The sequence below is a fragment of the Phyllopteryx taeniolatus genome, chromosome 7, assembly GCF_024500385.1.
Source record: "Phyllopteryx taeniolatus isolate TA_2022b chromosome 7, UOR_Ptae_1.2, whole genome shotgun sequence".
Classification (NCBI taxonomy): domain Eukaryota; kingdom Metazoa; phylum Chordata; class Actinopteri; order Syngnathiformes; family Syngnathidae; genus Phyllopteryx; species Phyllopteryx taeniolatus.
The window spans coordinates 939,215-1,052,324 of record NC_084508.1 but is presented as its reverse complement, the minus strand read 5'-3'; the positions used below and the strand labels follow the sequence as shown (position 1 = coordinate 1,052,324).

Below are 113,110 nucleotides of genomic sequence, written 5' to 3'. Positions count from 1 at the left end.
TCTGGCTCCTCTCAAAGTGGAGGAGCAGCGGCTCTACTCTAAGCTCCTCCCGGATGTCCGAGCTTCTCACCCTATCTCTAAGGGAGAGCCGGGACACCCTGCGGCGGAAACTCATTTCGGCCGCTTGTATCTGGATCTTGTTCTTTTGGTCACGACCCACAGCTCGTGACCATAGGTGAGGGTAGGAACGTAGATTGACCGGTAAATTGAGAGCTTCGCCTTTCGGCTTAGCTCCTTGTTTACCACAACGGACCGATACAAAGTCCGCATCACTGCAGACGGTGCACCGATCCGCCTTTCGATCTCCTGTTTCATTCTTCCCTCACTCATGAACAAGACCCCAACATACTTCAACTCCTCCACTTGGGGCAGGATCTCATCCCCGACCTAGAGAGGGCACACCACCCTTTTCCGACTGCGGACCATGGTTTCAGATTTGGAGGTGCTGATTTTCATACCGTTCCAGTGAGAGTTGGAGATCATGGCTTGATGAAGCCAATAGAACCACATCATTTGCAAAAAGCAGAGATGCAATACTGAGGCCACCAAAATGGACCCCCTCTACGCCTTGGCCGCGCCTCAAAATTCTGCCCATAAAAGTTATGAACAGAATCGGTGACAAGTGGAAGCCTTGGCGGAGTCCAACCCTCATCGGAAATGAATCCGACTTACTGCCAGCAATGCGGATGAAACTCAGGTCGTACACGGACCGAACAACCCGTATCAGGGGGTTCAGTATCCCATACTCCCAAAGCACCCCCCACAGGACTCCCCGAGGGACACGGTCGAACGCCTTCTCCAAGTCCACACAACACATGTAGACTGGTTGGGGGAACTCCCATGCACCCTCGAGGACCCAGCCGAGGGTGTAAAGCTGGTCCACTGTTCCACGACAAGGATGATGGCAAGATGCCGCCTACCAGTGTGGTCGCCTCGGTAACGCGCTCTCTAGTATTGTCTTTGTTTTTGTGTTTTTCGTCCGTCTTTGGAGACCTTACACGACTCACTTACACAAGGGGAGACCTGCTAACCATCAAGGAGTCTACTCCAGACTTTCTGTCACCAACTTTCGAATATCCGCTCAGTTTTTTCCCAGAGTTACTCACCGGAGCGGCGTCCGCGGTTTTCGGCGCATGGAGACGGAAGCGGCGCCACAGAGGGAAGCGAGCCGGCATTCAGGTGAAACTCCGCAAGAGAGGACACAGATTGGCGTTCCCGTCGATCCACCTCGCGAATGTACGCTCCCTACCCAACAAAATGGACGAGCTTCATCTTCTGTTAAAGACACGTAAAGACTTCGGACGTTCCGCGGCCATGTGCTTCACGGAGACCTGGCTTTGCGACGCTGTACCCGATGCCGGCATTATGCTTCCCGGTTTCCACATTCATCGAGCGGACCGCGACATGGAATCATCGGGGAAAACAAAGGGCGGTGGGATATGCCTCTATATCAACGAAAAATGGTGTACGGACGTCACGGGGATCAGCACACACTGCAGCCCGCATTTGGAGTCGCTATTCTTAAATTGTAAACCATTCTACTCGCCACGTGAGTTCGCATCATTCATTTTCGCTGGCGTCTATATTCCGCCTCAAGCTAACACGAACGCCGCATTGCTAACGCTCGCCGATCAAGTCAACGAAATTGAAAAAAAACACCCCGACTCACCCCTCATTATTCTTGGGGACTTTAACAAAGCTAAACTCAACCACGAACTCCCTAAATACAAGCAGCACATCGACTGTCCTACCAGGGAAAATAATACTTTAGACCACTGCTACACCACGGTAAAAAACGCATACCGTGCTATACCTCGTGCAGCCTTGGGCTCGTCTGATCACTGCTTAATTCACTTAATACCGACGTACAGGCAAGAACTTAAATGTGCGAAGCCTACAGTGAAAACAGTCAAAAAGTGGACAAATGAAGCCAAGATGGAACTTCAAAGCTGCTTAGACTGCACAGACTGGAGTGTCTTTGAAAATTCAGCTGGCAGCCTGGATGAATATACGGAGACTGTTACATCCTATATCAGTTTCTGTGAAGAGGTCTGTGTTCCAACAAAATCATTTCGCACATTCAACAACAATAAGCCGTGGTTCACTGCTAAACTTAAGCAGCTTCGCCAAGCTAAGGAGGACGCATATCAGAGCGGGGACAGGGCCCTGTATAATCGAGCTAGAAACCAGCTGACCAAAGAAATTAACATTGCAAAGAGGATCTATACAGCAAAGTTGGAAAAACAGTTTAGCGCAAACGACTCTAAATCAGTCTGGCATGCATTCCAGTCGCTGACTAATTACAAGCGACGATCCCCCCAAGCTGAGAACAATAGCACACTAGCCAACGACTTGAATACCTTCTACTGCAGATTTGAAAAGGACAGTTTCACACCACACACCAATCCGGCCGCACCCGCGACCACAATCACACCTCTGACCTCTGCGTTAACCATCCATGAACAGGATGTGAGACGCATCTTCAAACAACAAAAGATTAACAAAGCGGCAGGCCCGGACCACGTGTCTCCATCCTGCCTCAAAGTCTGCGCGGACCAGCTCGCGCCAGTCTTCACTCAGATCTTCAACAGATCACTGGAAATGTGCGAAGTTCCATCCTGCTTCAAACGCTCCACCATCATCCCAGTCCCCAAGAAACCTGCAATCTCGGGTCTGAATGACTACAGGCCTGTCGCTTTGACATCTGTGGTCATGAAGTCCTTTGAACGTCTTGTGCTGAACCACCTCAAGAGTGTCACAGGTCCCCTGCTGGACCCCCTGCAGTTTGCCTACCAAGCGAACAGATCTGCGGATGATGCAGTCAACATGGGACTGCACTTCATCCTAGAACACCTCGACAGTGCAGGGACCTACGCGAGGATCCTGTTCGTGGACTTCAGCTCAGCGTTCAACACCATCATCCCTGAACTCCTTTCATCCAAGCTTCTCCAGCTCAGCGTCTCACCTGCCATCTGCCAGTGGATTTACAGCTTTCTGACGGGCAGGACACAGCAGGTCAGGCTGGGGGAGGCCACCTCATCCACACGCAGCATCAGCACTGGGGCGCCCCAAGGTTGTGTCCTCTCTCCGCTGCTCTTCTCTCTCTACACGAACGACTGCACCTCAGCGAACCCGACTGTCAAACTCCTGAAGTTTGCAGATGACACCACTGTCATCGGCCTCATCAAGGACGGTGACGAGTCTGCATATCGACAGGAAGCGGAGCGGCTGGAGCTGTGGTGCGGCCGACACAACCTGGAGCTGAACACGCTCAAGACTGTAGAGATGATCGTGGACTTCAGGAGGCATCCTTCGCCACAGCTGCCCCTCACGCTGTCCAGCTGCCTTGTGTCAACCGTCGAGACCTTCAAGTTCCTGGGAATTACAATCTCCCAGGACCTGAAGTGGGCGACCAACATCAACTCCGTCCTCAAAAAGGCCCAGCAGAGGATGTACTTCCTGCGGCTTCTGTGAAAGCATGGCCTGCCACCGGAGCTGCTGAGACAGTTCTACACAGCGGTCATCGAATCAGTCCTGTGTTCTTCCATCACAGTCTGGTTTGGTGCTGCTACAAAAAAGGACAAACTCCGACTGCAACGGACAATCAAAACTGCTGAAAGGATTGTCGGTACCCCCCTACCCACCCTTGAGGACTTGCACGCTGCCAGAACTAAGACAAGGGCGTGCAAAATCCTCTCGGACCCTCCCCACCCTGGTCACCAGCTCTTCCAGCTCCTTCCCTCAGGTAGGCGCTACCGATCAATGCAAACTAGAACTAGTAGACATTCCAACAGCTTCTTCCCTCTTGCAATCAACTTCTTGAACAGCTAACTTACAATTCCATTACAACAAGCTGGCAATTTTTTGACTTGAGTTCGTTGTCACATTTCTGTATTATGTATTACTCGTGCACTCACTGTAGTTGTCTCGCCGTGCTGCACTATTTGCATATAGTGGCCACTCATGCCAGAGTAGTATCTGCTCCATTTGCACACTGATTGAGGAGTATCTGTAACATTTGCACAACCATTGTCCCAGATTATCGCACTACTCGTCACTTTAAACCGCATACACTCCTTGAAGTCTCAGTGCCCTTTGCACAATGGTCATTGCACCGGACTATTGCGATATTAGCCATTCGAACTGAGGACTCTGCATCTTTTTGCACAATTGTTGTTTGTTGTTGTTTTTTGTTAATGTCTTTATGTCTCCAAAGTGTTCTGTAAATTGACTGTCTGTTGTACTAGAGCGGCTCCAACTACCGGAGACAAATTCCTTGTGTGTTTTGGACATACTTGGCAAATAAAGATGATTCTGATTCTGATGAACACCATAGTGCTCCTCCTGAATCTGAGATTCGACTTCCTGATGGACCCTCCTCTCCAGCACCCCTTAATAGACCATACCAGGGAGGCTGAAGAGTGTGATCCCCCTGTAGCTGGAACACACCCTCCAGTCCCACCACCCCAATCTGCCAATCCAGAGTCATTGTCCCCGATGTCCACCGAGGAGCATTTTAACCAACTCGGTGACCTCAACCCCAGAGACTGGAGAGCCCATCTCTGAGACCCCAGACTCTACTTCCTCATGGGAGGGCGTGTCGGTGGAATTGAGTAGGTCTTCGAAGTATTCTCCCCACCGAGTCACAACGTCCTGAGTCGAGGTCAGCAGCGCCACATCCCCACTATACACAGTGTTGGTGGTGCACTGTTTCCCCCTCGCGAGACTCTGGATGGTGGACCAGAATTTCCTCGAAGCCATCCTTAAGTATTTCTCCATGGCCTCACCGAACTCCTCCCATGCCCGTGTTTTTGCTTCAATGACCACCAAAGCTGCATTGCGCTTGGCCAGCCGGTACCCATCAGCTGCCTCAGGAGTGTCAGAGGCCAAAAAGGCCCGATAGGACTCCTTCTTCAGCATGACGGCATCCCTCACTGTTGGTGTCCACCGATGGGTTCGGGGATTGCCGCCACGAAAGGCACTGACCACCTTACGGGGACAGCTCCGGTCGGCCGCCTCAGCAATGGAGGTGCGGAACATGGTCCATTTCTCAATGTCCCCCGCCTCCCCCGGAATATGACCAAAGTACTGTCGGAGGTGGGCGTTGAAACTCCTTCTGACAGCCGATTCTGCCAGACGTTCCCAGCAGACCCTCACAATACGTTTGGGCCTGCCATGTCGGACCGGCATCTACCCCACCACCGGAGCCAACTCACCACCAGGTGGTGATCAGTTGACAGCTCCGCCCCTCTCTTCACCCGAGTGTGAAGACATACGGCCGCAAGTCAAATGACACGCCCACAAAGTCGATCATCGAACTGCAACCTAGAGTGTCCTGGTCCCAAGTGCACATTTGGGCACCCTTATGTTTGAACATGGTGTTCGTTATGGACAATCCGTGATGAGCACAGAAGTCCAATAACAGAACACCGCTCGGGTTCTGATCGGGGGGGGGCATTCCTTCCAATCACGCCTTTCCAGGTCTCACTGTCATTGCCCACATGAGCATTGAAGTCCCCCAGCAGAACGATGGAGTTCCCAGCGGGAGCGCTCTCCAGCACCCCCTCTCAGGACTCCAAAAAGGGCGGGTAGTCTCAACTGCTGTTTGGCGCATCGGCAAAACAACAGTCAGGACCCATCCCCCCACCCGAAGGTGGAGGGAGGCTACCCTCTCGTTCACTGGGGTGACCACCAATGTACAGGGGCAATAGGTATACCCACACCTGCTCAGCGCCTCTCACCGTGGGGCACTCCAGAGTGGAAGAGAGTCCAACCCCTCTCAAGACGACCGGTACCAGAATCCAAGCCGTGTGTGGAGCCGAGCCCGACTATATCTAGTCAAAATTTCTCAACCTCACACACCAGCTCGGGCTCCTTCCCTGCCAGAGAGGTGACATTCCACATCCCTAGAGCCAGCTTCTGTAGCCAGGGATCAGATCGCCAAGGTCCCTGCCTTTGGCCATCGCCCAGTTCAAACTGCACTTGACCCCTATGGCCCCTCCCACAGGTGGTGAGCCCATGGGAAGGGGTACCCACGTTACCCTTTCGGGCTGCGCCCGGCCGGGCCTCCACGGGTTCAGCCCTACCTCCAGGCCTGGCTCCACAGGGGGGCCCCGGTGAACCCGCGTCCGGGCAAGTGAAACCTCAATCCATTCATGTTTTTCATCATAGGGGTCTTTTAGCTGTGCGTTGTCCGTTTTTTTCCTGTCAATATGGGGTGCTGTGTGTACATTAATGAGGAACAAAATGAACTTAAATGATTTTAGCAAAGAGCTGCAATATAGCAAAGAGTGAAAATTTTAAGGGTGTCTGCATACTTTCCGTACCCTACACCCTGAACTGGTCGCCAGTCAGTCGCAGACCCCCAAACTTCAGACGAAAAATCTAATGATGATACAGATGTTATGTTTTATTGCAGGTCCTGGATTAGTAATTTTGCATATCTGACCGTGTCATTAGCATCCCTTGGCCAGAAAAATGCCGCAGCAGATTTTATCCAATGCGGAGGAAAGTCTATATAAAATAGTAGGGTCAAAATGTCACAAAACATAGATGCACAGTAATTACTGTATTTACTTCCTGCCATCTAATAGAAGAGCATTAATTTGTTCTGTGTGTCACTATGCCTCACTGGCATAAATAGAGGAGCAAAGACACATTATTTCTTGTAAATGAATATATATATTTTAAAGCAGCTAAGTAAACTGTGATCATTTCCCACGGCACACCTGAAGATCGCTCACGGGTTGAGAAGGTCGCCGCCGCCTTCAACATGGCGGCCACGTAGGCACGTCGGTTAAGCAGGCTGCGTACACATATGAGAACGCCGTAGCGCTTTCTACGTAATGTAGCAATGGCGGAGATCACTGAGGCGGACGCAGCTCAGTTGCACGAAGAGGTCGTCGAAAGTAAACGTAAGTTAAATATATCCGTTTATACTTTGGTCGCAATTCTTTTTTTTTTTTAACGTGGAAGCTGGAAGTATGTTTGCATCTTGGCTATGTGGTCTCTATTCCCGAAATTATCTTAAACATATCTTATCAGTAAAGTTAATGATGACCTCACCGCGGAGCTCCATCATAGGACCTAAATATTATACGACGGCAGAAGCCAAAAGAGGAAAACTAGCATAATCTAGCCATTTTGTCGACGATTTATGTGCCGGTATTTAACTTCATTTGTGGAGGAATTTTTTTTGTCGCGCTAAACACGATTTGGACTCTGTTATGACACGACTTTATTAGGGAGCTGCTCAACAGAAGCGCACACAGATATGTATAGGGAGATAACGACATGCCGGCGGCGACGCTAAACTAGTAAGCTAGGGAGGTCAAAGTCGTCAGCGCATTCCATGTGTGCGAACGGCAAGACAGCCAAAAGGTCACGTATGCCGCTATTGATTGGTTTTATTTGGTGATAGCGCAGAAAGGAGCACGTGAGCACTTTACGACAAACAGTCAATTATCATCACCGAGGGTAAAAACACAACAAAGGGTCGCTCGTCGGAAGTTGCGCCTATACGCATATTCAGCAGACCTTTTGTAAAAAAGTAATCAAAAGGGCTAAACAGTCAGGATGGTACGGGAAGCGTATTGCATTCACTTGGATTCAAAAAACCCTCCTGTTGTTATGAGTAATTTTTTTGAGGCCTTTGTTTTTTTGAATTTTTTTCTGTTTTTCTGACAATTTTTTCTGTTTTTCTGACTAATTTTTTTCTGTTTTTCTGACTAATTATTTTCCCACCTGTTTTTCTGACAAATTTTTTTCTGAGTTATCGGGACACATCGACCTCACGCGGGAACCTGCAAACTGCAAGTGACTCTTTGCGGACTCCGTAGTAAGCAACATGACCGGCTTATTTACTTTGATCAAGTTTTATTTTGATATGGGTTTAAGACACTGGGAGATACTCCTGTCTTTGAGTCACATCAATGGTATTATTAGTTTGTCGACATTACGCAGGCACCTGCGGACTTTGCGTTTGTTCAGGAGGAAAGCCCATTCCATTTTTTTCCAAATTAAAAAATAAATAAAAAATTAGTCAGAAAAACATGTGGAAAAGAATTTGACAGAAAAAAATAGTTCAGAAAAACAAAGCCCTGAAAAAAAATTACTCAGAAAAACAGGAGTTTTAAAAAAAAATTTAATCCAAGTGAATGCAATACGCTTCCGTAGGATGGCACCCAAGATATAAAGGAAACTGGTAAAGATAGTGTTAAGAAACACTTTTCATAGATGGACAGAAAGGGCTGTGTGCTGTGCAACCGTCATAGACTGTGCGTCACACAATGCAACAAAGGTAGGCACTGTCTCCTCCTTTTGTTGTCGTTTCTGTTTGTGCTCTACATTACTGACAAAACTGAGAGAACGCTTGCTGCTGATAGTGTGAGTGAGGCAATGAAAAATGATCAAAAGAATTGTACAGCAAATTGGCCAACTTTTAAATGACAATGGCAAGTCCCACTTTATTTTTTTATTTTCTGTACAGGAAAAAGAGGTTTCCTTAGTACAGCGGCTGAAATAAGTATTTAACACGTCATCATTTTTCTCATTAAATATATTTCCAAAGGTGCTATTGACATGAAAGTTTCACCAGATTTTGGGAACAACCCAAGTAATCCATACATAGAAAGTTTAACAAATAAGCTCAGTAATTAAGTTGTGTAATAATGTGAAATGACACAGGGAAGAAGTATTGAACACACCAACTGGTATTTATTTAATACTTTGTACAAATGCCTTTGTTTGCAATGACAGCTTCAAGACGCTTCCTGTATGGAGAAACTAGTGGCGTGAATTGCTCTGGTGTGATTTTGGCCCATTCCTCCACACAAGCAGTCTTCAAATCTTGAAGGTTCAGTGGGTGTCTTTTATGGACCTGGAGTTTCAGTTCTTTCCATATATTTTTGATTTTATTCAAGTCAGCTAATTGGCTGGGCCATTATTAGCAGCTTTATTTTTTTTCTTTGAAACCAATTGAGTTTCCTCGGCAGAATGTTTTGGATCATTATCCTGCTGAAATGTCCACCCTCGTTTCATTTTCATCATCCTTGTAGATGGCACCAGATTTTTGTCAAGAATGTCTCTGTACATTTGCCCATTTTCTTCCTTCAATAATGTGAAGTTTACCAGTACCATTTGCTGAAAAGCAGCCCCACACCATCATGTTCCCACCTCCGAACTTCACTGTTGGTATGGTGTTTTCAGGGTGATGTGCCGTGCCATTTCTCGTCCAAACGTGGTGCGCATTATGGCATCCAAAGAGTTCAAGTTTGCTCTCATCAGACCAGAATATATTCTCCCAGTATTTAAGTGGCTTGTCTTAATGTTATTTAGCAAACTTTAAACAAGCTTTGACATGCTTTTTTTCCCCAGTAAGGTCAAGGTGCTTTTATTGTAAATTATTCAATATGAAAAACACATACAGAGGATTGAAATTATGGTACTAAAGGGCCTGCGGTGCTACAAAAGACAGTACAAATAATAACATCAGTATAAAAAGCTAAATAGCTAAAGCTAGTCTTGCGTTGTAAGCGTGCATACAGGCCGTGGTGCATTACTCACGGTTTTCCTTATGACAACAGTACCTGCTAATTCCAGGTCTTTTTAACACTCTCCACAGATGATGCTTGGCTCTTGGACAACTCTACTGATTGTTCTTTGCCATCCTCTGTCAGAAATCTTGCGAGGAGGACCTGATCAATGCAAATTTAAGGTGTTATGATTAGCTTTCCACTTGCAGCCCCAGCTGTGCTCACTGGAACATTCAGAAGCTTACATATGCGGCTGTAACCAATGCCATCGTTCTGTTTTGCCACATTTACTTTGCGATGGTCTTGAGACAGCTCTTTGCTCTTACCCATCATGAGATGTGTCTTGACTCACACCTTGGCAATGAGACCTTTTTGTAGGCCATCAATTAGGACTGAGCCAGCTGATATTCATTTGCACTGACAAGGGGCTGGATCGCTATTTGCTTATTGATGTTGTCTTGGCTTGCCATACCTTTTTGCACCTCCCTTTCTTCATGTGTTCAATACTTTTTCCCGTGTCATTTCACATTATTACACACACCTTAACTCATTTACTGCCAGCCGTTTCCTGAACAGGGACCCCTAGACTGCCAGGCATTTTTGAGCAATTTCACAGATTTTTCAAGCCCCACAGAATATTATGTACCATGACGATGTATACACCGAAACCACCAAATGAAAGTTCACTCTCTTCTCTCATCAGAAAAAAAGTTTGTCTCTAGCTTAAACTGTTCTTTAGTAATCAGCAGTCATATAGATATAGGCTACTTTCAGCCAAATCTGTTTCTGGAAGAAAAAAAACTGAAAAAAAACGCCTTTTTGTGAAAGCAGACAAATCATGCAGAACAATGACTTTGACAACAATTTTTGTTTCTTTAGTGAAAATCTCAAATTTCTGAACATAAAACAACACTGAGAAAGTCAAAATAATTTATTTACAAGTATAACTATGTACAGAATTTACATTAGACAAAAATGCATGAACAAATGGGCCACACTTTCCTCCAAATTCTCATCCTCTACTGTTTGCTCAATAGTCCAGGTTTTTATTACCTTGCGCATAAAATCTAGCAAAGTTTTGTCCACTAGATTTTCAAAGCCACCCCAACATGATCCCATTGGTATCGCAAGACAAGTCCAGATCTGTGTGACAGACCACCAAGGACTCCACTAAAAGAGGTTTGATGAAGATCTGATATTGTATTTCAAAATAAAAGTCTCAGAAAACTAATAAACTACATTTTTGTAATGCATCTAAAGATTCAAATTAACCTTGCTGGTTGCATTCCTTAACCGAATAGCATTGACGTCCGTATTATTGGGAAGATTTTATTTTGAAGGTGGCTTTTGCCGCGTGTTGGCGACTTATTACCGTAATGCCTAGTATGAACAAAATTAGGGGCGGCTGGCTTGATTGCTACTTTACGAGTGGAGGCTGGCTTGACCGCAGTCATTTTCAGGGGTCCTGAGCCGAACCGATGTTGTTTTGCACAATGCACATACCGGGGCTATGTACCTATAATTTACGACTTTTAAGTGCGCCTTATGGTCGTGAAAATACGGTACTTTTCTTCGTCGCAGTGGTAAAAGACGCTCGACCCGACTGCAAGATGGACAAAATGGAAAATTCTAATCAGTACTGGCAACAGGTGTTACATTGTAATGTAAACACGTGGGACTAAATTATGTTTTTATGTAACAAGGATTGAAGGAGCATGTTTAGCTAAATGTAGCTAACGCTAGCTGCAAACGAGTTACCTTTGTCTTCGCCTTTGTCGGACTCCGTCGATCTTCATCGGCGGAAGTTTGGGATGAAGCTCGGCTGGCTATCCAAAAGGGAGTTCACTATCTGACGATTCCGGATCCCATTTATTCAAATCCTGGCCAGCAGGCGGCTGAGAGCATCTCGCCATATGTATGGGCCGGCATTTTGTGCGATCGCTTTGCAACAAAGCTATCGGCTCGGAGCGTCATCCTTTATTCCCCGCATGATCTAAGGCGTCGTTCATGTCGATCGAAGGAATATTTTTCTTGCCTTTGGCGAAATAAATTTCTAGTACCGAAAGCTATTACTATTATTTTTTTCCATTTTGTCGTCTCTCTTTTCCGCCATTATGTTTGTCTCCTCTCATTGTCTCTTGCGCCCCGCCGGCCTGCCTCCTCCTTCCTCCTCTTCTTCAATCTGAGGAAGGGACGCTCACCTCAAGGCATTGTTGCCCTCTACAGGGTGCCAATCCTCATTTCAGTTGTCCAGAGGCTTGACGATCACACATAAACTCCACAAGACCCTCCCCCACCCATCCCCGGTAAAAAAAAATAAAAACACGCTGCCCGCACCAAAGTCAAGCGAGTGTACCACTACACTGACTGAAATGACCGCCAGTTTCATTTTCTTGAGTAAAAAAAATTCATAAAATAAACTTATTGAAATATGTACTATTTAAGATTCCATACCTCCTTTAACCTGCTCAATTGTGGAATGTTCCAAACAGGATTTTTTTCCACCCTCATTTTTCCCAGTCTTTTGTTGCCCTTGTCCCAGCTTGTTTGGAACGTGTTATGGGCATCAAGTACAAAATGAGAGAATATTTGCAAAAAGAAATAACATTCATTAGTTTGAACATTAAATATATTGTCTTTGTAGTGTATTCAATAGTATATAGGTTGAAAAGTGTTTGCAATCATTGTATTCTGTTTTTGTTTTACACATGAAGTTGGGGTTTGTAGGTTAAAAGTGAAAGAGTGAGGCAGTCGGATATTTGACACATCATTGTGAAAGTCTGAGGTTAAAAGTCGGTGAGATTGTGGCTGCAAGAGAGGAGACATAACGGGCCAATCTCAATTCTACCCCTTTTCGCCCTTCCACTTCATCTTACTTCTTCCCCTTAGCCCTTCGTTTGAGTGCCAGTGCCATTTCTCCTCCAAACGTGGTGTGCATTATGGCATTCAAAGAGTTCAATTTTGCTCTCATCAGACCAGACTATATTCTCCCAGTCTGTCCTTTGTTTGAAGGGCTAAGGGGATGGGGTAAATGGCCCTCGGAATCGGGGCGACACATCATCACCCCCTGCTGGCTGTGTCGTAGGCAGACGGGACAATGGTTTACATTCGCAAGATGCTGTTTTGTGTCAAATTAATGTCTATTATTTTGATTGCTTTTTTAAATTTAAATGTCTGTTTGTGCAGACGTGACAGGGTGCATACATTTCTATATTTTGTCTTAATCTACTCTTAAAAATAAATTTTCATAAAAGGAACATTTTGACAGACTTTATTGGCCTAACATCAGCCAATGAATAACACCAACAACAACCATCACAAAACCCATACTCAAACATTTGTAAACACACACAAAAAAGAAACAATCTCAAACAGAATAGAATAGAAAATGACTGTCACGGTCACTGGAATATCAGTTGTCATTCTAGCACTGGGCTTGTCGTTCTGGAGTGTTGTGCGCTGTTGTAGAAGACTGTTGCCTTGGCGTCCCTGTGGAGGAAAAGGCGTTCGGTCACTTATTATGTTTACCTTGTGTGTTTAGTAAGCCGAATGTCAGAGGAGTATATTCATGGGAAATCACCGCTAACGGCATCACGTCGATGAAATACTGCATTACTTGTGGGATGAGTACAGCTTAACTGTATGGAAAGCGAACGTCAACGGTCTATTCGGAAGAGTCATTGTTAGCAGTGCTACATTAGCTACGTAGCTTCTGAATGTGACTTAGCTGTCTAACAATTGAAGGATTAGAAAGCATTTAGCGTTATTTGATGCGCAGAAGTTTACACTACTTTGCCTTGTTAGTAAATGCCAAAAATAAAAGAGTTGCACGTGCCGAATCGAACAGAAACAGTTGAACTAAACGGTTTGGATGGTTTTCAGAAACCATTCCACCCTTAGTGTATACAAGTATAAATCACGTTCCCTTCCATAGACACTGTACGCAAACTTCTGTTCCTCTATCCAAGTGCTTTGTAATGTATCATGCAATTATGCTGATTCCTGTCCAATTTTAACCAGTTGTATAATTGTATCAACATTAAATACCAAATACCTTTCTTTGCTGTCCACAGACCGACACATCTCTATACAAACTAAACTTGAGGGTCTTGAGATGCTGATCGACCTCAATGGTGGTGAGTTTAAGCTGATTCAAATTGCAACAGACAACAAATTGAGAATGAGAAAAACAGGAGCTAGTTTTGTTTTTCATCCATCAGCTGGGCGGAAGTCTTGTCCTCTGTGTCCTGAAGAGAAGTTCAAAGCATGTTATAGCCGCAAGCTCCGCAGACATCTCCAAAACCTCCACTGGAAGGTGTATGTGGAGTTTGACGGTAAGGAATTAAACCCCAGATCTAACTAAGTAGAGAGACATTTGTCCGAGGCATGGGACAGGATCAGATTCTGACTGTATGATAACCTTGAGCAAAAATATCAAATTGAAGTTTTGCAATTCCAGCTCTAAAACCTATTTTGAAATGCTTGTCTATATAACTTATTTCCATGGAACCCTCGTATTTTAACAACATGGAGTTTTTGGTACATACTATATGCTCGATTTTGTTCAAAAAATAAAACAGACTGGTTGGTACATACTTTCTCTCTCTCAATTCCAGCTGCTCTTTTAGCGGTACATCTTCGAAGCAGCGACCTCTGCAAAGGTCCTATTGTAATCGTAGGAATGATTATTTTTCTTTATTATTATGATTATTAATATTAATACACTCCCTAAACGATCACATTTTTGACGGCCTAAACATACCCTCATTCGAACCAAACTTTGCACGCACATCGGACCTGGCAAAATTGTTTATATTTTAAAGTTGCTTTAAGTGACTAATAAAAAAATGGAAGTGAGCTTTAATTCTTTGAAAAGACAATTTAGTCCCTTTTTTTTTTTTTTTTGACAATTTTTCTAAATTAAGAGGGGGTCATACTTTTCACCAACTTGTCCTACAAGTGTACGTGGATGTAAATGGACAGTCGGGGAATGAAACCACTCGACTGATTTCTCAAAATGGTGAGCAGAAGTGTGCTAACAGACAGCCACTTATCTCAACAAAGAGGACGGATGTGGAGTGTGGAAACGGTCATGGACCATCCAGCAGTTCTCCCTGGAATTTACCGGGAGCAAAGCCCAAAGATATGTGACACCATCTAAAAGGGAGGACACAACACCAGCAGATTACCGAGGAATCCGGCTGGCCTGCGTTGCGGGCTGCTTCAACGCCGAGTTGAGCGGCCGTGGACGGTCGTTACAGCGAAGGGCAAGAAAAAAGGACGCGAGTCAATGCAAAACATTGACATCAGACTTCCAAATAGATTTGAGCCACTTTTACAAGACCCTCACGAAGAATGCTCATCCCCCACCACCCTTGAAAGGTATGAAACTAAATCCTACAAGAAAAAAATGGCAACCCAAACATTAATAGTTGATGGAGCTGTCAATGATGTGAAACATTTTTGCAGTTAGAAGAACACCAAAGTACTGTGTTTTACCAATGACATGGTGTCTGATATCTCTAAACAAATCCTGGAGCTCACTAATCAGCACCCAAGTGTGAAATATGTCATTATACACACAGGGGCCCTGGATGTTCTCAAGCAGCAATCAGCGGTACTGAAGCGAGATTTCATTGATCTCCCACGATTTTGAGATGAACAATTCTCTAGGCTCAGTAAATTAAATAAGTGGCTCAAAAAAGTGTGTATGGCACCCTCCGTGAGTTTCATTGACAATTTCTGCATTTTTTTTTGGGCGCGCAGACATCTTTACAAGGCAGATGGTTTCTGTCTAAATACACAAGGGATTAAGTTATTGGCTGCCAACATTTTTTACTGTGTACATCATTCAGCGACCCAGAAAGAAAATACTGGCCTTGGTGATGCAGTTGTTCCCAAACAATCAGAGGAACAGGAGATATGGAGACATGAGGCGCAGACGGATTCAGCTGTGTCATCCAAACAATCGGAGAAGCGAATAACAAATGAGAAGAGCCAGCACGTTGAATCTCCCGCACCCCTCCCTGCCCCATTGGAGCAAAGCCCAACGCAAAACTCACTCTCTACAAGCCTAAATTCTCTGTTAGGTGTGATGGACAGGATGAAGACTATTGTCAATATTGGAATCCAACGCACACCACGCCAAGATTTTCTTCCCCTCGCCTGAAACCACCATCCACTAAGATGCGAAGGGCCCCTCCTCGTCCCATGAAGAATCTTATATGCGAATCTGACTGATATCTGCGGGTCTTTTCCAGAATAAGTGAAACCCCTGTGGAGATCAGAGATCATTTTTCATCCCTGTAATTACAAGGGACAGAAAGTTGGTCAAAGAAATATGGCACAAAAAAAGTAGAACTACAAACTTAGTGAGGATAAAATGTCAATCTATCAAACCATTGTCTCCAGTTATCTCTGCGAGACTAGCTCTTTTCAAGATCAGGTCACTGGGTAATAAATCAATGTTGATTAATGACATCATTACAACCCATGATCTGGACTTTTTGGTACTAAATGAAACGTGGTTAACAGAAAGTAGCTGTAATACCATTTTAAATGAGGCAACACCAGCAAATTTGAATTTTATGAACAAGTGTCGAATAGAGAAACAAGGTGGTGGGATTGCTGTTATTTTTAAGTCATTATTTCTTCCATCCATCCATCCATTTTCTGAGCCGCTTCTCCTCACTAGGGTCGCGGGTGTGCTGGTGCCTATCCCAGCTATCATCGGGCAGGCGGCGGGGTACACCCTGAACTGGTTGCCAGCCAATTGCAGGGCACATACAAACAAACAACCATTTGCGCTCACATTCACACCTACGGGCAATTTAGAGTCTCCAATTCATGCATGTTTTGGGGATGTGGGAGGAAACCGGAGTGCCCGGAGAAAACCCACGCAGGCACGGGGAGAACATGCAAACTCCACACAGGCGGGGCCGGGGATTGAACCCAAGTCCTCAGAACTGTGAGGCTGACACTCTAACCAGTCTGGCCACCGTGCCGCCCGTCATTATTTCAGTGTAAAGAAATTAAAATGGGTGATTTTAGCTCTTTGAATATCTTTGTTTTTTAGTTAAAGATGACCCAAAGGTTATTGTTTTAATAATTTATAGGCCTCCAAGATACAAGAGAAAATGTATGGAGGACTTTTCAGAACTGCTGTCAGTTATTTGTACTGACGACAACTATTTTGTCATAATGGGAGACTTTAACAATAACATGGAAAAAAATCTGAAGAACTCTCTGCTATACTAGACACATTTGACCTCTCTCAACATATTAAGAGTCCAACCCACACTCAAGGTCACATCTTAGGCCTGGTCATCTCTAAGGATGTTGAAATTCTATCAATTGACATTAAGGATATGGCTATTTCTGACCATTTTTGTGTATTCTTTGAATTACGGATTCTTCCAAAAGTTAAGACAACCTCTATGTCTATTCAGAAAAGGTACATAAATGAGAGGACCACACACTGTGCTACAAACTGTGAATGCTGAGACAGTTGAATTTTGGATAATTTAAAATTTCAAATGTCATGAATGCTGTCGCTCCTATTAAAACTCAGACAATCTTGAGGCGACCTAGAACACCGTAGAGGAGCACAATGATGGTAAAGACTTCTAAATCAAAGTGTAGGAAAGCAGAACGTAAGTGGAGAAAAACTAAACTCCAAATTGATGATGACCTCTACAGACAAAGTCTTTGTAATTTTAACCAAGAGTTAATCAGGGCTGGACAACACTTTTCTGAAATCATCAGGAAGAACTTCAATAATACTCACATTCTTGTTTGCTGTAGTTGACAAGCTCACCCCCCCCCCCCCCCTTTCCCAATTCAGATAGCTCCAGAACTCCTAACACCAGATAAATGCAATGAATTTGCTTATTATTTTAGTGAAAAAATGCAATCCATCAGGTTAAATATTAGCACAAATCAGTAAAATGATACTACATCTGAAGCCACTTAGGAAAAACTCTTACCATGTCAGAATTTGATACAGTTGACGAGAAAACAGTGCAGCAGCTGAAACCATCAACGAGCTGTCTTAACTCAATACCATCTGACTTTTTCAAAGCTATTGCGAAGTCTGTGCTAGCTGATTTGCAGCAAATAATCAATTGCTCACTTCAGTCAGGCGAGTTTCCTAAAGCTCTTAAAGTAGCTATCATTAAGCTTCTGCTAAAAAAATAGAGCGCTGGACGCTTCCATATTAGCAAGTTATAGACCCAATCTCAAATCTCCCTTTCATAGCCAAGATTGTTGAGAAAGTTATTTTTAATCAACTCAGCAATTGACTAATCACATAACACCCTCAATTTCAACCAGCAAATTGACTTTTTGACACATTTCAATCAGGGTTCCGAACTCATCACAGTACAGAATCTGCTCTGATCAAAGTGCTGAATGATATAAGATTCAATACTGACTCGGGAAAGGTGTCAATTCTGGTTTTGTTGGATCTCAGTGCTGTTTTTGATACGGTAGATTTAATATACTCCTGAACAGATTGGAAATGTGGGTCGGACTAAATGGAACAGTCCTTCAATGGTTCAGGTCCTACCTGGAGGAAAGGAGTTATTTTGTAACCATTGGAAGTGTTCAATCTCATCGAATGGCAATGACCAAGGGTCAGTTCTTGGACCCCTCCTGTTCAACCTGTATATGCTACCCTTGGGTCAAATTCTTCAGAACATTAATTTTGACTATCATAGCAGATGACAGTTATATCTAGCAGTGTCTCCAGATGACTACAGTTCAATTACGGTCTTGGGTCTCTGTCTAAAACAGATAAATATCTGGATGAGCCAAAATTTTCTTCAATTAAACCACAACAAAACTGAGATTTTTTGGCAATAAAGAAAAGAGAATTACACTTAGTAAATACCTGGAGTCACTCTTTAAAAACTAAAGACCAAGTCCAAAACCTTGGTATTCTGATAGATTCCGACCTGACTTTCAACAGTCATATCAAATCAATGACTAAAACTGCCTTTTAACATCTGAAGAACATATCCAGAGTGAAGCTGTCAAGCAGACCAGGAGAAGCTCATCCATGCTTTTATCTCAAGTAGACTTGACGATTGTAATGGTCTTCTGACTGGACTCCCTAAAAAGAGCATTAAACAGCTGCAGCTCATTCAGAATGCTGCAGCTCGGGTTCTGACCAGAACAAAGAGGTCAGAGCATGTTACTCCAATTCTAAAGTCTTTACACTGGCTTCCAGTCAGCTTTAGAATAGATTTTAAAGTTCTGTTCCTGGTCTATAAATTACTAAACGGTTTAAGTCCTGAATCATCTTTTCCTTTCGGATTGTCCCGTTAGGGGTCACCACAGCGCGTCATCCTTTTCCATGTAAGCCTATCTCCTGCATCATCCTCTCGAACACCAACTGCCATCATGTCTTCCCTCACGACATCCATCAACCTTCTCTTTGGTCTTCCTCTAGCTCTCTTGCCTGGCAGCTCCTCATCATCCTTCTACCAATATACTCACTATTTGTCCTCTGGACGTGTCCAAACAATCGACGTCTGCTCTCTCTAACTTTGTTTCCAAAACATCGAACCTTGGCTGTCCCTCTGTTGAGCTCATTTCTAATTTTATCCACCCTGGTCACTTCGAGAGCGAACCTCAACATCTTAATTTCCGCCACCTTCCTGTTGTCTCTTCAGTGCCACTGTCTCTCATCCGTACATCATGGCTGGCCTCACCACTGTTTTATAAACTTTGCCCCTCATCCTAGCAGAGACTCTTCTGTCACATAACACACCTGACACCTTCCTCCACCCGTTCCAACCTGCTTGGACCCGTTTCTTCACTTCCTGACCACACTCACCATTGCTCTGGACGGTTGACCCCAAGTATTTAAAGTCCTCCACCCTTGCTATCTCTTCTCCCTGTAGCCTCACTCTTCCCCCACCACTCCTCTCATTCATGCACATATATTCTGTTTTACTTCGGCTAATCTTCCTTCCTCTTCTTTCCAGTGCATGCCTCCATCTTTCTAACTGTTCCTCCAGCTGCTCCCTGCTTTCACTGCAGATCACAATGTCATCTGCAAACATCATGGTCCACGGGGATTCCAGTCTAACCTCATCTGTCAGCCTATCCATCACCACTGCAAAAAGGAAGGGGCTCAGGGCTGATCCCTGATGCAGTCCCACGTCCACCTTAAATTCGTCTGACACACCTACAGCACAACTCACCGCTGTTCTGCTGCCCTCGTACATGTCCTGTATTATTCTAACATACTTCTCTGCCACTCCAGACTTCCGCATGCAGTACCACAGTTCCTCTCTGCGTACTCTGTCATAGGCTTTCTCTAGATCTACAATGTAGCTCCTTCTGACCTTCTCTGTACTTTTCCATCAACATCTTCAAGGCAAATAATGCATCTGTGGTACTCTTTCTAGGGATGAAACCATACTGTTGCTCGCAAATACATACTTCTGTCCTGAGTCTAGCCTCCACTACTCTTTCCCATAACTTCATTGTGTGGCTCATCAACTTTATTCCTCTATAGTTGCCACAGCTCTGCACATCACCTTTGTTCTTAAAAATGGGCACCAGTACACTTTTCCTCCATTCCTCAGGCATCTTCTCACGCACTAGAATTCTATTGAACAAGCTGGTCAAAAACTCCACAGCCACCTCTCCTAGATGCTTCCATACCTTCACAGGAATGTCATCAGTACCAACTGCCCTTCCATTTTTCATCCTCTTTAATGCCTTTCTAACTTCTCCCTTACTAATCATTGCCACTTCCTGGTCCACGCCACTTGCCTCTTCTACTCTCCCTTCTCTCTCATTTTCCTCATTCATCAACTCCTCGAAGTATTCTTTCCATCTAGCTAGCACACTGCTGGCACCAGTCAACATATTTCTATCTCTATCCTTAATCACCCTAACCTGCTGCACATCCTTCCCATCTCTTTCCCTCTGTCTGGCCAGCCTGTATTGATCCTTTTCTCCTTCTTTAGTGTCCAACCTGCCGTACATGTCATCATATGCCTCTTGTTTGGCCTTTGCTACCTCTACCTTTGTCCTGTGTCGCATCTCAATGTATTCCTTTCGCCTCTCCTCTGTCATCTCAGTGTCCCACTTCTTCTTAGCTAACATTTTTCCTTGTATGATTTCCTGTACTGTGAGGTTCCACCACCAAGTCTCCTTCTCTCCTTTCCTGCCAGAAGATACACCAAGTACTCTCCTACCTGCCTCTCTGATCACCTTAGCTGCAGTGGTCCAGTCTTCTGGAAGCTCCTCCCGTCCACCGAGAGCCTGTCTCACCTCTTCCCGAAAAGCTGCACAACACTCGTCCTGTCTCAGCTTCCACCACATGGTTCTCTGCTCTGCCTTTGTCTTCCTAATCTTCCTCCCCACCACCAGAGTCATCTTACACACCACCATCCTATGCTGTCAAGCCACACTCTCCCCTACTACTACCTTACAGTCGGTAACCTCCTTCAGATTACATCGTCTGCACAAGATGTAATCCACCTGCGTGCTTCTACCTCTGCTCTTGTAGGTCACCCTATGTTCTTGCCTCTTCTGGAAAAAAAGTGTTCACTTCAGCCATTTGCATCCTTGTTGCAAAGTCTACCACCATCTGTCCCTCCAAGTTCCTTTCCTGGATGCCATCACTTATTCATCACCCCTATTACCTTCACCAACATGTCCATTACAATCTGCACCAATTACGACTCTCTCTCTGTCTGGGATGCTCAGACATATATTATAATATATATTATTATATAGTTTACTTTTTCTTCCCTGTCCTGTGAATGTTCACATCATGTGCCATAAAAATATGAAAAAATAGTTGTTTGTGTGGTATTAGGTTAAGCTGACTGTTTATTATGATTTACCTCCCCAATTCCAATGAAGTTGGGACATTGTATTAAACATAAATAAAAACAGAATACGATGATTTGCAAATCATGTTCAACCTATATTTAATTGAATACACTACAAAGACAAGATATTTAATGTTCACACTGATAAACTTTATTTTTTTTAGCAAATAATCATTAACTTAGAATTTTATGGCTGCAACAAGTTCCAAAAAAGCTGGGACAGGTGGCAAAAAAGACTAAGAAAGTTGAGGAATGCTCATCAAATACCTGTTTGGAACATCCCACAGGTGAACAGGCTAATTGGGAACAGGTGGGTGCCATGATTGAGTTGAAAAGGAGTTTCCCTGAATTGCTCAGTCATTCACAAGCAAAGATGGAGGGAGGTTCACCTCTTTGTGAACAAGTGCGTGAGAAAATAGTCGAACAGTTTAAGGACAATATTCCTCAAAGTACAATTGCAAGGAATTTAGGGATTTCATCATCTACGGTCCATAATATCATCAAAAGGTTCAGAGAATCTGGAGAAATCCCTGCATGTAAACGGAAAGGCCGAAAACCAACAATGAATGCCCGTGACCTTCGATCCCTCAGGCGGCACTGCGTCAAAAACCGACATCAATGTGTAAAGGATATCAACACATGGGCTCAGGAACACTTCCGAAAACCAATGTCAGTAAATATAGTTCGGCGCTACATCCGTAAGTGCAACTTGAAACTCCACTATGCAAAGCAAAAGCCATTTATCACCAACACTTAGAAACGCTGCCGGCTTCTCTGGGCACAAGCTCATCTAAGATGGACTGATGCAAAGTGAAAAAGTGTTCTGTGGTCCGACGAGTCCAAATTGTTTATGGAAATTGTGGACGTCGTGTCCTCCGGGACAAATAGGAAAATAATCATCCGGACTGTTTAAAAGCCAGCATCTGTGATGGTATGGGGCGTATGGGGCTGTGTTAGTGCCAATGGCATGGGTAACTTACACATCTGTCAAGGCACCATTAATGCTGAAAGGTAGATACAGGTTTTGGAGAAACATATGCTGCCATCCAAGCAACGTCTTTTTCATGGACGCCCCTGCTTATTTCAGCAAGACAATGCCAAACCACATTCTGCACGTGTTAGAACAGGGTGGCTTCATAGTATAAGAGTGCAGGTACTAGACTGGTCTGCCTGCAGTCGAGACCTGTCTCCCATTGAAAATGTGTGGCGCATTATGAAGCGTAAAATACGACAACGGAGACCCCGGACTGTTGAACAGCTGAAGCTGTACATCGAGCAAGAATAGGAAAGAATTCCACCTACAAAGCTTCAACAATTAGTGTCCTCAGTTCCCAAACGTTTATTGGATGTTGTTAAAAGAAAAGGTGATGTAACATAGTGGTAAACATGACCGTCCCAGCTTTTTTGGAACGTGTTGCAGCCATAAAATTAATTAAGTTAATTAATTAAGTTAATTATTATTTGCTAAAAACAATAAAGGTTTATCAGTTTCAACATTAAATATCTTGTCTTTGTAGTGTATTCAATTCAATATAGCTTGAACATGATTTGCAAATCATTGTATTCTGTTTTTACTTCTGTTTAACACAACGTCCCAACTTCATTGGAATTGGGGTTGTCGATGAAGATCAGGCTATGTTTTATGACCAATTCATGCAAAAATGTAAGAAATTCCAAAGTGTTTGCATACCTTTTCCTTCCACTGTGTAGACGTGATACTGGCTAAATTAAATTTTAGGACAACAGGAGTAATACTACTTCTTTAAAAAAAGTTATAGCTGTTATGTTATTAGTTAGCCTGCCTCGGTAGAAAGTCTATATTTATTTCACAGTTAGAAACACAAACTGTCGTAGCTCGTCTCAAATGTTAATTTCAGGACGGTGTTATTTATATATTAACATTACAATTTGACAAAGATGGGTGGCATTTATTAATCTGATATCCTATTGGAAGGATTGCCTCCTCTGGCAGCCAATCTTCATAGGCATGCTTTGCATATCCTTCCACCTCCAAGGAAATCTGTGGTTTTTCATTACCCCCAAAATTCCAAAAAATCAGACTTTTTTTTTTTTTTGATGGATGCAAAATTCGGGGCAGGTTACTGACTACTTGCATCAACTATGAGAGGGGGAGAAGTCTTTTCACTTTTTGCTATACACTAACTAACCCTGCACCTGTCTATGATGACTTAAAAAAAATAAAATAAAAAAAATCAACTCATACCGCAGCAATGGTATAATGGAAAATAATAGTGGTTTTGAAAACCTGACTTTTTTAAACCGCGGTATTGTGTGAAACTGGTGACTGGCCCATGCCTAATTTGTCCGCACAAAAGCGGTTTACCCATGTCAGTGCTGTTCAGGGAATTGGGTGATTTCATTAGGCAAGTTGATTGCCATTACAGACGTGTGCTCTCTTTTCGCTTATGCTTCTTTATTTTTATTAGGTCAGAAGATGTGCATCTGCCACTTGCCCTGTAGACACCCGAAACCAAGTCAGAGTGGAGATCAGGTGAGCCATACGAAACACAAAATACAGGACCAATACTTTTAATAGTTTTCCATTTCAGACTTATATTTGTTTACGCCAAGGAACGTGTGTAATACAAACCAGGAGTTTGCTTTTGTAAGACAATTGATTACAAATGAATTGTGCAAGAATGAACTAAAATGGAATGAAATTCAGAGAATTAAATACTAAATCAAATTAAATTGTGGTGGCACGGTAGTCGAGTGGTTAGCACATCTGCCTCACAGTTCTGCCCTGGGTTCAAATCCGGCCTTGCAAGTTCTGCATGTGTTTTCTTTGGGTACTCCGGTTTCCTCCCACATCCCAAAAACATGCATGGTAGGTTAATTGAAGACTAAATTGCCCGTAGGTGTGAAAATGAGTGCGAATGGTTTGTTTATATGTGCCCTGTGATTGGCTGGCGACCAGTTAAGGGTGTACCCCGCCTCTCGCCCGTCATCATCATCGCCATTGTTTTGGAGTGCACTAAATACAACTATGGGTGTGAAAGCACACTGTGTATGACTTTTACTCTCAATGGGAAACAAATATCTCGACATGTTGTGGAAAAGTGGCTTTTGAGTGTTTATCTAAGAAGTTTTATTTCCAGAACTTATTCTGATTATTATATATTTGCTTATGGATATTAAAGTTTGGGTAAACCTGGGTAAAGTGCAACATTATATTACGTTAAACAAAAAAAAAATATATTTTAAACATTTCTCAGTAAACACAATAACTCTTTCCTGAATTTTGATGGTTAAATTCACATATGGTTGAATTAGGGCTGAGCAATTATGGGAAAAAACAAAACAAAACAAAAAACAGATTAATTTAACTTTCGATTTGGTTTAGCATGATTGTCCCACCTTTCACCTTGTTTTATTCTGTAAATATTTGTTTAATTTCAAAGCATGTAACTGAAATGACCATGCAAAGATGCACAATTAAGGATTATTTATTTAAATAGTGGAATTGAAAACACAACTAGAATGAAAATGTTTTGTGATGAAAAAAAAAAAATTTTTTTCTTAAAAGGGGAGTTCTATTCCTTGAAAGCAAAATAAATAATTTAGGTACTGCAGTATTAATGAAGAAAACAACTTTCACCTTGGGGAAAAAGGTAATTTTTATACAGTATTTATAACTATACCCCCGGGAACTACCCTGAGAATGCCCGATCTTGGAAGCTCAGCAGGGTCGGTCCTGGCTAGTACTTGGATGGGAGACCATCTAGGAATGCCAGGTGCTGGGGTTGGGCAGTAGGCCAATCACCTGCTCCCGTAAAAACTACGGATTACAGCGTAATTGCGGCCTAACGTGCCTTATTGCACTGAGAGCTCAGGGCAAGAAAAAAAAAAAATGTATAACTAGAATGCTAAAGCTTTATAGTATGTAACTTTTGGCGCCTCCCCTAAGCTTTTTACTATGTTTTGAAGGACATGCGTCATTTCCGTACCATCATTTCCCTTGCGCCACCAACTGGGCCAGCGCAGCAAATGAATAGGGCATTCACTAAATATAAAAAAATAAGATACTGACAAGTACAGCAAGATGTTAGAATAGCTGAATGGCTTGATCAGCATTGTGTCAACCCCTCAAGTAGTGGCTTGGGTGAAAATTACTTTTTTAACAAAAAAAGTTGTGGATTGTAGCATTAAGTTTCCTTATACAATAGAAAAGATAAGACTGCATCTTTTGCGAACAAAAGAAACATTCCCTTGTCAAAATAGAAAAAAAAACAAAGTCTCTTGTAGACAACTACGTAGTTATTTGATTTAAAATTTGTCAATTTGAGCACTGCAGTTTGGGAAATTTTCGCGATGGTACCGTGTATCTTCAGTCGCCACTTAACACAACTGCCCATCACAGTTAAAGAAGCCACGTTACATCATTGACTCACAAATGAACCTTACTGCCACCACAAATGTCCACTTTCCGCATTGTTTTAAGTGGGATTAGATTATATAAAACAAATGTAAAATTAACACTTACTCATCCCAATTTTGTAGATGCGAAGATGCCCAAATGCATTTGATAAAATGTCAGCCTAATTGTGCGACTGACCTTTGAAATAGCTGGTTGGTTAGGCGTAGTAACCATGAAGTAATTTTGGTATCAAATACCGCCCCAAATCGAACAGCAAAATATGTGTTCAAACTAAAATAGTCAAGGATTGATGGAAACAGTAACTATTTCATTTCAATCCTGCTCCGTTTACGATTAGATGGTACATGAATACACCCATTTTCATGTCATCATTGAGGAGCTATAAGACTTCCACATCGGATATATCAGAGGTCCCTCGATTTAAGCTAGCCAGTGGAACTTCCTTGATGCTTAATCGTTGCACCTTGATGCACATTTAAAGGGGACATATTTTGCCAAACCAACTTTTTCTAGTATTTTGGATGTAATATTGTCTCTGTGGCGCCTCAGCAAACATGAAAGATGAATTAAAACGGTCTACACATTCCTGAGTTCCAAATGTTTTTCTGAAATCAGGTCATTAGAATTTCTCGAGCTTATCTACTGTACGACACTAGCGAAGATCTCTCCTTCTCTTTCCGCTCCCATGCCAGCGCTGTCAACATAACAAACGTGTGCTCTCACAAGTGGGTCTTCTACATGGAGGCAACCAATCAGAGGAAAGGGGGCGGTCTTAGCCAAATATGGACAAAGTGGATACAAAAAGTGGTCAAACCAGTAGCTGTTAGAGGGGGCTTTTCTGGACACTCATGACAAAACCAAGGTGTTTTTTTTTTAAATGCAATTGACACTTTTATACAAAGTCCATGAAGGTCTAAAGAGCCAAAATATGGGACCTTTAAGACTACTCGGACGGAGTGAAAACGACTTTAGGGAACGTTGCAATCAAGAGAAATGAGATGAGCCACACGATGCTTGTATGTAGCGGACTGGATGGGACAGTGTCACATGGCTACTACTTCTGTTGGTCTTTGGCAGCCTTCACACATTGCGACACCTGGCTGCCTGTCGTAAAATACACAACCAGAAGTGTATTTGAAAGGACTCCTCTAATGATGTGAAAATTGGCACTTATTCCATAGTTCTGGACCTAAAAACGATGTCCGCAGAAAGAATTCTCCCCAGAATAGATTCAATAGTAATTTTAGGCTTGTTTTCTGATGACATATTTGATTCTCAGACAGATTTTGGCCCACCCACATTTACTGTAGGTGCAAAATTGTGTGAGCTTGATGACGTCAGTGAAGGAGATCCGAGCACATTTCCTTATTAAACTAGTATGTGTTCTGTGGCATAATTGTAGCCCATATTGAAAGTCTGGATGTATTTTTTTTTTAGACAATAACAAATGAAAATAGTGAACTTGGATACATTTGAGTAGGCTTGTTTTTAATTAATTGACTAGCTCTAGGTTGAATTCTATTTAATTTTAAAAAAATCTAAAATGAACCTTCACTCGACTCCATTGGTGTATACTCATTGCATCATTGAATATTATTATAATTTTTTTACTATCTTCATTTCTGTGTGTAAATTGAATCTCATTTGCGTTCAATAGCCATTTAGTAGTTCGTAGTGTAAGATACCTTATCAAATTATTCTGTAAGGAAAGTAAAAAAAATTCTAGCAACTCTGTTGTGGTGTACTGATTTATTTTGCACATTGTTTGTATGTTTGAATCCCTGCAGGTGTTGGGGAGGCATGTGGCTCACTACCACTGTGTTGTTTGTTCCGTCACCATTGCCCGCAAGACTGACATGGTCAGCCATCTGAAACGCCATATCAACAAGGGAGAAACAAAGTCCAGCTACTCGGGGAGTCAAGATGTTCTATTTGAAGAGCCTGGTAATAAATTCAGACTATACTGTATCATCACACTCCCCTTGACAGATGCACGTTTCATTTAAGCACCCTTTCTACTACATGGTACCTGACTGCTGGTTGCTCATTCATTGATTTATAATCACTGCATCCGTACTAGGTTTTCACAAGTAGCATTAAGATTTGAGAGTAGATGGCAAGTAATAACAAAGTAAACACACGTGGTAACATAAGATAAATTTAACACTTCTGAATGCTGCTTCATTATAACTGTTTTGTTGCTGCCATCATTCTTGGATTGTAGGTGAAATATGCAATTGGGAAAAAAAAAAAGAAGAGACACAGTTAAGAGTGTGGGCAAAGCCAGTGTAGTGTCACACACTACTACCGTGTTTTTACTCAACTTTATTTATTTAAAAAAAAAAGTTACAGCACATCCATTGTTTAATCTCAGCGAGACATGATATATATATATATATACACACACACACACACGCACACACACACACAGTGGGTATGGAAAGTTTTCAGACCCCCTTAAATTTTTCACTTTGTTATATTGCAGCCATTTGTTAAAATCATTATATTGACAGAAAATATACGTAATTGTTGAGATTTTTGCTGATTTATTAAAAAAGAAAAACTGAAATATCACACAGCCATAAGTATTCCGTACCCACTGTACACACATACACATACACACACAGTGGATCCATTGCTCACATCCACACACAGATGTACTTGTGAATATTTCTCCTAATATGCGAGCCTGAGGCCTGAGGTTCCACCTGTGCGCTCGGGACCTGCTTCGGATAAGTCCCTGGAGTTGAGCTTGTGCTGTTAAGAACTAATGGTACTTTGAGTCCGTTACAATGGTCTAAATGTTGCCCGCTACTTATATCTAGCTTATTTATCAACTATTTCGTGCGCGAGACTACGACTCCAACTTCAGCGTTGGGCGCGGTTTTGCCCCAATCCAATTTAAGCGCTAGTAACATTTAAGTCGGGTTCACCAATCAAACGACACCAGAAAGTCACATGACCTCACACAGCATCTTGTATTGGGCTTTCCGGGCATAGGTATTAATACTCGATAAGCCAGCCCGGCTGATCGTCGTGCATATGAGGCCACCATTTTGGGAAGGTCGTCGTTACCATGAAGGCAACTGCGCGCTCCTCTTGTTTGGATTTAGACGAACAAAAACAACAGCTTTCATGTATTGTCGTATTTGTCTGGCACTGTCTGCGCAAACGTGGATATTTAAGTTCACTTGTAACTTGAGAAAACACCGTGCAGTAAATTGCAGATGTGTTGTTGTAGTTTTGACTGTGCATACACACACACACAGCAACATCAGAATTTGCACATTCACATTTTATTTTGTAATTTTTATTTCATTGATGTTAATGCTGTGGTTGAAAATGTCAGAAATTACTCACTATTTACTCAGTACTTTAATGATTTCACTGTGTACTTTTTACTCTTAAGTAATTTTTTTGGCGCACTGCTTTTTACTTTGACTTGAGTCACATTATTGTCAAGTAACAATATTCTTGACTCTATTGCTACTCTTAGGTTAAGGCAACATTTTTGCTCATGTACAAAGTCTTGCATGGATTTCCTACTGAAACATGGCGTACGCTCAAATCCAGTAAACCTATTGGTATTTTAATACACAAGGGAGGACACACACTCGCAGCCACGTGCTACATGTTCGGGGGATTTGTCCACTGTCCATTTCCACGGTCATTTCACTCTTGATGCATCTGAACTTTGCCGCACTTTTTGTACACAAGGCCCCAGATCTTCCAGTGTCGTATTTGTTGCACTGGTCTTTTGTATTTTTGCGTTTCACATAAGGAGGAGGATTTCGACGTACGGGAGCACCCAACTGAACTTGGCATCGTCAAACCGTACATTTTGAGCCGATCAGGTCAGAACCTGACAGTGATGACGAGCAGCCAAGTAGCAGCTCTGCAACAGAAAAGGGGAGTGGCCACTGGCTCGATGTGACGGCACTGCCCGCTGAAGAGACGACACAATACCGCGCAGAGCGGTTTGGAAATACAGACTGGTATGTTTGTGCAGCCCATAAATCCATAATTGACTTGCTCCGGCATCCTCACTTGTCGATAGAAGCATAGAGTCATGAACAGACGATAGATTATTTTACTGTACGTGCATTATGTATATTTGGTCAGTGTTCTTCCGGTCTCTTGAAAAAGAGACTGGTCTTAGTAGGGTTTAATTTCTGGTAAAATAAAGGTATTGATTTTGTTTGGTTCTTGTCACTGTTACAGTAACGATGAAAATCCATTTGGGATCCCTTCATAAATGGCACTGATGTAAATGTATTTAAAAAAAAAAAAAAAGCATGCGTGAACTACGAAAAACACAGCTATGCACCAGGAAGTTGGAGGATGTCTATCGTGAGATCATGAGCAGAAAACGTCAATAGGAACAAGTGAAATGTGAAAAGTAACATTCATGTTAATGGTCTGATGTTCATTCCAAATCATTTCCATTGCAGGCGTTCCTGTGGAGAATGCCATCCACAGCCGACGGGGGGGGAAGAGTGTCTGTTGTCAGCAGTGGCAGAAAAGTTGACTGTTGGCATTTGTCGCATCATTGAACATGAAGGATTTGAAGCCAAGTGTCTAAATCAGTATGTGCTGGAAAGCAGCTTCTGGGAGTACATCCAAAAAAATACCTGCCTCTCCAAGTATCACCATCATGACCAGCATTAAAACACAGTAGCATAGTAGGCCTAAGTGTTCATCAGATGGACAAGGCAGGTTTTATTCCTAAAGAGTATTTTTAATATTACTGTAATAGTCAAACATTATGCACAGTTGCAGGATCAACACTGCGCTTGAAAAGAAGAAAATGGAAAAAGTGCGTTTCACTGACTTCTTTCTTTCTTTCTTTTTTTTCCCCCACATTCAGGGTCTACAGGTACATTGCATACAGACGATTCACACGATGGATTCATCACATCCTTGGGAAGAAAAACAGAAGAGTTCTGCCATTCCTGTGTTGTTAGTAGAATACATGCTCAGCAGGAGAGTGGGAACTACAATTATTGTGGATTTAAATATCTAAAAGTCTAATTAAACCAGAACTTTGTTGACCCTGGTGCGTTGCTGTTTTTTTTTTTTGTTTTTTTTTTTTGAAATATTTCTCAACATTTCGTGGCACAGATATCTCGCTTGCATCAACTCCAGCTGCCTCCCAAGTTGGAAATTTCTGTCTCCTTTGCATTTCTTCATCCAGCAGTCTCTGGACATAGTCTAGAACAAAAATGTTTGGACCAAGTATTGTTATTACACATACAACGCTGGCCATACTTACCATCGGTAATTGGCCTCCTCACCTCCTTTGCCATTGTAGCTCCCCATCCTTAATTCGCGCTTGCCGTCTTTTGCAGTTTGCATTGAAATGTAAAGCTGACAGAAGCAACCTGAAATACAAACAACCAGGAGCAACAATAAACAGAAGAATACAAATATTTAGCAATAATCCACTCTAAAAATATTCGATAGTGACAGCTGTATAACCAAGTTTAGAGTCGTGACAAATTTAGCACATTTTCTTTGAATCATCTTTCAATGAGCTTATTTGATTCACCTTACCTTTTATGTGCCATTCTCTTTCCTCTACCAGTTAATCACGCGGACATTCTGTAAACGCGTCACCATGGCCCTCGTGAACATTCACGACGTGGTTGGCGATTGACACACACTTCTGCCGACATTCCTCACTGTTCCCTTTGCTTGATGCTGCTGACCGATAAATGTGATTGGTGATGGACTGCGACCATTTCAACACCGCCTCGCAACCGGCCTTTTTTGATTCCTGAAAAGAAAATCATTATCAGTCCAGTGCGTCAAATACCTTTGTCTGATTAGTCCTTCAATGTAAAAAAACTGAAACATGCACGGACAATCATAAAAGGGACAAACTCAGAGGTAAGAGTACCTTTCGCGACATGCCAAACGTCAAACCAGTGACAAAGGTCCTTATGGGTTTCCCACAGAAATGTCTTAATTTGAGAGTGGCGGTCTGTCACAATGTTTTTCATAGTGACACCTTTCCTCTGTAACAAGGCAAGGCACCTCTTCAAACCCTCCAACTCCATGGCGTGGGAGTTTATCAGCTCTGTAACCTGAAATGGGAATTATTTGCACAATATATGAATACACAAAACATTTGGCCTGACTACTGGCTTGATCCCGAGAAATGTCATTGCAAAGATTATTTACCTGTACCAAGTCAACCTTTTTTGTTGACTGTCTCATGAAATCAGACCAAAAATGATGTCTATTCGCTAAATGCCAGAATAGTGAGAGGAGGATACTTTTGTTACAATAAAATATAACAGGCATGCTCATGGGGTCACATAGTTGAGGGGGGGAAAAAAAGCATGTCTTGAATGTCATGCCTAGAAATAATGGCACCCCAGGGGTGCCAATATTTTTTAGGACAACTTATACGTATTATATATTCATATATGTTTCAGTGACACGGCACAAGCTTTTACATAGTATGCACTATTCCTATACATTGTGTGCTCATGTGATCATCACAGAGTTTGGAATGCTTGCTAGGCACCCATAGCTGACCGGAAGGCGCATTCTAGATCATATTTATCTGCTGTATATCGCCTATATAATCACTTTGTGTCCTGGGTGTGTGTTCTGGTTGTTGTCTTGCCCCTGTCTCGTACACACCTGCCCCTGAGAGCATCTTCCCCACCTGTGCCTCGTTCACCCTAATTACCCCGTGCATTTAACCTCGTGTCTCATTCTTTCTGGTCGCCAGTTCGTTGTACGTTGTTGTCACGTTCCAGCATTCCTTGTTTCCACGTCACCGGCTCATAGTAAGACGAGACCCTGTTCCGATTTTTGACCTTGCCTCTTTGCCTCACGTTTTTTTGGATACTGTTGCCTTTTCGGATTGCCTGCCTGTGTACCGACTTCTGCTTGTCTATCAAACCTCTTTTTTTGAAACTATCCATTTGTATTGGAGTCGTGCATTTTGAGTCCTGTCCTCTGTTCAGTTCATGACACTTTTAAATGGCAGATGTGGTTTGTAAAGGGGTTCAAGAGTTATCGAGAAATTTTTTAACATCTTTGTCCTCTGACCTTTAAGCGACGGTGCGATGTTAGGGATTATGTCACAACACAGAATGAACTACCGGTAACTTCAAATTCAGAAATGGCCAATAAAAACAGAAGAATATTGTACTTAATATTTTCCTGGAGGATGCATTTGGGATTAGCCTGTAAAGTTGGTAACAGTGAAAAATGAAGTGAAACAGACAATGGTTTGAGTCAATTCTTTTCCAGAATGAGAGTGCTTAAAGAGTAGGATGCTATTCATGTGGCACAGCTTGAACCAGGCAACGGGTGCAGGTGGAGATGGGCCTGGCTCAAGTTGGAGGCCAGAACAAAACAAGCAAAGAAATGAGGCAAATTTAATTTTAATCTTAAATTTGTACATCAACATGTACTTGAGCGGTGCAAATAAATGTTTTTTTTTTGTGTGAAGAAAATGTTTATTTTTCCTTCAGAGTCTTCCAGATTGCTTAATTTATGTTAAAATAAAAACAAATCTCTGCGGGCGCCCGCCCGGGGTATCCCCCCCCAGACGCCTGCTACAATGATTCTTTGTTGTTGTTGTTGTTGTTTTTGGTCACCTTTTCATGCCTTTGATGTTTGCATGTCTGTATTGCGCCAGTAAACAACAGTAACCAATTCTTCAAACAATGTATTTAATGTAAAACGAAACACTACAATGTCTTTGGTCCATCTTTAAATCATAGTCGTAGTTGTATTGACAACACCCCACACTTGTATAAGAATTTTATTCAAGCTTTAAAGTAAAAGTAGGTGTTCTGTGCAGAGTGCTGTCTGCTGCAGTGATTTACAGTGTAGCAAAAAAGTATTGTCAGTCACCAATTCTCCAAGTTCTCTCACATAAAAAGATGAGAGCGGCCTGTAATTTTCATTATAGGTATACCTCACCTATGAGAGACAAAATGAGGGAAACAAATCCAGAAACTCACATTTTTAAAGAATTTATTAGGAAATTATGCTGGAAAATAAGTTCATCTCACTACTTTGTTATATCCCCTTTGTTGGCAATGACAGAGGTCAAATGTTTTCTGTAAATCTTCACGAGGTTTTCACACACTGTTGCTGATATTTTTGGCCCATTCCTCCATGCAGAGCTAAGTTGTTTTGGGGCTGTCGCTGGGCAACACAGACGTGCAACTTCCTCCAAAGATTTTCTATGGGGTTGAGATCTGGAGACTGGCTAGGCCACTCCAGGACCTTGAAATGCTTCTTACGAAGCCATTCCTTTGTTGCCCGGGTGATGTGTTTGGGCTCATTGTCATGCTGAAAGACCCAGCCACGTTTCATCTTCAATGCCCTTGCTGATGGAAGGAGGTTTTCACTCAAAATCTCACGATACATGGCCCCGTTCATTCTTTCCTTTACACGGATCAGTCATCCTGGTCCCTTTGCAGAAAAACAGCCCCAAAGCATTATGTTTCCACCCCCATGCTTCACAGTAGGTATGTTGTTCTTTGCATGTCATCCGTATCCGAGAGGTCGATGAATGGAAAACCGCTTTCAACACCTCTCTCGGGCACTTCGAATACCAGGTCATGCCGTTTGGATTGACTAATGCCCCCGCTGTCTTCCAGACCTTCAGTAACGACATCCTCCGTGATATGACGAACCGGTTTGTTTTTGTCTATTTGGATGACATTCTGATTTTCTCCTGCTCCCTTGAAGAACATCACTGTCATGTACGCAAAGTCCTCCAACGCCTCCTTGAAAACCGCCTGTATGTTAAACCTGAAAAATGTGAGTTCCACCTCTCCTCTGTACACTTCCTGGATTACGTTATTTCTAAAGGACAACTACCACCCGACCCTGGCAAGATCCAAGCCGTCGTTAACTGGCCCACTCCCACCGCCCGCAAAGAACTGCAACGTTTCCTTGGATTCGCCGATTTCTACCGTCGATTCAGCCGTAATTACAGCAAGGTCGCAATTCCCCTCACTAGCCTCACATCCACCAGCTCCCTCCCACCAGCATCCCAAGCATTTAGTCAAGTCAAGACCCTGTTCACCAGTGCGCCCATTCTTTGCCACCCCGACCCCTCCCTCCAGTTTGTGGTCGAGGTTGACGCCTCGGACACGGGGGCAGGGGCTGTCCTCTCGCAGCGGGACCCATGACCCAGAAACTTCACCCCTGTGCCTTTTTTTTCTCCGTTGTCTGTCCCCTGCCGAGAGGAACTACGACGTCGGCAACCGAGGGCTACTGGCCCTTGTATGGGCCTTGGAAGAGTGGAGGCACTGGCTGGAGGGGACTGAACTGCCATTCATCATTTGGACAGACCACAATAATCTCTCTTACCTCTGTTCCGCCAAACGCCTTAACCCTTGACAAGCACGCTGGGCTCTCTTCTTGAGCAGGTTTAATTTCAGTCTCTCCTTCCATCCTGGCTCCAAAAACAGCAAACCAGATGCCCTGTCTCAACTTTACTCACCCACCTCCAGCCCTGACGCACCGGAACCCATCCTTCCTTCCTCGTGCTTTGTTGGAGCAGCCACTTGGCAGATCGAGCAGGTGGTTCAGGAGGCCCAAAAGACTCACCTGGATCCCAAGACCGGGCCTCCAAACCGCCTGTTCGTGCCCAATTCCGCACGCTCTGACTTTCTTCAGTGGGCTCACAACTCCAAACTCACCTGTCATCCTGGCATCACCCACACTATTCAGTTCATCCAACAGCATTTCTGGTGGCCCAGCCTTGTTCAAGACACCTGGGAGTTCGTCCAAGCCTGCTCCGTCTGTGCCCGAGGGAAGTCTTCACAGCTGCCCCCAGCTGGGCTGCTGCGTCCATTGCCTATCCCTAGCCGACCTTGGTCCCATATCGCTCTGGACTTTGTTACCGGTCTACCTCCTTCTGAAGGTAACTATCATTCTCACTATTGTCGATCGCTTTTCCAAATCCGTCCATTACGTACCCGTGCCCAAACCACCATCCGCCTTCGATACTGCTAACCTCCTTGTCCAGCATGTCTTTAGACTCCACGGTATTCCCATCGATATTGTCTTTGACAGAGGTCCTCAGTTCTGGTATGTAAGGAATTTTGTAAAGCGTAGGGCGCAGCAGCGTGCTTGTCATCCTTGAATCAGCCCCCCTGTTGTGTTGCTGCACGCTAACCCCTCCTCCTGGAGCTCATTCCTCCCGTGGATTGAGTACGCCCACAACTCCCTCACCAGTTCCGCTACCGGTATGTCCCCATTCATGGCTTGCTATGGTTACCAACCCCCATTATTCAAAGAACAGGAGCAGGCAGTGGCAATGCCCGCCGTCAAGGATAATCTCCGGAGAATCTAGGCAGTGTGGAAAGACGTCCTCAAATGGAGAAAATATGGAAGAGTGGTGAACCTTCCCAGGAGTGGCCGGCCTACAAAGATTACCACAAGAGAAGAGCAATGACTTATCCAGGAGGCCACAAAGGAACTCAGGACAACTTCTAAAAACTGCAAGCCTCCCCTGCCTCAGTTCACTTATTCCCTGCCAATGCTGTCCAAAGACTTCATTCACAATCAAGCTATTCCCCGCCAAAGCCGTCTAAAGAAGTCAATGGCGTTTTTTAATGGGGATGGGTGGGGGAGGGTCTTAGGTTATTTGTGATCGTCAGGCCTCGGGATAACTGCAATGAGCAACGGCACCCTGTAGAGCGCAACAATTCCTTGAGGTGAACGTCCCTCCCACAGATTGAACAAGAGGAAGAAGGAGGGAGCGGGGTACAAGAGACAATAAGAAGAGGCAAGTATAATGGTGTAAAAGAGAGAAAACAAAATGGAAAAAAAAATCTAAAAAAAACAACTTTTTTCTAGAATTTTATTGCGTCAAGGCAAAAAAAATATTCCTGCGACCGACAGGAATGACGCCTTAGATCACGCTAGGGAATAAAGAATGACACGGCCAAGTGACCCATTTGTTGCAAAGCTATCACCGAAAATGCCGGGCCATATGACGAGATGCTCTCGGCCGCTTAGCAGCTGATCGTCTGCCGACCAGGATTTGAGTAAATGGGATCAGGAATCAGATGAGTGAACTCCCTCTGGATCGCCTGGAAGCAGCAGAGCTTCTTTCGGAGCTTCCTCCAGATGATAAATTGAGATGAAGGTAACTCATTTGCAGCTCGCGTTAGCTAAATTTAGCGAGCAAACACGCTCCTTCAATCCTTGTTACATAGAAACATAATTTAGTCCCACTAATTCACATTACAACATATGTTAACAGTATTGATTAGAATTTTTCATTTCCAGCTTGTCCATCTTGCAGTAATTCAACACCCGCGAGTTGACTGTCTTTTAGGATTTCGACAAAGAAAAGTAATGTTTTTTTTACCCCTGCAAAATACGTCATTAATAAAAAGTATTCTCTCGTAATTGTATTTTTAAAAACTTACAGGTTATACATCCAACAGACCTTTGACTCCCATTGCAGCACACAGTGCAAACAAAAAGGTAATTGAAAGCTTTTCCCCCCCTCCACATCTCTACAGCAATTTCAATGTATTTTTATAATAATAGTTATATTTCTAAACAGGTTGTGCTTCGACAGAGGTAGGGACTGCTTTCAAGGGCAATGACAACCACACAAGATCACATTCACCGCCACCAAAGAATAAAATCCAGATGGAGGAGGACAATTAGGAGGAAGAAACTGCAAGTGTGGGAGCCCCATTTGTTCATTTTTGTTTAATGTAGATTCTGTACATAGTTACACTTGTAAATAACATTTTTCCTTCAAAAGTACTTTCTCAGTGTTGTTTTATTTTCAGATGTTTGAGATTTTCACTTAAGAAAAAAAAATATTGTTGTCAAAAGTCATGCTTGATCTGTCTGCTTTCACAAAAAGGCTGTTGTCTCATTTTCTCCCCCTCCAGAAACAGATTTGGCTGAAAGTAGCCTATATTTGACTGCTGATTACTAAAGAACTGTATAAGCTAGAGACAAACTTTTTTTCTGATGAAAGAAAAGAGTCTGATCTCTGTTTTGGTGATTTACATAGTCATACTACACAATATTCTGTGGGGCTTGAAAAATGAGTAAAATTGCTCGAAAATGCCCGGCAGTATCGGGGTTCCCTGCTCAGGAAACGGCTGCCAGTGAATGAGTTAAGGTCAGTGTTCATGACACAACAATAAGGAAGAGACTGTGCGAAAATGGCACCCATGGCAGAGTTTCAAGGCAAAAACTACTGCTGACCAAAATCAACATAAAGGCTCGTCTTCTACAAAAAACATCTGGGAGAATATTATATGGACTGACTAGATGAAAGTTGAGCTTTTTGGAAGATGTGTGTCTCGTTACAGCGGGTGTAAATGTAGCACAGCATTTCAGAAAAAGAAAACCATACCAGCAGTCACACATGGTGGTAGTAGTGTGATGGTCTTGGGCTGCTTTCTACTTCAGGACCTGGACAACTTGCTGTGATTGATGGAACCACGAGTTGTGCTCTTTAACAGAAAAGCGTGACGGAGAATGTTCAGCCATCAGTTTATGACCTGAGGCTGAAGTGGACTTTGGTTCTGCAGCAGGATAACAATTCAAAACGCTCCAGCATTTCAACTTCTGAATAGCTTAAAAAAAAAAAATGAAGGTTTTGGAGTGGCCAAGTCAAAGTCCACACTTGAATCCGTTTGAAATGCAGTGGCATGACCTGAAAAAGGCAGTTCAAGCTCGGAAACCCTCCATTTTTGCTGAATTCATACAATTCAGTGGGCCAAAATATTTCCACAGAGATGTGAATGACTCATTGCCAGTTATAGAAAAGGTTTGATTTCAATTGTTGCTGCTAAGGATGGCCCACCCAGTTATTAGGTTTAGGGGGCCATTACCTTTTGAATATTTTTTTTTCTTTATAAATAAAATCACTGTTTAAAAACAGCATTTTAGGTCCACTTGGGTTATAATTATTTACATTTGTTTGATGATCTTAAACATTCAAGTGGAGAACCTATGCAAAAATATAAAAACTTGAGAGGGGGGTCAATATGGGGGCCAATACCTTTTCAGGGTACTGTACATGAATTACTACTTGGTTGGGCGCTGCTAACTATGAGGGGCCGATTTATTTATTTATTTTATTTTTATTTATTTATTGGTCCCAGTCCAGTCCTGGTACAAGGAGTAACAATTCCATTGTGATTCACTAGTCATTTGTCACTGTCAATATGAATAGGGATTGGGGTTTGAGGGGGTGAATCTCAGAATTTGTATCTGGCTTGTTTATTTGAAAAAATAGTTACCTTAAAATGTTTAACATTTTACTAAGCACAGCATTTAAATAAACTAAATATTGTTTGACAGTAACTATATCAGAACTCTTTCTGTCACTGTGTTCACAGAGACTTCTAGTCAGGTGTATGAAATCATGAAAGAACTGGATACAAATGTACAGCTGTTCCCAATGTACAACACTCCGCAGAAAAGTGAAACTTACTTCAACCGAAAGATGAAGAGCAACAGGTTAGTTGTAAACATTTATGCTTGCTAATATGTATAAACCCTTCAATGCAAAAGTAATTTCAAAGTTAATATACATCTATCCATCTATTTTCTTCCGCTTAGCCGAGGTCAAGTCACGAGGAAGTAGCTTTAGCAGAGAAGCCCAGACTTCCCTCTCCCCAGCCACTTCGTCCAGCTCTTCCAGGGAGACCCCGAGGCGTTCCCAGGCCAGCCAGGAGACATGGTCTCTTCAGCGAGTCCTGGGCCATCCCCGGGATCTCCTCCCGGTGCGACATGCCCGGAACACCTCACCAGGGAGGCGTCCAGGAGGCATTCTACTCAGATGCCCGGGCCACCTTATCTGGCTCCTCTCAATGCAGAGGATCAGACGGAGCCCCTCCCGGATGACCGAGCTTCTCACTCTAAGGGAGAGCCCGGACACCGTGCGTAGGAAACTCATTTTGGCCCCCCTCTGGAGCCAGGCCTGAAGGTGGGGCTCAGAGCCGAGCGCGTGGTGGCCCGGCCTGCACCCATGTGGCCCGGCCGGGCACAGCCCGAAAGGGTAACGTGGGTCCCCCTTCCCATGGGCTCACCACGTGTGGGAGGAGCCATAGGGGTAGGGTGCAGTGCGAGCTGGGCGGTGGCCAAAGGCAGGGACCTTGGCGATCTGATCCCCGACTACAGAAACTGCCTCTAGGGATGTGGAATGTCACCTCTCTGGCAGGGAAGGACCCCGACCTGGTGTGTGAGGTCGAGAAGTTCCGACTAGATATAGTCGGACTCGCCTCCACACACAGCTTGGGGTCTGGTACCTGTCCTCTTGAGAGGGGTTGGACTCTGGAGTTGCCCACGGTGAGAGGCGCCGAGGAGGTGTGGGTATACTTATTGTCTCCCGGCTCGACGCTTGTACGTTGGGGTTCACCCTGGTGGACGAGAGGGTAGCCTCCCCCCGCCTTCGGGTGGGGGGACGGGTCCTGACTGTTGTATGTGCACCGAACAGCAGTTCAGAGTACCCACCCTTTTTGGAGTCCTTGGAGGGGGTGCTGGAGAGCGCTCCCGCTGGGGACGCCATCGTTCTGCTCGGGGACTTAAATGCTCACGTCTGCAATGACACTGAGACCTGGAAGGGTGTGAGTGGGAGGAACCCCCCCCCCCCCCCCCCCCGATCAGAAGCCGAGTGGTGTTCTGTTATTGGACTTCTGTGCTCATCACGGATTGTCCATAACGAACAACATGTTTAAGCATAAGGCTGTCCACGTGCACTTGGCACTAGGACACCCTCGGTCGCAGTTCGATGATCGACTTTGTGGTCGTGTCATCGGACTTGTGACCGCATGTCTTGGACACACGGGTTAAGAGAGGGGCGGAGCTGTCAACTGATCACCACCTGGTGTTGAGTTGGCTCCGATGGCGGGGGAAGATGCCGGTCCGATGTGGCAGGCCCAAACGTATTGTGAGGGTCTGCTGAGAACGTTTTGCAGAATCCCCTGTCAGAAGGAGTTTCAACTCCCACCTCCGACAGAACTTTGCTCATGTTCCGGAGGAGGAGGGGGACATCAAGTCTCAGTGGACCATGTTCCGCGCCTCCTTTGCTGAGGCGGCCGACCGGAGCTGTGGCCGTAAGGTGGTCTGTGCCTGTCGTGGCGGCAATTCCCGAACCCGTTGGTGGACACCAACGGTGAGGGGTGCCTGTCGTGGCGGCAATTCCCGAACCCGTTGGTGGACACCAACGGTGAGGGGTGCCTGTCGTGGCGGCAATTCCCGAACCCGTTGGTGGACACCAACGGTGAGGGATGCCGTCGAGCTGAAGAAGGAGTCCGATCGGGCCTTTTTGGCCTGTGGGACTCCTGAGGCAGCTGATGGGTACCGGCTGGCCAAGCGGAATGCAGCTTTGGTGGTCGCTGAAGGAAAAACTCGGGTATGGGAGGAGTTCGGTGAGGCCATGGAGAAAGACTTCCGGATGGCTTCGTGGAAATTCTGGTCCACCGTCCGGCGTCTCAGGAGGGGGAAGCAGTGCACCATCAACACTGTGTATAGTGGGGATGGGGCGCTGCTGACCTCGACTCGGGACGTGGTGAGCCGGTGGGATGAATATTTCGAAGACCTCCTCAATTCCACCGACACGCCTTCCCATGAGGAAGCAAAGTCTGGGTTCACTGAGGCAGGCTCTCCTATCTCTGGGGTTGAGGTCACTCAGGTGGTTAAAAAGCTCCTCGGTGGCAAGGCCCCGGGGTGGATGAGATTCACCCGGAGTTCCTAAAGGCTCTGGATGTTGCGGGCTGTCCTAGTTGACACGCCTCTGCAACATCGCATGGAGTTCGGGGACACTGCCTCTGGATTGGCAGACTGGGGTGGTGGTCCCCCTTTTTAAGAAGTGGGACCGGAGGGTGTGTTACAACTACAGGGGGATCACACTCCTCAGCCTCCCTGGTAAGGTCTATTCAGGGGTGCTGGAGAGGAGGGTCTGTCGGGAAGTCCAAATCAGATCCAGGAGGAGCAGTGTGGTTTTAGCCATGCTTTGTCTGGTCCCTCATCTAGGACCTGTTTGCCATGGGTGACCCTGCCAGGGGCATAAAGCCCCAGACACACTGGGACACACAAACCCCTGCACCACGATAAGGTGACGGCTCAGGGAAGGGCAAAGTTATTATACTGTATGTATTTCAGGCAACTTGTGTTCTGCTCGCTGGCTGTTCTTGCTAAAGAGAAGAGCCCTCTGGAGTGTCTAGATGCTTTTGGAGCCACAGGTGAGATTGTCCTTAATTATTTCACGTTACCTGTGGCAAGTTGACATTTATCTACATTTCTGCTGCTTTTTCGTTTCACTGGCTGTTCTTGCATTTGGCTGATAACATTTTACACATTTTGGGGAGTGGGTGGTGGCTGGCTGAGGTACGGGTGTAGTCAAATGGGACAAAACCGAGTAATGTTTGTTACGGTCTGCACTGTACAATACAGCCTTATGGGCTTAATTTTTGGGGTCTTTGCATCTAAATTACCTGGAAGCACAAAGGCGAGGTGGGTCACATCTATACATCGGCCTCTATAAGCACTTTAAAAAACAACAACAAACAAAAGACGAAAAAAAGGAACAAAATGCTGTACATAACATTGACCATAAAGCATAAAACACAATAATAATAATTATAATAATGCCCAGGAGATCAGATGGAAAGGCAGTAGGGCTAGAAGCTTAGGGGCAGGGTTCAAATGAATTTTCCATGATGTGGATGGGAAGAGAAATTGAGTAAGGGTCATTTTAAAGGAAGAGTTAGCTAAGAATGTCTTGGAGGTGAAAATAGTGTCAGATCGAGTGATGAAGCTGAAACTTTAAATTGAGGGTGTTATGTATAATGTATGCCCCACAGGTAGGATGTGACCTAGAGGTAAAAGATAAATTCTGGAAGTAGCTCGACAGAGAGAGTCGTGATTTGTGCAGATTCTAATGGACATGAAGGAAAGAGGGGGGATGAAGAAGTGATGGGTAAGTTTGGCATCCAGGAAAGGAACTTGGAGGGACAGATGGTGGGAGACTTTCCAAAAAGGATAGAAATGGCTGTAGTGAACACTTTCTTCCAGAAGACGCAGGACTATAGGGTGACCTACAAGAACGGACATAGAAGCAGGCAGTTGGATTACATCTTGTGCAGACGATGTCATCTGAAGGAGGTTACTGACTATATTGTAGTGGTCAGGGAGAGTGTGGCAAGACAGCATAGGATGGTGATGTGTAAGATGACCCGTGGTGAGGAGGAAGATGACGAAGACAAAGGCAGAACAGAGTGTTGTGTGGCTTTGCTGTACGAGATGATGTGAGATAAGCTCCTGGTGGACAGGAGCTTCCAGAAGACTGAACCAAGGTCATTATAGAGACAGGCATGACAGTACTTGCTGTCTCTTCTGGTAGGAAAGGGGAGAAGGACACTCTTGGTGGTGGAACATCAAAGTACAGGAAATCATACAAGGAAAGGTTAGCTAAGAAGAAGTGGGACACTGAGTGGAATGAGGAACGGAGAAAGGAATACATAGAGATGCGACATAGGGTGAAGGTTGAGATGGTAAAGGCCAAAAAAGAGGCACATGATGACATGTATGGCAGGTTGGACACTAAAGAAGGAGAAAAGGATCTATACAGGCTGGCCAGACAGGGATAGAGATGGGAAGAATGTGCAGCAGGTTAGGGTGATTAAGGATAGAGATGGTAATATGTTGACTGGTACCAGCAGTATGCTAGCTAGATGGAAAGAATACTTCGAGGAGTTGATGAATGAGGAAAATGAGAGAGAAGGGAGCGTAGAAGAGGCAAGTGTGGTGGACCAGGAAGTAGCAATGATTAGTCAGGGGGAAGTTAGAAAGGCATTAAAGAGGATGCAAAATGGAAAGGCAGTTGGTCCTGATGACATACCTGTGGATGTATGGAAGCATCGAAGGAGAGGTGGGTGTGGAGTTTTTTACCAGCTTGTTCAACAGAATTCTAGCTGGTGAGATGTCTGAGGAATGGGGGCAAACTGTGCTGATGCACATTTTTAAGAACAAGGGTTATGTGTAGAGCTGTGGGAACTATCGAGGAATACAGTTGATGACCCACACAATTAAGTTATGGTAAAGAGTCATGGATGCTAGACTCAGGACAGAAATTAGTATTTGTGCGCAACAGTATGGTTACATGCATCGAAAGAGTACCGCAGATGTATTATTTGCCTTGATGGTGTTGATGGAGAAGTCCAGAGAAAGGCAGAAGGAGCTACATTGTGTCTTTGTAGATCTTGAGAGGGCCTATGACAGAGGACCCAGAGAGGAACTGTGGTACTGCATGCGGAAGTCTGGAGTGGCAGAGAAGTATGTTAGAATAATACAGGACATGTACAAGGGCAGCAGAACAGCGGTGAGGTGTGACAGACGAATTTAAGGTGGAGGTGGGACTGCATCAGGGATCAGCCCTGAGCCCCTTCCTGTTTGCAGTGGTGATGGATAGGCTGACAGATGAGGTTAGACTGGAATCCCCGTGGACCATGATGTTTGCAGATGACATTGTGACCTGCAGTGAAAACAGGGAGCAGGTTGAGGAACAGTTAGAAAGGTGGAAGCATGCACTTGAAAGGAGAGGAATGAAGATTAGCCAAATATGTGCATAAATGAAGGGGTGGAGGGGGAGACTGATAGGGAGGGTGGAGGACTTTAATACTTGGGGTCAAAAGTCCAGAGCAATGTCGAGTGTTGTAAGTAAGTGAAGAAACGGGTCCAAGCAGGTTGGAACGGGTGGAGGAAGGTGTCAAGTGTTATGTGACAGGAGATTCTAAGCGAGGATGAAGGGCAAAGTTTATAAAACAGTGGTGAGGCCAGCCATGATGTACGGATTAGTGACAGTGGCACTGAAGAGACAACAGGAAGCAGAGCTGGAGGTGGCGGAAATGAAGATGTTGAGGTTGCCTCTAGGAGTGACCAGGTTGGATAGGAGTAGAAATTAGCTTATCAGAGGGATGGCCAAGGTTATATGTTTTGGAGACAAAGTTGAGAGAGCAGACTTTGATGGTTTGGACACGTACAGAGAAGAGACGGTGAATATATTGGTAGAAGGATGATGACAATGGAGCTGCCAGGATGATTTGTCTTTGTCTTTTGGCTAGCCTGAAAACTTGTGATCTCCCCAGAAGAGCTAGACGAAGTGGGTAGGGCTAGAAAGTCTGGACCTCTGTGCTTTGGGCTGCTGCCCCTGCTTTAGTCTGCTGGGGAAGAAGAATGTATGGATGTTGTTCTTGTGAGCAAGAACCCAAGAAATTTTAACTCCTCCACTTGGGGCAGGATCTCATCCCCGACCCAGAGAGAGCACTCCACCCTTTTCCGACTGAGGACCATGGTCTCAGATTTGGAGGTGCTGATTCTCATCCCAGCCGCTTCACACAAAACGCTCCAGTGAGAGTTAGAGATCATGGCTTGATGAAGCCAACAGAACTACATTAGCTGCAAAAAGCAGAGATGCAATACTGAGGCCACCAAACCGGACACCCTCTATGCCTCGGCTGCCCCTAAAAATTATGTCCATAAAAGTTATCAACCAACCCTCACCGGAAACGAGTCCAACTTAAAATGCGGACCAAACTCTTATACTGGTCGTTCAGGGGGTTCGGCACCCCATACTCCAGAAGCACCCCCCACAGAACTCCCAGAGGGACACGGTCGAACACCTTCTCTAAGTCCACAAAACACACAGACTGGTTGGACGAACTACCATACACCCTCGAGGAACCTGCCGAGGGTGTAGAGCTGGTCCACTGTTCCACGGCCAACACGAAAACCACACCGCTCCTCCTGAATCTGAGATTCGACTGCCCAACGGACCCTCCTCTCCAGCACCCCTGATCCCCATGTAGTTGGAACACACCCTCCGGTCCCCCTTTTTAAAAAAGGGCGTCCACCACCCCAGTCTGCCAATCCAGAGGCACTGTCCCCGATGTCCACAGGATGTTGCAGAGGCGTGTCAACCAGGACAGCCCCACAACATCCAGAGCCTTTGGGAACTCCGGGCGAATCTCATCCATCCCCAGGGTCTTGCCACCAAGGAGCTTTTTAAACACCTTGGTGACCTCAACCCCAGAGATAGGAGAGCCTGCCTCAGAGAACCCAGACTCTGCTTCCTCATGGGAAGGCATGTCGGTGGAATTGAGGAGGTCAAGTATTCTCCCCACCTACTCATATTCCCGACTCAAGGTCAGCAGTGCCCCATCCCCACTATACACTGTGTTGATGGTGCACTGCTTCCCCCTCATGAGACGCCGGATGGTGGACCATAATTTCCTCGAAGCCGTTCGGAAATCGTTCTCCATGGCTTCATCGAACTCCTCCCACATCTGAGTTTTTGCCTCAGCAAGCAACAAAGCTGAATTCCGCTTGGCCAGCCAGTACCCATCAGCTGCCTCAGAGTCCCACAGGCCAAAAAAGCCCGATAGGACTCCTTCAGCTTGACGGCATCCCTCACTGCTGGTGTCCACCAATGGGTTCGGGGATTGCCGCCACGACAGACACAGACTACCTTACGGCTCCGGTCGGCCAACTCCGCAATGAAGGTGGGGAACATGGTCCACTTGGACTCAATGTTTCCCGCCTCCCCCGAGACGTGGATGAAGTTCTGCTGGATGTGGGAGTTAAAACTCCTTCTGACAGGGGATTCTGCCAGACGTTCCCAGCAGACCCTCACAATACGTTTGGGCCTGCCACGTCGGACCGGCATCTTCCCCCACCATCTGAGCCAACTCACCACCAGGTGGTGATCAGTTGACAGCGCCGCCCCTCTCTTCATCCGAGTGTCCAAGACAAGCGGCTGCAAGTCCGATGACACGACCACAGTCGATCATTGAACTAGGGAGTCCTGGTCCCAAGTGCACGTGTGGACACCCTTATGCTTGAACATGGTGTTCGTTTTGGACAATCCGTGGTGAGCACAGAAGTCCAGTAACAGAACACCACTCGTGTTCTGATCGGGGGGGCGGCGTTCCTCCCAATCACGCCCCTCCATTTCTCACTGTCATTGCCCAAGTGAGCAGTCCCCCAGCAGAACGATGGCGTCCCCAGCAGGACCGCTCTCCAGCACCCCCTCCAAGGACTCCAAAAAGGGTGGGTACTCTGAACTGCTGTTTGGTGCATAGAGCTGCGGACTTTGTATCGGTCGTTTGTAGTGAAGAAGGAGCTAAGCCGAAAGGCGAAGCTCTCGATTTACCGGTCGATCTACGTTCCTACCCTCACTTATGGTCACGAGCTGTGGAACAAGATCCTGGACACAAGCAGCCGAAATGAGTTTCCTCTGCAGGGTGTCCGGGCTCTCCCTGAGAGATAGGGTGAGAAGCTCGGTCATCCGAGAGGGGCCCAGAGTAGAGCCGCTGCTCTTGCGCATTGAGAGGAGATCAGGTGGCTCGGGCATCTGATTAGGATGCCTCCCGGACGCACCCTGGTGAGGTGTTCCGGGCACGTCCCACCTGGAGGAGACCCTGGGGACGACCCAGGACACGCTGGAGAGAGTATGTCTCTCGGCTGGCCTGGGAACGCCTTGGGATCCCCTCTGAAGAGCTGCAGGAAGTGGCTGGGGAGAGGGAAGTCCTGGCTTTCCTGCTGGGGCTGCTGCCCCCGCGACCCGACCTCGGATAAGCGGAGGAATACGGATGGATGGATGGTAATTTGTTCTGTTAATATTAACACTAAGACATTAATAAAGTTCACTACCATACAAACCACAGCAGTGTTAGCTGCATCTGGACTAGGGTAGTCCATCATTATAGAGGGTGTCATCCTCAATAGCACACTCTACCAAGCACACACAAACAACATCAACCAGTCTGCATACTTTCACTTACAAAACACCAAATTCCCTGCATCCAGCCCTTACCCCCCTGACTCCTGCTGTCCTTGTTCATAGCCTCGTCACTTCCCACCTGGACTCCTGCAACTGTTTGGTCTCATCACATAAGTCACTACAAAACTACGGCTTCTCCAGAACTCCTCCACTGGTATTGTCACAACAACCAGTAAAATACTGATCTGCACCTTCATCAATAGGGCCTTCACGTTGTCATACCCTCCCTCTCGTTCAGAGCTTCGTCCTCCATCCACCCTTCTCCCCGTCTGTCCACCGTTGGGGACAGAGCCTTCAGTCGCTTTGGCCCCCCCCCCCCCCCCCCCCCCCCCCCCCGTCTTTGGAACTACCACACTACCACCTGACCTCTGAAACACAGGATCATTAACCCCCTTCAAATTTAAACTGAAGACAACTATTCCGGACTACCTATTCTCCTTAACATTTCCCATATAATTTGTCATTTTAGTTGATGTTCTATGTTTTGTTGTTTTTATTGTTTTGTTTGATTTCTTTTGGCTATGTTTGGACGGTGACCTTGTGGCTTGAAAGGACCCCAAAAATATAATGAATTATTATTATTATTATTATATTGCAGCTCACTTTATTGCAGATTCAGTGCATCACTGCTTTACTTTATACAGTAGGTCAGTGTAATGCAGTTACTCACCTGCACATCTCTGATAGGGTTAGCTTTATTGGCTGTATGATTTTTAAAGTTGCAGCAATGACTGACATAAGATCAATTGGGCTCTTTTTCTTAACAGAAAAATACAACTAACTGAGTAATCTCAAATCATTCATTTGGTAAGTCACCACAGTGCTTGAGGATACGAAGGATGTGACCGGAAAGTCACTGTTAAGTAATTCACAAATACCAACCTTAGCCTGTTTGAATAGCTAATGCACACACTTGTAACAATATTGACGGGAACAAATGCAAGTAAAGAGCAACATTTAGCTTGATTTTCTCCAACTACAGTACTGTAGATAAAGCATTACTGCAATGAATTCTGGTTTCTCATAATGTATTGGCCAGTGGGGTAGTTGGATGAAAAAGTTTATAGCCTTTTTGTTAAATTGGTTAATTTGACTTTAGCTGGACATTGGGTTAAAGTTAATTCATTATAAAATTTACAAATGAGTCACAGACAGTTGTTTGCAAGTGGTGAGTACTAACAGAATTAACATTTCTTGTCTCTGTGTCAGGGATCACAGGCTTGCAATGGGCAAAGCATCTTCGTAATGCAGTCAAAGTGACCATAACAGATATCAGCGAAATCTGTGTGAAAATGATCAAGAGAAACTGTGAGCTGAACCAAATACAGGTGGGCCCCCGGGGGATTGAAGATGTTGCAGGTGAATTTAAAGGAGTACCCATAACAACAGTGGAAGTTACCAAGATGGATGCCAATGTCATGATGCACCTGCGTCCTTTTGACTACATGTAAGTTGGATTCTTAAGAGAGATCACAGCTGATTTTGACTTATTGTCAAGCTTCTAGAAACTTACTAGAAAGCCGTAACTGTAACTATACCATCAGGGGATAATTTGAATTCATAGTTGTGGGCCGCCATGAGATTTGTTGTTCACGGAAGACACGTCACAGTTTTGTTTCCCGTTAAAATGTTGTGTGTAACATTGGATCTCAACAACAACAACAAAATATTTTTCTTCATTTGTTTTATTTAAACCACAGATACTATGTCCAATGTGAATTGAGCCAATACTAACATGCTACATTTGGTATGCTCTCATACAGCAAGATGGAAACCTGAGTAGGGAAAGTGACAAGGGAGAATGATAAGGATTTTAACTTGTGCTCTTTGATTACTAGTGTAAAATTATCTTTTTTCTTTTCTTTCTGCTGTGCTTTGGTAGCCATCACACACTAACGAAATGCAATGCACACTCGTTGAAATCATCTTTTTTTCACTGAATTTCCTCTCTCTCTTTCAATTGACACTGAGGGGGGTGGGGGGAAAATTATCAGAATTAAAGATTGTCAAGATAAAAGTCGCAAGCATGTTCACCAAATGAGGTGAGAAGCACCTCTGTTGGTTACTGTATGCTAGAGCATCGCACCTGGGGAAAAAAAGAGACTCATTGTCACTCAAGTCAACAGTGCCCCATTTATTTCCAATGGGAGTTTATTCATAGTTTTTGGGGATTTGTTTTGCCGTGGTAATGCATATCACACCTCTCCTCATCGGAACTCATGTTTTGATACCTCAATTATGGAGGTAGTTCAATGGTGTTGGCTGCAGTGCTTCGACTGCATTTAGAGGCACTGCTTGCTCCACAAGCATACACGTTATAATAAAATTGAAAGAAGAAAAGCAATATTGGCATTGCCTCTACTACTCAACATCAGTTGACAGGCAGTGCTTGCTCTGCAAGCAGGCCTATAATTAGATATTTTAAAAATCCTGTGAGTGAAATTAAATAGCCATGGGACATGGAGACACAGTAGTTGTAATGTATACTACTGTATGTAATGGATGTGTTAAAGGAGACATTTAGTTTTTTTTCCACAGTTCTGATGTGTCTTAATATTTCTTTGACATGAATCAATAATTATATAACATTATGTTCCCCCTCTTGCAAAAATCATGCCTGTACAGGGACATGGTAATCTTAAACCAGTGGTTTTGCAATAGCGTCACTGTCAAGGATTGAACTGAATAATACAAAGGATGTTTCTGTATATTGGAAGTACTCCCCCTATTTGATGAAATTAAACCTTAAAGTGTTGAAAGTTGCCCTGGTATATTCGTTTTCATGTGAAATCTAGCTAAATTTTAGAATTCTTCTGCATGGACACCATGTTGGAAAAGTTCAGAAACAAAATTCAGTGCTGTGAACAAGTAATGGCCCCCTTCTCAAATTCTTATTTTTTGCATAGTTTCCCCACTTTAAGATCATACAAATGTAAACATCAGACCAATATAATCCAAATTAACATAAAATGCAGTTTTTAAATGGTGATTTTATTAAGGAAAAAAAAACAAAAACAAAACTATTTTAAGCTATCTGGCCCCGTGTGAAAAAGTAAACTGCCCCCTTAACCTAACAAGTGGTTGGGCCACCCTCAGCTGCAACAACTGAAATAAAGGGTTTTCTATCACTGGTAATGAGTCTTTCACATCTCTGGGGAGATATTTTGGCCCACTCTTCCTTGCAGAATTGTTTTAATTCAGGAAACAGTGGAGATGTTTTTGAGCATGAATGGCCTTTTTAAGGTCCTGCCACATCATTGCTATTGCTGCTGCTGCAGAACCCAAGTGTGCTCAACTTATCACAAACTGATGGCTGAACATTCTCATTCAGGATTTTCTGGTATTGCGCCTGCACCCTCAGAATGATGTCACTTCCCCTACAAATTCATTGACGCCCACAGCCATTCATGACCCAATGACAACTTGCCTTTTATCCTGCGCAGTCTGAATCTTTCTTTCAAGGAAGTGTTAAAGGGAGTGATAGTCACTGGCTTAAGGGGGAAAGAATGGTGTGAAGGAAGGAGAAGTGACGGACTTAGTTTTGCCTAGCGTGAGCGTGCTGAACAGACATTTTGGTCTAACCCCACGTCATCTTTGTGTTGGATGAACACTCCTCCAGAGTGTCGTGGGACAGTAAATGGAGGAGAACAATATTCCCTCAAGGGACTTTGTCGGAAGACGCTATCTTCCTGGTGAGGCGTCCCCTGTCACTGGACTGAACTGATTCGAACCTTGATAACGTGAGTACCCGAGATTTTGTTTGGAATATTTTATTTCCAACTAGTGCGAGAGACGCCTACTTGGCCGGGTGATGTCCTCTTTTTGTTGATCGTAGCGTCCAGAGTAAAGCCTGGACGCAAGTCTTCTTTTGTATGATGATTTTTTTTTTTTTTTTTTTTCCTGAATTGAATTCTCTCCTTCTCTCCCTTGAATGACTCTATACATACACACCTACACACGCACATACAGACACCTACACTTTGCACAACATCCACCTTGTTATTTGAGGACAACGAACACACAAACGCAATGCTTCAGTGATTCACAGAAGTATATCACAGATCACAGAACTATATCAGGGTGCAGCACTATAAGTGGGGTTGCATTGTTTATTTAACTACTGGTACCTGGCATCTTTTATGTTTCACCAACGCATCAGTATCAGGCGTCACATCCTGAGTGGCGGCCAACTTAAGGATGTGATTCAAGTGCTTGTGCATGAGCCTTGAGCACAGCTTTGTTTTATTTATGCTCATTACAGAGCAAACCTGCTCACGAAGATATGTGGTTCCAAAGATGGACAACAGTTTTGCAGCAAGGGCTGTCAAGTTGAGGTAACTGGCAAGAGATTCTGATGTGTCCAAGCCAGCTGCGGCAGAATTGCCGTTTATATCCGAATCACACTGAAAGTCCATTATTTCAAGTTGGATGTTGACGGGCAGATCAGAGGGATTCACGGTGAATGGTGAGCAAAAAACGTTTGAAGCCTTTCTCTAGTTCACCAAAAATTTTAAAGCGTTGCTAAAACTCCTGCAACAGTTCCATTGTTTTATCTTTAAACCGCTTCATGTCTGTGACATGTTGGGTCGTGCAAACATATTTCAGACAGGGGAAGTGAGCTGCATCACCACCAGCGAGTTGTCTCCCCCGCACATGATAGCTTCAACTTGAAAGAGCGTATGCTGTCATAATACTACGTGACAACTTTGTTGCGCCCTTGTAGCTGTTTGTTCAAGTTATTCAGGTGCTCTGTAACATGCACCATAAATGCAAGGTCCTGCATCCATTCTGTGGAATGAGATTCTAACACTGGTTTGCCCTTTCCTTCCATGAACTGTTCAATTTCTTCTCATAAATCAAAGAAATGCCTCAGGCTTCTGGATCGAATGAAATTAACAGTTTGCATGACCACCTTCATGACATTATCCATCTTTAATGACTTGCAACACAAAGCCTCCTGGTGAAAAATAGAGTGAAAAGTCCAAAAATCACGTCCTCCATTTTCAGATTGCACTTTTTCTCTGAACTTTGTCATAACACCTGCTTTTTCCCCGATCATTGAGGGCGCACCATCTGTAGGCAGGCTGACGGCGCGGGACCAGTTCACTCTGACCCTTTCCAGCGTGCTGACTAGTGCGGTGACGATATCAACTGCTGTCGTTGTATCTGTCATTGGCACCATCTCCATGAACTCTTAAACTCCGCGAATGAAAATGGCCAGTTGTGCAACCTAATGTCCGTGCTTCCATCAATTGCAACTGAAAACGCAATACATGACTTAACTTTGGGCTTTAACTTTCTGTCCAAATCCACTGAAAGATCGGAAATCCTGTCTGCAACTGTGTTTCTTGTCACGCTGATATTTGCAAAAGCCTGGCGCTTTTCAGGGCACACAATCTCCGGTGCCTTCACCATGCATGTTTTTTACAAATTCACCCTCACTAAATGGTTTTGAAGCCACTGCAATTTCATTGGCGATGAGGTAGCTAGCTTTCACTACGGCGTCACTGATGTCTCTGAACTGCAACACATTAAACATACAGCTTTGAAAATGACTGTCGCTTGGATGGCAGCAAATGTTTCTCCAAAACCTGTATGTAACTTTCAGCATTAATGGTGCCTTCACAGATGTGTAAGTTACCCATGCCATTGGCACTAACACAGCCCCATACCATTACAGATGCTGGCTTTTGAATTTTGGCATGGAGGACACGACGTCAACAATTTCCAAAAACAATTTGAAATGTGGACTCGTCGGACCACAGAACACTTTTCCACTTTGCATCAGTCTATCTTGGATGAGCTCGGGCCCAGAGAAGCCGGCGGCGTTCCTGTGTGTTGTTGCTAAATGGCTTTTGCTTTGCATAGTAAAGTTTTAAGTTGCACTTACGGATGTAACGGCGAACTGTATTTACTGACATTGGTTGGTCTAAAGTGTTCCTGAGCCCATGTGGTGATATCCTTTACACATTGATGTCGGTTTTTGATGCAGTGCCGCCTGAGGGATCGAAGGTCACGGGCATTCAATGTTGGTTTTCGGCCTTGCCGCTTACATGCAGTGATTTCTCCAGAATCTCTGAACCTTTTGATAATGATATGGACCGTAACTGATGAAATCCCTAAATTATTTGCAATTGTACATTGAGGAACATTGTCCTTAAACTGTTCGACTATTTTCTCACAGACTTGTTCACAAAGAGGTGAACCTCGCCCCATCTTTGCTTGTGAATGACTGAGCAATTCAGGGAAGCTCCTTTTCTCCCCACTCATGGCACCCACCTGTTCCCAATGAGCCTGTTCACCTGTGGGATGTTCCAAACAGGTGTTTCATGAGCATTCCTCAACTTTCTCAGTCTTTTTTGCCACCTGTCCCAGCTTTTTTGGAACGTGTTACAGCCATAAAATTCTAAGTTAATGATTATTTGCTAAAAACAATAAAGTTTATCAGTTTGAACATTAAATATCTTGTCTTTGTAATGTATTCAATTAAATATAGGTTGAACATGATTTACAAATCATTGTATTCTGTTTTTATTTGTTTAACACAACGTCCCAACTTCATTGGAATTGGGGTTGTACTTGCTCGGCTCCGGTATAAACAGTTTGCTTGCTTAACACAATTGTTATTGTGGCATCCAGTGGACGCAATAAGAACAGCAGTTTCTTTTATTGAAAAATTGCAGCTCATTTTTATACTTATCTCGCGGGCCGGATTAAACCCATTTGCGGGCCTGTTCCTGCCCGCGGGCTGTAAGTTTGACACCCCTGCGTTACAGTGTTAAAAAGAAGAATGCATAGTTCCATCAATCATAGCAGGTCGTCCAGTTCCTGTATAACAAATCGCCCCAGACCATTACACTACCACCACCATGTTTGACTTTTTGGTATGATGTTCTTTTTCTGAAATAGTGTGTTACGCTTACGCCCGATGTAATGAGTAGTGCTTGTCCAAAAGAAGGAACCAGGGCAACAAAGAAGTCCTCAGATTTTCTACAGAGTTGCTAACCAGCAGAGAAAAATTATGCTTCCACTGAGCTAGAATGCCTGATGTGAGCAGTGGAGAAGTGGAGAACATATCTGGAAAATCAACTTCACGGTGATGACTGATCACGCTTCGCTTCTGTGGGTGTTAAAAAACAACCAAACCCAATACACAACTCATCCAGTGGGCACTCCGCCTGAAAGAGTTCACGTTCACTGTGGAATACCGAAAAGGGAAATCCAATACTGTATCCGATGCGCTTTCCAGAGCCCCAACCGAAGCTCATATGCTCTTACCGGTCTGTGCAACTCTCCTGGCTGTGTCTCCCAAGCCATACAAGGAGCTTTCCATCTCAATAAAGGCTTTGTGGGTGGCACAACATGAAGACTCTGAATGTCAGGAGCTTTATCAAAAGGTGATGGAAAATGGCAAATTGGCCTTGGATTCTCACACTGAATACAACATTATAAAGGTGCTGGTCATATAATTAGAATGTCATGAAAATGTTGATTTAGTTCTTCCACTGCTGAGCTTGTAGGAGGTCGAGTAATCAAACTATCAGTACTGTAGTACTCGTTACCTGTACGTGTTTTTTTATTTATTTAGCCTGAAATCTTTTTGTCTGTTTTGGTCCAAAGTTAAACGACTGTCGTTCTTTTGACTTTGAGCTTCTGTACTGCATAAATTGGTGATTATGATGGGCAAGATTTTTCTGCTGAATTGAACAACAGAGTTCTGTTTGAAAAATTCTAAAAGTTAGCAACCGCTAACAGAATAGCTTCAAATAGCTAGCGTTACGCTGTACAGTACATACTTTGTTCAGCATGTTCCTTTTGAAAAGACCCCCTTTGCGTTTTGGCCTCCTGTCTGTCTGTTCAGTACCATTCAAACACTCTAAAGAGCGACTACATGAAATGCAAAACCGCGTCAAGTGACTTATCCGTTGACCGTTGTTATATTTTTTTGCACTTCCCGGCCACCTTAGGATCACCCTCAGCCTTTGCTTAGGTCGTCTATATGGCCCCAATGGTTAGGAGAAAATTTGGCATTGTAGAGCATTCATCCTCCACTGCCCATGTCTACAAATACAGTATATAACCACGATCTGTATAATTTTGGTTTCATTTCATTTCAAAAGAAATGTGTGTGTGCATGTTTTTGTTTCTTGAAGCAGTAATATAATGTTTTGACTCTTTCAGTCACTTGGATCCCTTTGGTACAGCAGTGAATTTCTTGGACGCCGCCTTCAGAAATGTCAGAAATATGGGCATTATTTCTGTGACATCCACAGACACTGGATCACTCTTTGCCAAGTCACCCAATGTTACACTGCGACACTATAATTGTCACATCGTACGCACAGAGTACTATAAAGAGCTGGCTGCACGGATGGTTGTTGCTGCAGTTGCCAGGTAAGATTAGTGATTTTACAATGTGGCATGACAGTGAAACGTTAGAAACCATCTTGATTCCTTGCTGTTTCATTTCCAGAGCAGCTGGCCGCTGTAACAAAGGCATTGATGTTCTGCTGGCAGTGGCATTGGAGCATTTCGTCTTGGTGGTGGTTAGAGTCCTCAGAGGTCCCACACAAGCTGATGAGTCTGCAAAGAAGCTAAGAAAGTTAGTTCATTGTCAGTGGTGTGAGGAAAGAGTCTTCCTCAAACAAGGCAATATGGTTGATGGTGAGTTCAGACAGTGGATACCACATTGCAGTTTAAGTCTGTCTGTACAAATGCATACATGCGTGACTTGAGTGTTGTTTGCATTCAAGCATTATACCATCCTGCATCTGTATTGCTTTGGGAGTGTTTTTCACTTGTTTCTCCGGGGTTTTTAGAGTCTTTGATAAAGATGTTAGGAGAAACAGAATCGGGCCTCAAGTCTTTGACCTGCATTACTTGAATCTCAGCAACTGTCATTGAATTGCATCTGGACGTAAATGGTGATAACAGCTACGGATCCTTTGGAAATTATATTAATTCCCAAACCACATTCTTTCATCACTGTGACAGATGTAACATCATTTAAGGGACGAGGGGCGGGAACCTGAGCATGCAGTGACAATTTGAGCATGCTGTGACAGCACGAGAGATTGCGTGCTTTCCGAAGATGAAAAACATGCAGGCGCCCCTTGCATAGACTGGGGAAAAGCAGCTATTACAAGACAAAATTTCTCTTTTCACAAGTCTTTTTCCTTTTTCAACGGCAGATGGGGTTGCTTCGTTCTTTTCTCTTTTCCTTCGCCAGCTTCGCGAGCAGCGGTAACTCTTAGAGAGCCACTTGCGGTCCGTGCAGCTATGTCTACGCCAACTCTTCTGTCATGGAGGATCTGAGCCCTCGTGTCGAACTGCCGCTGAAGAGGAAAAAAACTGATTCTTCCACTTCAACTGAGGATTTACTTGATTGGACAGAGACACAGACGAGTGTCCTCCTCTCAATCGACAAGAAATTGTCAATTACACTTGACTTGCTTCGCCAAAAGATCGCCAAACTCAGAAATAGCTTTGAGTTCACACAACAGTTCAAGGAGCTAAGATTAGATAATACTGCATCGATCAATCATGTCAACGTCAGCAGAACTACAAACTCTTCGACAGGAATATAAACTCCTGAAAGAAACTACGCTGGACATTCAATCACGAAGCATGCGCGACAAACTCATTTTTGTCCGGCATTGCAGAAAATGCTCCGGAAGACCCTGAGGTGCAGATTAAAAAATTCATGATGTCTGCGCTCAAGATACAGCAAGATACAGTCGACAAGATTACCTTTCACCTTGTCCACCAATTGGGAGGCCCTCGTCCAATCATTGCAAAGTTTGAACACTTTCAGTGTTTGTAAAATCAAAAGGTCGGCAGCTCAAAGGGACTTTGTTTGGAATGAACAATCAGTTCCCCAAGGAAATCAACGAGAGGCATAACATGTTGTACCCGTTGATGAAGAATTACCGTGAGAAAGGCAAACAAGCTTGGCTAGTTGTCAACAAGCTATATGTCGACGGCCAACTGTTTCGTGATGCCAACGTCACGTCCTGGCTCTTCTAGATAAGTACTTATTTTGATCTGTTGTCGTTATGAATTGTCAGGTGTATTGTATTTTGTTTCATTCTTTCCACTTTTGCTTCGACAAAAAAAAAAAAAAAAAAAATTTAAACTGAATCACGCATGCCACCAGCATGAATTCTCACTTCTATATGTCTGCTTTTCTGCTCTGCTTGTTTCCATACACACTAAACAGACAAGTCGCTCAAAACTCTTCTTGCGCACTACAAACCACCACCACACACCATATTATCCCCTTGTCACTGTTTGGTTTCTATGTTCAGTGTTTGTTCGTTACCCTTCTATGTACCCTGGCTTTGCTGTACTAAAATATAGCATCTCGATCACCCTCTCTAAATAACATTTGTCAACACAATACCAAAAAATCTCCCGAAAACTGTCAAAAAAAACAACAACAAAGAATGCATAGTACCAAATCTATTTAAAATTATAATACACGCACCCATTATATGTCACACTTAACATTTGTGTCATGGAATGTCAATGGCATTCGATCGCAGTCAAAGAGAATTAATATTATTATTATACCACTAAATTTAAAACAGACGACCTATTACAAGAAACGCACCTTACTGCGTCAGAAGAAAAATGCCTCATTGGCTCTAATTTCACTCAGGCTATCTCGGCCTTTTATAACTGTAGACAAATAGGAGACTCAATATTAGTACATAAAAGACTTACTTTTTACAATAAATAGTACAGTAGCAGATCCAGAAGGCTGATACATAATTATACAGGCTACAATATTTAACAAGCTTTACACAATTGTCAATGTATACGCTCCTAATAAAGATGATCCAGCCATTTTTCACATGCTCTTTTCACAGTTGTTAAACTTGTCAGCCAGTTCTACAATTATCATGGGAGGTGATTTTAACCTTACACTAAATCCCGTAATAGCAAAGCAAAGCTAATTTATTTATATAGCGGATTTCATACACAGGGTAACTCAATGTGGTTTGCATGATTAAAGGCTTTTTAAAAATAAAGACAAAAAACCGGCTTATAAACATTTAAAACAAAGAGAAAAAATAATAAATAAATAAAAATAATAAAAATAAAAATACAATTAAAACAGCATACAGTGCAAGAAATATTTAAAAGTGGAAATGCTCTAAAAAGCATGGAAAAAAAGAAGCGTTTTTAACCTGGACTTAAAAACATTCACACTTGGGGCTGATGTCACTTCTGTTGGCAATTAATTGCATTTGTGTGCAGCATAATAGCTAAATGCTGCTTCACCATGTTTGCTTTGGACTCTGTGCTCCACTATTTGACCTTAGTCTGTTGATCTCAGAGCTCTACTGGGTTTATATTCCATCAGCATTTCATTCATGTATTCCGGACCTAAACCGTTAATAGATCGCTCAATTCTCATAGATAGCAATCAGCCACAATGCCCCAATATAGTAGAGCAGTATATGGATGACTTTGGTCTTGTTGACATATGGAGGCTGAAAAACCGTACAAAAACCGAATGCACATTTTTCTCATCAGTTCACCGCTCTTTCTCAAGAATAGATTTTTTTCTTTCAAACAATTCGGCAGCTCAACGAATTACCCCAAAATACATCCAATCATCATCAGTGACCATGCACCAATTTCTCTCAATCGAAAAGTTGAGTCAGGTTTGGGACCCCCACCAACGTGGCGCTGCAACATGTCCCATTGAAGGACCCGGATTTTGATTCTTTCATGAGGAAGGAATGGGATAAGTTTTTGAAATTCAACGACTCTCCAACCATATCCCCATCTCTGCTGTGGGAAACCGTGAAAGCTGTTTTGAGAGGTCGAATCATATCATACTCCTCGTATAAGAAAAAACAAGAACAAAAATTGGAAAATGGCATTGAGGAAAAAATTAAACACCTCACAGAAGAATATGCAATTAATCCGACAGATACGCTTAGAAACCAACTTCAAAAGGTAAAACATCAATTAGATGTTATCTTATCAAAAAGAAATTTTTTTTCTACAACAACACTAACTACACTAACTTTGAATACAATAATAAATCAGGAAAATTCCTTGCAAACCAACTTCAGCGCAATAAAGAAAAGTAATTAATTACAGCCATTCATGATTCAACGCTGGAATAACTTAACTAGATAATAACTAGATCACTACTGGGAAGAATAGCCACAATAAAAATGAAAACCTTACTTCAAATAAATTATTTTCAATGATTTCATTTAAGACCACATTTAAATGGTTTCAAACCTTCGATTTTGCTGTAATAAATTTTCTTCAAAAAATACGAAAAATATAATTAGTCTATCCACTCTTCAGAAAAGTAAACAGGAGGGAGGCCGAAATGCTCCCAACTTTAAACACTATTATTTAGCTAACCAATGACAATACCTCATCAAATGGTTGCACCACAATGAGGAGTATGATTCTTGGCTAGAATTAGAACAAATAGACTGCAACAACATCAAACTACAATTTATTTCCACAAGTCTTAAATGCCATAAATGCTTCAAGAACCCAATAATCGCATCCACCTTAACGGCTTGGTGGCATAGTTTAGAATCTACAGGATCTCAATTAGCTCCCAGTATGCTCTGCCCAATCTGTCATGATCCAGATTTCGACATTAATAATATACCCCTTCATTTTAGTACATGGGGACAACATGGAATTGACCACCTACAACAACTATTTAACAATAATGTTTTTAGGACACGTGATGAATTGTTCCAAGAATTCCAAATAACAGGTGGAAACTTTCTTCAATACAATAAATTAAAAGCAGCAATAAAAAAAAAGAATACCAACACTCCAGAGCACCCTCGAACTGCCGGAGTTTGTCAAGCAAATAGTGAAGCTTCTCCCGCAAAGTAAAAGAAATCTTTCAAAAGTTTATAAATTAATTTCATGCACTAAATCAATGCACTTACCAATCACCAAATGGGAAGAAGACCTTTCCATGTCTGCTGACCGTAGCTACTGGATACAGATATTTAACAATATGTTTAGAATGACAAAAAACACAAATCTAGAGGCTTATACAATATAAAGTGCTCCGTAGAACACACTTTACTCAGTACACTATGCATAAAATGGGCTTCTCTCCATCTAATATATGCGCGCAATGCACCAAAAATACCCCAGACACCTATTTTCATGCTATATGGGAATGCAGACCAATGCAATGCTTTTGGTCTTCGGTTACAAAAAAACTCTCTTATATTTTGAATTTCAGGATTCCACTTTCCCCAAGATTGTGCATACTTGGCGACTTAAGCATAATCGACCTCCCTAATAAATATTCACAATCATGAACGCGAACGCTAAGAAAACAATTCTATTAAACTGGAAAAACAAACAAGCTATTAACATCAGTCAGTGGCTAAATCTCATCATAGAATATATCGTGTTAGAAAAAATATCATCAGAACAAAAAAATCAATTACATATATACGTAGATAGCTGGTCACCTTTCCTCAACATGCTAAATCTAGACTCTTGATTCCTTTGCCTGGGTAGTGTGCCATCTGACAATAACAAGACTATGAGTGTGAAAGTAAACTTTTGACTTCTGTATACTTTGTTGTTGTTTTATTATTATTCTATTTATTAATTTTTCTTTTCCCCCTTTTTTGTTTTTCTCTCTCACACATTTTAGATCGGTTTGCATGGTGAGAGGATGCATGCATGGAGTGGGGATCTTCTCTTGTCCCTTTGTTTGCGGTTCCGGTGTCTGTGGGGGCGGGACTTTCTTTACTCCTTCCCGATGTCGGGGGTTGGGAAAAACCACTGGGGTGACCTCCCGGGGAGCATTGGTGGTGTGATGGTGACTCGCCCATGTTCCGTGGGTGCTGGCGCCCGCCTGGGTCCCCCGCTCTGGCTGCTGGTGGGGCCCCCCTGTCGCTCCTCGGGCCTGCTTCCTCCTCTTCTCTCTGTTCCTTGCGTCGCGCTGCAGTTGCCTCTTCCTCTTCCCATGGGGGGGCCGGGTGGTCCCCTGCGGGCCGCCTGCAGGCTGTGGGGCCTGTGGGGTTTTTGTCCCTGCCTGGTTAGCGGGGGGGGGGGGGGGGGGTCCACCTTCCACACTCAGAGGCGGGTAATGGGAGCTGGCGGGCATGTGGGGGGCTGGGGGGGGCAGCCCTCTTTGTTGGTGGTTGTCCAGCCTGATGGGCCCGACCTGCAGGAGCCATGCCTCTTAATCACTCACTTAGCACACACTCACATCAGTCACTGTATATATTTTTCTCACTAGTCACAGCTGGGCACATATACATATCCAAGGGTTCCTGGGGGACTGGTATGGGGTTGGGAGGGTGTGGGTGTCGGACCGGGAAACAGCACAGATGTGCACCCGGCCCCACCGCCCTGCCTGACCCCTGGATTTTAAATGCATCACACACAATCATCCCCACGTTTTAATGCACCACATACACCCATTTCTGGGGGGCGGTAGATTTGTGGGGGGATTTGGCTGTTATGGCTGTTAAGACAGCTGTGCCTGGCAGCCCTGGCCCCCCCCCCCCCCCCCCCCCCACCTTCCGCTCACTGACTTCTCTAGATTTTGATGCACCGCACCACTCGGGGGCACTGATAAACAGGGTAGGGCCAATGACTGCCAGACTGGGACCTGGCAGTCATAGTAACATGGGTGGAGTTGGGTTCCCACTTAGCTTCATGGCGGTGCTCCTGAGGCCGGGCCCTCCCGGGCTGGATGACTGCTTGGCGTTGGGGCTCCCCTCTCATGACCCGCGGCTGCTCCCTGGGTTCCCCCCCTTATCGTTCCCTGGGTCCTCAGCCTCCACAGTGCAGGCACAGCCATTACAGGACACTTCTGACAGTGTTTGTGGATGCAAAACGGTGTCAATTGACTTGCATGTGTCCGCAGGCACGTAACCCTGGGACTCTAGTGCTGGGTGTGGGACCACTGACTTATTGCGACAAATGACTCATGAATATGCAAATTGCTTGTGTATCCCTTCACTCACACTCTTGTCCTATAGACTTTTATAATTTACATAGTCAATCCCACCACACTTCAGTTGTACAGCCGGGTTCACGACCCTTGTCCTGGATGCTTTTTCACCTGTCCTTGTCCTGTTCTATCTTGTCCTGTCCTTCCCTCATTTGGTGTAGCACTACAGTCCCACGCAACACTCATCTAATGTTTCATTGTTGTACATATGTAATGATTTACTTTTCTCAGCCTGTTTACAATTAGTGCTTTGCCGTTTGTCTTAGTTTCTCTCTCCCCTCTAGAAACTTTGTTCTGTTCGACTCTGAAGGCCTCTTTATACTCCCGCGGTCGCGCGGCCGACAACGCCCGCATTGCGTCACATGACCGACGAATTGCCCCGCGCGGCCCCTGTGCGTAGCTTGCCGCGCACACGGCAAAAATAGTTGCTGCATGTCAAACGCAGCGGAGATCATCTCTCGTGATTCGTCCGTTTTAGTCAGATGCTGTGATGACGTACTCGGCGTGCCCCTTGTTTCTACATACCATCTACGCCGCCGCCTTCTTGATCAATTTTGCAGCATAATTAAACGTATCATCTGGTCATCTATGTCCATTTGTTCTAGCAGACACTGTTCCACGGTCGCCATTGTTGATGCTTTGTTCCTTGTTACTGAAAGGAAAGTAAAAACGGCTACCGGAAATGGCCCAAAAAATGCAGAGTAAACTCCACCCTGTGATGTCCTAGCCAATACCAGCAGTAGCGACACCCTCGACTTGGAGGTGAACTACAGTGCATTTTAAAAACTGCGTCCATGGGTTGCGCTCAAGTATAAAGGCAAACTACGCGCCGGATAGCCGCAGTGACGTCAGCGCGGCCACCGTAGGCGCGAATATAAAGAAGCCTTTATTCTCAATAAACTTCAATTATAATACTAAGAATCCACAGCGGAAGCTGAAAAACTCCAGTGTGACACAGTACAACTGTTCCGGCTTAAAGGGGCTACAGATCCTCCGTTCTGCTTGACCTAACAGCCGAACAGGGAAAAAAAAAAAAGTTAGTTTTTTTTAAAATTGCTATTTGGAACGGTGGATGACTAGTTGGCACATCTGCCTCACAGTTCTGAGGACCTGGGTTCAAATCCAGCCTTGCCTGTGGTGAGTTTGCATGTTCTTCCCGTGCCTGCCTGGGTTTTCTCCAGGTGCTTGGGTTTCCTTCCACATTCCAAAACATGCATAATTGAAGACTCTAAATAGCCCGTAGGTGTGAATGTGAGTGCGAATGGTTGTTGTTTATATCTGCCCTGCGAGTGGCTGGCGACCAGTTCAGGTTGCCCAGAGTCAGCTGGGATAGGCTCCAGCAGGCCCGGTACCCTTGTGAGGATAAGCCGTACGGAAAATGAATGAATTACTATTGATTTTATTACTTTCTTCACTCAATCTGCAGTGGGAGGAAACAGTATGTGAATGCGTTGAAATTGCTTAACTGTTTGCATAGATTGGTCATAAAATGAGATCTGATCCTCATCTATATCACAAGAATTAACAGTCTGCTGAAACTAATATCACATAAACGTGTTCATATTTTTATTGAAAATAAACACTCACAGGACAGTGAGGAAATCAGAATTACACCTCAAGGTTATGGATTCGTCCACGGCTAATCTGAGTCAGGTGTGAGCCAACTTGGAGTCCAATCAATTAGTAAGATTGGAGGTGTGGCTAAAAGCTGTTTTGGGGGCTCAATCAAAAAGTGCATAGGATTCTCTAAAAGTTTATGTACGCACAAAAGCTGAAAATGGCGTACGACCAAAATCCCATCAAATCGTGCGTAACCACACAGGCACACCTATAAAAAATTAGCCTTTTATAAAAATAAATAAATAAAGTTGCGGCTCATCAATCAAACAAACAAAATCAGCTCATGATTATAAATGAGACTGGCTCATGTATTGTGAATGGTGAATTTGTGGCAACAGCAGAAACAATTCTTGCTTTTGTCTCAAGTAAACTTGACTATTCTAATGGTCTTCTGACTGGACTCCCCCAAAAGAGCATTAAACAGCTGCAGCTCATTTAGAATGCTGCAGCCGAGAACAAAGAGGTCAGAACATATTACTCCAATTCTAAAGTCTCTACACTGGCTCCAAGTCAGCATTAGAAAATATTTTGAAGTTCTGCTAATGGTCAATAAATCATGGTTTAGGTCCTGAATAAATGAAATAAATGCCGATGGAATATAAACCTAGTAGGGCTCTGAGATTGCCTGACACAAGTCAAATACTGGGGCACAGAGTCCAAAGCAAACATGGTGAAGCAGCATTTAGATATTATGCTGCACACAAATGGATTAAGTTGCCAACAGAAGTGACGTCAGCCCCAGGTGTGAATGTTTTGAAGTCCAGATTAAAAACTCTGCCTTTTTCCATGCTTTTTAGAGCATTTCCACTTAACCATGTAAAGCACATTGAGTTACCTTGTGTATGAAATGTGCTATATAAATAAATTTGCTTTGCTGGGACATCCCTGAGAAAGATGTTGCTTATATGGCAGCATATGTTGCTCCAAAACCTGTATGTACCTTACAGCATTAATGGTGCCTTCACAGATGTGCAAGTTGCCAATGTCATGGGCACAAACACACCCCCATACCATCACAGATGCTTGCTTTTGAACTTTGCGCTGATAACAATCTGCATGTTTTTTTCCTCTTTGGTCCGAGGACACAACGTCCATGATTTCCAAAAACAATTTGAAATGTGTACTCCTCCGACCACATAAAATGTTTCCACTTCGTGTCAGTCCATCTCAGATGAGCTTGTGTCCAGAGAAGCTGGTGGCGTTTCTGGGTGTTGTTGGTGTATGGCTTAAACTTTAAATGGTTTTAACTTGCATTTGTTGATAAAGCTACGAACCGTGTTAATCGACAATGGTTTTCTCAAGTGTTCCTGAGACCACATCGCAATATCCTTTACACAATGATGCAGTTTTTTAATGCAGTGCTGCATGAGGGTCACAGTCATTCCATGTTGGTTTTCGGCCATGCCGCTTACGTGCAGTGATTTCTCCAGATTCTATGACTCTTTTGGTGATATTATAGACCGTAGATGGTGACGTTAAGCACCATTGTTGTTGTTCCCAGTCTTTTGTTGCCCCTGTCCTGGCTTTTTTGGAACGTGTTGCAGGCATTAAATTAAAACTGAGAGAGTATTTGCAAAAAACAATAATGTTCAGAAGTTTGATTGTTAAATATCTTTTCTTTGTGGTGCAACTATTCAGTTGACTGTAGAAAAGAATTTGCAAATCATTGTATTATGTTTTTATTTACATTTTGCACAATGTCCCAACTTCATTGGAATTAGGGTTTGTAGATGTCTCTCAGAAAATGGTCAACTCAGTTCCTATCAGAGGTGGGAACAAGTCATTGCTCTGCAAGTCACAAGTAAGTCTCAAGTCTTTGCCCTCAAGTCCTGAGTCAAGTTGAGACATGCCAGTTTATAAGAAAACTGTGTGGTGGCTGTTCAAAATGTTTGCACCTTCAAAACCAATCGTCAAGGGGGCTGGGGGCTTAGTATATTGCCCCTTCAAAACCAATCTATAGTAGGTTTTCCATACATGTTAATCAGTCGCCTTACGGCGAAATTCACCGTTTTGAACTCAAAATAAGCAAACTTGAACACTAATGACTCGTGTCTTAACTTGGACTTGAACACAGTGACTTGATAAAACTTGCTACTTTGACCAAGCACTGAAAAAACAACACATCGTAGCTTTCTCTAGTTACAACAGTATGTGTAACTCAATGCTTTACTGTAGGAATACATGATCAGTGTCAACATAATGTTAAGATCTGAATCAGAATCAGAATCATCTTTATTTGCCAAGTATGTCCAAAACACACAAGGAATTTGTCTCCGGTAGTTGGAGCCGCTCTAGTACAACAGACAGTCAATTTACAGAACACTTTGGAGACATAAAGACATTGACAAAAAACAACAACAAACAACAATTGTGCAAAAAGATGCAGAGTCCTCAGTTCGAATGGCTAATATCGCAATAGTCCGGTGCAATGACCATTGTGCAAAGGGCACTGAGACTTCAAGGAGTGTATGCGGTTTAAAGTGACGAGTACTGCGATAATCTGGGACAATGGTTGTGCAAATGTTACAGATACTCCTCAATCAGTGTGCAAATGGAGCAGATGCTACTCTGGCATGAGTGGCCACTATATGCAAATAGTGCAGCACGGCGAGACAACTACAGTGAGTGCACGAGTAATACATAATACAGAAATGTGACAACGAACTCAAGTCAAAAAATTGCCAGCTTGTTGTAATGGAATTGTAAGTTAGCTGTTCAAGAAGTTGATTGCAAGAGGGAAGAAGCTGTTGGAATGTCTACTAGTTCTAGTTTGCATTGATCGGTAGCGCCTACCTGAGGGAAGGAGCTGGAAGAGCTGGTGACCAGGGTGGGGAGGGTCTGAGAGGATTTTGCACGCCCTTGTCTTAGTTCTGGCAGCGTGCAAGTCCTCAAGGGTGGGTAGGGGGGTACCGACAATCCTTTCAGCAGTTTTGATTGTCCGTTGCAGTCGAAGTTTGTCCTTTTTTGTAGCAGCACCAAACCAGACTGTGATGGAAGAACACAGGACTGATTCGATGACCGCTGTGTAGAACTGTCTCAGCAGCTCCGGTGGCAGGCCATGCTTTCTCAGAAGCCGCAGGAAGTACATCCTCTGCTGGGCCTTTTTGAGGACGGAGTTGATGTTGGTCGCCCACTTCAGGTCCTGGGAGATTGTAATTCCCAGGAACTTGAAGGTCTCGACGGTTGACACAAGGCAGCTGGACAGCGTGAGGGGCAGCTGTGGCGAAGGATGCCTCCTGAAGTCCACGATCATCTCTACAGTCTTGAGCGTGTTCAGCTCCAGGTTGTGTCGGCCGCACCACAGCTCCAGCCGCTCCGCTTCCTGTCGATATGCAGACTTGTCACCGTCCTTGATGAGGCCGATGACAGTGGTGTCATCTGCAAACTTCAGGAGTTTGACAGTCGGGTTCGCTGAGGTGCAGTCGTTCGTGTAGAGAGAGAAGAGCAGCGGAGAGAGGACACAACCTTGGGGCGCCCCAGTGCTTATGCTGCGTGTGGATGAGGTGGCCTCCCCCAGCCTGACCTGCTGTGTCCTGCCCGTCAGAAAGCTGTAAATCCACTGGCAGATGGCAGGTGAGACGCTGAGCTGGAGAAGCTTGGATGAAAGGAGTTCAGGGATGATGGTGTTGAACGCTGAGCTGAAGTCCACGAACAGGATCCTCGCGTAGGTCCCTGCACTGTCGAGGTGTTCTAGGATGAAGTGCAGTCCCATGTTGACTGCATCATCCGCAGATCTGTTCGCTTGGTAGGCAAACTGCAGGGGGTCCAGCAGGGGACCTGTGACACTCTTGAGGTGGTCCAGCACAAGACGTTCAAAGGACTTCATGACCACAGATGTCAAAGCGACAGGCCTGTAGTCATTCAGACCCGAGATTGCAGGTTTCTTGGGGACTGGGATGATGGTGGAGCGTTTGAAGCAGGATGGAACTTCGCACATTTCCAGTGATCTGTTGAAGATCTGAGTGAAGACTGGCGCGAGCTGGTCCGCGCAGACTTTGAGGCAGGATGGAGACACGTGGTCCGGGCCTGCCGCTTTGTTAATCTTTTGTTGTTTGAAGATGCGTCTCACATCCTGTTCATGGATGGTTAACGCAGAGGTCAGAGGTGTGATTGTGGTCGCGGGTGCGGCCGGGTTGGTGTGTGGTGTGAAACTGTCCTTTTCAAATCTGCAGTAGAAGGTATTCAAGTCGTTGGCTAGTGTGCTATTGTTCTCAGCTTGGGGGGATCGTCGCTTGTAATTAGTCAGCGACTGGAATGCATGCCAGACTGATTTAGAGTCGTTTGCGCTAAACTGTTTTTCCAACTTTGCTGTATAGATCCTCTTTGCAATGTTAATTTCTTTGGTCAGCTGGTTTCTAGCTCGATTATACAGGGCCCTGTCCCCGCTCTGATATGCGTCCTCCTTAGCTTGGCGAAGCTGCTTAAGTTTAGCAGTGAACCACGGCTTATTGTTGTTGAATGTGCGAAATGATTTTGTTGGAACACAGACCTCTTCACAGAAACTGATATAGGATGTGACAGTGTCCGTATATTCATCCAGGCTGCCAGCTGAATTTTCAAAGACACTCCAGTCTGTGCAGTCTAAGCAGCTTTGAAGTTCCATCTTGGCTTCATTTGTCCACTTTTTGACTGTTTTCACTGTAGGCTTCGCACTTTTAAGTTCTTGCCTGTACGTCGGTATTAAGTGAATTAAGCAGTGATCAGACGAGCCCAAGGCTGCACGAGGTATAGCACGGTATGCGTTTTTTACCGTGGTCTGAAAGATTATACATTAGGTTGATGTGTCCCACATCCTTATTTGCTTCCAACAGTTCACACCGTGTTGTGCACTGGTAGAGGAATTGAGCAAGAAGTCATTCTTTTACACACTACCTAAAGTGATGGTTTCATTAGGACCCCCCCCCCCCCCCCCAAAAAAAAAAACAGTACAACATAAATCAACAATAAATGTGATGACACCTAAATAAGGGTACACATTCCAAGAAACATACATAGAAACAACGTTATTTAACATAACAATAAGGACATTAATTATTGCAAAAAAAAATATATATATATCCACACTGCATTTTGGGAATTGCACAGCTTGATGTTATGTATGCTTGTTTATGTCAGCATTAGCAGCTAGCTTTGTGCACGATCATGCTAATCGTTACACGGCGGGGGTTCCTTTATATTACAGTCTGGTTTAATCAGTATCGTGGTCTCAAGAATTAGTCTTGTACTATATTTCTTTTTCATTCACTTTTTTTTACCAATCGATCAGCACGAAGCGAGCATCTATTCAACATGACACTACATTCTCCTTCGTGTCCTTTTCACCTCTTTTTGACTCGATATTTTACAAAGTGCCCCATACCGTTACAATTGACATACCACAGTTGGAATAAATTGTAGCTTTATAACAAGATGACAAACTTAAATTGGGGGGGGGGGGGGGGGGGGTCGCCATCGCTGACCTCATAGGCTGTTTCATACTCCTTGAACGCTGGCAGCTAGATCCATTCCACACATCCACCATCAACACACAGATGTAATTGTGAATATTACTCCGCGGTGGACTGATATGTGGCCTGAGGTTCCGCCCGTGCGCTCGAAGTCACAGGAGTTGACGAGACCAGAAAAAAACTTGCACCACTTCAGCTGGTAATAAGTCACGGTACTTTTACTCCGTTATAATGATCTAAATGTCGCTCGCTACCTTTATTTATCAAGCCTATTAACATATTCTCAAATTGAGTCAAAAGTCATTAATTTAATGACTGGAGCCTGACTCGACTAAAAGTCGTGACTCGAGTCCACAACTCTGATTCCGATGGTTTCCTACCAGTGTTCATTAATATGCTAACTAACTAATTAAAATGAAATGGATCTGATAATCTTGTATGAGATTTTTTTTTTGTTTGGTTAGTTTTCAACTCAAACATGTATGTTTCTTTCAGATACATTGCCCTGTAACTGTCATGGAAGTCTTCCTGGAAAAACTGCAGTGCAGCTGGGACCATTATGGTAAGCTTGTTGCATTTTACCTACGGAAGTTCTATTCAATCAGTTCAATTCATCTATTCAATAGATGGTGGGCCTCCTCTTCAAACAAGCTCGGCATGCTTCTTAGTTGTGTGCAACGGTCTTTGCCTCAGTGATTATATTTCTTAAAAATTAATTAGTTGCTAGATTTGTGCATGGGATATACCTGCATTTCCCCAACGGGATTAATGAACTGATCCATCCATACATACATACATACATGCATACATACAAATGTAGATCTCATTTACCCAGTGGCTTCTTGCACTTATACTAATTTTCCACCCACAAGGAGTCCCTGACCATATCTCCATTTAAAGGTTTAAAGCCCCCCGGTAACCTCGGATATTACACGATGGATCTTAAATAGACGACCGGGCTTGCCTACACTGGTGTTGAGAGAGAGAGTCGCATAGGTTCTCACGACCAAATGTGAGACACCAGCCCTATCTAAGACAGTACCACAACTCAGCTGAGTAACTGTCACACGAAGCCGAAGTAGACAACACAAATACAAAGGTCAATTTGGATTGCGTTGTTCTCCCAACAAGCATCTTCAAGAATGACCAATTTTAGATAAGGTGGTTTGGATGGAATAAGATGGATACTGCGTGGCTCTCCCGTTTGCTTACCAAGTAATCCTCTTTAAATCCACTGTCTCTCTTCTGAAGTTTTTCACCCTGTCAAAAGAACTTCAATTCCTCCAATTTGCCTCTCAACTTACACAGAGGTCTAAAAGGGGTCTTCTGCACTTCTATCAGCAATCATACTGCTTGTGAGTTGGCAGGAAAAGAACCTCAAGCCTCAATGTGTTCACACATTTATAGTTTTCAAATGTAGGAGGATCTTAAAGGGACTTATTACCCTATGTGGGCTTGTATTCTGTCCTGTCTTAGGGCAAAGTACACTACTTTCCAGAAGGGCTATTAATACTCACCTTACTGGCAGTCAACTATAAACACCACCATATATGGAAGCCAAATAAAGGCAACACCATATATGGACTTGGTCAACCACAGCCTGTAACAAGTTGCTTTCCAGTTGCAAACAGCTTCTCACTATTCTACTTAATATTTGAACGACTTCTGACAGCCTGAACAAAGCTTCTAACTAATACTATTTTCTTATAAACCTTTGTGGTTTTGATTAAACAAAGATTTACTACCTCTATTGGATTCAGCCTCCCAAAACAATTTCAAACAAAATAGCAATGATTGACCTATAATCGTTATCAAAGCCTCCTGTCTATAAAGTGTATTTCTTTAAACATGTAAACTTTAAAGGACTACTTTAGTAAGATAATTGCACATGACACACGTGCAGTATATCAGCAGGGATCTCGTTTGTTGTGCATCCCAAAAATTAGCAGGGACGCATGGAGCATATTCAATCGGCGTCCGTAGATGTGTGGTTTAAGACCTGCCCTATGTACTGTATGTGTGTGTGTGTGTGTTGGTGAAGAGCTTCCACACACAGTGAATCAAAAGTACGAATCCTGTCTTGGTGCATGCCAATCAGAGGCACAGTAGGGCGGGTTATCATTCCATAAATACAATGGACACAGGAGTTTTTTTCTGGACTTCATGAATTTTCATTGTTGTGGTGAAACCAGCTGCTCACGACGCAGCAGGTCGCAGGTGTTTGCTCCGTAGGTGCACACAACTGGGACAAAGGGAAAGTTAACAGTTTATTACTTTAGCTAGCCTGCGGGCTAACGGGCTAGCAAGCTAAGGGCTAGAGCTAAAAAACTCACTTGACCGCAGGAACATTGTTAAAATGTTAGAATCAGAATCTCTTTATTTGCCAGGTATGTCAAAAACACACAAGAAAATTGTCTCCAGTAGTTGGAGCTGCTCTAGTACGACAATCGAGAGCCATTTTGACAAAACATACTTTTGAGAAAACACTTTACGGAGAGTCTCTTAGCCTTTAGCAATTTAATGGCAAGAGGGAAGAAGCTGTTAGAATGTCTGCTTATTTTACTTTGCATTGATTGATAGCGCCTACCTGAGGGAAGGAGCTGGAAGAGGTGGGGACCGGGATGTGGAGGGTCCAAGAGAATTTTGCATGCGCTTGTCTTAGTTCTGACAGCGTGCAAGTCCTCCGGCAGTTCTGATTGTCCGTTGCAGTTTGTCCTTTTTGGTGGCAGCACCTAACCAGACTGTGATGGATGAACATGGGACTGATTCAATGACTGCTGTGTAGAATTGCCTCAACAGCTCCTGTGGCAGGCCGTGCTTCCTCAGAAGCTGCAGGAAGTATATCCTCTGCTGGGCCTTTTTTGAGGATGGAGTTGATATTGGTGTCCCACTTCAGGTTCTGAGAGACTGTAATTCCCAGGAACCTGAAGGTTTCGACGGTTGACACGGCAGTTAGATTGCGTGAGGGGCAGCTATGGTGAAGGATGCTTCCTGAAGTCCACGATCATCTCTAGAGTCTTGAGTGTGTTCAGCTCCAGGTTGTGTTGGCCGCACCACAACTCCAGCCGCTCCACTTCCTGTCGATATGCAGACACGTCACAGTCTTTTATGAGGCTGATGACTGTGGTGTCGTCTGCAAGGGTTAGCGATCTGAGTTGTGTGCGTGTTCCCCACAAAACACACACACACGACTTTCCCATATGTGTGTGTGTGTGTGTGTGTAACTGTTTATAAACCATAACCACAGCGGCACACGTTATCAATATTCAGGCAGTAGTTGACTTCATCGCGGCACGGTGGCCGACTGGTTAGAGCGTCAGCCTCACAGTTCTGAGGTGCGGGGTTCAATCCCCGTCCCCGCCTGTGTGGAGTTTGCATGTTCTCCCCGTGCCTGCGTGGGTTTTCTCCGGGCACTCCGGTTTCCTCCCACATCCCAAAAACATGCATTCATTGGAGACTCTAAATTGCCCGTAGGCATGACTGTGAGTGCGAATGGTTGTTAGTTTCTATGTGCCCTGCGATTGGCTGGCAACCAGTTCAGGGTGTACCCCGCCTCCTGCCCGATGACAGCTGGGATAGGCTCCAGCACGCCCGCGACCCTAGTGAGGAGAAGCGGCTCAGAAAATGGATGGATGGATGGATAGTTGACTTCATCGAACTCTTTTTCAGCGTCATTTGATTGTACTGTATACTTAGGTCAAATCAACATGACAGAAATAATGGGTGCTAACTCACTGTAATTCAATTACTTTATTGTAATTCAATTACTCCACACACCGAAACTTTAGAGCATGGTTCGACAGAACGCCGGCATGTTTACGTACAACCGTTGCTAGGCTACATAACGTTTGGTTGCCTGCTTGCGAGCCGTATCGTTTTAAAAGTACGTAAACATACCTCAACCAATCCTTAAATGAACATCCTCTCCTGAGCACCGGTGACCACCAGTGCACGTTTTTCCCCATTTTGTTCTTACAATACACGCGGCGCGAGCCATTGTTGTTGTCGTCGGCATGGAAGCGAGTGTATCCGGTCTGGTTTGAGTTGACAAGATAAAGCCCTGTGATCGTAAAAGATGGGATGCGGTGGTATCGGAATACAATATTTTATTGCAGTAGTCTGACAGACCAAATTTGTCTTGTAGTCTGATCCAGGCAGTACGTGTTGTCTGTCTCAGACGTGTTGGCTGTCCCACACCGCCGATATGTTTTTTTAAAAGTAACTTTATTGGTGGTCAGATATTTACAGTACTATGTCAAAAGAAACACGACAGGGCTAAAAATAAATTAGCTTTTGGATTCAAATATACTGTACACGATGGCGACGCGGAGTAAATGTCTTTTGCGGAGCCGATCAATTACGTTATTGATTGGACCGGCGAATTATTACATTTAAGACGATCAGCCGGTCAGCAGAAAATCCTAATTATCGGCCGACACCAATCAAGCCGATCAGATCGCTGTAAAGTCCAATATCAGTATAAAATATTAATCTTCCATTCCGCGTATCCTCACTAGGGTATGAAATATGAAAAATGTAAAAACATAAAATAATAAAAATATAGAATAAAAAACTACATCACATCGATGTACCTGTCTCCATAATACAAAAATGGCCTAACACATTCTTCATCCTAACACGTATCTCAAAATGGGTATATCTGAGTATGGGTCCTATGCTTGTTGTTAACCTTTATGTGTACATGTATTTTTTTTGCAATAGCTGTTACTGAATATATGACTATTTCTATATATTTTGCAAGCAAGCTAACTGTATTTGGTATTCATGTTTGACAAAGTATGTGTATAACATACGTTAAGTCTCTTGTGGCATCTGGTGGACTATATCTGATCCACTTTCTTTCTGTTAAAGGTACTCATTTCCGTATGGATAAACCATATTACACGTATAACATTTACCCTAAACACTGTAACACTCGACACCGCCCCGAATGGAACACTGTAACACTCGACACTATCCACACTCCACTGGCAAAAGTATTCGCTCACCTGCCTTGACTCACATATGATTTTAAGTGATATCCCATTCTAAATTCATATGGTTTAATATGATGTTGGTCTACCCTTTGCAGCTGAAACAGCTTCAACTCTTGTGGGAATGCTTTCAACAAGGTTAAGGAGTGAGTTTATGGGAATATTTGTCCAATCTTCAATCTCCAATCTTCCACAAATCCATCAAAGTCCTCATCTTCTGCATCCGAAATGAACAGCTGGGCAAGTTCTCCATCAAACACGGCAGTTTCCCTCTCGTCATTGTCGGAGTCAGTCTCGTTGCCGTGCGGCCCCTCAGAAATTATGCCGGCTTTTACGAAAGCTCGCACGACAGTGCAAGCGGACACGTTAGCCCAAGCATCCACAATCCATTTACAAATTGTGGCGTAACTCGCCCGGCGCTGCCTCCTAGTCTTAGTAAAGCTGTGTTCGCCATCTGTCATCCATCGCTCCCACGCCGCTCGCAACTTCACTATGAACGCCCTGTTTACACCCATGTCCAGCGGTTGGAGTTCCTTCGTCAAGCCTCCCGGAATGATGGCAAGCTCCGAGTTATTGCACTCAGTCGAATGGTGACTGTAGAGACGCTTCTCCTGACTGTTACTTGCTCATTAATCCATTGCTCGAGTTGGTCTTCCAACTCGGGCCACCTCGCCTTGTTTCTGCGGAAACTCAGTTTCGTCTTCTTGACTTGGCGAAGCTCATTTTCCTGCTTCCTCCACTTGCGAACCATGGATTCGTTGATCTTGAATTCTCTCGCGGCTGATTCCCATGTTCCTTTGCGTAACTGATAGCTTGCAGTTTAAACTGTGCTTCGTAAGCGTGTCTCTTCATAGGTGCCATTTTCGGGGGTCCTTAGCCAAACCGATGTTGTTTTGCACTATGCACAACTATATACCTAGTGGGGGCGTGCCTTTAACGTCCTCCTTCACACGCACCTTTCCCCCTTTAACGTCCGCATGCTGTCCTCAGTCACGTCCCCCTTTCCTCCATATAAGCAGCGTGTCGGCAGGAAATGCTCCCAGTCAGTCAAGCGGAGCGCTCATCGAAGTCACACAACAACACTTACAGATTTTGGAACTCGTGCACACATAAGGCTCGCCGCATTATAAAGCGCCCCGTCCATTTTGGAGAAAATTTAAGACTTAAGCGCGCCTTATGGTCGTGAAAATACGGTACTGTATATTACTTATTGACGCTGAAAACCAATGAACTACTGAGATGTTTATTTAATTATTTACAGTATTTTGTATTCCCCCTTCAAGTTTTAGACTTTAGTTATTCTTTCACTCTGTTATATTGTTTCTCTATTTGTCAATACCTTCTGACATTTGGTTGTCTTGTCTTGTCTAATATGTTATTTGTGGTGTAAATGTGTGATTGAGTGAGTTGTTTGCGTGAGGAAGGGGTAGTTGCCCTTTAGTGCACCTTTGTTTTAATGGAGTTATTTTCAACCGTGAGAAAATTTAACACATCTGAAAGAAGACCACTGTTGTAATGTCCCTGCCTTTTTCTGTATCCATCCCATACATGAAAAACCTCAATAGAAATATTTCACACACACAAAAAAAGCCCCTCTTTAGTTTCGAGTGAGAAAATGTTGACAGCTTTTTTTTTTTACGTTTGTTTAATTCAATACTATATTGGCACTACAGTGGTGCCTCGAGAAACGAGTGGCTTGACTTATGAGTTTTTTGAGATACGAGGCATCAATTAGGCGACTTTTTTCTTTGATTTGCGAGCCCAAACTTGAGAAACGAGTGCTGTATGGCAACAGGGGGCTCCATTCACTTGGCAACAAGCAGCACTTTGGCTGATATAATTTGTAAATATTCTTCAAAAAAGAGGCTTCAACCTGTCCATTGCCACTACGAGTGTTGTGTCTCGATTTGTCGCTTCTGTATCGGGTGTTGCCCCTCTAGTGAGTCAGTCTCTCGGCATCCCCCCGCTATTCTTCTACATCCTGGGCCACTCTCCTCCGAAGATGGTGGTCAACTGATGGTCTTGGGAGATGGACTCTCAAAAGTTTTCAAGAAATAAACTTGGACTCAGACTTGAATAAAACCAAAAGACAAAAGCTGGAGCTGATCGCTGAATGTTTATTCGAGGCCTCAAACTCGCCAGGTAATGGAGTAATTCGCCAGGAGGACAAAGAACTGAATGAGCACAATGGAAACATCTCTTTATATACACGCTTCTGGGACTCGCTCACCTTGCTCTGAATCCACCTCTTGGTCCTGATTGGCCAGAACAGAGATTCCCTAAGATGGCATGGTTTCTCATTGTGTCGCAGCAGGCTTGGTATCGTTTATTACCCAAACTGTTGGTTTATAATCGTGTCTCAGCATCTTTGGATTTTTTAATATAACCAAGTCATGCAATAGAACCATATGTATTTTAGTTTTTAATGGTGTTGGGTGTTTTCTAATATGAAATCTAACAAAGTAAGTGTTTCTTTTAAAACTTTTTAATAGTATATTGAGGTTATGAGATAGTTATGGCATTTATCTCTCTCTTGGTGACGCGATTGGTTCATTCAGGTCCTGCCGGCAGGTGTTAATGGATATCTTCCAGTGGCAGTCGTAAAACATCTTGATGACAGGCTTGTGACAAGTTGAGCCTTCGTTATTGTCCCGCTGGCTACTTTCAGCTACACAGTTGCTTCTTGACCTTCGAGTGTCAACGTGTCACCTGAGTCAGCAAAGCCAAGGAGGTGGTTTTTACTTCGCAAAAGTAGTCTGTAAGAGGCCAGTATACTTTATTATTCGGGAAGAAGATGATTACTCATAAAAACATAACATAATATTAATTACTAACAATGCTAATATTCCACAGTTCCCCCCCCCCCCCCTTTCCGAGATGGCGAAGCAACACGGAAACACTGGTTCCCTAGATCAGAATCATCTTTATTTGCCAAGTATCTCAAAATCACAAAGAATTTGTCTCCGGTAGTTGGAGCCGCTCTAGTACGACAACAGACAGTCAATTGACAGAGAAAACTTTTGAGACATAAAGACATTGAAAAAAACGTCACTGAGCAATAAAAGGTTGCTAGTAATCTGGTAATGCCGGTACAATTTTTTTTTATGACAATTGTGCAAAAGAAGTCCTCTAGCAATTAGAGCAGTTTGAATGACTAATAGAGCAACAGTCCGGCGCAATGACCATTGTGCAAAGGGCGCCGAGAATTCAAGAAATGTATGCAGTTTAAAGTGACTAGTAGTGCAATAATCTGGGACAATGTCGATTGTGCAAATGTTGCAGATAGTACTCAGTCGATTGTGCAAATGATGCAGATGCTACTCAGGCACATGAGTGGCCAGTATTGGTCAACAACAGATGTGCAAATAGTGCAGCATGGCGAGACTTCTACAGTGAGTGCACGAGTAATGTATAATTGGCCCAACAGAAATGTGACAACAAATTCAAGTCAAAAAATTGCCACCATGTTGCAATGGAATTGTAAGTTAACTGTTTAAGATGTTAATGGCAAGAGGGAAGAACCTGTTGGAATGTCTGCTAGTGTTAGTTTGCATTGTCCGGTAGCGCCAAACTGAGGGAAGGAGCTGGAAGAGCTGATGACCAGGATGTGGAGGGTCCAAGAGGATTTTGCATGCTCCTGTCTTAGTTCTGGCAGCGTGCAAATCCTCAAGGGTGGTTAGGGGGGTACCGAGAATCCTTTCAGCAGTTTTGATTGTTCGTTGCAGTCGGAATTTGTCCTTTTTTGTAGCAGCACCAAACCAGACTGTGATGGAAGAGCACAGTACTGATTCGATGACCGCTGTGTAGAACTGCCTCAGCAGCTCCTGTGGCAGGCCGTGCATCCTCAGAAGCCGCAGGAACTACATCCTCTGCTGGGCCTTTTTGAGGATGGAGTTGATGTTGAACTCCCACTTCAGGTCCTGAGAGACTGTAATTCCCAGGAACTTGAAGGTCTCGACGGTTGACACAAGGCAGTTGGACAGCGTGAGGGGCAGCTGTGGCAAAGGATGCCTCCTTAAGTCCGCAATCATCTCTACAGTCTTGAGCGTGTTCAGCTCCAGGTTGTGTCGGCCGCACCACAGCTCCCGCCGCTCCGCTTCCTCTCGATACGCAGACTGATCACCGTCTTTGATGATGCCGATGACTGTGGTGTCGTCTGCAAACTTCAGGAGTTTGACAGCCGGGTGGGTTGAGGTCCAGTCGTTTATTTGGATCCATGTGTGCTTGAACATTGCTTTAGCTTTAGCAAATTTAACACCTCATTCATGTCAAGGGTATCAAGCTAGCTGTGTAAAACTTCAGTAGCTAACCGGGACAGAACAATACTTAATATGCGGACAAATAATATTTATTCGAATATGTGTGTGGTGTGAATTGTTGTGTGTGCCCTGCATCCTGCCCGCAGTCAGTGGTGGTGTCACTTCACTATACTCGCAGAAGCAGAGCCTAGGGTGTAGAAAACAAGGAAGTACCCTTAGCTTAAAGACAATGAAAGGATTCCGCCTTGCAGATGCATGGTCGTGTTAACAAATAGTACAAACACCCCCTGCATTTCTTTGTGGAAGAATCAAATAGGTTTTCCATTTCAGAAGCTAACGTTATCGAACGCCAATCTGGGAATCCATCCATCCAGCCATCATCCATTTTCTATACCGCTTATCCTCTTTAAGATTTCAGGTGTGCTTGAAATGATCTCAGCTGACTTCGGGCGAGTAACGGGCTACACCCTGGACTGGTTGCCAGCCAATTGCAGGGCACATAAAGACAAAACAATCATTTACACTCACATTCACACCTAAGGACAATCTAGAGTCTTCAATTCTCCTAAAATGAATTTTTTGAGGGAATGTGGACGGAAACCAGAGTACCCAGACAAAAATCCATGCAACCATGGTGAGAATAATCTGTGAGACAAACAACACTAAACCCCAATTTTTGTTTTTTAAAGCAAGAATACATTGTACTGTATTTTTGCCAGCACTATTCAAAACAAGGTAGTCTGATTAATATTGTGTCTGTGCAAAAAGAATTCAAGAGAATAATGAATCAGTGTAAGGGTGTGTCATGTTGGACGCAATCATTGTGAGCTGCAGACATCAAAGCTACAATAGCCAGTTGAGTGCTAACACAGCGCACTATTGAACTGTGTCATCTGACAGATTGCAGAGAGCGATGGATTTACTAATTCGATCCTGTGTCCATCAAGGCGAGGTGTGAGATGGAAAACATGCAGCGGTAATCAGAGGAAGCGTAGGAGTAAAAACGTTGTCCATCAACTTGATGAGAAAGAGATCTGCAAAACGGGATTCACATCTCAAGTAGATGTAGATTATGTTTATGATCTTGGTTTATTATGTGACTTTTGTACATTTAATGAAATAGAATATATAGGTTTTCTTAGTAAATAAAGCGGGCCGGAAATGGCAAACGTTTCACATTCTTGCGAATTCACACTCACGACAGTGACAAGACCTAAAAATGGCAGCCCCCATAAGAGAGTACACAAAGGCAAACCTGATGTTTTAAACATATCTTAGATTGTTGTAAAGTCCTGATTATTGCTTTTATTATTGTTTTTTTGCATGCATTGCTCGGACATTGCTGAAGTATTTTACGTAAGGCACATTGTTGGGCAGCTAAGGGGTCCTCGGGGAGTTGTGCGGATTTCGGTCGCATCAGACTGCTTTCATTGTTTTCTCTTATCATTGAAGCCTGTCTGGATTTGTGATGAAAATATCCCAGGCAGTACAGTGCAGACTGAGTCAGTCCTCATTATTGCTGCGTTTGTGCAATCCATTGTTCGGTATTTGTATTTTACATCAGGTACCTTGTTGGGCAGCTAAAGGGTCCTTGAAAAGAGGTTTTGTTCATTCGCGGCAATTTTTATTATTATTATGTTTTCATTTACACAGTAATTACCGTATGATTATTTTCTGGTACAGAAAGGCAAAATAATGTTTAGTGAGCTTTTTACAAAAGACACGTGGGCTTGCTCTGTAAAAAGCTTTATTTCCATGCCGTCATTTCCTAAGTGGAGGTAGTGTGGGAAATGAATGGGGGCATTTACTAAATATAAAAAAATCAAATCGTGAAAAATACAGCAAGATATTAGAGGAGCTGATAGGCTTAATCAGCATTGTGTGCCTCTATTGGTGGCTTGTGTGAAAATAACAAAAAACGTTTGATACTGCAGGTTTAATGCCCCACCTGTTTACATTGCGTGACACCACCCACAAACATACACACACACAAAGACACCTACACACACCCGCACACACAGAGCGAGCACCCATAGTGTCTTATGCCAAGCTCAAATTGTATAAATTTTATTGTCATTCACGAAGGTTGCTATGTCAGATTACCAAGCACGGTGTCAAAAATTTGTTTGGTGTCTTGGACCGAGCGAGTGGCCACACTACAAGTATGACAATGACCAGATCCCGCCAGATCATTGCGTGCTGTCGCCAAGAGCACGATCTGATGGCACAGATCTTGGCGGAACAAGAAGAAAGAGTCCAAGCAGCAGGGAAACAGTTTGTGTGTATGCAGGACCGCGGGACACAAGCGGATGGTTACCGGTAATGTGGTATTGCTGATACAATTACAATTGTGCAAATGATGATTCTGGGGATTCTACACAACTGTTGTATGGCACTTTATTTTTTACAGAAACAATTGTTTAAAATAGTTGTGTTATTCTTACTATTGATGTATTTGATGTGTGTATGTGCAGGTCTGGCCCACTGTTTAACACTGGCTTTCTGAGGAAGATGCTCTTGGCAGCAGTACAGCACAGTATGGCCGATATCCAACCATTGGTCAAAACTCTGATTTGCGAATCTGACTGTACCACTCTGAAGCCTGTAATCCATGGAGCATCAGCGTTTACCAACCAGGGTAAAAACATTTCTATTCTTTGTCTGCTTTGAGTACAAAAGACCCAATTGACTGTGTGGCTTTTATCTCCAAGTAGAATGTGGCGTCATCATTAAGACGTCTCAGAGTGAAGAAGATTCAGGTCCTGCTGATCAGTCTGGTTAGTCTGTTTCATTGTTTATCAATTACATAATTGGGTTCAATTGCGGTTCGCATAACATCATCTTATGACAAGAGATGGGAATACCCCGATCCCATTTTTTTGCATCCGAGTCAGTCTTTTTTAAGGATCTTCCGATACAGAGTCCCGATCCGTAACCTCGACAATGAGCTCACATCCAAATTTTCTCAAATTAATATACACACGGGTCTGTATATAGATGTATATACATACATACAGTACGTACATAGTACCGTGAAAAAGTATTGTCTTCTCAAATTCTTATATTTTTACATAGTTTCCCCACTTCAATGTTTAAGATCATCAAACAAACATAACTATCTGACAAATATAACCCAAGCTGAGTTGCTGAGTTAATAGCTACGAGACTTTACACCGATCTCATCGGTTTGATCGGTATCGGACGATAATTAGCTTTTTATGCTGATCGGCCGATCGGCTTTCATGTCATAATTCGCCAATCCGATCAATGACGTCATCAATCAGCTCTGCAAAAGACATTTACTCTGTGTCGCCGTCGCGTATGAATTCAAAAGCTGGTTTATTTTTAGCCGTATCACGTGTCTATCTGTAACTACCTGACGGCCAATAACGTTTTTTTCAATCTTATCAGTGAAAAAACACGTCGTCGGTGTGGGGCTATTTTGCGGTGTCTCAGACAGACAACACGTAAGTTATTTGCAGTCTGTGCACAACTGAAGTATGTCGTGGGGAACGTCATCTAAATGTTTCAACCCAACAAATTTAATCGGGTACCTGAAGAAAGTACACAAGGAGGAGCATGCCGTGTTCAAGCAACGCAGTGTGGGGGTAAAAAAAAAAGGAAAAGCCAAACGGACACAAACTCTGGACAACACCCGTCCATATAGCCGGGACAGTGAGAAAGTTAGAGTAAGCATGTCATTAACAGTATTTGTTAAAGTAATTTAATTGCAATAAAGTGATTTAATTACAGTAAGTCATGTTGTAAATTTGATTTGACCTAAATTAATGTCAGTGGCCAATCCTTGAATGCCCCCTAGAGGTCATTGATGTTTGAACTTTTGTCTAAAATGCTAGAGAATAATTTAGTATATACAATAAATGAACAAGTCATAAAAATAGACACATTCTCCATCTTGTGATTGGATCGGTGATCGGTTATCAGTATTTTAAACTTGCCGATCGGTGATCGACCCCAAAAATCCGTGTAAAGCCTAATTGCTACAGACCTCCAAACTTCATGTGGCCTTCAGATTAGCTCAAGAATAGTGCATAGAGAGCTTCATAGAATGGGTTTCCATGGCCAAGCAGCTGCATCCAAGCCACACATCACCAAGTGCAATGCAAAGCGTCGGCTGCAGTGGTGTAAAGCACCCTGCCACTGTACTGTAGAGCAGAGGGGATGCGTTCTCAGGAGTGATGAATTACGCTTCTCCATGTGGCAATCTGATGAACGAGTCTGGGTTTGGCGGTTGCCAGGAGAACAGTAATCATCTGACTGCATTGTGCCATGTGTAAAGTTTGGTGGATGGAGGATTATGGTGTGGGGTTGTTTTTCAGGAGCTGTGCTTGGCCCTGAAGTTCCACTCAAAGGAACTCTGAATGCTTCAGCATATCAAGAGATTTTGGACAATTCCATGCTCCCAACTTTGTGGGACCAGTTTGGAGCTGGCCCCTTCCATCCATAAAGATATGGATGACAGAGTCTGGTGTTGATGAACTTGTCTGGCCTGCACAGAGTCCTGATCTCAATCTTTGAATTAGAAGAGAGCCAAGCCTTCTTGTCCGACATCAGTGTGTGACCTCACAAATGCGCTTCTGGAAGAATGGTAAAAAACTCCCATAAACACACTTCTAAACCTTGTGGACAGCCTCCCCAGAAGAGTTGAAGCTGTTATCGCGGCAAAGGGTGGACCGACGTCATATTGAACCCTATGGATTAGGAATGGGATGTCACTTAAATTCATATGTGAGTCAAGGCAGGGGAGCGAATACTTTTGGCAATATAGTATAGTGTGTGTGTGTGTGTGTGTGTGTATATATATATAAGTGACCACGGCGAAGACCTAAAAGTAGATGGATAGATGAAATACACTGTCAACAAATTGCAAAATGTCGTAGTAGTTGGAAATGTGAAGAAGAGGCCTTCATCCTGCAGTAGATAGATAATGGCTGATGATGATGATGATATATATGCAACCGCACACACACACACACACACACACACACACACACACACACACGCACACACACAGGGTGATTTTTTTGTGTATGTTCCATGATTAAAGGAGCGAGTTTATTCTACCAAACCAACAACTTTGGAAGAACTTGAAGGGCGAATACGAGAAGTTATGTCTTCCATCCCACAAGAGTTCCTTATGAAATCAGTTCATGCGGTTCCCAGGCGGCTTGAGAAACTCCTGGCGAATGCTGGCGCCCATATCCAATTTGAAATAAAACTCCATGCAATAAACTTTCTTCTCAATGTTCATTTCCTGTAAGAATTATAGTTCAGAAATAAATTAATACTTAAAAATAGGGAGTTACTTTTCAATCACCCTGTGTGTGTGTGTGTGTGTGTGTGTGTGTGTATATATATATATATACTGTGAGTGTGAGTGAGTGAGTGAGTGAGAGAGTGAGATCTTTCTAGATCTGGCCGTCCGACCAAGCTGAGTAACCGGGGAAGAAGGCCCTTGGTCAGAGAGGTGAACAAGAACCCTATGGTCACTAAGGCGGCGCTCCAGTGTTCCCTTGCGGAGAACGCACTCCACCAATCAGGCCTTTATGGTAGAGTGGCCAGACGGAAGCCACTTCTACTAAAAGGCACATGGCAGCCTGCTTGGAGTTTGCCAAAAGGCACCTTAAGGATTCTCAGACCTTCAGAAACAAAATTCTCTGGTCTGATGAAACCAAAATAGAACTTTTTAGCCTGAATTGCAAGTGTCATATCTGGAGAAGAGAGCTCATCACTTGGCTAACACCAACCCTACTGTGAAGGATGGTGTTGGCAGCATAATGCTGTGGGGCTGTTTTTCTGCTCCAGGAACTGGGCAACTAGTCCGCATAGAGGGTAAGATGACAGCTCCCAAATATAGAGAAAATGTTCAAGTGAACTTGCTCTAGAGTGCTCAGGAACTCTTTTACTGTGTCACAGAGAACTTTTTAACCTGTCGCTGTGGTTTCTTATTATTTTAATGGATATTTTTTGAGAATCAGAGTCGATCACTCGAACAGAACAAGGTATCTAGAGGGGAGTGAGAAAAAACAACAAAAGACAAAGCACTAACAGTAAACAAGATTCAGGAAAGTAAATCATGAATATACCAAGAACAATGACACATTAGATATAAGTGTTGTATGGGGCAGTAGTGTTGCACACTGTGAGGGAAGGACAGGACAAAATAGAACAGGACAAGGATAGGAGGGGAAGCATTCAGGATAAGGGTTGTGAACCCGGCTGTACAACTGAAGTCTGGTGGGAGTGGCTATGTAAATTATAAATGTCTATAAGACCAGAGTGTGAGTGAGGGGATACCCAATTAATTTGCATATTCATAAGTTACTTGTCGCAATGAGTGAGTGGCCCTACACCCAGCGAATAAGTCCTAGGCGTGTGTCTGCGGACACATACAAGTGAATTGACACCGTTTCGCATACACAATAACTGACAGAAGTGTCCTGTAATTGCTGTGCCTGCACCGCGGAGGCTGAAGACCCCACCCACTCAATTGAGAGGCGGGGTCGGGCCCAGGAATCCACCCGAGAATGGACCGGTGGACGGGACACCTCCCACACTGAAGGACCCACGGCGGTCCACCGGCTCCACCGAGGCGCCCCAAAAACCGGCCACCCACAAGTCCACAAGGGTGGATAGGGGGTACCAATAATCTTTTCAGCATTTTTGATTGGCCGTTGTAGTCGGAGTTTGTCCTTTTTTGTAGCAGCACCAAACCAGACTGTGATGGAAGAACACAGGACTGATTCGATGACTGCTGTGTAGAACTGCCTCAACAGCTCCTGTGGCAGGCCGTGCTTCCTCAGAAGCCGCAGGAAGTACATCCTCTGCTGGGCCTATTAGAGGATGGAGTTGATGTCTCCCACTTCAGGTCCTGAAAGACTGTAAATCCCAGGAACTTGAAGTTCTTGACAGTTGACACAGGGCAGTTGGATAGCGTGAGGAGCAGCTGTGGTGAAGGATGCCTCCTGAAGTCCACGATCATCTCTACAGTCTTGAGCGTCTTCCATTCTAGGTTGTGTCGGCCGCACCACAGCTCCAGCCACTCCTGTCGATACGTAGACTCATCACCGTCTTTAATGAGGCCGATGAATGTGGTGTCGACTGCAAACTTCAGGAGTTTGACAGCCGGGTGCGTTGAGAGCGGCGGAGAGAGGACACAACCTTGGGGTGCCCCAGTGCTGGTGGTGCGTGTAGATGAGGTGGTGTCCCCCAGCCTCACCTGCTGTGTCCTGCCCATCAGGAAGCAGTGAATCCACTGGCAGATGGCAGGTGAGAGGCCAAGCTGGAGAAGCTTGGAGGAGAGGAGTTCAGGGGTGATGGTGTTGAACGCAGAGCTCAAGTCCACGAATAGGATGCTCGCGTAGGTCCCCGCGACGTCGAGTTGTACTCGGATGAAGTGCAGTCCCATGTTGACTGCGTCATCCGCAGACCTGTTTGCTCGAAGAAGCCAACGCTGTTTTGAATGTGTAAACATGCAAGAAAACTCATATGAAACTTTGTACACACATCAAGCCTGGCAAACATTTAATTATTTTTTGTAAATTTTTTAAAATGGCTCAGTAGCACCCCCTACATATTTTCAGAAAATCAGCCCCAGCTGTGCATTTCACCGAGGTCTACTAAAATTGGGAGGCAAATAGAACAGCCCAATACATACACAAGTCTCTTGGAGGCATACCCTAAACCCAACAGGAAGTCCACTATTTTTTATTTACTTTCGCCTTTTACCTCATTTTTCACCCTGTATAGAGGTCATATTTTGACGAAATCCTCCTAAAGGTTTAATCCGATCGACTTCAAGCTTTTGGTGTCTCATCTAAAGATATTGAAGATAAAAAGTTACGCTTTTCATTCGTGTAACGATGTTGCCATGGTGACAGGCTGTTCATGCTGTTCGCCAAGAAACAAACGCTGTTTTGAGGGTATAAACATGCATGCAAACTCATGAAACTTTGCACACACATCAAGCCTGACAAACAATTCAATATTTTTGAGGTTTATTGTACAATTTTAAAAAAATGGCTCAGTAGCACCCGCTACACAATTTTAACAAAGCAGCCCCGGCTGTACATTTTACCTTGGTCTACCAAAATTGGAAGGCATATGTAACAGCCCAAGACCTACGAAAAAGTCTCAGGGATCCATACCCTGAACCCAACAGGATGTTTGCCATTTTTAATATACTTTCAAATTCTGACCTATTTTTCTTCTTTTAGAGTCATCATAGTTTTACAAAATCCTACAGATTTTTTCGGATCGATTTCGAACTTTGTTTGTCTCATCTAATCATATTGAAGCTGAAAATGTATTCAAAGCTTTCCATATTGTCTAATTATGTTATTGTGGCGACATGCTGTTTGCCACATTGTTGTGCTGCAAATAATTCTGAAGTAAAATGAAATGAGATGTTGTTTTTCGCTGATATAAATCTGAGAAGTGTCATGCGCATTTCTATTCAATGAATCCGTAATGTGCCAGTACCCCAACGTGGCAAGGGCTGCGAGGGCCCTTAATAGCTGCTCACAACTCAAGTTATTATTAGGGCCTGAGCAGCGACCTCTGCAAGGATCCTGTAATCATAGGAATTTTTCTTTTTCTTTATTCTTTTTACTATTATTCTTCTCCCTAAACGATAAAATTTTTTTGATGGCCTAAACATATCCCAATTCAAACCAAACTTTACACGCACATCGGGCCTTATTAATAATAATAGTAACAATAATAATAATAATATTATTTTATTTGTTATAATTTTGTACCCCCCCACAGCATCATCAGTGAAAGAGTTTTTTTTTTTTTTTTTTTAAAAACAGGAGAACTCTAGGATCATTTGTCGCAATAAGTGAATGGCCCCACTCCCACCTAATAAGTTCTAGGATTGTGTGTCTGCGGACGCATGCAAGTCAATTGACACCGTTTTGCATGCGCAATAACTGACAGAAGTGTCCTGTAATTGCTGTGACTACACTGTGGAGGCTGAGGACACCACCCAATCAATCGAGAGGCAGCGTCGGGCCCAGAAGTCCACCGAGAGCAACCCGGTGGACGGAACACGTCCCACACCGAGGGACCCATGGCTGGACACCGGCCCTACCAAGGCGCCCCAAAAACTGGCCACCTGGAGGAGGCCGCAGGGACCCAATGCCACCCTCCCCAGCCCAAGGGCCAGATGGTGTACCTTGTTTGATGGAAAGTAGGGCGGATTGGGGTGCCTGACAAGGGAACGATAAGTAAGGGGGAACCCAGGGATCAGCCATGGGGCATGAGAGGGGAGCCCCCACGCCAAGCAGCCATCCAGCCCAAGGGGCCCGGCCTCAGGAGCACCGCCATGAGGCGAATGAAAACCCAAATCCCCCCCTGTTACTATGACTGCCAGGTCCCCGACTGACAGTCATTGGCCCTACCCTGTGTATCGCTGCCCCAGCCCCCAAGTGGTGTGGTGCATTAAAATCTGGAGAGGCCAGTGAACCTGTGGGGCGGGGTGTGTCAGGGTTGCTGGGCAATGCTGCCTAACAGCACCCACCCAAAAGACCCCCCCCACCCCCCCACCCCCCAGAGAAGGATGTATGGCGTGAATTAAAAGGATAGGGATGAGTGTGTGTAATGCATTAAAATCCAGGGGGGCAGGCAGGGCAGAGGGGCTGGGCGCCTGGACCGGGAAACAGCACTGACGAAACCCACACTCCCCGACCCCACATTAGCCCCCCAAGAAGCTGTAGTTATTATTATTATTATTATTATTATTATCCATCCATCCATTTTCTGAGCCGCTTCGCCTCACGAGGGTCGCGGGCGTGCTGGAGCCTATCCCAGCTATCATCGGGCAGGAGGTGGGGTACACCCTGAACTGGTTGCCAGCCAATCGCAGGGCACTTATAAGCAAACAACCATTGGCACTCATATTCACACCTAGGGGCAATTTAAAGTTGTCATTTAACCTCCCATGCATGTTTTTGGGATGTGGGAGGAAACCGGAGTGCCCGGAGAAAACCCACGCAGGCACGGGGAGAACATGCAAACTCCACACAGGCAGGGCTGTGGATTGAACCCCCGGTCCTCAGAACTGTGAGGCAGATGCTCTAACCAGTCGTTCACCGTGCCGCCTATTATTATTATATTTTATTTTATTTATTTTTTTCACTTGAATTTAGGAAAGAGAAAGACTGTTGAGGAGTCAAGGAACACTGTAAAGAAGCTGAAGTCTGACTCATCTCTGGAACATCCGGCATTCTACTACAGCATTCACCGCCACAGCATGCGTGGGATGAACATGCCTAAGTGAGTGATCACTTACATCTTTTTCTTTGTGTGGGTAATTTGAAATTTTTCAAATACAGGAAGTCCTGGAGTTACGACGCACTCGACCTACGACGTTTCGACTTTACGACGCCTGTGCCTCGTCCGCCGTTTTGTCCCAGCACCATAGTGTTTCTGCTTTGCTAGTGCATAGTGCTTGTCTGTTTGTGCGGCGGGAGTATCTTTGCCTTTTTCGCCCTCCTTTTTTCAGACTCTCAGCAGTAGTGGTAAGTACAGCATCTTATTTTTTTATTTTAATGTATTTTAGTTTCTTTATACGAAGTGTTAACCTTTCCCGCTACGGTCACCTTACCGTGGTCGGGAGACGTAGGGGTTAACTCTCTTCTTTCGTTGCACAGCTGAGTTGGGTGGCGGCACCAATAAAGGCACGAAGCACCGATTTGCTGCTTTAATGGCTTTATTAGCGATTAGCGGGTCCTCCGCTAATTGCTACTCTTCCCCGGTCCCCGTCACTACACTTGCCACTGTACACACTCGCACCGCCGCGCACTCCTTCCTCCTTCGCAGTCCCGTCTCACTCACACATCGACGCACACGCCCACACACACTGAGCTTGCTGTCACAATCGCGTGGGACAATACCCGTAACAGAAGTATTTCGACTTTAATGGTGAAATCCGACTTACGCGGAAATTCGTGTTACGTCGCCAGCGTAGGAACGGAACTCGTTCGTAAATCGAGGACTTCCTGTATGTCAAATATATTTGTGTCGTACAATTGTCAAAAGTGGGTTAAAGGGCAAAATAAACAAAAGTTTCCTTGAAAACAGCAATAAATGCATGTGCAGTGAAACGTTAATGAACAGGAATAGAGCTTAAGGCCCAGGGACCAGATCGGACCCGGCACATCATTTTACGTGGCCTGCGAAAGCAAAGCATGTGCATCAACTTCGTTTCTTGCAAAAAAATACCAAAACTGAGCTTTTTTGTTTTTTGGTTACCAATACCCCTTTTAAAATAAATTGAATTTGTGAAGTTTTTACTGGCTTCTGACTTCAAAACTAGTTATCCATCAATTTGTTGTGTATATGTAATAATATGAGGAGATAATACTTTGATATGGGTTCACAGTCATAACGGCCCTCCGAGGGAAACCATAACTGCGATGTGGCCTGCAGTCAAAATTTGTTTGACGCCCTGCTTTATGGTTGAACAAACTCTGCTCTGAAATCATGGTCAACCTGTGTTATGCTCATATTTTGAAAGTATGTTTTCACTTTTATTTACTTACTACATCACTTTTGGTCTTCTATGGTGTAAATCAATTTAGCTTGATATTGCAACAAAGTGGGGAACAATGCTATTAAATGATACAGATGTTTTCCCCGATAGATATTCATTCTATGAGGAAAATCTGATTGTCACACCAGCAATATTTGCAAATATGCTGAACACTCTAATGATCTCTCTTAATAATGATAACGGAAGAACCATCCATCCATTTTCTACCGCTTATCCGAGGTCGGGTCGCGGGGGCAGTAGCTTTAGCAGGGTCGCCCAAACTTCCTTCTCCCCAGCCACTTCATCCAGCTCTTCCGGGGGGATCCCAAGGCATTCCCAGGCCAGCCAAAAGACCTAGACTCTCCAACGTGTCCTGGGTCGTTCCCGGGGTCTCCTCCCATCCGAATCAAATGTCCCAGCCACCTCATCTGGCTCCTCTCGATGTGGAGGAGCAGCGGCTCTACTCTGAGATCCTCCCGGATGACCGAGCTTCTCACCCTATCTCTAATGAAGAGATAGGGTGACAGCGTAGGAATCTAATTTTGGCCGCTTGAATCCGGAATCTTGTTCTTCGGATTCGTGTTCTTTCGGTCACGAGCTGTGGGTCGGCACAGGTGAGGGTAGGCACATAGATCGACCGGTAAATTGAGAGCTTCGCCTTTCGGCTTAGCTCCCTCTTGACCATAACGGACCGATACAAAGTCTGCATCACTGCAGACGCTGCACCGATCCGCCTGTCGATCTCCCGTTCCATTCTTCCCTCACTTGTGAACAAGACCCCAAGATACTTGACCTCCTCCACTTGGGACAGGATCTCATTCTCGACCTGGAGAGGACACGCCACCATTTTCCGACTGAGGACCATGGTCTCAGATTTGGAGGTGCTGATTCTCATCTCAGCTGCTTCACACTCGGCTGCGAACTGCTCCAGTGAGAGTTGGAGATCACGGCTTGATGAAGCCAACAGAACAACATCATCTGCAAAAAGCAGAGATGCAATACTGAGGCCACCAAACCGGACCCCCTCTATCCCTCGGGTGCCCCTAAAAATTCTGTCCATAAAGGTTATGAACAGAATCGGTCACAAAGGGCAGCCTTGGTGAAGTCCAACCCTCACCGGAAACGAGTCCGACTTACTGCTGGATATGGGGACCAAACTTTGACTCCGGTCGTACAGGAACCGAACAGCCCGTATCAGGGGGTTCGGTACACCATACTCCCGAAGCACCCCCCACAGGAAACCCCGAGGGACACGGTCGAATGCCATCTCCATAGTCCACAAAACACATGTAGACTGGTTGGGCGAACTCCCATGCACCCTCGAGTACCCTGCTAAGAATGTAGAGCTGGTCCACTGTTCCACGGCCAGGACGAAAACCACACTGCTCCTCCTGAATCTGAGATTCGACTTCCCGACGGACCCTCCTCTCCAGCACCCCTGAATGGACCTTACCAGGGAGGCTGAGGAGTGTGATCCCCCTGTAGTTGGAACACACCCTACGGTCTCCCTTCTTAAAAAGGGGGACCACCACCCCAGTCTGCCAATGCAGAGGCACTGTCCCCGATGTCCACGCGATGCTGCAGAGGCGTGTCAACTAGAAAAGCCCCACAACATCCAGAGCCTTTAGGAACTCCGGGCGAATCTCATCCACCCCCGGGGCCTTGCCACCGAGGAGCTTTTTAACCACTTCGGTGACCTCAACCCCAGAGATAGGAGACCCCACCTCAGAGAACCCAGTCTCTGCTTCCTGATGGGAAGGTGTGTCGGTGGACTTGAGGAGGTCTTCGAAGTATTCTCCCCACCGACTCACAACGTTCTGAGTCGAGGTGAGCAGCGCCCCATCCCCACTAGTGTTGATGGTGCACTGCTTCCCCCTCCTGAGACGCCGGATGGTGGACCAGAATTTCCTCGAAGCCTTCCGGAAGTCTTTCTCCATGGCCTCACCGAACTCCTCCCATACCCTAGTTTTTGCTTCAGCGACCACTAAAGCTGCATTGCGCTTAGCCAGCCGGTACCCATCAGCTGCCTCAGGAGTCCCACAGGCCAAATAGGACTTCTTATTCAGGTTGACGGCATCCCTCACAGTTGGTGTTCACCAACGGGTTTGGGGATTGCCGCCACGACAAGCACCGACCACCTTACGGCCATAGCTCCGGTCGGCCGCCTCAGCAATGGAGGCGCGGAACATGGTCCACTTGGACTCGATGTCCCCCGCTTCCCCTGGAACATGAGCAAAGTTCTGTCGGAGGTGGGAGTTGAAACTCCTTCTGACAGGGGATTCTGCCAGACGTTCCCATCAGACCCTCACAATACGTTTGGGCCTGCCACGTCGGACCGGCATCTTCCCCCACAATCGGAGCCAACTCACCACCAGGTGGTGATCAGTTGACAGCTCCGCCCCTCTCTTCACCTGAGTGTCCAAGACATGTGGCCGCAAGTCCGATGACACGACCACAAAGTCGATCGTCGAACTGCAACCTAGGGTCTCCTGGTGCCAAGTGCACATGTGGACACCCTAATGCTTGAACATGGTGTTCATTATGGACAATCCGTCATGAGCACAGAAGTCCAATAACAGAACATCGCTCGGGTTCTGATCGGGGGGGGGCGTTCCTCCCAATTACGCCCTAACATGTCTCACTGTCATTGCCCACGTGAGCATTGAAGTCCCCCAGCAGAACGCTCTCCCGCACCCTCTCCAAGTACTCCAAAAAGGGTGGTTACTCTGAACTGCTGTTTGGTCCATAGGCACAAACAACAGTCAGGACCCGTCCCCCCACCCAAACGCGGAGGGAGGCTACCCTCACGTCCACCGGGGTGAACCCAACGCACAGGCGCCGAGCCGGGGGGCAATAAGTATACCCACATATGCTCGGTGCCTCTCAGCATGGGCAACTCCAGAGTGGAACCCCTCTCGAGAGGACTGGTACCAGAGCCCTAGCCGTGTGTAGAGGCAAGTCCAACTATATCTTGTCGGAACTTCTCGACCTCACACACCAGCTGGGGCTCCTTCCCTGCCAGAGAGGTGACATTCTGCTTATAAAGAAGGGATCGATCCATCTCAATCCAGCTAACCCAACCAGTCAATATTCGCTGAACATAATGGACCCGTCACAAAAATTTACTTGTGCAACATTGCCATTGCCGTCAAGCTATAAAATATTATAGCAATATGAAGAAACATAGGGTGCATTCGTGAAAATCAATACGCCTCTGACCATAACATTTATTATGTATTATTCTATTGAAAGTTAAATTGCTGGGGGGAATGTTCAAATTTGCACATTCGGGCATCGATTAGGGTATAACGAAGTAGAGGTTACACAGCAGTAGCTCAGTACTCAAGTAGTTTTTAATGTATTTATTAGAAGGAATACTTCTTACTTTTACTAGGGCCATATTATTCTAAAATACATACTCCTATGCTATGCAAGTAAAAATTTGTACATTACCTACCACCGCACATACACATACAGCAGAAATTAGAGGGTACATCATACTGCACACTAATCATTGACAGTAATCAGTAAAAAAAATCCAAATGTCAAATTGGAAGTTCGAACAAAGATCCTTCAGTATTTGTCACATAAGTATTGTCAAATCAGTTTAGATTAAAATCCCTCAACTAATATTATTTCATGTTTTTTACACATTGACCGATAGCGAAGCAAGTATTGGAATCCTTAACACAAGTGTTTACAGTTATGAAAGAAATACTCAGAGATATCCTTGATTCTACTAAAAAAGTAAAGAAAAATATCTTTTGTACAACACACGTTTAGTTAATTTGTGCCTAGCTGTAGAAGAATGATCCGAGATAAAACTGCAACATGAGTATGCCCCATCTAGAGTACTTCATGGAATGCTATTGGGCCATAAAACCGCAAACCTTGTACATCGCTGAACTTTGACAGTCTAATCGTTGTAATTGCAACTAAGCAACGTAGTCAAAGTGAGGTTTTAGTGTAAAAAGTTCAACTCAAAACTGAGATCCTAGTATTCAATTATACTTTCATCCAATGACTTGATTGAATTGGCAAGGGGAAACACAACCCCACAGGGAAACTCCTCCCACCCCCTTTTGCACAAGGTCCCAACTTCATTGGAATTGTGTGTTTTTTAGTCAGCTTACCTTGTAATTTCAGCACGTCCGATGACGAGTCCAATGTGTTCCAAATAAAATATTTGGATCTGCTTTGATGATATAGTTTTTTTTCTCTTACACAGACGTCGCGTATTTTAGCCCGCTAGACAGATGCAGGTAGAGTACACAACTATTCAATGATTAAGAGCATTTATCCATCCATCTTCTGAGCCGCTTCTCCTCACTAGGTTCGCGGGCGTGCCGGAGCCTATCCCAGCTGTCATCGGGCAGGAGGCGGGGTACACCCTGAACTGTTTGCCAGCCAATCGCAGGGCACATTTTGTACAAACAACCATTTGCACTCACAGTCACACCTACGGGCAATTTAGAGTTTCCAATTAATGCATGTTTTTGAGATGTGGGAAGAAACCGGAGTGCCCGGCAAAAACCCACGCAGGCACGGGGAGAACATGCAAACTCCACACAGGCAGGGCCGGGGATTGAACCCGGGTCCTCAGAACTGTGAGGACCAATATAATATCATGAATTGTGTTTGTACAACAAATGAGTTGCAAAAGAAGCTTTTGCCCCCCCCCCCAGCCCAAAAAAAAAAACTCCCTACTGTGAGTGTGTTCAAAGGTAGTGCCTGTTACAATTATATGAAAAATTTCACTTTTTTACCCGCTGGCTCGATTATGCTTCTTACGACCGCACCAGTAGCCTATTGTTTTAATTTATTTGATTGTTTGTTTACTTGTCTTGACGTTCTTTTTGGTTTTGTGTGTTTTAGTTTTTGTTAGGAATTCCCTGTTTTTTATGTTGAAAACTTTGTTTACCACCTTGAGCCAGTACTCCCTGGAAGAAGAAATGTTGTGTGGGGGGGGAGACATTAAATTAAAAAATAAAACATTTAATCTATGTCACTCGAATGTACATTTTTGTATATAATATTTTGTGCAAATTAGTTCCATCATGAGAGGAATATCTTTTTTTATTTAGCAGGACCTGCTATGTGTAGCATGTGTTAGGTCTACAGCGTAGTTGAGCACATACCTTTGAGTCAAATGAGGACAATGTTCGAGACAGCAATGATGAATGGCTACCAAAAAGATAAAAAAAAAAAATAAAAAAAAAAAAGGCTTCAAAATGTTTATTACCACTCGCAGTTGAAGTTTACTGTCAAACTTAAGATGAAACAAAAGCGAATTACATGTTGAGTATTTAACACAACCACGCAGCATTGTCTTGGGAAAGTCAGCGAGGTTAATGCTGACAAACTTAGCAAAACGCCGTAGAGTTTGACAAGGATCATGACATGACATGTTGAACACATTTTCTTCATAATTGTAAAAAGAATGTAAGAATCCTTCTGAAGCGAGAGTCACAGTATGCTCAAAAGTCTGATGATTTTGCTTAGACAAACTGCTGATATGTTCTACCGCTGTTTCATTGCGTCTGTTTTATTTCACTGCCTGGTGTATGGTTCCGCAACCGAACCCTTGAAAACTCCCTCAACCAAATCAAAAAGAAACATATCAAGCATAAGTTACTTTGACAGTTTTTTGTTTTGTTTGCTTTGACACCTTAAACATCCAAACAGTGGTTTATTTCTAAAGAACGGGGGGGGGGGGGGGGGGAAAGGCTTTTGATAGCAAATTAATGGGTTTACTAACTTAAACTTGAGGCTGACACGGGAGTCCATTTTGATTAACACCAGTCCCTCCTAATACCAAGTGAGTGTTAAAAAAAAAAGTATTAACACCTGCCACATTTGGTCTGCTTTAAACGAACCAGAGTTGGTCCTGAGCTTTTGTGCAGGTGTGAATACATACAGGCGAATCCTGGTTCACACCAAACAACCGATCCAAGACCATATTTTTGAGGTGGTCTCGGTCCCCTTCAAACAGAATCAGTGCGGGTTAGGGTTAGCCCGGAGAAATGCAGAGGGTTGTGTCAGGAAGGGCATCAGTGGAAATTCATCTACTGTGGGTCAAAGACAAAGAAGAGGTGGAAAGCGGGTTCTTAGGCAGAAAGAGAAGTATAAAGTACAGAGCCTGGAACTAAATGCTAAAAACTTTGAATGTTGGGACTATGACAGGAAAAGCTCGGGAGTTGGTTGACATTGAGATTAGGAGAAAGTTAGATATATTATGCGTCCAGGAGAGCAGGTGGAAAGGGAGTAAGGCTAGAAGTTTAGGGGCAGGGTTTAAATTATTTTACTATGGTGTAGATGGGAAGAGAAATGGGGTAGGGGTTATTTTAAAGGAAGAGTTGGCTCAGAATGTCTTGGAGGTGAAAAGATTATCAGATCGAATGATGAGGCTGAAACTTGAAATTGTGGGTGTTGCCCCACAGGTAGGATGTGACCTAGAGGTGAAAGAGAAATTCTGGAAGGAGCTAGACAAAGTAGTTCTGAGCATCCCAGACAGAAAGAGTCGTGATTGGTGCAGATTGTAATGGGTGTATTGGTGAAGGAAACAGGGGTGCTGAAGAAGTGATGGGTAAGTACGGCATCCAGGAAAGGAACATGGAGGGACAGATGGTGGTAGACTTTGCAACAAGGATGCAAATGGCTGTAGTGAACACATTTTTCCAGAAGAGGCAGGAACATAGGGTGACCTACAATAGCGGAGGTAGAAGCACGCAGGTGGATTACATCTTTTGCACACGATGTAATCTGAAGGAGGTTACTGACTGTAAGGTAGTGGTAGGGAAGAGTAGCTAGACAGCATAGGTGGTGGTGTGTAAGATGACTCTGATGGTGGGGGGTAAGATTGAGAAGACAAAGGCAGAGGAGAGAACGATGTGGCGGAAACTGAGAAAGGAAGAGTTTTCTGCAGCTTTTCAAGAAGCAGTGAGACAGGCTGGAGGAGCTTTCAGAAGACTGGACCACTACAGCCAAAATGATCAGAGAGACAGACATGAGAGTACTTTGTGTATCTTCTGGTCGAAGAATCACTGTAGTTTGTTAATGATAAATATCTGTTGCTTGAGCATAAATAGCATATTTTAATATCAAAAGCATATTAAGCTCTGGTTCTCGCGAACAAAAAAGTAACTATTGGCAGATAACTCAAAGTAACTGTAATCTGATTAGCACATCTGCCTCACAGTTCTGAGGACCGGGGTTCAAATCCCGGCCCCACCTGTGTGGAGTTTGCATGTTCTCCCCGTGACTGCGTGGCTTTCCTCCCACATCCCAAAAACATGCATGGTAGGTTGATTGAAGACTCTAAATTGCCCGTAGGTGTGAATGTGAGTGTGAATGGTTGTTTGTTTCTACGTGCCCTGCGATTGGCTGGCGACCAGTTCAGGGTGTACCCTGCCTCTCGCCAGAAGATAGCTGGGATAGGCTGTAGCACGCCCGCGACCCTTGTGAGGATAAAGCGGTGCAGAAAATGGATGGATGGATGTAATCTGACTACTCTAATATAAAAAGTAACACATTAGATTACTTATGCTGTCACCGGACCACATTGTAACTTTGTACTTTGTAACGCGTTACCGGCATCACTGGTGGTGGCAGATGAAGCTTCATGAAGCTTGTAACACTTCAGCTATTGGTTGGAGTAATGGTTCATTTCTTGATGCTACATTGCACACGAAACCACCTACTGGCCATGTGCAAAATCACAGGCAGCTGTATGTTTACCATATACATAAAGTTTGTGCTGCGTTGCATTTTTGCGTCTTTTTGGCTCTTGTGAATGACTTATGTATTACAAAACAATGTTTGACCAAGTAATTTCCCAACATAAAGTGTAAAATATATTATTTTTGAATGTATTCTGTGTGCTTAAAATGTTCATCATTACTGGTATGGCAGATTGTATAATGTTTTTCTGTCACTTTGGGGAAATTACATGGGCTTAAGAGGGCAGAGGATTTTGAAAGTGCTTATTGAGAAATAGCAGTTTATCATCCTTTTTGTGTGAAGTGATTCATTCAAGAGCGATATTTTTAAATTGGGCTACAGTAATTTCTCCTCTTGCTTCCTGTGAACACAATTAATACTTCCCCCATGAATAAAATAAGAAACGGTGGAAAATGCAGTATATAATAAACAAAGGTAGTTGATAAGCCTCAATGATAGTTCCTAATGCAGTGCACACTAATAACACATTTACACATTTGCACGCTCTCCTGGTAGAAATTGGTTATAAAAGTTATTTATTACCACGGAAGTGCAGTTCTACCGAATGGTCACCGGATGGAATGAGGGCGCTTGGCGTTTATACCGGGATGTCATCCTCATGACATCACGGTGATGCGTTTTAGCCCCGCCCACAAAATCAGAGCAATTTAGAAGGTGAAAACGAGTTTTAAACCATATTAACAATTTATTATTATATTGTTCGTAGTCTTTGCACATGTTTTCAGCACTTCAAACGTGTAATGTCTTTAGAAACAAAACAAGGATTTTTATTTTGGGGCACTTTAAACACACTAAACGCACCGTGTTTATCTTGTGTGACGTATGTTCTTCTGCCCTCCATGAGTGCGCTCTAAGCTGTTTAATGATACCCCAGTTGGAGTTCACTGTAAAACTAAATGTGCAACATAAAGAATTACGCACATTGTATATTTAAATACAAGACGCGCATCGTTTTCGAGATTGCAAACCTTTTTGACGGGCTATGTAAAATTAGAATGAGATCACGGAGGGTTTTACCTTCAGATAACGAATAGTCACACACAAACGCCGTACTAACACATACGCATGTAATATAACAATACTCTCAGGCGTATATTCTTCCTAATCTGTGAATAACGAGTTCATTAAAGTTATATCACGACTTTCTTCTTCTACTTTATTGATTGATTGATTTTATTTTGGGTCGCTTACAGTAAGTGTGTAGCTCCCTGCATGCATCGCACCACACTGCCTCTGAGAGGCCAAGGGAAACTTCCGGTCACAGTTTCTGGCGCAGTGGATTATAGTGTAACACCTGGAAAATTTGCATGCAGTTTCCCAGATTTCATCGCTGTAGTTTACAATTACAATTACAGCATCACATTTTGACTGAGCTAAAATTCATCTTTAATGTATGATTTTGTACAGACTGTATAGTACAATAGTTAAAGTTGTTGATTTGAGTTGTATATAGTTAAGTCATTAAATTACTGCTGCTTTACTCGTTAAACTTTAAACTTAAATCTGGTCATGTGATATTGGGGACGGGGACGATACAAGCTCCGAAGCACCATTTTGATGCAGTGTGATTCAGGAAGTCAGACACAAGCTTTGAGGCTTCGGGTTCATTTTAACATCACTAATAAGATGCAAAACATGCGCAATTACGACATTGTCCCCTAGAACCGGTTCTCGACAGGAACTGGTTTTCGATTCCCATTGCCTCCCCATAACACGTTTTTTATTTTCTCATACTCTTCACCCACGTGGCAGACGGCAGTATAGCTTCACCTGTGTCAACACGGTCATACTCAATTTGTCTGTGTAGATTCTCAGTCATCCACGTAATTGTAATCCACAAAGGTTGAATCGAGCAACTGGACCGTTCTTGTTTGTTCTTGTTCCACACCTCAACTTTTACAGCTGAAGAAGCCTTTTGGATTCAAGGTGAAACATCTTCAGCAAACAAGAACAGTCCAGTTGCTTGATTCAACCTTTGCAGGTCATACTCAGTTCTTGCAAACTTTGCACAAATTGCTGATTTCCCCGTAATCTCTTACGGTTGAACAGACCTTGTTCTTGACTTTAATCGAGCTTGGTTCTCTGTGTGCGACACTCTGCTTTGGCGGGCGTGAGGTCACACGTGCGCATTGCACGTTATTTGCAGATGCAGTACTAGTCTAAGACGGTAGTAATTAATTTCACTCAATGCTAAGGGGAATTGTTCAAATATCGATTTGATTTGAGTTGTTCCTCACTGCTTGAGTAAGAGTCTGGTTTTCTCTTCGCTGGGTTGTTTCTCCATGATGTGTCAGACAAAGTATAAGTCAAACTCTTCGAGTGACTTCACGTTCGATGTTCCTGTTGGCAGAGTTGATCCGTGTTGTACCACAAATGCAACTCATTCCTCGACATCGTACTCTGATCCAGTTCAGCAGCAAGGCACTGCCATGGAATGTCGCAAGAATCTCACTAACCCTCATCGCCGATATTAGCCTTTTACTGCAGTTTATTGGTAAGCGGTCTGATAGTACAATAGTAACTCTGTATGTTATGTGATGTTCTCTGCAGGTTGAATAAGTTCCTTCAGTACTTGACCGAAGATGGGTTCCGGGTGAGTCGCACTCACTTTGACCCAACTGGTGTACGAACAGATGCCACACTGGAGCAGTTTAAATCTGTCCTGACCAAATACAGCATCCCTCCCAACAACATCTCTGCTACTGAGGCCAACACTCCTTCCTCATGAACCTTTCCAGACTTGCTAGGATCTGCTCTCTTTGGGTGCCAGTTAATCTACAATAAAGGAAAATATCTGTCAACCTTGTGACTCAATAATATGGAAATGCTTTTCAATGGGCAGGTGTCATTCTACTACGTTTTATTTGCAGTACTATTGCTTAGTGTACTGAAAACAAGGAACAACATACTGGATCTGGTGTAAAACCTTGAATTCTGGTCTAGCAATCTGATTTGTATCCTGTTTAGCCCTTGCAAGGTATGAATGAGCCGGCACAGTGAATGACTGGTTAACACATCTGCCTCACAGTTCTGGGGACCGGGGTTCGAATCCAGGCCCCGCCTGTGTGGAGTTTGCATGTTCTCCCTTGCCTGCGTGGCTTTACTCCGGGCACTCCGGTTTCTTTCCACATCCCCAAAACATGCGTGGTAGGTTGATTGAAGACTCTAAATTGCTCGTAGCTGTGAATGTGAGTGCGAATGGTTGTTTGTTTCTATGTGCCCTGCGATTGGCTGGCAACCGGTTCAGGGTGTACCCCGCCTCCCGCCCGAAGATGGCTGGGACAGGCTCCAGCACACCCGCGACCCTAGTGAGGATGAGCGGTAAGGAAAATGGAGGGATGGATGGAGGGTATGAATGAAGATAAGACAATGTGACACTGAAGCCAAGCAGGACTCATTAGCAAGCTGGGAATTTTCTTTTTTCTCTCTCTGTTTCTATGAAGTGCTAACCTTGTTGATATGTGATGAAATGTGTCAGCTGCTTTCTGATTGTTTTTCCAGAAGACATTCAAATACTTTCATATGATATGAATTAAGTTGGTTTGCTTCCTTTGTCTTAATAAAATCTTGCTGAAAAATATTTTCGTAACTGCAACATCCTGAAGTATCTCCAAGGGTCTTGAACTTGGCTCAGGTCAAAAAGGTGTAACAGGCCTAATTTCTTTCTCTTGCACATGAACGTTCTGAAGCCTGGTAAGAGGATACCAGCAGGCTTTGCAAATGTAACTCCGAGGTATTAACCCAAGTCTTTTTCAGTGATTAAAAGCAACGTTACTCCTAGCTCCCCTTTAATTACAGACTTAGTAAAGATGACATCGTTGCCCAAACGATCCCTGTTCACACAGACCCGCTATAAAGTGCATGTCGTGTCTATATTTGATGAGGGAACTTTGGAATCAAGCACGCCACGTGCACCGACAACTTAGTAACTCCTAATAATAATAAAAAGAGGCAAAACAAGAGATAGTGTATGTGTATATATATATATATATATATATATATATATATATATATATGAACAAACCCCAATTCCAACAAAATTGAGACGTAAATAAAAACAATACAATGATTTGCAAATCCTTTTCAACCGATACTCTATATTCTTCTTGTCTGTAACTGCGTATTGATGAGGCAAAAGCTGGCCACGGCTGTTGTACATAAGCTTGGCTTGCCATGAGCTGGCACAAACTTGCATCCTGTGATAAAAAGCCACGAAAAACTCTGTGAGGAGGCGTCTCTCTCGGCCACCGTTATAGGAAGCGATCGCAATTTCTGCCAACAAATTTCATGCACATGCACGCAATTACGTCGAACTCTTCGATTGGTAAAGTGTTTGATAAAGAGCGTACATTTTCTACCGCATCTATTTACCGAAAATAGGGTTTATTACACTAGATCTCCCAAAGATGAAGAGCTGAGAAAGCAGTGGGAAACCGAGGGAAGTGTTTTCTGCTAGTCTATCTCCAGTGGTCATCATTTTTAGTAGTTCGATTGGTGGAAATCAATATCAAATTGAGTTAGACATTAGTGCTCATTATTTGCACTGTACAACGTACTGTAGAAATTACAGTATTTTACAAAATGCTGGAAATTAATCCATCATAATACTGTAAATTAATATCCAGGAAAATACAGTACCATATTTTCTAATATTACTGTTTACAGCAACATACTTTACAGGATCAATTTCTAGTGATCCAGCAGTATACTGTAATTGCTTTTACAATATTAAATGAATAATTACAGTATGCTGACTGTATTTTGTAGCCATCGATATTTTTTTTTTTACCACCCTTATTATTACTGATGATAACAATTCCATTTTTATATGTTATTATTATTATAATGACAGTCACCACCACTATCACCATCGTCCATGATTCAAACTTGTTTTAGTTGAAAGTCTAACAGCATTGGGCGTGCGTGACACTAGCGACTTTAACAACTGTAAACTGAAAAGAAAAACAAGAACCACAACGCATGTGTTTGTGTGTGTGTGCGTAAAAACACACCAAGTCCCACTTGAAATCACCAAGCTTCTTGATCTGTACAGACGTGGATTAAACGAGCGCAACTTCTAGTAAAACAACAACAAAATCTATTAATACAGTAGACACGTTGACTGGGCATGAGTCTGTGTGTTTAATAACACATCATATGCATTTTTTGTTTTGTTTGTTTTTTTGGGACAGTCATTGCAAAGAGTTGAGTTGACAGTTGGTCTGTTATGTACTGTACTCACTCCAAAGGGACAGCATCTGCTCGCTGTTAAACTCATGATGGCCAGTCAACATGTAACAGAGCCAGTGATGTTTTGCGCAACACAAAGTTCTGAGCATCCCACCGCCGTGCCAAGACTGTTTGTAAACCAAATATAGTATGTAAGCAGAGGTCATTTTTCTTTTGAAAAAAAAATCGTTCGTAAACCGAGGTTCCACTGTAATGGTTTGCCATTAGTAGTTGAAGCAGACTCTGTTTATTCTTGTGATTTAGATGGTCATATCACTTTTTCCTCCCACTGTATATTGTGGTATGAAGAAAAATACAGGAACAAATAAAACAGACGTGAACAGAACAAGTTAGCCGGACTCAAACCCCCTCTACTACTAAGGCATTTGTTCCATTCTGAAGAGTGATACATTATATGCAGGCGTGCAATTGTTTCCCAGGTCCTCATTAATTGGAATCATACAGGAACACAGTACTTTAACGTCAAGTTATACAGTAAATTACAACTGGGAGGACAAACAACTTAAAGCACGTTTTGCCTCTCATTTTGGAGACAAATGTCAACAACAAAAAAAGGTACTAAAAAGACATTTTGAAGGCCGCGGTACATTGCAATGTACCGCGGCAATGGACTTGCAATGTGAGTATTGTGCACATGCACATTGCGATGGTAACCACAAATAAGAACACGATTGGACTGTTGTAACGTTACTAGTGCTCAAATATCTCGAATGTCGAGCTATTTATTGTTGTCCTGTGGTTCGCAGCCCTATTGCCCTTGTCCACTCTGCCCCTCTGTCTGTCCCTGAAAACCCTTTTCTGTCCGGCTGCATTTTCAATAAACATCAGAATGAATCATGTCTCCTAATCTTTGATATTTGCAAATTTATACTTTTTATACTGTATATACCATAGTTCTATTTAGCTTCTTTATACTGATGTTTATACCGTCTTTTGGAGCACTGTGGGCCCTCGAGTACCATAATTTCAATCCTCTGTATGTGCTACCCATATTGTAGAATTGGCAATAAAAGTACATTGTAAAACCTTGTAACCTTGTGAATAATTAAAAAAAAGAAAATTATAAGCAGAGGGAGTATTTCAAACTCCCACGTTGCACAGCAAAACTGTTCCAGCACAAAAGGCATACAGATCCACCATTCTCAAGGCTATGCAGCTGAACAGGACAGGTTAAAAAAAAAAAAAAAATAATAATAATAATCAATTACGTCTAGTAGAAGTTAGAAAACTACTGAATTAGACTCCATTTTCCATCCAAAAGTGATGTCTCATATCTTTAAATTGTGGGGGTTGATGTTATAATTTTGGATGGAAACTAGGGATGTTTGATACCATTTTTATTTTTCAGCGCGATACCAGGATGAGTATTCACTGTTGAGTACTCACCGATACCAATCCCGAGTACTGATACCACTATTACTTTTGATACATAAATGAACACAATGTGAACAAAGCCCTTCCTTTCTTTCTGATACACATGATGAGTCGCCAATGTGTCTCCTGCAGTGTAGCGCCAACACTGACAAGGAGGATTTAATGTCCGATTTTTTTGCCGTAAGTATCGACAGCCTTTGCGGGTACCCTACACCTTGAAATACGACCAGTATAGGCCCGGTACGGATACCCGAGGGCAGACTGGCGTACGGGGAGACCGGGGACAATCCCCGGTGAGCTGATGGGCCGGTGGGCCGGTGGGCCGACCCTGCCAAAAGAGCAAGAAGCAAATTAACAGAAAGGGGGGGGAAAGAAAGTCTAGCGCTACGGCTGTCGGCCAGCAGCTTCGTTGTCCACGAGGAGCACAGTATATTTGTTGAGTACTGCTCAGTTGTATATAACTTTTATGTTTAGTACAGTTGCATTTAAGAATTTTAGAATTCTTTGTTTCCAAATATTTATTTAGAGACAATTTTTACTTTTGTGTTCAGAATATTTTCATTGAATTCATTGTTGATGTACATTTGACTATATTTAAAAACATTAATGTTCAAACTGTGTCTAATGTTACAGTGGCTTATAATAATATTAAATACACTTTAAGAAAGAAACTTCTGCCTCGTTCTTGATGTACACTTATTATGACGCTACTGTATTTTAATGTTGGTCATTGTGGTGGTACTTGTAGATCCAAATTAGGTCAAAGCACTTCCTTCCGCCACGAGCAAATGGTGGAACCCTATAACAGGAGACCGCGACAAAGCACCCGTAGGAACTTTAAACCTCTACAATGTATTTTGTTTAACACAAGATTTCCCCACAGAGCCCAAAGCAGACAATATCCGATGTTGAGGCTTTATTTGCGGTTACATACTGTATGTATTTGTATAAGAAATGATATACCTGTAATTAACTTTTAACTGAAGACTGACGACACCAGCCAAGTTCGGCTTCAAACCATCATGTCACCAACACCTAGTTATGCTCGTTACTGCAGCGCACACAGGAGGTCCGCTAACCTGTTTTCCGGGTTTGGTCAAGTGATGTTCCACATACAGCGGATTATTCTGGAAATCACGGTTACATGAAGTAATTCAATGTTAAAAATCTGGTGAAGAGCAGGAGAAATATGGAGACAAAAACACTGGCTCCCCTCACAAAATGCTTAAAAAATTTTGCTCAATCTCACATGGACATGAGTAACCACTCATGCAATTGAAGGCTACTAAGATTTTTCCTATGTTTTGATTTTGATGGCAGCTGCCACTCCCAACTCTGTATGAAAGATACAGTAGTAGCTTTTGCAGCCCATATTTTGTTCTCATTGATAATCACATCAAATTCTTACCTGCCACAATCAAACATGGGGTGTTGGGCAAGATGGTCAGCTACGCGGTAGCCGGTGTGGGCCGCGTGGCTGCAAGTGCAACCTTTAAAAAAAGAACAGATATTATATGGGTTAATAACAGGAATATTGATTGATTATGACGTGCCATGACATGTCTTGGCCACAGAAACAGGGAAAAAATATGTTCTCACAAGTTTAGGTAGTGCATGTATATCACATGACTTAAAATGTGGTTAATAATTGTAAATGTATTGTCACCCGCCGAGATGTCAGTTTGTTTATTATAGGGCAAAAAACATGACGCAAAAGCGTAACAAAAATGACTGAAACAGCACCTCCAGTATGCATCACTCTCTCCGAAACCACACAGGTTCGACGACGTAGCTGTAACGTAGCATAACGCCTTCCAATACAACACACCGAGACGTTAGTCCGTTTATTTCACGTTTAGGGCTAGGGTTAGGGTTAGGGTTAGGTTTAGGCCAGGCGAAAAACACTGTGAAAAAATTAACGACTCTCAAATACCACCAAACATGTCTCTTTCACTGCGGCCCAAACCTTACCACAGGCGTTCGACATGGACAGTTGGTAAGCCCCGAAATGGATATTAAGCAAAAGCAAAGCAAATTTATTTATAAAGTGCATTTCCTTACATAAGGTAACTCAATGTGCTTTGCATGATTAAAAGCATTTAAAAACAAAGGGGGGAAGAACAGCTTCTAAACAATTGAAAACAAAATGAAAAAAATACAATTAAAACAACGTACAGTGCAAGAAAGATAATTTAAAAGTGAAAATGCTCTAAAAGGTATGAGGAAAAAAATAGTTTTTAACCTGGACTTAGAAACATGCACACTTGGGGCTGACGTCACTTCTGTTGACAACTTATTCCATTTGTGTGCAACATAATAGCTAAATGCTCACCATGTTTGCTTGGGACTCTGTGCTCCACTATTTACCTGAGTCTGTAGACTTCAGAGCCCTACTGGGTTTGTATTACATTAGCATTTCTTTCATGTATTCGGGACTAAAACATTTAGTGATTTATAAACCTGTAGCAAATATATTCTAAAGCTGACTGTGAGCCAGTGTAGAAACTTTAGAATTGGAGTAATATGTTCTGTCCTCTTTGTTCTCATCAGAACCTGAGGTGCAGCATTCTGAATGAGGTGCAGCGTTTTAATGCTCTTTTGGGGGAGTGCTGTCAGAAGACCATTACAATAGTCAAGTCTACTTGAGATAAAAGCATGGATGAGCTTCTCCAGGGGCCTCATGTACAAAAGGTGCGTACGCACAAAAACGTGGCGTCCGCTCGTTTTCACGGCAAAGTTCAGTCTTTGTACATGAGGCCCCTGGTCTGCTTGGCAGATGCAAGCCTTCACACTGGATATGCTCTTCAGTGGGTAGAAGGCTGGTTTATTGATTTGATATGACTGTTGAAAGTCAGGTCGAAATCTATGAGTACACCAAGGTTTCGGACTTGGTATTTGGTTTTTATAGAGTGACTCCAGGTATTTATGAATGGCAATTTCTTTTCTTTACTGCCAAAAACATTTATCTAAATTTTGTTGTGGTTTAATTGAAGAAAGTTTTGGCTCATTCAGATATTTGTTTTAGACAGTGACACAACAAATAAATTGAACTGTAGTCATCTGGAGACACTGCTGGATATAACTGTAGGTCATCTGCAGAGCTATGACAGTCAAAATTAAGGTTCTGAAGAATTTGGCCCAAGGATAGCATATGCAGGCTTAACAGGAGGGGTCCAACAACTGACCCTTGAGGGACCCCATCGGTCATTACCATTTGATGAGATTGAACACTCCCAATGGTTATGAAATAACTGCTTTTAACTTTCTCGACAATGTTGGTTATGAAGGGGAGATTTGAGATGGGTCTATAGCTTGCTAACATGGGAGGATCCAGCATTCTATTTTTCAGAAAAGGCTAATTTAAGAGCTTTAAGAAACTTGCCTGACTGAAGTGAGCAATTGATTAGTTGCTGCAAATAAAACTATACCTTTTGAAAAAATCAGATGGTATTGAGTCAGGACAGCTCGTTGATAGTTTCAGCTGCTGAACCATTTTGAATGAGTTTTTCCTGGGTGGCTTAAGATGTAACATTATTTTATCATTTTGCTGATTTGTGCTGATATTTAACCTGATAGATTGTATTTTTCAACTCAAATAATCAAATTCATTGTATTTATGTGCTGCGAGGACTTTTGGAGCTATCTGATTAGGGGATTTGTGAGGTTCTCAGCCATAGCAAACAGAGTCCCAGTATTGTTGAGGTTCTTACCGATGATTTCAGAAAAGTGTTGCTGTCTAACCCTGACTACCTTTTGGTTAAAATTACAATGACTTTGTCTGTAGAAGTCAGAGTCAATTTGGGGGTTTTCTCCACTTACGTTCTGCTTTCCTTCACTTTGATTTAGAGGTCTTTACCATCATAGTGCTCCTCCATGGTGTTCTAGGTCGCCTCAAGATTGTCTTAATTTTAATAGGAGCGACAGCATTCATGACATTGGAGATTTTCCAGGTGAATTCATCCAAAGGTTCATAATTTGTCTCAGCATTCACAGTTTGTGACACAGCTATGGTCTCCATAAACATAGTGGTGGTACTCTCATTTATGTACCTTTTCTTAACAGACATAGAGGTTGTCTGAACTTTTGGTAGAATCTGTAATTCAAAGAACACACGAAAATGGTCAGAAATAGCCATATCCGTAATGTCAACTGATAGAATTTCAACATCCTGAGAGATGACCAGGTCTAAGATGTGAGTGTAAGTGTGGGTTGGACTGTTTATATGTTGAGAGATGTCAAATGTGTCCAGTATAGCAGAGAGTTATTTAGATTTTTTTTCCATGTTATTGTCAACATGAACATTAAAGTCTCCCATTATGACAAAATAGTTGTAGTCAGTACAAATAACTGACAGCAGTTCTGACAAATCCTCCATAAATTTTCCATTGTACCTTTGAGGTCGATAAATTATTGAAACAATAACCTTTGGATCACCTTTTACTAAAAAACAGAGATATTCAAAAGAGCTAAAATCACCCAGTATAATTTCTTGAGACTAAAATAGTGATTTAAAAATAGCAGCAATACTACCACCTTTTCTTCCTTATTCAGAACATTAAAATTCGCTGTTGTTGCTTCACGGAAGGTCATCTTGTTGGATTGTTCTATTTCTTACTCATGAGCCTATGTTCCATTATCTAACAATTAAGTTCCGTTTCCAAAACACTAGGGTGATACAAGATTAAATCCATGAAATTATGTAGGAGTTTACTGAGGAATGATGGTTTTAGTATGACTGCCCCATTTTTTATAACACCAAAGGCTAGAGATACCTTCTGCCAGTCATATCAAAACCTTCTGCTGAACAGTCATAACAAAACCTTCTTCTTCTCTTCCTTTCGGCTTGTACCGATTGGGGTCGCCACAGCGCGTCATCCTTTTCCATGTAAGCCTATCTCCTGCATCCTCCTGTCGAACACCAACTGCCATCATGTCTTCCCTCACGACATCCATCAACCTTCTCTTTGGTCTTCCTCTAGCTCTCTTGCCTGGCAGCTCCATCCTCATCATCCTTCTACCAATATACTCACTATTTCTCCTCTGGACATGTCCAAACCATTGAAGTCTGCTCTCTCTAATTTTGTCTCCAAAACATCGAACCTTGGCTGTCCCTCTGATGAGCTCATTTCTAATTTTATCCAACCTGGTCACTTCGAGAGCGAACCTCAACATCTTCATTTCCGCCACCTCAAACTCTGCTTCCTGTTGTCTCTTCAGTGCCACTGTCTCTAATCCGTACATCATGGCTGGCCTCACCACTGTTTTTTAAACTTTGCCCTTCATCCTAGCAGAGACTTTTCTGTCACATAACACACCTGACACCTTCCTCCACCCGTTCCAACCTGCTTGGACCCGTTTCTTCACTTCCTGACCACATTCACCATTGCTCTGGACGGTTGACCCCAAGTATTTAAAGTTCTCCACCCTTGCTATCTCTTCTCCCTGTAGCCTCACTCTTCCCCCACCACTCCTCTCATTCATGCACATATATTCTGTTTTACTTCGGCGAATCTTCATTCCTCTTCTTTCCAGTGCATGCCTCCATCTTTCTAACTGTTCCTCCAGCTGCTCCCTGCTTTCACTGCAGATCACAATGTCATCTGCAAACATCATGGTCCACGGGGATTCCAGTCTAACCTCATCTGTCAGCCTATCCATCACCACTGCAAAAAGGAAGGGGGTCAGGGCTGATCCCTGATGCAGTCCCACGTCCACCTTAAATTCGTCTGACACACCTACAGCACACCTCACCGCTGTTCTGCTGCCCTCGTACATGTCCTGTATTATTCTAACATACTTCTCTGCCACTCCAGACTTCTGCATGCAGTACCACAATTCCTCTCTGGGTACTCTGTCATAGGCTTTCTCTAGATCTACAAAGACACAATGTAGCTCCTTCTGACCTTCTCTGTACTTTTCCATCAACATCCTCAAGGCAAATAATGCATCTGGGGTACTCTTTCTAGGCATGAAACCATACTGTTGCTCGCAAATACTCACTTCTGTCCTGAGTCTAGCCTCCACTACTGTTTCTCATAACTTCATTGTGTGGCTCATCAACTTTATTCCTCTATAGTTGCCACAGCTCTGCACATTACTTTTGTTCTTAAAAATGGGCACCAGTGCACTTTTCCTCCATTCCTCAGGCTTCTTCTCACGCACTAGAATTCTATTGAACAAGCTGGTCAAAAACTCCACAGCCACCTCTCCTAGATGCTTCCATACCTCCACAGGAATGTCATCAGGACCAACTTCCTTTTCATTTTTCATCCTCTTTAATGCCTTTCTAACTTCCCTAACCCTTACTAATCATTGCCACTACCTGGTCCACCACACTTGCCTCTTCTACTCTCCCTTCTCTCTCATTTTCCTCATTCATCAACTCCTCGAAGTATTCTTTCCATCTAGCTAGCATACTGCTGGCACCAGTCAACATATTACCATCTCTATCCTTAATCACCCTAACCTGCTGCACATCCTTCCCATCTCTATCCCTCTGTCTGGCCAGCCTGTATAGATCCTTTTCTCCTTCTTTAGTGTCCAACCTGCCATACATGTCATCATCTGCCTCTTTTTTGGCCTTTGCCACCTCTACCTTTGCCTAGTGTCTCATCTCAGTGTATTCATTTCGCCTCTCCTCGGTCCTCGAAGTGTCCGACTTCTTCTTAGCTAACCTTTTTCCTTGTATGATTTCCTGTACTGTGAGGTTCCACCACCAATTCTCCTTCTCTCCTTTCCTGCCCGAAGATACACCAAGTACTCTCCTGCCTGCCTCTCTGATCACCTTGGCTGCAGTGGTCCAGTCTTCTGGAAGCTCTTCCCGTCCACCGAGAGCCTGTCTCACCTCTTCCCGAAAAGCTGCATAACACTCATCCTGTCTCAGCTTCCACCACCTGGTTCTCTTCTCTGCCTTTGTCTTCCTAATCTTCCTCCCCACCACCAGAGTCATCTTACACACCACCATCCTATGCTGTCTAGCCACACTCTCCCCTACCACTACCTTACAGTTGGTAACCTCCTTCAGATTACATCGTCTGCACAAGATGTAATCCACCTGCGTGCTTCTACCTCCGCTCTTGTAGGTCATCCTAAATTCGTGCCTCTTCTGGAAAAAAGTGTCCACTACAGCCATTTGCATCCTTGTTGCAAAGTCTACCCCCATCTGTCCCTCCAAGTTCCTTTCCTGGATGCCGTACTTACCCATCACTTCTTCATCACCCCTATTACCTTTACCAACATGTCCATTACAATCTGCACCAATTACGACTCTCTCTCTGTCTGGGATGCTCAGAACTACTTCATCTAGCTCCTTCCAGAATTTCTCTTTCATCTCTAGGTCACCTCCTACCTGTGGGGCATAGCTACTTATCACATTACACATAACACCCTCAATTTTAAATTTCAGCCTCATCACTCGATCTGATACTCTTTTCACCTCCAAGACATTCTTAGCCAACTCTTTTAAAATAACCCCGACTCCATTTCTCTTCCCATCTACACCATGGTAAAATAATTTAAACCCTGCCCCTAAACTTCTAGCCTTACTGCCTTTCCACCTGGTCTCCTGGACACACAATATATCAACCTTTCTCCTAATCATCATGTCAACCAACTCCCGATATTTTCCTGTCATAGTCCCAACATTCATAGTTCCCACATTCAATCCTAGGCTCTGTGCTTTCCTCTTCTCTTTCTGCTGAAGAACCCGCTTTCCACCTCTTCTTCTTCTTTGACTTCGACCCACAGTAGCTGAATTTCCAACGGCGCCCCACAGGTTGATGGCGCCGGTGGTGGACGTTGTGAACCCGGGCCATGACCGATCCGGTATGGAATTCTTTGGATGAACGCTCATATTTGTTTGGCAAGGTTTTAAGCCGGATGCCCTTCCTGACGCAACCCTCTGCATTTATCCGGGCTTGGGACTGGCCTACAGTTTGCACTGACTTGTGCCCCCCATAGGTCTGCATTAGTCATAAAACCTTCTGACGTGTATAAAAGGAGTTTTCTCAAATAAACGAGGTGTGTCATTCAGTGAACCTGCACTCTGGTTTACAGTTGATTGAATGAGACTCAGCACTCTGGTGTCTGATTTTTTTCCTCTCTTTTTGGACAAAGAAAACGAACGCGCAAGGACGATTGAAGGTTCCATGATCTATTGAACATTGCCATTTTATTACGTCCTTAACAACCCGTAGAACATGCCTGGGCAAATGTCTGTGAGGGGGAAGGATGGGAGGGGGTATGGGTCACGCACGAACATGTTGTGACATCTGGGGGGTAGTCAGGAC

The 113,110-nt window shown here is 43.7% G+C and overlaps 1 protein-coding gene across 12 annotated transcripts; it reads left to right on the top strand.

The window, feature by feature from the left end:
* Nucleotides 1-6,759: 6,759 nt before the first annotated feature.
* On the top strand, nt 6,760-101,778 carry trmt1l (tRNA methyltransferase 1-like). 12 transcript variants are annotated; one of them, XR_009789487.1, is made up of 17 exons: nt 8,220-8,299; nt 13,607-13,669; nt 13,754-13,867; nt 23,836-23,900; nt 27,575-27,731; nt 39,155-39,275; nt 41,922-42,001; nt 48,808-49,045; nt 55,780-55,992; nt 56,072-56,262; nt 70,144-70,210; nt 81,376-81,539; nt 81,613-81,678; nt 83,242-83,650; nt 83,970-84,389; nt 87,736-88,987; nt 89,074-89,202. XR_009789487.1 is itself a non-coding variant. In XM_061780359.1 (15 exons), exons 1-15 carry the CDS (start codon nt 6,854-6,856, stop codon nt 100,924-100,926), a joined length of 1,905 nt encoding a protein of 634 aa, XP_061636343.1. In that variant the 5' UTR covers nt 6,760-6,853; the 3' UTR covers nt 100,927-101,778. The 12 variants fall into 12 exon arrangements, 5 of the variants coding, with proteins under 5 accessions (XP_061636343.1, XP_061636345.1, XP_061636346.1 ...); XR_009789490.1 differs by having other exon boundaries at nt 8,227-8,299; nt 81,616-81,678; XR_009789488.1 differs by lacking the exon at nt 87,736-88,987.
* The last annotated feature ends 11,332 nt before the right edge of the window (nt 101,779-113,110 follow it).

What these genes read in the sequence shown, in the direction of transcription:
- trmt1l (XM_061780359.1), top strand. Translation starts at nt 6,854, where the DNA reads ATGGCGGAGATCACTGAGGCGGACGCAGCTCAGTTGCACGAAGAGGTC. An exon ending in GGTGTATGTGGAGTTTGACG is followed by an intron (nt 13,868 to 23,835) that starts GTAAGGAATTAA and finishes TATTTTTATTAG; the next exon opens with GTCAGAAGATGTGCATCTGC. An exon ending in ATCAGCGTTTACCAACCAGG is followed by an intron (nt 81,540 to 81,612) that starts GTAAAAACATTT and finishes TTTATCTCCAAG; the next exon opens with TAGAATGTGGCGTCATCATT.